Raw genomic sequence first — 144,179 nt, forward strand, 5'->3', positions numbered from 1 at the left:
CTGTCTCCAGCATAATTCTGTGGCACAGACTGTGTATTATGAATCCACAAAGGCATTGCCAGGCAGGGTGGCTTGAATTTGCAAAGTGCTGTGACACAGAGCATTACAAGCAGATCAGCAATAAAGAACACCTGCTTTTTGTGGGTCAGCAGAGGTGCCTTCTAGAGGCACAGTGTCCACTGTCAGGGCTGCTGGGGAGATGGTCAGGTCTCTGGCATTTATCAGTCTTTCCAATCTATCCCCTTTCCAAGCTACCAGTTTGTTCACTCTTTCTGTGTAGGTCACATTTTCTGTGCTTCTTACTTTTGTAACTTTCTTCTGAGCTCTCTTCAATTGGTGCAAGTGTTTCTTGAAGTATGGTCTAGAATGAGACCAGAAGTTTTGCTGGGCCTTCACTAATGCTGGACAAAGCAAGAAGACTCCTTCACACACCTTCCAGCCTGCACCCCCTCTCTTGACATCCCCATGGGGTTGCTTCCCACCCACCACTGCAAGCATTTGACACTTGCCTACTGCTGTGATTCGCTCCATTGCTCCTGCCTTGCTCCTCATCCTGTGTTCACACAGCTGATGCTTCTGCCAAAGCACCAAGATTTTTGTGCTTGTCCCTCCTGAATCCCACTGCTGATCTTGGAGCACTTGGCAGATTTTAGATCATTCTGAATTCTGCTCTGGTGTCTTTCGGCACCCAGAGACCTTCTGAGGTTGATGTTTTATGCCTTCCCACTCACCTACCATGAGTCATTAGTAAAAAGATCAGGCAGCCCCCGTTCACAGCAGTGTGCACCACCCCATTCTATACTTTTTTCCTAGACACTCAAAGAATGCTCTTCATTCTTTGTAGGTTTTTGAACAAGGCCTGTGATCTCATTACTGAGGTTCATTTAAGGGTGTTTTCCCCCAGCTTCTGTGTGAGAATGACATCTGCCACCTACATTATGATGCTTGCTCACCTCGCAGTGTTGTCTGAGGAGGAAACTGGGTTGGTTGCACATGATTTATTCCTGATGAACACATTTGCTGCTTTTTATCCTCTTACTGTCTTGTGGGATTACAGTTAGCTCTGATTATTTTTTGAGTACTGTTGAGTGGTTTTTGAGCACTACTGAGTGGTGATCCTAGGCTTTACCATCTGAAAGATTTTTGCCCTATTTTCAGTCTTTTGGGATCTCCCCTCATGTGTCAAGAACCTCAGCTATAATCTTTAATGACTCTGAGTCTCCTTCAGCCAGATCCTAAAGTACTTCTGAGGCAATTTCCTCAGGGAACAGAGAGGGCTGTGGTCCATCAGGGTCTGGCACCCAGAGAACACATTGCCTGCATGGGAAGGGCACCCACCAGCCCCCCTCCTGCTGCCATGGGCAGAGCAGAAAAGTGAGAAAAAAGAAATATTGTTACCTGCCTGTTGCAGGTGAGGAACTGCTGGAGTCCCTAATTGGATTCTAATGTAAAACTTGAGCCCTATTATCCATATACTCTCTCCTTTTCCCATCCTCTCTCAGTAAAATGGATTTCAAGTCCTTGGCTCCAGTTCAGATCAGAGTGCAAAGCACACACAGTACTTTATTTAGAGAGATCTGCAGATAATTCAGCCTTGGTGATATTACACAATTACTTATAAAGTGTTGAAAAGAAATGAAAATTATTATTTATTGAGAACTTCTCAGCAGTCCCTGGGTTTAAAGAATGTAATAGCATTCTATGTTAAATATTGTGTTAGGGGAAATAATACTTTAATACAGGTATTGGCAAAATAATGTTTCATTTAAAGGGCTGTTAGTCTACAATGAGTACAGGAAGTCCAGCTTTAAAAGAACCATGGCAACTGAGGTACAGCACAACTCACCTTTCAAACAAATTTCAGGGATGACAGTGAAGCTCTAACTCTGAAGGTCCCTTCCCACCCAAACCATTCTGCGATTCTGTGATTCTGTGATGCTGTTCATGACTGACTGGCTTTGTTGCTTGGGAAAAGCAAGTGTTAAGAGCCATGGATTTCATCTGCTGTAAGAGTGAGTTGTTTGACCTTTGGCAGTGGGAGATTTGACACTTAAGTGGATTGATTTTGGCTTGGATTCACCCTAGCTAGCTATGGAAACATAAATGAGATGCCTGAATTAGGAACACAGATACAGTAGCCTCCCTCCATAATCAGTGGAAAAAAAAAATGTGCCTCTGGAGAGTGGACTGTCTCACCCAAGAACTGAGTAGTATTTATTTCTCTCCAGTGTCAATGGGAAGAACCTAAAGTAATTGGAATCCTAGTTTAAATACCTTACATATTTTATGTTATGTCAGTTCACGTACAAGTTGCTCAGGTAGCAAAATAATGATGAACTAAATAAGACTCAAGACAGTATTTGAAGCATATTTTACACAGAGCTGCACAGTCTTGAGCAGCACTTTCCTTTTTGTTTGTTTGTTTGAGATTTGTTGGGGGTTTTTGTTTGCAGATTAGAGTTCTCGCTAATTTTCTGCTGTTCCCTCCTGGCTTACATAAGAGATTGGGAAACTTGTTAAATTGCATTTGTATTCTAGTTGAAATTAATCAATTAAGTGGCCTTGATGCAGTGCATAGGTACCTCCTGATATGGCCACAACTCATGTCCCAGGGCCAACAGATGGCTCTGGTGGCCACCAGGCTTTACCCTGGTCCTCAGTCCACCTCCAGCCTGTAGCCTGCAGACAGTGGCCATCCCTTTGTTTCAGGGGGCAGAAAGTGAGCCATCTCTCATGAACTCATTGCAGATGAGGGTCATTTCCCTGAAAGGCCCACTAAGACAGGTGGTTCTGGAAGGGACAGGAGTCCCCAGACTGGGGTCCCTGTTCCTGTAATGGGGAGATGGAAGGCAGGAGCTAGTGGGGTTGTGAATGGACCCCATGGTGGATTGTTCAGTGCTGTTGCAGTTTTCTGTGTGCCTGGAAGCTGTTTTTTTTTCTGCAGAAGGCATCCTGCCATTTTCAGGGAGGATTCTCAGTAAATATATGCAGAACTCCTGTCTAGCAGCTGCTGCTGTTGCTCAGTGACAGTGCACACTTGGTGCCAAGGGCTTCATCTCCAAAGGGGATATGGAATACCCTCTGCGACCTTCTAGTTCCCATGAGGATGCTCAGACGTGGCATCTTCACTGCCCCTTTCAGAAATGCTAGTCAGCCCTGGTACCTGCAGGCTCCAGTACATCCAGCTCTCCAGTGCAAGCTTACTCCTATTCAGTGCTGCTCCAGCTCTCTGAGGCTTCCAGGTGCCTCCGTGTGAGAGATGAGGCACAGTGGGGCTGGTCACTTTCCAGGCTTTGCTTTCCTAGTCCCAGAAACAGCATCCTGCAGCTCAGTGACTCCCTCTGAAACCTGGAGCTTGGAAATGGAGCCTATGAATTCACTATCTGTCTTAGTGTCTTGTCTTCAGTAGGAAACTGCTATCACTGGAACAGAATGTTTTTGTAGAGATAGGGATGATTTGTCTCTGCTGCCTTGAGCTTTCTGATACTAAGATGTCCAGTCCTTTGTCAGTACAGAGGCAGGCATTCATTAGATGGGAATTTGTCCCACCTCTTCTAGGTGCCTCCTGAAGGGGATGATTTTTTTCTGGAGGTGTTAATTTTTTCCACTCACTGTGGACAGAACCTATGAAAATAACTCAGAATGAATATTTAATATGTAGTGACTAAAGTTTAGTGAAATAAAGGTGCAGAGTCTTACTCCAATGTTGATATCCTACAGCAAACTCTGGGCTTTTTAATGTACTGCTCAGCAAGGAACTAATTAATGTGGGAGAGCAACTATGAAGTGGAATTCAGTCTGTATGATTTAATAAAGAAACAGCCAACAAGTCTGCTAGTGACCCACTGAAAGTGGGCTTCTTTACATTCATCCTCCTGTCACTTTAACACAAACCTGAACTGAGACAGTTGCACAGCTAAACCACAGCTACCCAGAGCATGAATGAGTTGCTAGGTTTGCTCAGTGACTGTGGGAGCATTGTCTCACCACAGCCACCCTGGGCTCAGTGTGTCCCAGGCTCACTGCATGGCCCACGGTTGAGATTTACAGCCCCTGTCACCCAGTGGGAGGAATGCTGCTTCTGCTTCTCTTGTTCTTGGATGAGGGATGCCTCTCATCCCATCCCATGCTGTTCCGCAAGATGGGGTCAGCTGAGGCCTCAGGACCTTTTTGCTTGGCAAGGAGAAGCAGGAAGACACAGGAACACACATGCAACAGCAGAATTGTTAATTGAAAATAAGGTGAAAAGTGGAAAAAACATTGCAGAAACCTTCTCAGGGCAAACACTCACAGTGTTTATTTAGTTTCTCCTCTTGATTCTATGATATCAAATTAACAGCTGAATTCCACTGTGGATATAGAATGACAAATAATCCCTCAGGTGAGCTCTGAGGCTAATGAGCAGGATGTAACTGGCAAGTGACTGAAAAGGGGACTCAGAGTTACCTGATGAAAGAGCTTCTTGCCAGTGCTGCAGGTGAAAGCTAAAGCCCAGTGGGAGGTTGCAGGTTACTCAGGACAAAACCAGACATGCACAGAACATGGATGCTGTTGGCATCACTCCTCACACTGCTTCAGCATTCAGCACCTGCATCTGAGCACAAGAACCTCCTCCTTATGTGCACAGACAGACAGGCAGGCACACTGGGTCAGTCACAGCTCCACAAGCTCCAGAGGGGCCACAAAGTGGCTCTGGGAGCAGGAGACAGCAGTTGGGATGGAGATGTGGACCCTCATTGAAGGCTCAGCCATACTCTGGTTGTCCTGGCCCAAAGCAGCAGCCAAGCAGCTCTTCTGCCATTGGAGGGTCATAGTGAAGCAAAGTTTTGGGTTCCATGCCTCTGCCCTTCCTCTCCTTGGGAATCTATCACAGTGCAGCTGAATAACAGCTGGTGGAGCAGAGTACAACCTCATGTGCTTCCTTTTCCCTTGGGGCAGAGCTCACTTTTAAAAAGAGCTATGGCTCAGCTATGACAGGAAAGGCCACAGTATTTGAGCTATTCCTAGCCAGTGATGATTCTGTTCAAGCTTTCAGAAATTTTGGATTTACGTGCCCCCGTTCCTTTTGGGCCAAGAGTTCCAAGTTCCTGTAATCCATTACTGAAGAACACAGAGTGAAGGACAAACCAATTTGTCATTTGCTTAAAAAAAAAAAAAAAGGTCTTTCTCAGCAGCAGGATAACTCTGCCTTGGCATGTCTTCCTTACTCTGGTTTAAATAACAAGAGTGAGATACAGCCCTTCCCCTCGTCAGGAAAATTACAGAAAAATTAGAGAACACAAAGTACTTTGCAATGTAAGAAAACCATCCCCATTCCTTCAGCTCATCACAAAGCACCTCCAGGCTGCTGCCAGGTGCCAAGGTGGCAGTGGCCTCCCTAGGACCCTCTCTGCTCTCTGTATTGAGAGCTAAGGGTATGGGCAGATTTTGCTGAACTTTCCATTGCTCATATCAGCTGGGCTGGATCCCACCTGTTGTTTCTTAATGGAAACACATGGAAACTCCCACTAAGAGCTAATTCAAGCCCTCACCCTGCTTGGCATCAGAGACCTCCTTTGTCTGCTCTGACTCCAGCATCTCCCTTGTAAGATGGACCTCATCAGTGGCATGCTGTAGACTACATGAAGTTCCTAAAACCTTTCTAAAAGGTGTGGATTAATGGTTTTTATGCTCTTAGAAAGGTCACTTGCAAGAATGATGCTAAGGAGGGGAAGAAAAGAAGAAATAGCTCTTTCTGGGCCCTTTGGGGATGTTTTTAATGCTTACAAACACACCCACTGCAGAGACAGGGGCACTGATTAAAACTCAGTGACACTCTATAGCTCATGATTACACACGAAGTTGAAAGCTGAAGTGAATGTAGCCTTAGGAACCTTATTAATCTACTGTTTGATTAAACTACCTTTCAGCCTCCTTATTAAACTGCAATAGTTCTAGAAGAATAACAACAAAGTCATATGAAAGGCAAGACTGCTTGAGGGTGTTTGTGTTGTCATTGACTACTCATAACTAAGAAGGGAAAATGCATTTTATCCAAGGTAAGAAAAGATGTGACAAGCATTAATATCTCCCTTTGTTTGTTTTATCACTAATATATCCATAGGGAAGCGCCATTGCACTGTACAGGCAAAACCATTTCTCAGTTAAGTGTCTGTGGCCACATTCCAGTGAAGCCAGGGAAGTGAATGAATACTAACACACAGCTTTTCCACTGATAAACCCACTGCACACCTTGCCATTGAAAATGCAATGCAAACATAGAGCATTTCAGGAATGAAGCTCCCACACAGCGTCAATGCCCTAGTTTTATTAACTAATTTATCAATTTGTCGATTACCACTATAGCAGCATCTGAAACCTCAGCTGAGGCCAGACTTCCATGAATCTGGCACTAGCAACAATGCATGGTCTAAAATGAAGGATTCTCATCTTGTTTGCATTCTGTTCTCTGTCAGATACATGAATTAGGGTCTCAGCCCCATGATGACATTACCACTGCCTCGTAAGAAATGGAGTATCCACTGATGGGTAAGGCAAGCTCAACTTCACCTTCTGGGTCTGTGGTATACTGGGAGATACACCATCTGCAATTCTGACTTTAGACATAAATAATGGTCTAGAGCAACAATTCTGATGCAGAAGCATAATTTCCAGAAGGTGCATCAAAATATGTCAGATACTTCCTTTATTTTATACTTCCCTTACTAGTGGATTAATGCTTCCTTGAGTGACTGCCCTTAGTTGCCTGCCCTGATAGAAGGAGGCACAAATTGTGCTTTAGATAACTGAGTACATATATGTGAAAGAGCTTGAATGTGCTGTGATATTCACTAGCAATGCCACTTATCACAAACAAGTCTCCAATCTATGCTACATCTATTTGAAGAGAGTAACAACCATGTTTGAGTTCCTGATTATTTAATACTTTCATTTCTCTTGCCTTTAGGAGTTGGACTCAGGCATACAAATCAAACAGCTACAAAACCTCCTGTGATTCCTCCTCAAAGAATAAAATAATTAAGTTGATATATCAATACATAATTCAGACTAGAAAAGTTACTGCTGTTAGAAGTAGATTCGTTGAGTTACAATAGTTCAGTATCGGGAAATATTAACCTATATTTGCCTGATATTAGAAGTAAAACCAATCCAATAAATTTTATGAAATGGTTTTTAAAGTGTATTTGTAAAGAAGGTCTAATATTTACTAGCTTAAATAGTATTTCCATTTAAATATTTCTAGAAGCTAGAGAAGGTACAAAGTAATTCCTGGAGGGCAAGTTCTCAAACATAACCATTTATATGCCAAATGAAATCCACTGCTGGTGTTTCTTAAAACGAGGTAATGCAGCATTAACCTCACCAAGCTCACCAGGCTCCCGACTTTCACCAGCATTCAATTGTTGATGAATTGCCAACATTTTTGAAGTAAAACCATATAAATAAAAGTACAAATATATTTAAAATATAAATGCTTCTTTGGTGGAGATCAAGGAAAAGATTAAATACCTCAGTCTGGCAAAAGATGTGAGGATGTTCCTTAAGCCCCCTTTGACTTCAACAGGACATAAACATATGCTTGAAGTTTGGTGTGCTCAGAGCTTTTAAGAGAAAATTTGCAGGCAGGTTTGAGAATTGCAGCATCCTACTCCTACTGCTCCATCCTGGAGCAGTATCCTACTCAGGTTTTGGGAGCCACATACTGAGCCTGCAGGCTTCGGTTAGGTGTCTATAAACATGGCAAACATAAGTAAGGTCCAAATCCATGGGACACTGTGTGCAGGGAGTGGGCAAACTTAGCTAATAGGCCCTTAGGAGGAAAAGGTTTTAGCTTGTCTTAACTGCCTGTTTGCAGTGGGTGTAGAGCAGTGACAGGCTCATACAGCCAGCCTCCTCTGGGAGTCAGGATCCCCTGGGACCATGCCAGTCCCTCAGGAGAACAGGAGGAGGGAAGGTAGAGTGCCTCCTCCATGGGAGCACCTGTGCAGGTGCCTTTCCTTCCTCCGCCAAAGAGTGTTTGCTCTAACAAACAGCAGGACCAAAAGAGATACAGGATTTTAGCTTCCAGTCATATTTAGGGCAAGTTCCAGTCCATAACTGGGCTTCCAGACACAGGAAAGATGAGAAGACAGGAATGTTGTTGCTACCTCCCCAAGGTTTTGATGCCTTGGTGCTCAACACACCCCAGTTTGTGCTGGTTTTACCCTGAGGGGAGGGCACACTAGGAAGTTTTCCTCCATGAGAACTTCCTCTGTGAATTGATGGGACCAATTGGAGGCTGGTTTAATTGTTGACAGCCTGAGAAACCAATTGGAAAAGTCGGTTCGCTCCGTGAATCACATTTGAAGCAAGTAAACCCCGGGAAAGCTCTCTTGCATTTCCATCCTTTCACAAGGTAACGCTGACCTGGCCCGGGTCCCTCTCATGGGCTGGGCTCCGGAGGCTGCTGGGCCCCGTTTTAACCAGGGCCCTCAGTGGCCAAGGGGAGGAGAGGCCCATTGTTGGGATTTTTGCCTTTTCCCGGTGTGGCCATAGCTCAGCAGGGCCCTGCCCTGCCCTGCCCCGGCTCGGAGCAGCCCTGGGGTGGCCGAGCCCGCCCGGCCGCCCTCACGGGCTGGGGGGAGGCAGCCGGGCCCGGTTCGGGAGAGCCCCCAGGGCTTTGTGTGCTGGGCAGGGCAGAGGGAGAACCCCCGGGCTGCGGCTGGAGCTGGGGGCGGGCAGCGCCGGGGGAAAGCCATGGACACACGGCCTTGGCACCCATTTCTCCTCTGCGTGCACTTTGCAGTTCTCGTCCTGCCCCTCCAGCGTGGCCTGGGCACCCTGAGATCCTGACACAGCTCCGGCATGGCCTGGCACAGCCCCTGCAACTTCTGGGGGAGATTTTAACTTTTCCAGTGCTCAGATAAGACTTACAGACCTTCCATCCTTCCTTGGGTGAGAAGAAAAAGAACAGAAAGGATACACCGAAGTCAATGAAGCAAAAGCTAAATTTCTAAATGGAAGGAGAATGAGGAGACGCCATGAAGGTTGTCTGAAATATCTTTTTGTAAGTTATAGGGGTGGACTGTACTACACAAAAATATTCCATTAAACCATGAAAAAAGAGAGACATGGTGGGGGTGGAGTGAAGTGTAAAGTGTTTGGGAAAATCCTTTGCCCCGAGGGAAAAAGGAGGATCTCTGTTCCTGGGAATGAAGTATGAACAGAAAGAACTTGCTGAAGAGAACTTTTGCCTTTGAGTAGCTCATCCTTAAAAGTAATACCCCATGAGTATTTTTAACGGCCCACAACCCAGCTCTGGGGAGGCTGTGAAGGTGGGAGGAGTTTCACGATTCCAGATCCCCGGTGACTGATATTCATGAAAAAGTGGAGTCAGGAGAGAGCTGGTTATTTCCTCTCTTGAAAAGATCCTTATAGTTAAACAAAAAGAAACTCCTCTCCCTAAAGTCAACTGAAAAGATTATTTAAGCAAGGAATTGACTGAAGTGTCTCTGTATGTTGTTAAGAAAAAGAGAAAAGAAGGAAGTGATCTGAAGATCTGCTCTGAATTTATTATTATTTTTTCTTGGTGTTATTAATAAAGCTTTTCTTTATCTCATGTTAAGTTTTAAGCCTGCTTTGCTTTTACTCCTAATTCTATTTCACAACAAAAGGTAATTATATTTAAAATTAGCTGGCTGAGGGCAAACCTGAAAGGTATTCCAGGGAGATGCAGCAGTGAAAGAGAAGGGCACATGGCTGTTTGCCTGGCATGATGCATTTCAGACAACAGACATTTTGGGTGTAGGTTTCTACAGGAACAGATAGGTTAGATACCAATGCCTACATCTTACGTTGGATGCAGTCCCAACGTTTCACATAAAGGTGATTTTTCTGCCCAGGCCCAATTCTTCAGAAGCAAGTTAAAGCGTGTCTGTTTTTTAAATAATTTCAATTACACCTCCCTGGTGCTTCATATGTTCCTGAGGCTCCTATGGCCTCTACCTTTATAAAATCTCTCCACACTTAGTGTGCCTATTACCTGTGTTGTCCTCCTGTGATTTTCACTGGTACTAAAAAAGCTTTCAAAACTACTCAAAACAATTCTCATGGAAAAGTACACATTCCACCTGAGCATCATTTCCAGTCGGAGCATCTCAGTGGCCAAGTAATCATTCATTTTATTCTAGTATATCTTGTTAAAATGATGTTATTGCACATAGTCTTCATCTAACAAAAGATCTTGCATTAGCATAGTAATGGCCCTGAAAACAGCTAATGGTCTTACATTAATGTTGAATGGGAGCAGGAAATCAATTAACAAAAATGCAGCAGCCAAAAATCCTGTAATAGATTAAAAAAGCCATAATTATGGCACACCGAGGGTGGTGGTGGGGGTCACACTGTATGACGCCAGTCTCTGTGACTGAATGCTTTCCAGAGGTCTTATTCTTACTTTTGTCAAGGAGTTCAAGTATTTTGTTTCATGTCTTGTAGGTGAAGGCAGAAGATGAAATATTTCATTATCTGATTTTTATTTTTTTTAATATAAACAGAAGCCTGTACAAGATGGAGGTAATTTGTGACCTGGCACATTGCAAAAAAAAATGACCTTGTATACACTGATTTTCCCATCATCTTCTAACAAAAGTTGCAGGGAGAGGAGAGACATTTCTTAGAGAGGGTGAGCAAAAGGCAAACAGGGACAAGAACAATTCAAAATCAAAAAAGTAAAAATTTCAGCCTGATTCAATTTGTGGCTTGTCATGTTGGAATGAGCAATCTGAAGAGTTCAAAGTATTCAGCTGTGTAGGATGCCCCTTAGTGGTTGAATTTAAACACTGTTGACAGATGAAATAATATTAAACACTATAAAGGACCCCAAAATAATATTTGTATTTAGCAAACAAGAACAAAGGACTTTAAATACTAACATATGCACAGAAGAGTCTACAAAGCCATGTTTACGTAAAACATAAGAAACAGTTGGATAAGTGCAAACCAACAGGAAGAGAACTTTAACGAATAAGCTATCGTGCCAAATGAGAAGAAAACAAGGGAGAAGTAGGGGGAAAAGGTGAAACTCTATTTCTATTTTAATCAGAATGTGTATTATGAGATGAGTTGACTTTGCTGAAGTATACAGACAGATACTGAACTCTGCAATGGAACCCAACCCAATATTTTTACTGGTATTTTCTAGAACGGAGAGTTTCTGCACAGCTATGAAGTTACCTGGTCTGGGGCCATGGCCCTTCCCAGCACCTTATGGCTGGTGTAGCCCATGGCCATCTCTGCTGTGACAGAAGGCTACCATCTTCTCTTAGAATACACAAACATTGCTACTCAAAAGGCATCAAGGAATGTTTAAGATTCCATAGAAAAAGCTAGAGTGCACAAATTCATACAGTACAAAGAGTCTATGGGAAATTAATTTCATCTGTTCTAACCCTTGTCATGAGAAATATATTGCTTCTAACTTCTTTGCAAAAACAGTCTTTGCATTGGAGTCATTTGCAAAAGCTGCAAGGCTGCAACACTCCCAGAGCCCAGCACCCAACACTGGTCTGTTTACAGCTGCTCTGAATGTAACTGCATTTTATACCTTTAGCTCTCTATGTATACACTGAATAATAAAAGAAGTCCACAGTATTTACAGAAAGTTTGTCTTTTTTGTAAATCCGATTCTTCTGATAGCAGTTATTTTTTTTCTTTCTTTCTTGAAGAAGTCTGCAGCTCTTCCACTTATTTAACTTTGCATGTAGAAATCACAGCTGCAAAGAGTCTCATTACCTCCACACCAGTAACAGCAGCAGTAAAGCTGCTCATCAGCAGTACTGGCATAAGCCTGGACTTCTCGGGTCGCATCCTAACACAGCTTAGGTGGTCAAGGAGAATCTTTTAGTTTGAGTGAGCTGGTGTGTGCTGTAGCTGGAAATGCTGATCCCGAACACTCCCAGGAGCAATGCCGCCCGCTGCAGGGCTGTGTCTGACGGGTTGATAACCATTTTTGCTGCAGCTTGAGTCTAAGGGAGAAACAGGGCAGGTTACAAGCTGATTCGGCTCAGTGCAGCACTAAAGAAGGTCTTTGGAAACTACAAAGCACTTTTTTCTTCTCCATGCCATTTAACAGGATATGACTCTGCTTTCCACTGAAGAGCATTTCACTCAATCTATTGCATGTTTTGGAAACCCTCTCTTTTTATCAGTTTGTAAAAGATAGAACACATTTCTGATAGGATTTTTCCTTTCAGTTGCTGCGCATTGATTTTGGTGGTTTTAATGGCGTTCCCTCTGGCTACCTGAGAGGGAGAGCTGAATCAAGTGTGGAGGTTTAGGCATAAAGGAGAAGGAACTTCCTTATTCTGTAAAGAACAAAGATCTCTTCCTTCCAACAGATTAGCTACTAGCACAGGATGTTACCTTGAATGTTAGATGTTAATTCAGGAAAGCAAGTCTAGAAGGGATCACTAACATCCTTTATGACCTCCACAGGTAGGACTAGACCAAGCAGACAGTTTTGACACAGTCACTTTGTCAAGTCTGATGAAGAAGCAGGAAATGCCAAGCAAAGTAAAGATAAGAATTACTAATTTACGATCTGAATAGCAATCAGAAAAGAAATTAAGTTACTCTTTCTTGCCTAGTCCGTATGATACACTGATCAAGAGGCAAAAACACATTTGGATAGAGCCCCTATAGAGCAAAATAAAAATTCGTATACATATTGGTATTTTTGAGTTAAAATACAACATGTGTCTTTCTTGATGTTGCATTTGGTTTATTTAAGTGAAATAATTACTAGGCCTCAAATAATGATGGTTATTTGTTTTTTTAAATGCTTTCCCTTGTAATCCATGGATGAGAAGCATGGCATCACTGACAGAAGGAACAGATTCCAAGGGGCCTCTTTTTCACTTCCAGATTCTGGATTTTTTATTGAGCTTAAAGAATTAGAACTTAGTGCTCTGACCTTGATAAATGTGTCTGACTGTGGCTACTTCAGCTGCAAAATAAATAGACAAAAGAAATTACTATGTAAGGTGATTTCAAAAGATATGCAGGGAGGTGTGAAAGAAATTCGTGGTTAGGACTGAAACACAGCATCTTTAGCTCAGCCTCTCAACCACTCAACTATCCCCTCTCAGCTGCTGCAGTCTATGATTTGGGATGCAGATCACAGTGCTAAGAGCTGTGATATTTTCCAGAGAGAGGATGGATACTCTGTAAATGTCAAAATATGGAATACAATAAGGAAATCTGCTGTATTCTTTGGTGCATATATATGTATATCTATTTATAGCTGCTTTAGTCTCAGTTATTCAGCTGATTTAAAATGTTTTCTATACTTGCTTTTATTTGTTTTCTTCATATAATGATTGATAGGCTGACTTCCCAATGTTCCAGAGGTCAATACTGATTGAAGTTTCCTTATCACAGCCAAGAAGTTGGCTGAAGTGTTTCACTGATGGGTCAACTGAGTTGCATCCTTCTTGCCACTAGCATTTCCCGCTGCCCCAAACACACAAAACCATTGCAAGAGAAAATTTAGGAGAAACAGTTTCTGTTAAAGCACTGCAGAAGAATGAATCCTTTCAAATATTCTGCATTTGCTATTCCAGCCTGATGCCAATTATCAAGAAATGTCATAATTAATTTGTTTTTTGCTTTTCAGCAGAGGATTGATTTTTTTGAGTTATATGAGTTAAACCACGAGAAAACAGCGCTCCCTTGGGTTGGTCATGCCACAATTTGAAATAAAATCAACCTGATCAAGAGAAATACAGGTATTTTTAAGATTAATTAAAAGCAGAAAAAAGAAGAAGAAGAAGAAGAAGAAGAAGAAGAAGAAGAAGAAGAAGAAGAAGAAATTTCATACTTGCAGCAACCTTATGTACCCAGGTGTCATTCTCCGGAGAGGAATAACCATAATTTCCGAGTCTTCGTAGAATTTCAGCCCCTACAATTCTAGAACACACAAATCATTACTAAACTCCAGGATGTTTTACAAGCTGACCTCTTCATGAAACATAAGATTAAGCCTAATGCAGTTGGCTACATTGCCAAAGAAGCACGGTATGCAAACATTTTTTGCTCACCTGATGCTCTTTTCCCTCGAGCCCTTTCCGTGCTCTAGGGCCAGGGTATATAAAGTCCTGCTCCATTGCATAACCTGTCACATGGGATCTGTCTGCACTGCTTAGGTGTTGGCAGGGCTGCAACCCTCCTGCCTGGGGCCAGGTATGTCTTGCAGTACTGGAAAACTCTCTGGGAATGCCTAAAGCTCATTAAGAGAGCTGACCTCCTTAATAAGAAAAGGACTTAAGCCTGCTTTATAGATAGCACTGGACATAGGAAAAGGAGGTCATTATAGCATTTTGTGTCGCAGAGTGACAATGCAAATAGGATTGGATGGTGTTTATATAACTTAAAGCATATATTTATACCCACAGGATGACCTGACTGGGTAGGAAGCTTAATGCAACTATGACCCAAGTTGAAAGGATGTGCTAATATAACAGGGCTATTTGGAGGCACATTTAAAAATAAGTGCTTTCTTTTCTGATAGCATTCCATTTTACTCAGAATTATGCACAGTCTTGTGCATTTTTCTACTGCTAGCTCTTTAAAACTAAGAATACCTAATCTGATACTTACTGATACTACTACTTTTTGTTAACTGTGATCTCTCTTCACTGTAGTGAGTTTGAATTCAGTTCTATTCCTGCAGTCATATAGCACACTATGTGAGAATTGGTGGCAAAACATAATCCACAAAATTAATTTCTCCAACTTTTAGTAGTGTCCATTGATAGACCATGCTAAGAAATCTATCTTTTTTTTCCATTTTCAGTATATGCAAACTTGCATATAAATAGCAAGACAGAATTTGACTCCAGTTGCAGTCCTACTTCTAAACATGCAGGGTAAGAATCTTCAGGTATTGTAAATCAGTAGAGCACCAATGTGCACATTGAGCCCACAACAGCTTTCATAACAAGTGTTCCAGAGATCTGTGTTGACTTGCACCCCTATAATCTCTGCTGTGGCAGCTTAAAGATCTCTGAGAAATATTCCTGCTGTAGAAGAGCAAAACATGATTCCACTTGGAGAAATAATCCAGTCCAGGTATTCCAGTTATTCCACAATGATACCACTTCCTCATCTTACTTTCAGCAGATGCCTAATTAATGTTACATAAAGGAATACTTCTCTTTTATTCCAAGGCTCTGTCTTACATAGCACACAGTGGGCAGTTCTCATTTTCCTTTCTCTGCACCATGTTTGTAGCACACCAACCCCGTGGCACCAAAAGAGCAATGTCTCATTTAAAAAAAAAAAAAAGAAAAGATAACTTGAGTTGAACTCATCCTGTAGCATCAATCTAAATAATCATCATTGAATCAACATAGATGGTTTGTGTTGGAAAGAACCTTTGAAGGTCACTTAGCTCCAACTGCCTTGCCACAAGCAGGGACACCTTTCTCTAGACCAGACTGCTCTAAGACCCATCCTACTTGGCATTGAATATTTCCACAAATTCTCTGGGTACTAAAAGCAAGAGACTGGGAACCGGTCAATCTATTTGTTCTTTTTTTTTTTAAATATAATATGCAATTTTCACGTGCTAAACCTTTTGCACTCTGTCCCTTAGCTATAGGAAATATTGTATTCATAGGAAAAAATCAACTTAAAATTGGGAACTGACTGAAGTTAACAGGAAGCCTATCAGTACCTGCCCAAATGCATTTGGGATGAAAACCTATAGTATGAAAAGTCAAAGGCCTTTTTCTTGTTTCTTACTGTATCCCCCATGCCAGCTTTCCCAGACAGTCAGGAGAGGGCCTGTGCTTGCCGCCCAGAGCAGGACAAGGATAATGATGCAGTCTGCCTTTTTCTGGAAATACAAGGAAGACTGACATTTTCCTTTAAATTTGCAGCCTTGCCTTACATTCAAAGGAAAACCTCCTTACTGAAGTATCAGAGTTACTGGAGCTGCAAAATTTCTGCTATTTTGTGTGTAACTCTTTCCATTTGGAGAAGGGCATTGAGATTCCAGTGACATGGTATTCAGAAAGGGAGAGCTTTCCAAACATGTTTCTTTGTGTGGAAAATAAGAGAGAAAGAAAAGAATATGCTTTGGCTGACATAGCTGTCTTTAAAGATGATCTCTTGGCCATGAGCAACACGACTGAATTGTAGAATCTTTTCTGTAATTGTGAATGTTACCAAAATCTGAATTACATGCCCAAGGACTCTGAAAGAATAACAGTCCTAGGCTGTTTCAGGAGAGCTTTGATCAAACAAGGGATTGCCTCCATTCCTTTTGAAGTCCAAGCCTTTGAGAATTGAGTCCTGACTGCCAGGACACAGAGATGAACCAGGGACTGGACAGCAAGCCACAGAGACCTCTCTTGGCACAACCACAGGGGTCCCACATGCTGTGTAAAGTGCTCACTGCATTTGTCTACCAATGCCTTCCCAGTCTGATGGAGGCACTGTTTTCTAATAGGCTTCATAGGCTCAAGCAGCTAAGAATGCAAGTGGTATGCTGACATCCTCCCCGGTATTAAAGACAAGGGATACTTTGAACTCAGCTGTCAATATTCACCACCCTGTGCTCTGTTTCCATTAGGAGGAAAAATCAATAATTAAATTACAAGTTCCTTTGCTGTAATCCAGCACCTTTGGGACCAGCAAAGGCTGTTTCCCCAAATGCAGCAGGAATCAACCAACAGAAATAAATTCTTTTCACACTCCTAAAAGGCCCTTCTTGACTGGAACTCTCCAAAAAACTTTCCATGCTGTCCGTGATCATGTCCCTGCCTCTCCAGAGTGTGGAGCAGGGACTCTCATGACAGCATCACCCACGTCAGTTCAGTACAAGCAGCAGGGGAGTGATGCATATGGGGCTCTGGCCCCTGCTTTTCTGGCAGATGTTGAAGCCTGTGCTGTTGACCACCCTCAGACAAATGCCTCAAATACTTAGTCAGTAATCATTCAATGACTTGACACTTTCCCTGTGTGCCTCAGATTTTGTTAGGTTCTCTTTCACAGGCAGCTCATTCTTTTGACAGCTGGACTTTATGATCTTAGAGGTCTTTCCCAGCTTTACTGGTTATATGATTCCCACATCATAAGAATCCACTTTCAGGTCCTTAAAAACATTTTATCTTAAAATCAGACCCATCTTCCCAATTTTCCTTGTTTCCTGTACTCCATACAATGATTCTTATTTACTAGCTCATTTCCCCACACACTTCCTTCCGTATTTATTTTCATCCTGACAAAAGGGCAGCTCTATCAGCATTTCCCTCTATACCAGCTCTAGCACCAGAAATTCCTCTTCAGTACAGGGTCCTATGCTGCTTTCTTCTGCTCATCAGTTCTTGCCATTGGAGAACCTTGTGGAATCTGGAGTAGCAATGTCCTATGGCACTTGGGACTCTGGATGCTAGCAGGCCCTGATTGCCAGACACACAGAAGTCCATTGCCTACATCTACCTCTGCTTTTTTTACCCTCATTGCTTTTTTTTTTTTTTTTCTTCCCATCTATTCCTGAAAAAACTTTTGCCATCCCACAGCAGAGGGAGGGAAGAGTGAGGCAAGTTCAGGTACATGACTTAAACCACAGGAAGAGGTGTTGGAGGTGCCCAGGTGAGCATCACCCTCAGCCCTCCCCTCCAGTGCAGCCAGATCACCAATCCCCACAGTAAGTCCCTGCAGAAAGGACACAAGCCCTGCTGGGAGCTGCTCAAACTGCTGCTGGTGGTTGCTGCAAGTGAAGCTGATATTGCTGAGCTGTGTTTGCTGGCTGGGGCTGCCATGTGCACTGACTGCCACACCCCACACACCCTAGGTATGGCCTGGGCCCGAAACCAGTGGGAAAAGCCAGAACAAAGCAGGTGATCCTCCTGCTGCTGCACTCAGTTCCCAAGGGAATCTTCCACAGTCACATTAGTGGCTTCGCTGGGGCAAGGTCACCAGACTGACAAGGTAAGAACAAGGATGTGACAGCAAGGAGGGAACAGAGCTGCCCCACGGGTGGCTGGGGTGAGCAGCCCTCACTGCCAGGGGAAGGCAGCTGCACACCTGCAGACAGGAGGGGGCTCTGGGAAGCCCCAGGGCACCTCAGGCAGGTGGCACACGAGCAGCTGATGGGCATCAGTTTTGTGTTACCACCATAGACCCAGGGGGTTGGGGCTGATGTCTCACTACTATTGCTCCTACCTGATGGGTACAGACTGCAGGTAGAACACTGCAGGGCACTGCCTACGTGCAGTCACAATTCTGAACAATAAACTGGTTTAAAGCAAGACTCTGCTGGCTTTGAGGGCCATTAAGCTTGATTTACACAAGACTCTCTATACTGACACAGGGACAGAATTTTAAAAGAGGATTTCCCATAAAGTGTATACCATTTGCATTCTATGCCTGGTGAACAATACCATCCAGATATTTAACTAAAGAAGTAGTTTCCAAAATTCAGCATCCTTAAAGAGTCCAGGCTGCAGGAATACACGGCAGAATTCTGAACCTCTCCCCACCTCCCACTAACACCCCTTTGTGCGGGATAGGAGTAAACATAAAGCACTGTCACTGCAGGCAAATCAATAAAATAAACCATATAAAGAAAACACACCACCAAATCTTTCTCAACACACCTCTGTATGACTAATGGTAGGCTTTTTGACTTGAACAGTTATTAGATCTGAGAGCATGTCCTTGCAAATCATTATGTGCATTACTCAAAAATCAGAGCTAAGCTAAAAGTAATTTTGCCTTAAACAAAGGTAACTAAACTGCCAGCTCTGTGGGGGTAACAGGACTGGGCACTTTTAGCTCATAGAAGGAAGAGACAGTCCTGTCCAAAGAGCCTAGAATCTGTGGGGAGGCAGAAGGAGCACAGGGAAATAAAGAGAATGTATAGCTTGGTATGTGAAGCAATGTTCTCAGCTCACTCACAGTCAGACTGTTTCCAAATTTTTGTAGGCATTGCAGCAAAACAGTGTAAAGTAGAGATGTGAAGATGGTAAATGAATTTTAAGATTATAAGGAAGGCAAGGAGCAATGTTAGTTGTATTGTTGCGTTACACAGTAGTATCTTCACAAAGCACAAAATTAAGGAGATGTATTGGAATATGTTGATGACAGAAGTAGGAAAATGCCATCAATAAAAGAAGACTGCAATGCTGTGTAGATGAGCTATAGACTGCAGAGTTCAGTCCTCAAAGTCATCTAAGGTTACAGATACACAGCAGCAAGAGATTTGTGTTGCTGAGGTTTACGGAGTTACCATTGAAGTAGCTTAAACTATTCATTTATTTCCTGCTGAGCATTGACTCCTGCACTTCCCACAGCTTCACTGCCAAGCAGTTACTCTTGTGTTTGCAGCCTCCCTGCCCACAGTGCTTTGATGCCATTGAGGCACAAATGAATAGAATCTGACAAAAATGCAGTAATAGCAAAATATCAAAACCTCAAATTTATTATAACTATGGAGAAAGAGAAATTCTTTAACGGAAGCAAAATTTTTCAGAAAATGCTACAATTTTTATGTGTGAGAAACTACAGGGGGGAAAAATCCAGAAGTATTTCCTAAGCAAAGGCAGGTAAGTGTTACTGTCACTGGGAAAGCACAAAGGTACTGCTCCAGAGCTTACCTGGAACCCAGGTCTGTAAAGCAGGGCTGGATCTCTCTCACCTAACTCCAGATAAGGCTCACACATATGCCTGCCTTGGAACTAGTTTCTAAATTCCCATTCTCATTTACCTATTTCAAATGTTTATGTTAAGATCAGGGCAGGAAGTGACAATAGTACAGTGAGTTGGTACAAACTGCACCCCACTGATTACAGCAGGACAACTCAAAATGAAGCTGTTATTAAGAATGGCTTTTAAGTTGACCAAAGCAGATTAAAGGCATAAATTACAAGAAGAAGCTATGCTGAAGCTCACAAAAAGAGGATGATGAAACCCTTCCTCTCAGACACTGACAAGCAGTGAGGGTGTCCTGATTTTTGTCTCACTCCCCAACTACTGGACGTGGTCAATAGCCAAACTTCATCTCCCCTCACTCAGTAGAGGTCTGCATAGAGGGAAAGCAACACCAGTAACATTAAGTGGCCATAGAAAAGCCAACATATGAGAAAGCTGAATAGAAGGCTTTGCATAAACAGTTACTATCTGACCTGATATGCAACTACAGCATTTTTGGGGGGATGATCTCCAATGTCCCAGAACAGTCATTGCCGTACAGAACTGACAGCTACTGATCCATGAGCCATCAGTTGTATGAGAAAACTTGCTGTTATCTTTTCCCTAGCCCAGATGCATACTAGCATAGATTAATTTATTCCTTTCACAACTGAAAACCAAAATGGGAAAAAAAAACAAAAACAAAACAACCCAACCCAAACCCATAAATAGACACAATAGACATTTCTTGAAGGTCTGAAGATTTTAATAGAAGCTAGCACCTTTTGAAAAGGTGGTACTATACTCACGCCAACCACTGGCAACTTTTATGTTAGGGTCCATCTTAATGCATTGAACACTTTTGCAGAATCTGTAGGCTGGACTGCAACAGAAAACTGTTCTGGCAGATGTGGGCAGGGAGAAGCTTGCCTGCCTCTGCTGTGCAAGACAGTGCACCACAGGCACCTTCCTGTTGTCTCACTTACTACACACTCCTGGACAGTTGGCCCAGTTTAAAATGCATAGCAGAATTACAAATGTATTTTTGGAAGAACAACTTCATGCCTTGCTGCTTCTGTGGTGTGTTCAGAGGTCAACCAGAACAACAACATGCTATGAGAGAAGCTGCAACACTTGGCCTGAGAGCTGTGCTCGTTGTCCTGAGAATCGTCTGAGTACATACTGCTGGACAGACTCACCTGTAGTCATTATTCTGGGAAGGCTCATGTCTGTCAGGCAGTGGACAGACTTCCAGCAGAGGTCCAGAGTCCCAGTTAACCCTGGAAGCAGTTGGTAGCAGAGCTCCCCGTTTCTCACAAGTGCAATGTCCTGTCCTGACATGTCCCACTACTCAGTGCATGCACTCTGTAAGCAAGGCAGTGCACTGAAGGACACTGAATGCAGTCCTGACAGCTTGTGAAGAAGGTGGGGATCATCCTTTAACATAAAGCCACTTTCAGCTGCCAAGGCACTGCCGATCTGACGTGGGAAGGCTATGGCACCCCTATGGATATATCTGGACACATGAGTTGCAAGATACATCATTACTTAAGAGCACATGCACATCTCTGATTGTGTGTATCACTTTGCTGTTTAAAATCCATGACAGTAGATTATTTCTTGCTCTAAAGGAGTGACATACAATGGCTCCTATTTTGCACAGAAACAAGGCATTAGGCTCTTTCCTGTGAACAGCCTGCAATTTCCCATCTGTTTCAGAGCAAAGAGAGGCAAGCTTGTTAAGGAGCAAGGCATGTTCTCTCATTCTGCTCTACTCCCCAAAGTCCACTGAAATGGGTATCTACATCAAGACACCCACTAGATACTGGCTCCCATGCCAAAATGAACATGTGTTCCTGGCTAGCCATCCATAGTGGGTGTTTTTCACTTTGAGAGCTGGTATGAGACATTTTATTACAATCTGTGATGAGAACACTTCATGTCGCTTCCTTTGCTGCCTCTGTGGCTGACAAGACTAAAAGCTGGGCTGTCATACTCCATGTCCTTGTGGTCATCCCTCATTCCATCTTCAGGGGGTTCCAAGCCATGCCAGGTTTCATCACAGCACCCCACGTCTTCTGCATCTCGACAGACAGTGTATAGGTACACACCTGCATAACCATTGTAACCTACCCACAGCACACACACACACACACACACATACAGCCCAGGGTCTTTGGAATTTGAATTTGTCTGTAAAAAGCTGGATAGCTCATTCCCAAAAGTGCTGTATTGCTGTTATTCACCATTCCTGAATTAGAAAATTTGTTTAAACATTCATAGGTTGTAAAGTCTTCCATAGTGGTCTCCTAGGAAATTTTCTTACATTTAGTGGCAATGGATATCTAAGTCTGTAACATCCAAAAGTGGTTTCTGATTTAGAAATGTAAATGTAAACTGTAAATGCTTTGATTCATCCTGAATATATTTTGCAGAATGCTGTGTGTCTCCAATGCAACAGGCTAGTGAATTAGTCCACCAAAACCACAAAAGGTCTGTAAATTCCCTCGTAAGACTTTAAACTGAAATATAAGAAGATCTAAATTACTTGATCTTTCCAAGTATGACAGAAAATCATTCAAAGCTTTAAATTCCATCACATAGCTTTAGTGGGAACCTTGCTAGCTGAATTTTTGTTCTTGCATGCTTTCTGGTGTGTTCCCTTGTTTTGGTTCCTTGCAATTGCCTTCACATTGCTGACTACACATGGTGCCCATTCCTTACCGTCTGTCATCCAATTTAAATGTTCTAATACCTTCAACAGACATCTCTTAGTTCTGGCATGGCATTGTACCAGCATAACTGTGGCTATTTAACACTACTGGTAGTCTATTTTTAGGCATAATCCTGGTAAAGGTACATGGCTCATGTTGTGAAGTCTCTAGCTGAATGCTGCAAGATTCTTTCATCAACTTAAGAAGAGGGTAAAAAAAATCTATGCAATAATAAGTTAAAGCATGACAAATACATTAATCCAAAGAGCACCATTTCCATAATATTTTTTTCATTAGCTGGTCTTTATTCTGATGTTGTGAATGTCTGACTGTGAGGCCAAGCAGAAATTACTAGAACTGAATTCAAATTACCTGGGAGTAGAAAACAAAATGAGGGTCAGAGTAATGAACATTTGCACTTAAGTATGATCCACTGGACTTAGCCTGGAGTTCTCTCTTCAGAGATCACATTTCCCAGGGTACAACACAAACAGCTCACTAGGACCAGGTGGAATTCACCAAAGAGCTCTGAATCAGCTGAAGGATGAAATGACACCACTGTGAGCTGGAGTGTGTAACCTCTCCCTGGGAATTGTCTCTGTCAGGGGATGGGAAGGTGGGGGAAACACTAATTTTTACAAAGGATCCCAGGGGTGATCTGAGGAACTACAGATGAGTGGACATCATGTCTTTGTTCTGCAAATCATTAGAAGCCACTGCAAGGAACAGAATGAGCAGACACATGAAAAAATATATTGGGAAGTACTCCATTAAGCATCTGTAAAAGGAAGACGCACTTCACAAGCCTACTGGCATTTCTAGTTTTGTTTTTTTTTTGAGGAATTGGCAAGTAAGCAAACAAGGTGTATTAAAGTGCATTTTTACAATTAACTGGAGTAAAAGAAAGCCCTTATAAAGGAAGTCTCATGACCTAAGAAGATCCTAATTTAAATGAATAAGCAATTAAAAAATATGAAAAAAAATAGGAATGCAGTTTTCCCACTGGAAGGAAACCACCAACACAATCCTTTGGGACTTTTTGCCAGGATCTGTGCTGCTCAGCAAAGTCTTCAATGACCCGGAAAAGGTGATGAATAATGGGAGAACAGAGACTGCTGATTCCATTACAGTTATCACAGGGATTAAAATCAAAAGCTGACTGTGCAAAGCTGCAGAAAAGCACTAAGATCATGCACAACTTGAGGTAAAATGGCAGATAAAATTCCACATAGGATATCACAAAATGGTGGGAATAATTAATTAAACTGATGAGATCTGTTCATAAATTAAAGAAAACATACCATGAAGATGTCAGCTCTATGCCTAGTAAGGGATCAAAAAAGTAACCAAATTATTTGGAAAGGACTAGAAAACAAACCAGAGCACACTTCAACAAATGCGTGGTGAACCAGCATTTTTAATAACATGGGCAGTTTTTGTTCTCTCATCTTTGACAAGATGAAGCAGACTTAGAAAAGTTACAGGAAAAGGCAAAAAAGGTATGAAGAAAAGTAGGAAAAGTTTCTTTATGAAGAATCTGCAAACAGGCCTCTTCAAGTTTTGAGTCCTTCTACTCTTCTTCCTTGCTTCCCTCCTTCCCCTGTATGGAGTCCTCTCCCTCTCTGTTACTGTATTGTTACCAAAGTTTACAGTCTTCCCAGATAAATCAAGGGTCAAAATACAAGCTCTTGGGAGTTTCTCTTCTAACTCAGGGTTAGAGGGAGGGCTTCTTCCATCTTCCCATATTCCTTCTCCAAAGCAGAAAGTGAATGTATATTCACTGTACTAAGATACAAAGATTAAAAAAACCCAAAAACCAAAAAACAAATCCCTTTGAGTTTTTTGCCTCTTTCCTGCACCACAGCCTTGTCAATGAGATTTTATTGATTATCAGACACTGACTTCTCCAGTTTGGATGCAGAGACTGCTTTCAGTGCAGTGCTTCTCCATGAGTTAAGAACTCTCCTGGCAGACTCCTACCTGGGAGTTACTTTCAGAGCTGACTGTAAACTCCTCCCACTTCACAGCTTAAAGAAATCTCAGTCCTCTGCTTTTCCCTGATGGTGAGGTGGTTCTTAAGCGTGTTTCACTCTTACCTCTTATGTATGGGAAACTAGAGTCAACTTTATTTGAAAACTGGAGCACAGGTACTACAATTTCCAAGGGGTGCACATGCCCTCATTGCTTCTTCTTAAAACTTACCTCTAACCAGTTTAGAGTTGGATGGAAAATCACTCCAGCTTAAGAGATGTGTTCATGGATTCCCACTCATTTGAGTGAGACACACTCAATTACTGAGAAACCCACGGCTTCAGTCCTTGGAAGAATATTCAAAGACCTGTGGATTTCAGTTCAGGAGGAATGGGACTGATGGGCTGTGGGTAGGAGCTGCCCTTTGTATAGGCTCTACGAAGACTTTCCATGAGGTGCAGATCAATACCTTCCTATGAACTTATACGCAAAAGCCTTTCCCTGCTAGAGATGATTTGCTTTTTACACTGTTTGTAGACGTGCCCAATTATACAGATTACACTGATTTCTCCTTTGCTTGGTTCCCTACAGCCTGAAGCACTCATCTTCATTAACTTAGTGTCACATATTTTTGTGATCATCAGAAACCCAATGGAAGGCTGATTGTAGCACTGTAGAAAGCAGATTGCTAGTCACTATAAAAATGCAAAGCACAACCAAGAGAGGGTGCTTTAATTTCAAATAGACAGCTGTAAAATTGCTTAGCAAAGATAGTTGGAAATTTTCTTGTACTTCTTCCCAATTGCAATGCAGAGGTGAACGGCTGTATGCTGATAAAGCCATCTGTCTTGTGGGTGCCTGGAGGAAGGCTCTGCACCAAAGCAATATTGCCAGTTTTACAGTTAATATCCTGGTGCACAATACTCTTGAGCTGAGAGCTGGATTGCAGACATTTCTGCTGCCTTAGGGCATCCCAGAGCACAGCATACCCGGTTGTAATGACTCTTGTTCAAAAGCTCAGGCTGCTGGATTGGGAAGGGGATAAGGAATACTGCAGGGCATAATGCATTGCCAGCACACCATTCCATGCATTGAGATAATATTCAGATCCATGGATGCAGATTTGAACCCAAAGAAGAGAAAGAACCACTGTCAGTAGAATGCTTTGGTTGAGTAGGTTTTTCAGGTGGAATGCATATCCTGGAGTGCTGGTTTTGACTGGAGTAAGGTTAATTCCCAATAGATGCTGTGGGGCTGTTTTGGATTTGTGCTGAACACAGGATTGAGAACTGCATTGGGTTTGTATGGCCGTGGTTTGATAGTGCAGGGGCCACAGCAGTGGCTCCTGTGAGCAGCTGCCAGAAGCTTCCTCCATGCCCAGCAGAGCCAATGCCAGACAGCTCCAAAAGGCACCCGCTGCTGACCAAGGCAGAGCCAATGAGGAATGATGGTAACGCTTCTGTGATAACACAGTTAAGAAGGCAAAAGTTATGGCACAGCTATAATAACAACAACAGAAGAGCAGAGTGAGAACATGAGAGGAACAGCTCTGCAGACACCAAGGTGAGTGCAGAAGGAGGGCAGGAGGTGCTCCAGGCACCAGAGCTGAGATTCCCCTGCAGCCCCTGGTGCAGCCCATGGTGGGGCAGCTGTGCCCCTGCAGCCCACGGAGAACCACAGGGATGCAGAGATCCACCTGCAGCCCCTGGAGGAGACCCATGCTGGAGCAGGTGGATGCCTGAGAGGAGGCTGTGACCCCATGGGAGGCCTGTGCTGGAGCAGAGTCCTGGCAGGGACCTGCAAACCTGTGGAGAAAGGAGCCCACACTGGAGCAGGTTTGCTGTGGGACTTGTGACCCTGTGGGGGACCCAGGCTGGAGCAGGCTGTGCCTGAGGGACTGCACTCTGTGCAAGAGTGACCCACACTGCAGCAGTGTGGGGACGACTGGTGCTTGTGGGATGGACTTATGTTGAGAGCTATCTCCTGTAGGAGGGACCCCAAGCTGCAACAGGAGAAGGACTCATCTCCCTGAGAAGCAGCAGAAGCAACCTGTGATGAACCCACCATAACCCCCATTCCCATCTCCCTGCACTGCTGGGGGAGGAGGCAGAGCTGGGAAGGAGGGAGGGGTGTGGGGAAAGTGCTTTTGAGATTTATTTTACTTGTCATTATCCTGCTGATATTCTTAGTAGTAAGTTCATTTAATATCCCCAAGCTGAGTCTGTTTTGCCTGTGATGGTATTTGATGAGTGATCTCTCCCTGTGCCCTTATCTCAACCCATGAACCCTTTGTTATGTTTTGTCCCCTGTTCAGCTGTGGAGGGGAGCAAGAGGCTTTGCTGGGTGCCTGGAATCCAGCTGGGGGTCAATCCACTACAGGATACAATACAAGGATATTTTCACTGTTGCTGAGCATTGGTCCAACACTCAAGGTCTTTTCTGTTCCTCATCCCACCAGTGAGGTGGTTGGAGTTGCACAGAGCATTGGGAGGGGACAGCTGACCCCCGACTGATGCAGGGGATATGGGGTCATGGTCAGTATGTAAAGCCAGGAGAAGAAGGAGGGGACTTCAGAGTGATGGTGTTTGTCCCTGTTACACGTGAGGGAGACTGTTTCCCTGGGGATGGCTGAACACCTGCTTGCCTGTGTTAAGTGATGAAATTATTTCTTCTTTTGTTTTCTCTGTGAACCTGGCTTTTGCTTTACCTATTAAATTGTCTTTAAACTTACTTCTGCTCTTTTGATTCTATTCCCTGTCCTGATATTGGAGTGAGTGGCTGTGTGGTGACTAGGTGCTGAATGTGGTTAAACCACAACAACTGGATATTCACAAAGAATGAAAACTACAATTTATGGGCTCAGCAAGGAAAAAAAAAAGTAGAAGTCTGGCCTAGTTTGGATTTCTAATATATAGTTTTATGGTTTTTCTATAATTTTAGACTTTTTTCTTTGGTCAGCTTCAAGATAAATACCATTCAAGAGACTGCTGCACAAAGAAACCATGATTTCAGAACACCCCTTGCACAACTGGAGCTGCACCAAGGTTGACAGAAAGGACCCATAGTTGCTTTTCAAAAGACTAATGATCCTCTTGGAAATACTTGCTCTATGTCATCACATCTTTGTGACTTTTACCTCCCAAGTTTTCCACTGCTCTCATTTGAAAATAAGTCTCAAGTTACCTATGAGAAGGCTGTCAAGCACAGAGCAGAATGGGTCTGTGGGACACCATCACAACCTACAAGGGAAAAGCTGTACTTGTGTCTCCTTCTCTCCTGTCCACACCACCTCAGTAAGGCACTGTTGCCAGCTGCTTCCCAGGATCTACCCATGTTCAAATTCTCACCCTGTGGTACCTGCCAGGTTGTTTGAGATCACTTTTCACTTTGCAAAGCCTTGCAAATTATGGAAAAAAATTAGATGGAGAGGGGACTTTTAGAAACACAACAGTCAGCAAAGTCTTTGTGCCTCAGGTAGCCTGACAAGGACACCTGAACTGGTTCTGGCTTGATATTGAACCTTGATGTCTTTTGCTTACGCATAAAGTAACCAGAGTGGAAGAAAGCATAGTTCCAGGACATTTTGACAGAAATGCTGGGCTTTTTTTCCCCCTAAGATTTCCAGTGTAGGGGAGAGTTAAGGAACCTTTTGGAATCTGGCAAGGTGTTCTGTATTAGCAGTGAGCCAGATCCTGCGAGCTGAAGGCACCAGGCTGTTTGTCTGCAAGGTCTTACACAGCCACAGTAGAATTAATATTTCTGATGAATGCTTGCATTGATCTTATCTAGCCAATGCTGATGCTGACAGTTAACATGCCTGTGCTGCAGCTTAGAAATCTGCTCAGAGAACTGCTTCTGTAAGGAACTGAAAATTTACATATCCCACTACAAAACTGTGAATGTAAATTTGCAAGCAAGCTTCTGCATCTCAAATCTGTTTTATTCATCAGCAGTCAATCAACTTGTTGCAGGGATCTTTCTTCAATTACCAGCTGGAAGAAATGCAACACAACAGATAATAAAAACAATAGACACATTTGTAACTAAAACTATGGATCACATCTTGCAGGAAAAGAAAAAAATATTAATTTCCCCGTGATGTTTAAAAGTAAAGAATCTTACACAACAACCACTTTTAACTAATTCAAATCATTCCCTGCAGAGTAACAAATTGAAAACACCTAAGATAAATTTGAGAGGCCATTTACTTTGAATACTTTTCAATTGTTTTGCCTCTTCCTAAACATATTTTAAAACACATTTTCAGAGATTTTCTTTTTGTACAGTGTCTTTAGTTTGGATTCTTATCCTTATCTGAAAAACATTAAAGCTTGTTTTGGTAGAAAAGTGAATAAATATTTGTTAACAACTATTACAATTAGTTCCATATGACTTTCTGAGCAAAACAAAGCAAGCATATAATGCAATAAATACATATTAAATACATTAGAAATCCACTAGATTATTTCAGTTTTCTGTTTTCAAAAAGAAAGTAAAAATAGGGAATCATGACTGAATAATGTTATTTTTCTTTGAATCCTATAAAGATTAATACCAGAAATTAACATGTTAGGCATTTTTACTGATTATATGGAAGCAAATTTAATCACTGCTGGTAAAACTTGCAGATGTCACCAAAATTAGCAAATAGTCAATACTAATGAAAGCAGTACAGGCCCACAGAATGATCCATCATTTAAAAATATAAATATACAGCCAAACAGAAAGACAAACATTTACAAACATGAAGTATGGAACCAAGGACTAAATCCTGAATAGCAATAAATTTCAAGAGTTCTTGTCTACTATTAAAAATAATTCAACGTGGACTTCCTGTACAATCTTATGTCAAGAAGTCGTTCCAAAACCAATGAAACAGCAAGTACAAAAGTTGGCACTTCTGAGATTTTAAATGAATGCTAAGTTTCTGTCATCAGTTCCAGCAGGCTTGTTTCCTAAATGGTGGGGAAAAAATGGAGAGAATGTATGAGTGAGCCACAAAACCAAGCTGGAAGCTGTAGAAGATGCCTTAAATCAAATAGCTTAAAAAGAAAAGAAGGTTGTCAAAAAGAAGGTTGCCTTGTAGCTTGATTACAGCGTTCAAAAACTTTCACAGAAATTAGTGGCTAGTGAGGGACTACTTAATCTAGTGAAGAAAAGCATACCAAGAACTAATGGCTGAAAGTTAAATCTAGACAAATTCAAATTTAAAATAAGGCACATGATCCTAAGCATGAAAGTGATTGAGTACTGGAATAAATTACTAAAGAAGGGGCTAAGTTTTCATTCCTTAATGTACTTAAATCAAGCTGGCCTGTCTCTGTACATGACTTGCTTCAGCAAAACCCACAAATTGTGCTTTTGTCAGACTGGTCACCGCCCTGAAGTAAAGTGAAAATTTATGACCAGGGATCTAGATGGGGTCAGAGAAGATAATCTCATGTCCTCTTCAGTCTTACCTTCCATGAATCTATCAATTTACTGAATGAGTGTAGAGAAAAACTTTCTGACTGACTTTTGCCATCTGGCATGAATAACAATGTAATCCATAGCAAATTATAAATCATACAGTAATAAACATATGTCAGAAGCCATCAAGATGAATATATTCTTGCAATGCCTTCTAATTCAGAAATTTAGAGTTATTTAATATTTTACACATTAATTTTATTCTGGATAATTGAATTAAGGTGAAAAGGTTAAGCAGACAGGCTAAATGAAACACTGCACCATGTACTTAGTTTAATGTGGTTGGAAAAATCAATGAACTTTGGTCTGTCAGTTTCCAATCACAGATTTAATTGAATAACATGTCAAGTATTTTAAACTGTTTACTAATGTAAATAGAATCCAGCACTATAGTCATGGTAATAAGCCAAGCAGCTTTCCCTGAATTACAATCAGATTTGAACATGACTTTCATTTTAAGCTCCAACATGCCAGACAGAGATCAAACAGCTATCATTATATCTACAGAGTTCAGTGATTAAACCCCTGATTCTCAAAAAAACATATTTGGTATTGATTCCTTCTGTAGAATCCAGGTAATGGCTGATCAGTTTGATATTCCTAGCAATGGTTATCCTATTTGATTTAGTCACTTCCACTTGATAATTGTCACTGGGAGGAGGAATGAATCACACAGCAAACATTTCCTGAGTCCACCTGAGAAATGGTGGAGGCTGCTTTGTGCACAATCACATCCACAAAGGAAACAAGAAAAACAGGAGAAGTATTTCCTCAGTTTGTTTTGGGTGAACTCCAGTCACAGCTACACAACACCTCCTTTCTCTTCTTCTCCTTTCTCCGTTTATCACTCCCAGGCACGAGTTTCCCACAAGAAGGCATGAAAGCATCAAGGAGAGGGGGTCATGGCCCTGTCCAAGCTGAAAGAGCTTGCCACTGCCAGACCAGCATCAAGAGTAAGCGATGTTTTGGCCATGCAACACACACATTCCTGTCCTTTTCTCAGATGCTGTAAATGATCTTTTTTCATTCCTTTTTTCTAACAAGATCCATATGCCTGCAATGCAGATGTTTTCATGACTTACCTATTTATGCTTTCATACAGGTCAACATAAGCACTAAATTCTCCCACTGGTACCATTGTTCCAATTCTAAAATAGATGTCTAGCAGCAGTCAGTTTATCAGGCTATTTAATCCCAGTGATTAGGAAGTTCTTTAGGATAGTCAGCTCAGATGGTAAAAGCTACACTGTAGACATCTAAAGTCAGGAAAAAGGGCTGCATGCCTCCAAGCTCTCCTTAGCAAGTTGACAAAGAACATTGCCTCCAAAGCACCAGTGGGGAGAACCAGGTCCCCATTTTACCAGACTGATCACGTGTGCAATGTGAAATTATGAAGGCACTTCAAACTATCAGCAGCCTTGCCCAGAATGTTCTCCACTGTAGATAGGTCTATTACATTTCCTGAGCACACTGTCATCTCAGACATGATAGAACTGGCTGTGCTGGTGCCGTGCAGCAGGGCAAACCCTTCATCAAACTGCTCCTCATTTAGGAAAGGAGAAAACGGAGAGAAAAACAGGGAGATTGATGTGGGAGTACATAGACAGTAAGACAACATTAGTCAACACAGCAGGCAGTTGTCCTAACACCATGCTGACCAGGCTTGGGGTTTTGGCCAAGGTTTTGGGCAGGATCACAGCAAAAGAGAGCTTTAAAGAAGGACAGGAAGACAATGAAAAGATTATGCTGCAGAGTTGTGGAAAGTACTGTGGGGAAAAAGCACGAATATGTAGATTTTAAAGTATGGCAAATGGGTGGTGGGAGTTAAGAACAGAGGCTGACAGGGATGGAGGAATCATCTGTGCACTGAATGAGGGATGGAGAGGACTGGCAAAGATTTTTTTTGTGTACTCCTCTTCAGTCTTAGACTACACTTCTTTTCCGTCCACTGTGTATCCTAAAACAGGATGCAGACTTGCAGTAATAATGTAAAAGAGAACTACAGCGTGCTTATGCACTTTACCAGAGAATGGAGTACATTTAAGTGGCTACAGACTATTAATTATACAAAATTAAGCTTAGAGAATAGCTTTATAAAAGCTATATATTTGACTTTCAATGACTATGGTACATATGCAGTTTCAAATAATCAAAGAATATATATTTTCCTAGATTCTTAGAGATAGTAAACAAATACAACACCTAAATTTCTGTTTTTCTAAAATATATATGTATCCCCCTCCCATTAGGCCTGCATACATCTAACAGTTTAAAACAACAAACAAAATTTATTCACATGCAATGCAGAGGATAAAGCAGTAAAGAGTGATGCTTAATTAGCTGCATAAACACGTGCAATACAGCCCTCCTTAGGAACAATCCAGGGCTGAAGCAATTAACTACAAAACCTGCATAGCTAGAACCTGAGGTTTCCCTAAATATTAAATATAATACATTTTCCCAATCCTACAGATTGCTATCTTTTGCACTTTATTATTACGCTTAATGTGTAGCATAGTGTATATACATAACACATACCTCTTTCCACTCTATGTCTGTGGACTGGTTTTATGATATACATGATTTTACTAAGTGAAAGAAGTTTTCTTTGGTGAAAGACAGCTTAAAAATCTTCTGTCTTCATGATACCATTCACCACTTTTTTCTTTATTTTTTTTTAAGTTATTTTTTTCCCCCAGATGCAATTTCTGACATTCAGCCTATTGAGTAGTAACTCCATACACTGGTGCAGGAGACAAAAGCCAGCTGTCACAGAAAACACATTAAGGAATTTATAACTCTACATGATTGTAAAGCACTACCTAAAATATTGCACCTATTACAAAGCAGTAAAAATCTGTAACATTAGAGATTGATTCCCATATTACATATCCACAAAGGAGAAAAATTAAGGTCTTAAGAAGAAAACATGTACCTATATATAGAGATAATGGCTTTGAACTCATACCCTTGCACAAGTGCAGTGACCAGCTTATCCACTACTACAGATGTCTCAAATTACTTCAGCCTCTGTGGTCTTCCTTGTGCATGCTGGTAGGGGACCACTGCCTCACAGAGCAGACTTCTCTCCCACTGTGCTACTGCTCCTTACTTATTGTGCACTGTTCAATAATGTAAACTAGAAAGTCAGCCTGTGAAGACACATGCAGGTTACTTTCCAGTTGATCCTTAAATTCTTCCTACTCTTGGGAGTCCATGTAGGTTTAAAACCCAAAACTTAAAAGTTCTGTCTTCATGGAAGTTTGAAATATGCTAATAATAGTGTATGTACAGTTTAGCCAGAAGTATTCTGATGCAAAATCCACTTTAAAAACTCTTCCATGTTTCAGTAATTCCACATGATGCAGCATATTCATGAAACTGAATGATGCTGAAGAAGCAAAAATTAAAGGCCATCTCCTTTGCATTTTTAAAGTTTAGCATGAAAATCTAAAGGGATAAATATTTCACTGCTGTGTTGAAGGAGCTATGCAAAGTGAAAGAAAAAACAGTGTTCACTGGTGGATATTAATTTAAAATTTTCAATTTTCCTATCTCTGCCACACTGTGATACCACTGCTCAAATAAACCTGAAAAGGTGTAAGGAGATTGAGCACCATTTCTTTAGCGAAGCCGGGCAGAGAAGTGACCAGGTATTAAAACTGCGATGTATGAAATCTTTCTGACTGCAAACAGAATGTCAAATATGGAACCCCTGCCATTTTTAGTACACTGCCTAATTGAAATTACAAGTAATGTCCATTTCTTTTGCTTTTAAACTACATCTTTCTGCTGTATTCTTTTGTGCATTGCTTTTAAATGTCTTCATGTATGTTGCAGTCCAGAACACTACTGTTTGGCACATTTATTTCAGAAACAAACACTCCTGTGCAACTGCATTTATCTACAATGACAAGCTACAATTTATCTGCTTGGATTTGGTCCAATTTAGAAACTCTTTAGCATACTTCATCCTCTTCATAATCCCTGTGTAACAGTGGCAGGTTTGGTAAGTCTGAGATTCAGCTCCTAACACAGGTCATTTGCAAAGGCATCAGGTATCACTGACTAACTGGCTATGCTCAGAAACTGCTCCTGGGCTTGCTTATCTGGGGCCAGCTGACTTCTGCATAGAATATAAGGCTCTTACAGTAGTAAAAGCAAAGGGAAAAAAGAGAGACCAAAAGTAATCTTTTATCCATTATTACCTGGTTCAAGCAAAGTACATTTTTGACCTGTGAACTTTTACTCACTGAATAGTACAAAATTTTACCCTGCTTTAGCAGTGAGACTGCACCAGGTGATCCCACTGTAAGGATCCCTTCCAATCTTACCCATTCTGTGATAATATTTCTGTTTGGCATCTGCTCATCTATATGCAGCTATTCAAAATTCAGTCGAATTTTAGAAATCACTTAAATATTGAACAACATGGTTGAGTGGAAAGTGTCCCTGAATATGGCAGGGGGGCTGGAACTTGATGATCTTTATGTACTTTCCAATTCAAACCATTCTGTGATTATGAGAAATGGCCAAGCACCGAAAGAGAAACAATAAGTAAGAGAAATTGAAGCAATAAACAAGGCTGTGACACGAGTGCATGAGTGCCTGTGAGATGAGTGTGTGAAGGTGTGCCAGTGTGTTCCAGGCTGGACTAGCTGGTGTGCAGGAGAGCCATGGAGCAGGCACAAGGGCCCAGGATCTGGCAGGGATAGGAGAGTGGCTGTCCTGCTATTGAAGGGATCAAAGGGCTGTGTAGTCAGCCATGTGAGTGTTGTGTGTATGTCCCTGAGCTGTGTGCTTAAGCATTGCTGCTGTCTGAATCTGGAAACATGGAAACTGGAGTCACCTACACTGACATCCAGATCTCCAGCTACACTAACCTGTAATCCAGAGGACAAGGAGGAGGAATTGCCAGGTTCTGTGGTCTACTCAAGGCAGCAGCCCTATAACCTCCCTCAGTAGTCACTCAACTATCAGGAAATGCAGACACTGCAGTTATTTTTGTGGTCTTAATTTGATCTCTTTTGTACTTGTGTTTCAAAAGCCTGTCTGTGATTACATGACTCTTTGTTTTTTTTCATATTCAGTGTTTAGGACAGATGATGTTTACCTAATGAGCTGTTATGTATTCTTTTTTTTTGCAGTTCCTAGGTCTCATTTACTGTGTGACATTCAAACCTCAAAGTGAGGATGAAGTGATTAATTTCCCTTGAGTCAGTTAAGGAAGGTATCTAGGTACTTCACAGTGAAGTGATGTTTTCTTCTTTCTCCAAATGTGGGACTGAGGCACAGAGGATCTCAGTGAAAAGTCACAGCTACAGTTCAATTCCTATGTGTTAACAATTCAGGAACATTAAAACAGGGAACACACCACTAATTTCTCTTCTGCAAAGTCTGGTTTATACATCTTTCCTATCAGATACAGACCCCAAACTCAAGCTCTTTCAGAGCTGCACAAGAGTCCCTTAGCTGTAAGTATGGTTCTTCTGCACCTGCAATCATTTGGTGTTATTACCAAACCCTTTTTAATTTCTACAATTAATGAGACAGAGTTATGATTTTATTTTTATTACAAATTTTGAGCATCACTAAACCAGTGCCTTGCAATGGGATATATCAGGCGATATAATGAAACAGAGAAAACAAACCAAAAAACCCATTGTTTAGTTTTATCAGTAGTGTATCTCCAAGCACATGTTGGCAGAGTTAAATATGTTTCCTGTATCTTACTGATGACAAAGCTAACACACCTAGATGTAAGATATGGTTTGCTCTGTATTACCTGTCAGATGAATGATACAGCTGAGAGAAGAGCCTCTCACAAAGCACTTTTTTCTCCATTATTCCAAAACATTTTACAACCATGGATATTACTTACTGCAGTATCTACACTTGGATAAATTCAGTTGCAGAAATGTTACACAGCAGTAGACAGATTACACAGTAATCAGCAAGAGAGAAGCCAGTCCCAAAACTCTGAAGTCAGTGAAACCATTGGATTGTAACAGGCTGAGCCATGGGGTAGTACTGAAAATGCCATCCAAGTTTCTACATAACTCCAAACAGGATCTACATGACCCACATATGTCCACAGTTTAGCAGTTTATTGAGCAAAAATACATTCCCAGACATACTGTTGCTTAGGTTTAAATATAAAAAAAATATAGTTCTGCTTTCCAGGCAAGGAGATATACAAAAAAAGTCAAGAAATATAACTTCTAGAAAAGAATGATAAATTTACAATCAAAAAAGAGAATACTATACTTCTTAAACAAAACACCAGATAGATACTTTATCATTCCAGTTAAGTCCTTTATCCTAAAGCGAAATGTACATATTAATGCAGTTGAAGACTCAGGCCATACTCTTGACCAACCCATCACAAAAGTCACTCTATTGTCTTCTGGTGTTTTCAACACAGAAAAGTAATTCATTTCCCTGAAGGTGTAGAATGTGTATTGACACTGCTCTTCATGAATAACTGCTACTTGGTTAGGAGTTTGCATATTAAATTTTAATCTTGTGCGTAAGGACAGAGGGGTTAAGGCTTTACTTCCTGTTCTTCACAGGAAGGATATCTGTAATCCAGTAGTGAAACAGAGATGTGGCTACCTTGGCATGATCTGAAACAAAGAAAACACATTTCTCCTGAAATACCTCCATTACATTTCTGAACACTAAGAAAAAGACTCGTGCAAACATCTGTTTCCATTCAATATTGACATTTCAAGTAAAACCAATGCAGATACTGGAGTTTGAAGACAAATGCCTATGAATTTCTATATAAGCAGGTGCATCTTATTTTAGGAGGTCAGTCATTCATATGAGACACAATTTTGCTCGTACACTTTGAAATGTCCTATTTGTTATAATTCAATAATTCAGAAAATATGAGACTGAAATGATATCATCATATGGGCAAGGCTTCTTCCCGTCTGAAGAGTAATTTCACACATCATTATTTAACTTACAGTAGTACCTAGAAGCCCCAGTTGAGAATATTGTACAGACAACTGCACTAAAGCCTCAAAATGCTATGACTTCTGTCTTAATTTAGAGATTACTTATGTGACTTTATGGATTTTTAATGATAGGATTTTCTGCAATACTTATCACATAATAATCACATTTAAGATGATTCTATAAGATTATGCTAATACAGTTTTCAAATTTCCTTTTCTTTGAATGCTCATCCATTCAATAAAAAAAAGTGTAAATTTCATCATTTTAAGGCCTCTGTTTATCCAGCCTCTGCACTGCTGGCACAGAGTAACTGTATTAATTCTGGTCTCCAAAATGTATCTCACCCTGCAATGAAGACTTATATAAATAACAATTCTCCAAAAAAAGACAGTTAAAAGAAGCTTCTAGCTCTGCCATGAGTGATAATTTCCTAGGCAACAAGGGAAGAGCATGTTCGAGATTTGAAACTAACCAACAAAGGGAAAATGTTAATAGATAATAGAATGAAGTTGATGAGCAGAAGTTCATAAATGAGTCCATTAAATTAGGAGATAATGACTTTATTTTTAATTAGGAGATCACCTATGCTTTAATAAGTGAGGTGAAATGGGAATTACGTAGCTCTCATTTCCAAAGCTAGTTTCCAACCAGCAAAGGGAGCATTACTTCCAGTCACAGCTCTCCTCCTTTGCCCACTGCACTATACAGGATCATGAAGGTCTCTGGCTTCCTTTTGCTAATGGCCACGGACTTTCTAACACATCAGCAAAGCCCCATCATGAGAAATCCTTGTCTATGTGACTTCTAAACATTCTCTTCCCTGCACTTACAGAAGCTTTTGGGTAGAGGTAAGTACTTTTTGTTAAAGACTACCAATAATGGAACCAGTAATAGGGCATTTTGTTCTCTTTTACAGACTGAGAACAATGACACACTAAATAACCATGTTCACATGAACACTCTTGACCAACTTCGTCTGATCATTCATGTACATGGTCAAAGGCAACTTGTAGTACTTGAAGAACAAAGTACAAGGTAAGCTGATGGAAGATGACAACTAAACAGAACAACCAGTACCTCTGAACTATAGAGATTTCCTAATTTAAGTATTTTTTTCTCATTTAAATGAAGGGTTAAAAGGTAATATCTACTGTTGATAATTTTAGTGTCTGAATGTCCTTCCTCTTCCTGCAAAATTTTTCAGACCCTATCATCACCCTTGTTAGGACTTTCTTCACTAAGACTTCAAATATTGATCTAAGAGCTTAAGATAAAAAAGAAATTTAGTTCTTGTTTCTTTTCTCTTTTGGATGCATTGTGATTTTCAATCTAAGTAACAGGCTAAGAGATGCAAAGGAAATACCAAATCAAGGTTTTGAATTTGTAATTTGCAGACCCTGGAGCAGCCCAAGGCTTTATTCTAAAGCACATTTATCATCAGTAGGCATAAGCTTGCCAAACGGGACTTGGCAGCCCCAGTGGAAAGCTGGATGAAACCATAACATCCATATATGAGGAAAGAAAAGACATAATGGTATGGATAATTTGTAACTTTCACTAGTGGAGGATGTGCACTTATATGAAGACATGCATCACTTCTCAATTTTTTCTTACACTTCGCTTCCTGGAATTAAAGATAAAACTGAACAAAACATAGCACCCATCTTTACTTCCTTGATGATGGCATCTTAAGTAGAATCATAACCATGGGAGAAAGGGTTAACATACTATTTCTTGAACTAAAGGGAATGTTTATTTTGTAAAAATAATGCACCTTCTTAAAAATCAAGATTTTTAAAATCATGTTAATATGGAATGACCTTTCCTTATAGTACTTCACATCCCCATAAAAATAAAGACAGAAAAGACAAGATAATAAGACAAAGAATTTGAGATTACTATTATGTACTGTGCATTTTTGCCTTCATAAACAGCTCTAACTTGTCTTTCTATAATAAGAACTTGAATTTGTACCTTTGTTGTATTAACAAATTCAAGTTATTATAGAAAGGTATTATATTACAAAGGTCTTTGTAAAAAAGACTCTTAACTTTTATCACCTCCTCACTGGAAGTGAAAACTAAAATGTAGAAAACCCACACTGGACAAGGTAACCTGATTTTGAGCTAAATGTGGGGAGGGGGGGCAAGAGTATAATTAAAGGTCTAATTCAAAGTAAAATTTCAGAGCATTGTATTTTCATTCACTGAATTTCTGGAATTACAAATATAATGTATTTTTTAAAGTCTGCTGAGGAAAATTACTGACTAGCAGGTGCTTAATTATCCTTTAATAATTTATACGAATGTATTTTTCCTTTTTCTTATGTTGTTGTACCTCATGAATATCAAATAAACTACTATGGTTACACCATGTGAACTTGAAATGAGATTAGAATTGAGCCCAGAGTAACAGCAGTTACTAGGGGAAAAAATCAACTGGAAGAGTAAACAATTCCAGGCTGTACCAGCACAAACATTATTGAATTTAAAAAATCACTCAGAAGATTGTTTTTTGCTTTTTCAAGTGATGAATACATACATTGGAAATTAGGGGTTTCAATTTGCTTCTGTTTTATCTCTTCATTTTGACATTTCTGCTATACAAAACTAAACAAAACAACTTGTCTCAAGGATGAAAAACCCAACAGAACTCCAATATACTGTATAAAAGTTACATAAGGCCTGTAAAGACTATCCTGAATGTTGTCACTTCAATTCCATTCGGATTTAATCAAGAAAAGCTGAATTAGTTCATTCAATAAAGGGCAAGACCATTTCCATGATTTCTGCTGAGTTCTACTTGGTTTGCACATACATATTACATCCAATGAGATTATGTGATTACAATTAAGATCAGAGATTTTAGGCTTGAAATGCACAGAAGGATTTTATTCCATGTATATGTGGACTTCACATCCATCAGAACCTTAAGGGTTGTCATACTGCACATCTACCCTTAAGAGAATACATATGTACTTCCCTAAGAGCATCCTTTTCAAAATGTATCAGATCCGAACTCAACAGGCAGGAATTCTCTGCTTTCTCTGTCCAACACACAGCATTCAGTGGGCTCCAGTCTTGACAAGGATCTTTAGCCACTATCATGCTGTAAATTATTTAATGAAGTTACAAGCCGATATCTCTTCTTTGAATGCTGTTGCTAAGCCTCCAATAGCTATGATCTTAATTACACTGTTACCACACTGGTACCATCTCTGCTGTTACTCTTCAAAAGACTTAGAGTACAGTCTAAAATGGTAGAAAATCTCTCATGCTGTAGCCAAGTGCTCTCAACTCTGATTAAATTCCTTGGGAGGCAAGTAAATTCAGCACATCTTGCAGATTTTTATCTGATGCTCCAATACAAGTTCTAATGACTAGTAGCAATGACTGTTTAAATGAAGACTACATGGAAAATGAATCATTATACCTCATGTGGACTACATCTTGATCCCACATTCACTTGAAGAACTATTAACTGTACAAAAAAAGATTCTACTGAAATTATAGGGGTTACAATAGAGAACAGAAAAAGCCTGTGCTTCAGGCATGAAAAAAATTTAGTAACAGAGTAATATTTCTTTTTATGAATGACTTCAGAATATAATCTGTCTTAAAGAGTAACTTTAAATTTTTACATTATCAACAGTATGTTTTAGAAATTTAAACCCAATGTTTATATTTAAACAAAACTGAAAGTGTAAATCAAAATTTAGCTTGCAAAGTCTGTGTATTAAAGAAGGCATGTTGTGAACAAGAATAAATAAAATAAGGGGTTTTTTTTATTCTTATGCATGTATAATTAGTCCTTACCTGGAGGGGTGAAATCTCCAAGATAAACAAGTCAATTCCTGCAATTTAAAAAGTCTACTATGGGAATGTATTAAAAACATGCTTTAAATATGACTAAATCCTAAAACACTTCAGATTTAAAAAATATTGGTTCAAACCCCTGAATTGTCTTGTATTCTGTAGTTGCTGCAAAGTGAAAAAAGCTTCTATATTGATTGTAAACAAATGGGAAACAGGGATATCACTGTATTTTTGGTGGGAATTATGCTTTCAGATAGTGTATAAGCATATATTTACTATTACATCATTATTTACCGCTTCCTAGTTTAAAAAAAATAAGTTACGTTAATTTTTATTCACACAAAACTATCAGTGTATGAACATGAGTGAATAGTACCGACCAGGAGACATCATAGATTGTTCTTGGAATTGTTTCAAAGCATCCTTCAATCTCTCAATATCCTGTAGCAATACAAGGGATTTCAGCCGATGCAGATGAGTCACATCTGAGGAAGAGATGGTGCGAAATTCAAGACTTTGTAAGAGCTCTTGGACAGTTGCTGAATTTACAGCAGCATCTCTGCATTCTGATTTCTCTGCAAAAACAGTTAGAAAATTATGTTAAAAATAGGCAGCGAACTCAGAGAATTTTCCGAATTATAATTTTTCTTCCTAAGACAGCATCTTCCTTTCTAGCAGAGATGACAATCAAATATCAGGTAATAAAGAATAGCTTGTTCAACATTTTTGGTTAAATATTAAAACAATGGTAAAAGAAAAACTACAAAAATCAGTAAGTAAAAAGGACAATAGGATTCATAATGATAGGAATGCAAGAGGAATCAAATTTTCAAAGTTAGCAGGGAAAGAAGGTGTGAAGAAGAACCTGTGCTGTGGCCAATGCTTCCTACACACTATATGTTATAAACTGCACACACATTTGGAAAAGGGAACAACTCTGTGCAACTGCAAAGCACTTCTGGAGGCAAACAATTACTTTGGTATTGCACCTTTATGCTTTTATTTTAAAAGCAAGTATTACAGCATGCAAGACAGCAGAAAAAGACATACATTGTTGTAATGGATTGGTCTTGGCTGGATGCCAGGTGCCCACCAAGATGTTCCATCACTCCCCTTCCCAGTGGGACAGGGCAGAGAAAATGAGATAAAAATAACCTCATAAGTCAAGATAAGTCAGTTTGCTAAAAAAAACCCAAAAAAACCAGAAAAACCCAACCAAAACTAGCAGATGTTTGAACACACATAATTAAAGAGGAAAAAAGGGTTTATTCTCTATTTTCCACCAGTGAGTGATGTTCAGCCACTTCCCAGGTAGCGTGGCTTCAGCCCATGTAGGTGCTGCTCTGGCAGGCAAACACTGTAAAAGAACGAATGCCTGGTCCTCCTCCCTCCCTTAGCTTTTCTATCTGAGCTGATGTCATCTAGTGTGGAATATCCCTTTGGATAATTTGGGTCAGCTGGCCTGGTTGTTTCCCCTCCCAGGATCTTGCTCATTCCCAGCCCCTTGATGTAGGGGAATGTTGGAGAGTCGGTGCTGATAAGGTGCCAGCATTGCTCAGCAGTAGCCAAAACTCTGGTGTGTTATCAACACCTTTCCAAAGCACTGTGAGGGCTGCTGTGCACAAATGAACTCCAGCTCAGCCACACCCAATTGTTTATACAGTACTAAGCCATACATTCACTTTTCCATTCCAGTAACAATGTGTTGCCTGTCCCTTTAACCAGACTCCCTCTAATTCTGTTTTTTACCAGCAAGACACCTGAGAACAACAGAATTTTCCCCATTCAGATTTTTAACACATGTACTAGAAGTATAATCCAATGTGACCATTTGAAAATGCAGCTAAAAGCAATGGCTTCCACTTTTATCTAAAAAAAATAGGGAGTGTTAAAGTCATTCAACTGGAAAAGGCAAAATAGCATGTCAGATCAATATATATAAACTGGGATTTGCCTAAAAAGAAAGTTAGTCACATTCTGATTTATAGATGTCATATCTCATCTGCAGATGAAATTCCTTTCATCTAAGAAATCCTCTCTGTGGATTCCAAGATCCTCACTGGCTCAATACTCCAATCTGCTGGTTTGAAACTAGAGCCGGATGCCATTAGCTTGCATTTACTTAGCCACATGGCGAAGTGGTAAAATTCTTAATTTTGGTGATGGAAATACCTTAGCCAGAATGTAGGATAGATTTCAAATGCTAGGCTTAGTAAGAAGACCTGATGCAGCAGGAAAATTTAACATTAAGCAAAGAAAATTCTATGTATAAATCTTGAAAAAGTTAACATGAAATCCCTGATGTCATCTTAATAAGGTTTTTACAGTAATTCTGTAACCAAAAGATTAATTTTATGGTACTAGAAGCTGACAGCTCTGCCTTAAAATGGACTAATACAGGTAGGTAAGCTATTTAATATTCTCCATTCAGCTCCACAGTGACCAGTGAACATTGGAGAGGCCATTAGGGATAAATCCATGCAATTCTTTTAAAAGTACTAGGGAATGTTCACTGAGCATTAGTTCCCATTCATCTTTTTCACAATCATTTTATGCCAATATACTTTCTCAGTGCCAACAGTATCTTCCCTGTTCCTTTACATGCTGTCTGTCTAGATTTCCTTATAGAATACAAATAAATCACCTCCTGGGAAGCAGAATACTCTGAAAAGTAGATTGGTTCAGAGATACTAAGCATGAAAGTAGTTTAAGATAGCAACTGCCCTTATTTGAAGTTCTCTGAAAGCAAGTAATCCTTCTGGATGTTTGCTTGCAGAGGGAAAAAGAATTTTAACCACTTGTCCCAAGTGCATTGGAATGTTTAAGAGAAGAGCAAGGAACATCACGTATATTTTTAAAGACAGAGGACCACAGGTTTTTTTCTACTGGTCTCAATTCTTACATATTCATGTTCACACCAGAAAGTGGGACAAATACTAGGTACTCACAGGCCTTACTTCTTCTCACATGTATCTCTTCAAGTGAGACACTTCTTTAGTAGATTTGTCCCATTCTAATGCAGCAATAAATGCAAATCCATTTTCCCTTGCACGGTAATACTCATAAAAAGAAAGGAGAAAGAGTGGTACATACTGTCTGCAAAATAAATTTGTTGTGTTGCCTGCAGGAAGTCCAGAATGCTATCTGCCTTTTCACTTATGTCTTTAAGGCCTGCTGCTTCTTCTTTGTTGTTTTTGTCAGGCTGATATGTAAAATCCACACTGGTAGTTTTTGTTACTAAGCCAGCTGCTCTCTTTTTTTCTTTCTGTCGCTTCTTTTTCATTTTCCTCTTTTTGTTTTTGCTTATTTTGGGACCGTCTGTTTGCTGCAGCTGTAAATTATCTTGAACAACAGTCTCTTGCATTCCCAAATCTGTTTGTTCTCCATGTAAATTACTAGAGATTTGTAAACTGCTCTTTTGTTTCTTCCTTCGAATGTGCTTTCTCTTGGTTTGCCCTTGATATTCCTCTTCTGTGGATTTAAAAGATACATGAAAGCTGTAAATAAGATCTGTAATAAGCATTTTAGAACTCCATACAATGAAATATGACACTCTTCAAATTCTGGGATACTTGAGTGGCTCTAACCTTACTTTTATGCTTACAATGTCTTTCAGTACTACAATGTCAAAGTCAACTTTTCTGAGTGCATTAAAAAGACAAGCTTTCTTCCCTTCTGCTTTCAATAAAGACTGTATTCTCCTTCATGCTAAATTCTTTAAATCTCATTTACTTAAGGCAGATAATATGGTCCTATACAGTGTGAGGTCAAAAGAATCCCCAGAGCAAAAAAGAGTACGGGCAGACTGAGCGACACGACATGAGAGAGCTCCCCAAAGAGTCCCACATCACCACCTGGTAGACTTGACCAAGAACACAAGAAGAATGTACATAATTTACAATGAAAGATGACAATGTTTATATTGATTATATCCATTCATGACAGTTCTGTGCTGTAAAAACACCAGGCATCTGTTTATGACTCATCTCTTTTCTCCTCCTTCAACATTCTCCTCCTTACTGCTAGTTCAATTTTGGACATCACCTCTATAGGAAAAGCATGCAAGACAACAGTGACTTTGGTAAGTAATCTCTAATCTCTTTAACAGCCTGCCTTGCTTCTGCTGTTCCCTTGCTACATTATAATTTCCTTACTACCTAATTCTTCAAAAGCCTCAAATGTCACAAGAAATGTCACTCTTGTTCTTCAAGACAGCTTTTGCACTTCTTTTCTCAGATCTCATCCCTGTATACAAAGCCCAAGTTTTAAAGTAATCTCTGACCCTGAACTGACTGCTCCTCCCATACATTCACTTCTGAGGATTAGCCCCTCTAGCATCAGCCAAGGAAGATTTGACCAGAAGCCAAAATCCATCTTCCCTCTGAATGCACTGCTGCTGAAATCCATATTCATGCCTATAGTAATTGCTATCTAACTAAATGGGATTCCCTCATTCATGGTCAAACAAAATCCTCACACATTTAAGCATCATGGATTGCAGAATGCCAGTTTTTCTTCCATGTATTGACTTTGCATGACAAGATTTTGGTCACAAGGGCTACAGGTATGACAAGTTTCCCTATGTCCAGCAGAGCTTCCAAGATGGACCTGCTGCTGGTCAAGGCTGAGTCATCAGTGATGGTAGTAATGTTTCTGGGATAACACAGTTATGTCTCCCTCTCTCTCTCTCTCTCTCTCTCTCTCTCTCTGATATAATTATGAAGGGGAAAAAGTTATTGTGCAGAAGCAATTGCAACTAGAGAAGTGCAGAGTGAGAATAGGTGAGACAAAGGAAAAAGAACTCTGTAGACACCAAGATCAATGGAAAGGAAGTGCTTCAAATGCCAGAGCAGATTCCCCTGCAGTCTGTGGTGAAGACTAAGGTGTGCCCCTGCAGTCCTTGCAGGTTCATGGTGGAGCAGAAATCCTCTTGTGAAGGCCCCTCCACTTGAGCAAGTGCAAGTCTGAGGGAGGCTGTGACTTCATAGGAAGCCCACAATGAAGCACGTTTGCTGGCAGGACTTGTAACCCCATGGGGGACCCACACTGGAGGAAACTTCCTGAAGGACTGCATGCTGTGGAAAAGGACTAATGCTGGAGCAGTTCATGAAGAGCTGCAGTCTGTGGGAAGGACTCATGCTGGAGGACTGTCTCCCATGGCATGGACCCCATGCTGGAGAAGGGGAAGGACTCCTCTCCTTGAGGATATGAAGAGCCTGTAACCCTCATTCCCTATCTCAGTGCGCTGCTGATGGGGAGGAGGCAGAGAATGAGGAATAAAGGTAAGCCTGGGAAGATGAGGGGGTAGGGGAGGAGAATAGAAAGGTGCTTTTAAAATTTGATTTTACTTTTCACTATTCTGCTCTAATTTTAATTGGTAATAAATTAAATTCATTTCCCCAAGCTGAGTCTGTTTTGCCCATGACAGTAATTGGTGAGTGATCTCTCCCTGCCCATATCTTATGAACCTTTAGTAATATTTTTTATCTCCTGTCCAGCTGAGGAAGACAGTAATAGAATGGCTTTGGTGGGTGCCTGGCATCCAGCCAAGGTGAAAACACCACATTCTAATATTTTGCTCTAGAAAGTGAAGACATTAATCCTTCTCTCAACCCCTGCATGCTTCTAAATTCCTTACAGTGTCCATAGTACTTTTACTTATCTGGATTTACACCATTCTCTTAGGGTCAAAGCAACCTTGCTTGGCTAAGGCTAGTGTGATGCAGGAGAGACATCTGAAGCCTAATACTTGTTTCAGAATGATATGCATAATCTCCTGAACTGTCTCAGACATTCTCAGAATGTTTGGCTTTCTCATCACTCCTCCCCCTAACCAGTCTTTGTCGCTATTTTCTCCATGGTTGGAGGCCCTCTCTTTAATTTCTGTTTCCTTTTCTGTCTTGAACTCTGTCAGCTCTGAGCCACTTTCTCTTTAAATATCACTACAGACTTCTAGTTCTTAGCTGTCAGATGACTCACTGCAAAGCAATTTTCCATACCTTCAATGAAGAAAGCTGCATAAAAATAAATTTGCTGTATTGCAATTGAACACCACAACACATTAAAGACACACCAAAAGTCACCCTGGACCCACAGTGTGGAATGTTTCACACCCATGGTATTTGAGCTAAATATCCTTATACGTGATTTGGACATATGGGATGTGGGAAAAATAACGTCTGTGTCATCCTGAAGGAATAAAATATCAGAACTGAAGGTAGGTTTGAATGGTGAAAGATGCTATAAACAAAACATCAGTCTTTCGTCTTGTGATCTAATTTGGATTTTCATGGAAGTATTTGTGTTAAAATAAATGAATTTCACTCCAAAAGTATATACATTGTTTTGCAAAATTCCTCAGCCCTCCGTTAACCTGAACAGCAGTTTGCTAATAACACTGCTTTAATCTATGCTCTCAGCAAAGCTCCCTAACTTGCTCTTTAAGCATCTGAGACCCCCAAATCTCAGCGAAACTACAGCATGGTGCGCAGCCAAGCACCCTTCTTTGGTTTGAAATTACTTGATAAAAAACAGGGCAGAAGCCAAGACAGGGCTTAAGATAGTAAATGTTTTGAGTCAAATCCAAAAGTTTCCTTATCCTAAGTAGCTCAGGACAGCAGAAGGTCTGAAGATACCACGGTGAAGCTGTCAAAAGACAGAATGAATATAGTCTTCCCATGTGTGGGTATTAAGATAACTGCCTGACTGAAACGAGACCAGAACTATGTTGACTTTCCACCAACACAGGAAACAAACACAAGGCTCTACCTAGTTCTCTTGAGGAGCTAGAATGACAGTCCTTTAGCAGTTTTGGCCATTCTTTGCCCTGTATTCTAGTATCTATGTAGTATCTACTGTTCCATTTGTGGGAGCTACCAGTGATTCAACATCAGGAAAAAATACAATTAGATGCTTATGAATGCAAAGCAATGCACACAAAAGGGATTAATTTGAACAGCTCACTGGTAGGGGTAAAGTGAGCTGTTACCAGCTCAGGAAAACCAAAAGCAATCTACTCCTGTGCATCAGCATGGAAAACTCAATGAAAGCATTTGCTGGGTTGGTATCAGAGATCATAACAGCTAACACCTTGTTTGCATACATAAGAAAAGAAATGGAAAATAACAGGAAAAATATTCCAAAGTTATTATATAAAACTCTTGTACTGTTCAAGCTTGTAATGATGTGTTTCTTAGCATAATTCTAGAACTGTAAGAATTTTGGCAAGCAAAAGGAAGAGTCTCACAGAAGTTAGCAGAGAAAGAAACTCCAAAAAGATTTGTATGATTTGACTTGAAGGAGTAACAAAATAGACTTAATTTCTGCCTCAAGGTGACATGCAATTAATCGGAATTGTTTCACAAGCTAATAGAAGAAAGTAAAACCTTTTTTTCACCAATGGTACAGTTTGCTATAGACTTCCCAGGTATGTGGCATGCAGAGGAGCCAAGAGAACTGACTGTTCATAAAGCCAGCAAGGCTATCTGATTACAACAGCCATGCTAAAATATAAATGAAAGTTATACAAGAAACATACACCACAAAGTTTATGTCACAGCCCACACAATGACCTTAACAAATGACATATTCAGTGGGATCTGCCTCCCACAGCTTTAGCTGCCTGAAAATACTTATTGCATACTTAGACCTATGCTCCCTCTGATAACCCAAAAGACACTTTCTTCTTCAGAAAACAGTCTAAATCATCCTAAACCAGCAGGGATGGAAATGCAACTTGAAGGACTTAATCTTTCTCTCCCCTCTTCCATTAACCACAAAGGAAATCAAGATGATGAGTTCTGACTAGATGCTTGCAACACCTGAGAAGAATCAGTCTCTTTTACAGAAAATATTGGTATACAGGAAGGTGCTTCTTAACATAAGACTGCTCATCAGATGATTTTTACTCATTAACAAAATCCACTGTTTTATAAAAAACCCCAAACAAGACCCAACTTTTGAATGATTCTCTACATTTCAAGCCAGTAGGGAGGCCTGATAAAATTTCAATAGATACAAATTTGGTTCTAATAATTTTTCCCACTGACAGAAAAGATTTGTTATGTCAAAGCTAAGTAATTCTAAAAATGCAGGGAATATACACTATGCAACCAATCTCAGTATGTTGAGTATTTAAGTAACAATGATAGGAATAACACTGACTCTAGCCACAACTATAGCTACAGCTATAGCTACAACTACAGCTATAGCTACAGCTAAGCTATCAGCTTCCACAAGAGCTGATGATTCTTCTCCTGTTCCATATTGGTTTGTCACCTCTCTCCCTTCTAAAACCCATCTCTGCTTCACAAGTTGCTTAAGTGATCACATAATCCAATCATCCAGGAGCAATTGACTCTAACCTGTTTAGTCAGCACTTGGTGCTCTTTTAGATTGAGCAAAGTGTCTTCCAGATGGAATGCTGATAGACATCTTCCAGTCACAGTCATAATATCACAGATATTTCTTTCAGCCTTTTTAAGAACCCCTTCCTCAGGAATGTTAATTTTTTTTGCAGATTCCTTTTTGGATGCAGTTTACCACGCAGGTGCACAGTCACACTACCCTGACTGATAGTATGAGATGGAAGTAGGAATGACCAGACTCAGAATGTAAGCCAGTACTAAAAGAAAAAAATAATTTTCGAACAGCTTATCTTGTCTGAAGATTTAAATGTTTTCTTCATTCAAGCAGCATGTTTCTTTAACAGAAGAAAGGTGGAAATACATAAAAGAGAGACTTTAAATGAAATAAGAGGACTCAGTTTATACATACAGCTTACTGAACTGTGTTAATGAAAAGTCAGCACAGCCAGTTTCTATCTTCACGGAAAAACAGAAAACAATGAAAAATAGGAAAAAAATTGACAGGAAGATTCCTAATAAGCCAACTTTTATTGAGTTCTATTATATTAGGAAGATACTTTGTATTCATCATCAGAGCAGCTGGAGACACAAAGAGATCAAATATGAAGCTTAACACAGGCTAAGAGCAACAGCTGACTTCCTCCTGTCCAGACTAACCATCAGCATGAACACACTGATGGCAACTCCATGATGGAAAAGATAATATTTGAGTTTATCTTTACTACTTCAGTTCCTTCAGACAATGCCAGATGGAAACACTGTGAGACAGCATTCTACAAGACAATGAAAAATGGGAGGCTGATTACCTGGGTGTCTGCAAGGCTAAGGGATACAAAGTTCCACAGTATGTAAAATAAAGTTTGGCTATGAGAATAAGCTGGGATTTTTGAATGATAGGGATTTTGAAAATCAGGTCCCTGAATATTATTCAAACAAACTTTCAGAACAGGGGAAAGAAAAAGAGGGAAAAAAATATGTAAAACATACTGAGGAAAACAGAGTCAAAGAAGATCCACTCAGCTTTAGGAATCCATATAATGTGCTCATCATGACTCAAGTATGGCAGCTGGTTCTCCTGTTCAAGTCCCACAGTTGGTTGTCTGGATGTTGCTTCTGGTAATTCTGTAATTCTGTTGGTTTTTTGGTTGGGTTGGTTTCTTTTTTCAGATGCAACAGGACATAAGCTCTCCTGATTTTTCAGCCAGTTTAAGCTCTTTTCTTCTCCTTGGTACTAGATGAATCTTCCATGGTGTACCATGCAGTCAAAGCAGAGGAGTTTAATTTTGGTTTAGGATCTTGTAAGGGAAAAAGCGAATGTTATTTTCAGTGCCAATTAAGGTATTTGTAGCTGCAATTTGACCAAGAGTGAAAAGCTGTGGCTGGTGAATGCAATAAAATGGAATGAATGGTTCATTAGAATAAAAACAGTACTGGTAAGACCTCAGGCACACAAAATGATGTTACTATTTTTTCATTCTTTTTTGGGAAAACTGCTTCAAATAATGTGAAATCAGAGAAAGAAAACCCATTTAAAACCTTTAAAACTTCTATTAATGTGCAACACTTCTAGTGTTGTAGAAAACTACGAAAGACTGGAAGCTGTTTAATATAGAGACTGTCTTATTTTTTCACTCATACTGTGTTTGTGTGCTGACAAATGAAGAATTCACATAAAACTGGCAAATGTTGCTTAAGTGCTGCCTACCACAAAGGAGTATTACCTCGTGGAATTTTAAGCAAATCCAATTAATGCTAATGACAATAATCAGTTTAAGTCAGATACCACTTTCTGCAAAAGTCTTCAATCACAAATATTCACCTGACTGTATATACAGATGAATTTCTCTTATTCATAAATTAAGCCAAATTCCTGCCATAGGACGAACTGTATTTGGTCACATCAAACAACCACCTACTTCTATATCCTGAATCAAACAGGAGCCATATACCGCATTCATGAAAGTGTGAACTCTGGACTTACACAGAGTTCTTTTGTACTTCTACCTTAATAATTGCCACAATTTTGTTTTTTTTGATTGCTGCTCAGTGCTAAAATGTGGTTTTCATGGTTATTTGTCTTAGCGTAAAATCTTACTCCTGCTTGGTAACAGTCAGTTCTGAGCTCACCATTTTTCAGGTGAATTTAGACTGGTTATTTTTTCCTAAGTACATCACTTGTCAACTGTCTAAGATGTGTTTTTGACAAATCACTCAATCTGGGATTACACTGCACCCAACTTTTTAGTGCAGTCGATATCCATGTAGCTATCAGGAAACCTGGTATCCCTTCATTCTTCTTACCTGACCATTGATTGAACACAAGCCTCCAGTTGTGACCTCTGTTTTGAGAACTGCTGCATTCTCTTCATCAGTCTGGGCTTTCATCTTTCATGTGCCCTCTTTGGAGAGGGGCTTTATCAAAAGCTTGGTGAAAATTCAAGGAAACCACATCAGCTGCAGTATGATCCTTATCCATGTTATTTCCTATGTCTTCAAAGATTCCAAGATGTTCGTATACTTCCTCTTTGCAAACCTTCTATTGATCTGTCCCATTCAGATCACACGTTATCAAGCATCCACAAATATTATTTTGCATCATAATTTGTGCTGAGATGCCTAAAACAAACAACAGGATAACAGGCTTGCAGTTCCCTGGATGAATTAAGAACTGTTTTAAAAAACTGCCTTCAACCTATCTACCTCAAAGTCTCTGACACAAGGCAGTTTGAAGAGCAAATAGCTATACATCATTGCCAGCAATATGAGGAATTTTTCTTCCTTTAATTATTTTAGAAATTTTAGGTGAATAAAATCTGGTATTTGTGATTTTATTTTATAAATCTATTTTGTTACATGACCATTAAATCACTTCAATTTCACATACCCTTTCAGAAAAGCCAGGAAGAAGTGCTGCATCGTGGTATTCTCCATAATATTTTTTCCACAGCTAACATCAACGCAAAGGATTTATTTAACTTCTGTGGTTCAATACCAAGATCATTGGCTCAAAAGAGTGGCAGACACATTGCTCCTGATGCATCAAAAGTAAGACCTATTCAGTTTTAACTCCATATAACATTTGTTCAAACATTCCTCTGCCTATCTCTACCATGTTCTTACATTTAAATATGTTCAATACATCATCTGGGTGTGAATTCAGTTTTTTAAAATACACCTACTTCTTTCTAGCAACTTCCTTTACTCTGTTGTCTAGCTCTGCCGAATTTCTCTTGCTTTTTCTCAAGCCTTTCCTGACAGGTGGTGGGCGCTGGCCTTGAATATCACATATGGTGTCCTTAAGTAGCTTCCATACCACCTGGTACAACTTCCTTCTCTTAACTGACTTTTTTAAAGTTCTTTCTAGTAAGTATCTTTATTTTTGTGTAGTGCTCCTTCTTGAATTGCTGTGGATTGTTGTTTGTTTCCTGTTGTTTTTTTGGCATGTTGAAACCAATGGTTGCTGTTGTGATGTGCCTCTTGTCAGTCAAACTACATAGGATAAAGTCAAGGGTCTCATTTCCTCTCACACCTCCATTAACCAATGTCTTGGTTATTTTATTGACTGTGTCCAAAATCTGAAACTTTCCACAACATCCGGATGAGACTCTAAGGGAGAAACTGAAGAACACATAATTGTGCTCTCTGCTGCTTCTTTGATCTTACAGCAGTGAGTGTTCCAAATCCCAGCTGGATACATGATGAAACAGCCTCTAAACTTGCTTTGCTTTTTGGTGTGTTCCACAGTCCACACACACTGATCTAAGGCATCCAGGAGACATATGAAACTATTTTAATGCATAAATTAATTTTAGCAGTAATGTCTTGGGCCTTCTGTCACTTTATAGAGAAAGCTATACTTGTTGAAGCCCCCGGTCTTTCTTAAATAGAAGTATTTCTGATAAAAATTCTGTACCATTCAATAACTTAATTTTTTAAGAAAAGCAAATATTTTGACCTTTCAGTGATTCTTTATTGTTTTAAATTTCAAACTCAGTGTCTTCAGTCATTTTGCCATTTTGGGGTGATGTGCAAACTATCAGACTCAGCTGCCATTATTTAGAGGCATCATACAGCACTTCCCAAATGGGCTCAGTTGTGGTCCCCAAAACCACTAAGAATTATGTTGACTCAGTACGGAAAATAGAGTAAAATCACAAAGATGAGCATACATGCCAGAAAAATGAGAGATTCAATGACAACCAGTAACTGTTTTGAAGGCTACTTAATCAGAAATGCTCAAGAACCATAAGTAGACACAAAGACTAATTACTACTAAATAGAGAAATCTTCTTAGTCTTCAGCTAAATAAGATTACATCTCTGTATTAGAACAGATAGCACAACTATGAATGGGAGGGGGAGATTTGTAACATTCATATTAAAAAAACTGGAAACATTTTAAACACATGATATCACATTTCAATTTTAAATATTTGTTCTTTCTTTTAATTTTCAGGACACAAACACATGCTGAGCGTTTTCTTCAAAGCTTTTTTTCCCAGAGATGGTTTTCAACCAAGGGTTAATTTAAAGAATCGAAAACTCTCCCTTTGCTCAGAACAACACTAGAAATTATAATAAACACTGAAATTTTAAAATCCTGTGCAGCATTTAAAATGTTCTTTCCAAATGCACCAGCTAAAATAGCACAAAATGTTTAGACGTTATTGAAAGCATAGGAGCACAGACTGGAAAATGGGAAATAATGAAAAAACAGGCTATTTACTGGAAAATAGATATGTAGTTTTCCTGTGATAAAAAAGCATCTAAGAGCAGATCTAAACTAAAGTACAGTCTTTAGTATAGAAGAGCTATATAAAAGTATACAGACACTGACACAGCAAAATGAAGATACTCAGCAACAACTTCCCAATTTATGTCAGTTATCGCCTCAATATTTCAGTTTACACCTCAATTCTACTTTTTGCAATATTTTGCAGTATTTCTTAACGTTTTATAAAGCATCTCATAAATAATTATGTTTAACACCATATATGAAAGAGCTGCCACAATTGCAACTTATTACATGGTTCTTCCAGTAAACCCTATCGCAAAACACTTTGGAAAAGTAAAGTCTGAAAGAATACAGAACTTCCATGTGTTTTATTTTAAACTATTTCCTTCTTCCATTTATCTTTGGATCTTAAACTAGATTTGAACTAAATTTACTTACACAGTTTCCAAGCAGCTTTGTAAAATCAAGCATGTTTTAGGACATGGATTAAGCTTGTTTTCATTAAAACATTCTAAATTAATTGTGCAATGAAGCTCAATGTTCAACTAATCATACATATAAACATGCAGGCAGGTATGCTAGAAAAATAAGCAACACACGAGAGAAAAATCCAGAACAGCTGTAATTTGGTAATTTGTCAGTTTGTAACAGAGGTGAACCCGGTGCCACAATCTTCCCTGGTATGCAGATTTGTTCTTGACTGCATGTTGTGCTGTACCAGGCCCTGCCCTGCTCAGAGCTGTGCAGTCACACTGCCCAATTTTTTTTCATTTTCCATAGTGAAAATTCTAAACCATCTTTTTAATAGGAAAGCTAGATTTTATTAGAACAGACACTAGAACAGCTGATTTCTTTTCTGGGGGTGAAGAAAACTCAAAATGAGGAAAAATCGAAACAAAACTACATACACAACTTTATCTCCACCTTGCCCACTGCATCCTAGTAAATCAATCTTCTTTTCTTAGGCTTGTTCTCAGTTCAGCACAGCCGATACTTCCAGAGCTGCAGAACAGTGTGCACAGTGCTCTCTGGGTGTCTAGGGGATGTCCCTCTGAAGCCTGGGTTCTCACTGCTCTCAGCAGTCTGGTCTCTGCTATGCAGAGGGTTTATTCCTTGGCCATCATTCCTCTACATCTGTGTGTCCCTCACATTCTATAAAGTTATTCCCTCTCAGTGGGTGTTTCCTCATCTCTTAAGAGCACCATCCTGGTTTCTGTACCAAGCAGCTACAGATTTTCAAAGACTGAAATATGATGTATGATACAAACATCTGATTATTTATAACAATAAATTTTTAAAAATCCCACAAAACCCAGCTGAAAGCATCCATTCCATTACAAAAATAGATGTTTGGAAAGTGACTGAAATGATTTTGCCACATGTTCTCAACATCAGATCACGTAGTATGTATATTCTACTTTCCTAGATATTGAATCCATTGTACATCATCTTTACACTATTAGACCACCTGTTTCCGGGCACAGTAGAATGTTACCAGGATAATATGGATCATTCTCTATCATTTCCAAGATTTCTCGTGCTGCTTCCCAAAAGTAAAAAAAACTTAAAATTGCAACAGGAGCATAACAAATTGTCTCCTCAGCTTCGTAAAGTGTCAAGTTGTTTTTAGTTCCCATTTAAGTTGTTGGAAAATAAGAGTTGCTCTGCATCTCATAGGAGAATAGTATCATCTCTTGAAAATAAGAGAGACATTGTTAGTCTTCTTCATTTATATGACATGATCTGTGAAATAACCCTGTTATGATATAGGGAAATGCATTCATCTGTCTTCAGCTGACTTTGTATTTCATACAAATTTTAGGATCTGTCACCTGCTTGCAGAATGGAGTTTTTTGCATCACACTCTGTACCCCCCAATCCAGGTTAGTGTGACACAAATTGTTTTCATCTTTACTTGGTACATTGCCTATCACCTCTACAAAGTTGGTTTAGTTTTGCTTTTTAACATCATAGAATCTTAGGTATCAATAGCTGTCAATCACAGACTACCCATAATATGCTATGGATATGCATACGTCTTTCATCTTTCATGCACTTAGATGTTCATTACAAAATGAATCTCTCACTTGCACTCATGAGCTGGCTGATGTGTACTACTGTTAATCCAGCTGGGATGCAAGTAAATTTCCTTGTTGGTGTAAAATGCCATTCCTTTGGGGTAGGAATAGAAATAGAAAATAGGAATAGAAAGGTTATCCCAAAGAGGATTATCCTGGTTATCCTGCCACAAACATCTAACTTTAACCATATATGTTGACTTTTAGGTGGGATGCTCTTCCCAAATGAAATACGGAGCAGCAGGTAAGAAATATGTGAGAAGAGGAATAAATCTGGGTCCGGGAAGTCTCTCTCTAGGCTAAATAATATCACAGAATGACAGAATCCCCTGACTTGGAAGGAATCCACAAGGATCATCAAATCCAGCTCTTAAGTGACTTGTCATATTTCCCTTTTCCCCAAAACGGCTAATACATCACAGAAAATTTTCTGACACTAGGGGAACATTACCTTTTTATATTCAGAGCCTGATGATATGCATCACACATAATTTTATTTAAACAAGAAAATGTAAAAGAAAAGTTTCTTCATTTTACTTGTATAGGACAAATAAGAGCCTTTTTGTGGAATGTAGTCACAAGTGCACCCCCATTATTTTAAGTCAGATACATAAAGACTCTGGATTTAGATGCAAGGAACACAGGCCCAAGAACAATTTTTCAATTTCCTTAAGCAGTAACAGTTTCCCTAATTTTAGTCAATTACCAAACACAAGGTTAAAAAAACTCATTGTAAATGCAAATGTTCTGCTGGAGTCACAGACTACAGCTTCATTTGGCCTTTTCTTTTCCACCTTGAGAACACACACATTTTTACAGGCGACTAGACAATGCAGGCTAGTTAAGCAGGTAACATGAATTTAAAAAGATCTGTGTGCTTCTGTAAGAAATATATATTACATTATTGCTACTGCTCCTATCTGTACGAACTATCCAACTGCTTTTACACTATACTAATATTACTCTCATGGCTGTAACACATGCCATAAATGAAGCACAAATTATTGCATATATATCGACCTGAATATCTTCTGTGGAGTACAGGTCACCAAAACTGCCTCCTTGAAAAGTAATGTTTATGTTTTATCTTTACTCCTGGATGGCTGTTTACTATATGAAAAAGTGCTTTTCTAGAATCAAAACCAAACCACTACCAAAACCAATGCCCTATGTTCTACGGAAATCCTAAAAATCAAGGGGTTTATGCCCAGCTCAGTTCTGTTCTGATTTTTTCTGAAGGATATGCAAAATAAATGATGAGAAAATGGGGCATTTTCTTATACACCCATTAAGAGCAAAAAGAAAGCATGACAGATGTGATCCAAATCCACTTATTTAAACCAAAAAGAAAGTCCAAGAAGTCTACCTACAGTAAGGTCACAAGCTACCTGCACATCTTATTAGCAAATTCAAGATTCTTAAGGTTTCACTGGAATACTGGGTTTGAAATCACAAGGAATGGTAGTTCAGTTCTGCTCCTGATTCCTCCATGAAAGTAATCTTTCACCAGGGGGGACAAGAGTCACAAAGTACTGGTTTCTGTCTTCTCAGAAACCTGGGATTTTGACTTTGGTAGCCAGTTCCTGTGTTCACAGGACTTTTTTCATTCTGGAATACTAAAGAGTTCACAAAAGTCTTGCAGCAGGAGAAACGATGAATAAATCTCAGGAACAGCTTTAGGTTCTCGGAAGACAGGGCCAGAGCACTGATGTCTGTGAAAGCAGGACTAGGAATGGGGGTCCTCTAGATGGAGATAGTGGATGCCTGGCTCTTGGTGGTGCTGCCTACTTCTCCAGCTGGGCAGCATTACAGGAGACTACAGCTGGTATTTTATTACTCATTCACCCCCAGCAAGGAGATACATGCTAATGAGGACTTCAAACAAGATTCATTTCTGCCATTAAATTACACTGTAGCCAGTAGAGAGAACTTCCACTGTACTAACAAGTATGGTGACACAAAAAATCGGCAGAAGATCACCAGAGAACAGGCTGCAAACAGCTCAAAACAATTCAGGACTTTCCATTTACTTAGCTTTTAACATAAGAATTTTGCTGCAAACAAGTTTAAATGTACAGAACTACTGCCATTAAAAGAAAAGGTATAAAAAAAGGGAAGTATAAAAACCTTGTAAATATATTCAAACTAACATATATAATCACAATGGAGGTTTATACTGTTTGTAACATAACTGCTAGAGGCATTTCAATGTAATAGAATTTATGTATTACTGTGAGAATGTCTCTAATAGAAGAAAAATGCCAGAGACAGAGTGAAAAGGAAAGTATTATAGGTAAATAGAGAACACATTCAAATAATTTAATAATTGTACTTTTATTAGGTGTTTTTCTGCATATCTACAAGCTCTTCTGCCAGAAGAACATGTAACACTATCTCTAAAGCCTTTGCTGAAGTTCTCTATGAAAGCACATACAGTTTTATACTAAATAAAGTGTGAAGACTATGTTCAAATGCTAACATTTCTGATTATTAGTGAATGTGGCATACCATTATGATTTCTAGATACATGTCAAAAAAATACTGCCACAGATCTTTTCCTTGAGATTACTGAATTATACATCTAAATTTTGTGCAATCAGTAAACCAATTTACAAATTGAAATTAGAAACACAAACACAGAAGTAGCATACAAAATAAGGAAACACTGCATATTGTATTTGATAATCTTCCATTTTTACTTGATATATTCTTCTTCTCTTTCAGAGGAAAAGAAAGAATCCCTATCCAAAGCTGTATAATATTTAGCACTAAAGGCTCCACCCATCAATAGGATATTCAAGATTATGGTACCAACATTTAGTTGAGCAGCATTTCAGAACTGCCTATGAGTACTTACTTTACCATCACCTGTATGCCCTAAAAATCATGGGCAATGGTAGTAAAACAATCACTGAAGAGCAGAGAAAAATTAAAAGGGGGGAATATAAGAAAATATGGAGGGGGAGAAGTGCCCAAAATTAAACCCACACAGCCCAAGAGACAGTTAGTAATGAAGTGTATTGGGTTTGCATGGCCAGATTTTGATAACAAGGGGGCTACAGGGGTGGCTTCTGTGAGCAGCTGCCAGAAGCTTCCTCCATGTCCAGTAGAGCCAATGCCAGACAGCTCCAGGATGGATGTGCCCCTGGCCAAGGCTGGGACAATTAGAAATGGTGGCAACATATCTGTAACACCTCTGATAACGCTGCTGCAGCAGGGTCCTGGCAGGGACCTGCAGATCTGGGGAGAGAGGAGCCCACACTGGAGCAGGTTTGCTGGTAGGACTTGTGACCCTGTGGGGGACCCAGGCTGGAGCAGGCTGTCCCTGAAAGATTGCATCTTGCTCTAGAGAGCTCTCACCCTTGGGATGGACTCATATTGGAGAAGTTCATGGAGAACAATCTACTGTGGAGGGAACCCCACGCTGGAGCACGGGAAGGACTCCTCCCCCAGAGCAGCAGGAGAAACATGATGAACTGACCATAACCCCCATTACCTGTGTCCCTGTTTCCCTCTGGGGAGAAGGTAGAGTTGAGGAGGGACAGGTAGGAGGGTAAGGTGTTGTAAGGTCTGTTTTTACTTCCCGTTATCCTGCTCTGATTTTTTAAAATAAACTCAAATAATATCCTCAGATTTTGAGGATGTTTTGCCTGTAACAGAATTTGATGAATGATCTCTCCTGGTACTTATCTGAAACTATGAACTCTTTGTATTATCTCTCCCCTGTCCAGGTGCAGAGGGAAGTGAGATACTTTGGTGGGTGCCTGGAATCCAGCCAGGGTCAACCAACTACATGGAGGTAAATGCACGATTTTCATTAGCAAGTGCTACAAAGGAGAAGGATACCAAGAAAGTCTGGCATTTTTTTCTCAGGAGTAGAAAAGCTGACAAAAAGAGACAAAATTAAATATATATCCTGAGATGGAAGTGGAAGAGCTCTATCACTGGTTATTACTTTCAGTCTTCCCACTTATCCTAAGGCTATGTATTTTTATTTCTTAAGGAGCTATAACAAATTAGTATTTCTCTCCTCTACAATGTTCACCTATATACTAAATAAAATACTGAACAAAGTATCAATCACTTCTTTTCTCTGGCAGAAGAACAAGAAGGATAGACATTATGTTCTTTTCAGTAAAAATGCCACAGTTCAGCTAAGGTATTTAACTGCTATGTAAAAGCTACCATAATATTCACTCCGTTTCTGGGCTCACATAAAAAGAGACAGGTTCCTCCAAATAGAAATTTTGATCCTAGACAGACTTTATTATCATGACTTACTGCAATATCATTAGCTGCCTCGCTATTGTAATTATTCAAGCAGTTTAGTAGAGTATTCTCATAGGCTTCAGTGAAGAGGTAGGAAAAAAAAATCAGATCCATGCATAAATATGCTGTACTGCAGCAGTTCAGGGTATGAAGTGTTACAGACCTGCAGAGCAGCCCTGGAGCCTGCAGCAGTTGCTGCCTCTCTGTGCTGATCTATCAGCACTGGCTCAATATCAACTACATTACTATATGCAGGTTTTTGTTCATATCTTTTTACATTTGGGCTTCCACAGCAGAATCTTTACTATTTTATATACCTTGTGATATGACAAGTGCCTAGATCTGAGCATTCAATAAAATCAGATTCTCTGAGGAATGACTCTTTAATAAAGGTGCACATTTAATTGTGCCACCTTGTCTAAAAGTTAATGGAGAACTGATCTAAATTTGTCAGTTACAAACTAAGGTTTTTAGTATACTGAATGGAGGCTGGAAAAGAAAATGTGCCATACTTGAATACTAAGAACTCCTTAATATGTCTCCACTTGTGGGATATGATTTTATGTTTGTTATAATCGTTAAGGCTTATGGTTATTAGAAAGCCCTGCAGGAAGGCACAGCTACAGCCTGGACAGTTGGAAGCCAGTTGGAAGCTGGCTGGAGGGTTGGAGCAGCTATGGGGAGGAACACGTGGATAGCATATGAAAGGGAAGCTGACAGGGTGATGGGACGTGTGGATAGCAGGCTACAACCGAGTCAGCCAATGGGTGCTCATCTTATGTTAAGCTTTGGTTATGTCTGGTGGAAATTGAAGGTGTAAAAGGGGAGTGTTTTCTACAATAAAGTGGTTTCCTTTGCATGCACAAGGGGGTCTGTGTTGTTTTGTTCCCCATTGCTACACTCACTCTATTTGCAGATTCCTCTGGAAAGCTAGCTGAGTAACTAGACATACAGTTCCTGTATTTATTAATAGCCATTTTCCATAAAGTTTTATAGCAAATTGGATTTTTATCAATTGAATGTTGCATACCTTTGTAATTTTTTCAGAAATTTATCTCACATGCTGCTTCATAATGGGAATAAGAAAGCACTCTATATGAATGCATTGTTATTCTCTCACTGCATGTGAGAAGACATGCAGTAGACAGTATTAGCTTTTAACTTGTCATCTTCAAACAGACGGTGACCAAAAAACAGAACAGAGCTCTTTCTTTGTCCAGACTGACAAAAAAATGTGTCCATTTCTAAGTACTCAAGAAATGCTAATACACTACTGAAAGAGAGTGCATACCCAAATGTAAAAAGATTGGAATGGTTTGTGAAAACACTGCAAACTTAAGCCATCCAGATAAGTACTTAGGTTGAATTTAAGACAGAAGCATGAAAGGAATTAAGCTCTTTGTGCATTAAAGATGCATCTTTTTATTAAATGTGTTAGGCTCTCCTTAAGGTGGCAACCATTACAGATTTTTGTATCTAGCAAACCTACTATTCAAACTACCAAAACAAATATTTTATCTAATATTATATCTGGCACTGTGATAGTACAATGGCTATTTGCCAGTGAAAAGAAAATTAACAGAACAAATTCAATTTTGTGGTTAACTGTGCAAGGATGCTGATATCCAGTTCAGTGTTACATGGTGGACCTGTTCCAAAACCACCACCACCACAACTCTCAACATCCACTGAGAGCAATGGACTAAGAAGATCTGAATGGCAGAATTTGTTTCTAGCAGTCAAGACTTAGGGTCATGTGGCATTTTTCATCCTGTTCTATACACCTTAAAATTGGACTTTTCAGAAAACTAGCATATGTTGCATTCTCTCAATGTTTCTAATATTTATGAATTCAGCTTTAAAATATAATTTTTTTCAAAAAAGCAACTTAAGAAGCCTTTCATTCATGTTCATTCAATTAGATTGGTAAAAAACTGATATCATCCCAACAAAGCAAAAATAGCTGCATAAAACTGCTTCTGCATTCTCTCCTACTCTCTCCAGAGCAAGATGCAGAGAGTTAGCTGGGTGAGATATAAGTAAGTCCTTTCCAGATATCATCTGTAGCACCTAGAAACAAAGAGCTTTGAGAAAGTAAGGTCACCCAGTTCTTATGGAATAGTACAGAAGCAGGCAGAACAGGTGTGACTTCACACAAAACTAGAAAAAAAAACAACCTGTCACACAAAACCTGTCATTACATCAGCTACACCAAGACTAGAGGTTCAAGGCTATTGTTTAAAGTATCTGCATCAAGAAAAGAAGTAAAGTGTGAGATGCTGGCAGTGTCCCACAGATCAGTGAAAACAGTGTTCCCCAGTGAAAAGTGAAACATGTTCCCCATGTTCCCCACTACAGCCCCACAGAGCCGAGTGCTCAGCTAACTGCAAACTAGCAGTCCTGTCTGCACAGCTGTGCTGGTTACACCAGCCCAGAGGATGAGCACATTAAGATTTCAGGAGAGAAGCCCATGAGATGCAGCACTATCAGCTGGATAGGCCCAGAGGTGCAGCTGTTGGAAGGGATTTGTTTTCTGTCAGGAGAGACTGCCTACTGGCCCTAATGCCTCCTCCACACCTGCGCACAGCCGATGCAGCTGCAAAACACAACTACTGGTACAGAGATGCAGCAGCTTTCTTCAATCATAAACTGCTCAAAGCAACTAGGGATCCTTGTATTGCACTTCAGATTGCCTGCACTGCATTGGCTGGATTATGGCAATAGATATGTGTACACCGGTATTTCTCTCTTTTGCTACAGAAATATCCATTCCCTTCAGCCATACACAGATTGCTGGAAAGAGGGGGAGTGAGGCTGATGCATGGCTTGGGCAACACACAGCCTGTAATACTGAACAATCATGAACCTACAGTGAAGGCAGGAGCTTCCTTTCTCTCCAATAATTTACGATACAGAAGGATCTGGTGGATTATGCCCTGTTAGTGATTAGAACTCTACTTAGGAGCCAACTTCTGCTTGCAGGGATAGAATGGAATGAAAATAGAATGAAACTAACAAAATTGTTTAGCAAAGCTACTTTGAATGGGAGATTGATGGAAGACGATTTTCAAAACTTCCTTGGCACAGGTTACAGTTGTACTGAGGTTGTTCAGTACTTTCAAACTGCTACCTGTAAACTTTGCAAACAGTAATCAAAGGCAAAGGATATGAGATCAAGAAATTTCCCCAGTGGAGACTGAATGGAGACAGCCTACTGGAAGCTGTATCAACATATAGCTGTTATGTCAATAAGCTGCCATAAACTACAACTACTGCTATAAAGAAAGAATAACAATAAAATGAAATCATAAGGTAGGCCTGATTCTGACTTTGAACCTGAGGCAACAGCTTTTTCTGTATGTCATGCAAAATACTTGCAGAAAGCAAGTGTAAGAAAAAAAGACATGGTTAATACTACACACATTTTTTTTACTGTCTTAATTTTCCTTGCCCATTCAGCCACCCTAAGTCCCTTCATGCTAGAAACAAACTTTCTGCTCTGTTTCTACAGTGCCCAGAGTATTTAAACACCAGGGTAATATGAATGCAGAGTTCCTATTCTTACAAAAGACTTTCCTCTTCCCCTGCTCCCTATTTTATTTTCCATTTGAAAATTGAAAATACTGCACTGAAACAAGTCTTGTAAGAAAGACTAACATGGGTCCTCATAGCAAGAGGATGAGCCAGGTTCACCTTCTTACACCTAATAATCAACAAGTGTGTTGTCTGTCAGTGGATATTTGGGTCTTAGCACAAAGGACAGCAGTGTTTTGCTGTGGTTCAATACCAGCAGGTTCATAGGCAATAGCAGCAATAGCAAAGCAGTGGAGGTTAGAATTTTGCATGCAATCAACTATACAACTGATAACCAAAATGAAAATACCATGTGATCAGAAATATCCCAAGATGCACAAACCAATTAAATTTCCTGCTTTAACACGTGAGGAACTAAGATTCAGAACCATGGAGCACTTGCAGACAGAGACCCAGCTGCCTTCTACATTTCTTCTTCCTCTAGCCCCATACTGACTTTACATGCTGCTCCATGAAGATTTAACTACAAAAGCTTAGTCTTGATTATTTTATTATGAAACAAGGAGGTGAAAGTAGTCAAACTGTGTCAGATTACCAAAGTGTTGGGTGTCTGCTCAAGTGAGGCAGTAGTTATAACAATGTTGGCTTTTTTGCTGGCATCTAAAGAGCTTGTTGATGCTGCTTTCTATTTTCCTTGCCCATCAGTTCCTTACTGTCACTATGACAACAGAAGCCTGTAACACAGCTGCAAGGGAGGAGAAGGGGGAGCATGCTCCAGCTGAAAGGGGTGAAATGACTCAGCCAGTAGGGAGCAAGAAAGGAAAAATTATGTGCAGTAGGGAAAGAGGAGAAAACAGAAAGCCACAGTGCCTCTTCTTTCTCTGAGACTCTTCCATTACATGACAGAATGCTCAACAAAAATATGTCATCACTGTAATTTGAAATCAAACAAAAAGCAAGAAAGCAAAAGTCAAGAGATAATGGCCCTAATTCCCTCTCCTCTTATTATGCATGCTGTCACCTGACTACAGAACCTACTTTAATCAAATTACTTTCAGACTTAAGGACATGTAACAAGAACAGATTCCGTTTGAGACACCGATTGTAGCACAAAGGAATAAGAAAAGCTGAAGGTCAAAGAACTACCACAGGAAGTGAAGGAAATGACCAGAGTCAACATGTCTCATTAAACATGCACTTGTTGGTGAATTCTTACTCTGCTTAAGCACACATCTCTCCTCTGGGATCCAGACAGATTCTCTTTACTTTGTTAAAATGGAAAGGCATGAACTAGGTGTATTTGGTCTGCATGGCCACAATTCTGGTGGTGGGGGGGTGGGATACAGGGGTAGCTTCCATGAGAAGCTGCCAGGAGCTTCCTCAGTGTCCAGCAGAGCCAATACCTGGTGGCTCCAAAGATGGACATCGAACCATTCTGATAGTCAATCAAAAATGGTGGTAATGCCTCTGTGATAACCTAGTTCAGAAGAAATTAAAACAAAAAAGTTGTTGCACAGGTGTAATTGTGGCCAGATAAGAGCAGGATGAGAACATCTGAGAAGAACGACACCCAGGTCAGTGCAGAAGGAGGGGCAGGAGGTGCTCCAGGCACCAGAGCTGGGACTCCCCTGCAGCCCCTGGTGCAGCCCATGGTGGGGCAGCTGTGCCCCTGCGGCCCACGGAGATCCACCTGCAGTCCATGGAGCAGCCCCACACTGGAGCAGCTGGATGGCTGAGAGGAGGCTGTGATCCTGTGGGAGGCCCGTGGAGAGAGGGGTCCTGCTCCCATGCCGGAGCAGGCTGTCCTTGAAGGATGGCACTCTGTGGAAGAGTGACCCATGCCTCAGCAGTCTGAGGTGAGCTGGTGCCCATGGGATGGGTTCACACTGCAGCAGTTCAGAGAGCTGCTGCTTGTGAGATGGACTCACATTGGAGAAATTTGTGAACTTCACATCTCTAATTCAAGCCTGTTTTGCCCATGACAGTATGTGGTGAGTGATCTCTTCCAGTGCTTATCTCAACCCATGAACCCTTTGTTAAATTTTCTCTCCCCTGCCCAGCTGCAGAGGGGAGTGAGCAGCTTTGGTGGGTGTCTGGCATCCAGCCAGCATCAACCCACCACACTAGGATTAGGGGTATGTTGTTTTCTGCACTACAGCAACAAATAGTAATGAAAGTTTATTTCAAAGGTAAATTTTTGTTATTGAAATACTTGAGGCTTTTTTTAGAAGCATGCAGAAACTAATACAGCATCTAAACATGTACCTTATTTACAGTTACAAAAATATAAATCAAGGATCTTCAATAACAATTAACATGCAGCCATGGCAAAAGAAAAGTATTATTAGTGTATCACATTACCATGTATACATTTTTTCTTAATACATTTTCAGCATTTACACCCTTTCCTAGTACCACACATAAATTTGAGCTAAATATCTGGGGCAGAATTCTGTGCCATCTGGCTTTCAAAGCCATCTTCCAGAGGGTTTTTCAGGAGTTTGGGGTAGGGTGGAGTGTTTGTTTTGTTGCACTGTTTGTCTGATGAGGTCTACCAACATCATAATGTCAGAAACTATCACAAGAAATACTGAAGACTTCAGTGACATTAAAAATTCATAATTTGTACCATGCGTTCTGGAATAGTCCCATATGCTTGTGAATATACTGGCATTTAGAAGATGTAAATAGTTACAGATAGTGGTAGTTAGAAATGACTGGTTTCTACATTGTATATAAACCTAAATTAGTGAGTCATCCTTACAGCTTCAACTGATAGCCCAGTCCTGCATTTAAAACCCTCAGTGGACAGCAGTGACTTTCCTGATAAATTCTACACTTGCCTTCAGGAGGTTCAGACCTGTTATGAAATCAAGAGAAGTGATTACTCCATTCTAGCTGGCTGCTTGACAGAGCACAGAATTTGCCTATAACACTGCTCCAGGACACTGGTAGTCTGGAGATGTTTTTCTAAGTGCCTGCCCAAGCTACGCCTTAAATGTTTATAATTTGTATCACATTCAGTACACTAGAAATATTTCCAAGAAGATGGCATCACACTAGTCTGCTTTTGTAATGCCAGTACATCAGCAAGCATCTTCTTTCAAATATATGCTCAATTCCTTAAAATTAAGTATGATAAAGTTAAACACATAACTAGAATTCTTGGCAACTCTTAAATCAGGTGTAACTTTAAAAAGGAAATCTCCTGTTTGGATAGAAAAGGAATCAAAAATTTTCCAAAGCAGTATTAGAGAAGTTGATTTAGGCCTTTCTTAAATTTTAATATAATTCCAGTGATGCAATCAACCCATAACAATGCCAGTGTACATATGAACATTAGTGGGTCTAGACTTCAGTTTTTTCTAACAGTTAAGCCAGATTTAACAAACGATTATATACTTTATCTGAACTCTGAAAACAAAAATGGTTATTTAATCTTATTCAATTTCAGAAAGCAAACTGTGGTGATTTTATACATTAAGGAATGTCATTGCATCTATCAACAAATACAAGGTCTGTCAAAAGGATATTGAAGGAAAACACATCTGAAGTACAGAATTCTTCAGCTATAGCTGTCCTATTTGTTTGTAGCATCTCTTACCGTAACTGATTCCAAAATGTCAAGTGCACTTAAGTCAAAGAAGAAACAGGCTGTAGAGAAGAAAGTTCCTTAACCTCACAGACATCTCTCCTTCCAAGTTATTGATTAATCTCTTAACACTACAACATTTTGAAAAAGCTTATAGCAACAGCCTCAAGAGAGGTGTCATGTTGCTACAGCTTGCTTTCTGATGATGACATACATGAGAATTCCTGAAGCTGCTGATGGCTCGGAAAAATCTGCCATTCACGAACTGGGAGTGATACATTGATTTCTGCAAGGACAAAGCTACACTACAGAATGTTTTCACCTATAATTTTATTGCACAAAGACATATTGTTTTAATACTAAAAAGTGACATCCAAACTGGCAGAGAATTAAAACTGGAACACCCAAAATTAACTAAGGGAATTCACCAATTTAAAAAAAAAAAAGAAAAAAAAAAGAAAAAGTAAAAAATACTTAGTCTAACTATTAGAAATACAGTTAAGCCCAAACTACTATATAATCACTGCTCCTTCCTTGCTGAATTATTGAAACAAATGTTTTAAATAACTCTTTCACAAATAAATTTTCAACCTGCAAGTCCATACCACCCTTAACAGAAACGACCCATGCTAACAAACCTAACAAAAGGAAAGAAAACCTCAGAGTTATGAAAGTAGCTGAAAGCAGAACAGTAAAACTTTTTTCAGCAAGTTGTAAAGAAATATCAACACATTTGTTTATCAAACCCATTCACTTACTCATGCTATGATTTGAAAAACTATTTGGTACATCTGTGTAGCAAAACGTTGGCTATTATAATAAAAGCTATACAGCAGCATCTTTCATTATTCAGGCAGGCATACTTAATGAATTAATGAATTAGGATTTTTGTTCATAAGAATCCTTTAAAAGGCTTGTTATTATATTAAAAATGAACAAAACAGGAATGAATTTTATTATTTCTAGTTTGCAAATGCAGAATCCTTACTTTGAAACAATTCCCTTAATTAGTCTTGTTATAAGCCTTGGATATTCTCACAGAAGTTGTCAGAAGAATCTAGACAGCCAATGCTGGAGCAGCTGACAGAAGGCACTCTAAGACAACCTGATTTGCAGGAGGTTCTTTCATAGCTTTTTCTCTTAGATATAAGATGCAGAAAAGCAACTGTAGGTGTTCTTAAGCTCTTTTGCTTTCAAGAGAAGTTGAGTTTATTTCATGTTGAGTTCTTTCCTGAACTCTTTTATTTAAAATAAGTAACACTGAGTACTGTTAAACATTTTGATTTACAGTTAAGAAGCCCTACACAAACAATATCTATTGTAATAAAATAAAACTGAGATAACTGTATACATAAGTGAGCTGATGTGGAATTAATCATTAGAGTTTTTTAATGAACTGTTTCTTGTAAATTTTGTCTACTGTTATACCTTCTGATTAATTTGAAAACATATCTAATCACTGATACAGTATTAGTTTCTTCAAGGGAAAGAAACAAAATACTACATGAGTAGTGGAGTTTATAGTCTTAAAAAGATGCTATGAAAAGGGTGATACCTAAAAACACTACAAGTGTGACTTGAGGATTGAAGTAAATATCTTAGAGCAATGCACAATTGAACCTGTTTAATCAAAAAGATTAATGGTGACTTGATTACTGTGCTTCTTTGTGGGAAGAAAATATTGCTTAATAGAGGCCCTTCACTTAAATGGAGAAAGGCAACAAAAAAAATTTTCAATTCTTTTTGTTTTATTTTTATTAAATAGAGTGAGACCCATCAACTGTTAGCATTAGAAAGTAGAGGAACCTTTGTGACATCTTTTAAATGTGAATAGCTTTTTATATTTGGTTTGGTTTCTTCTAAATCCCAAGTGCTGAGCTCAACATGGTGTAAGTCCTCACTAACAGGCACAGAAGATTAACCTAAATGATCTAATGATTTGTCTGGTTTGAAGGCTACAAAACAGATTCATAATGTTGGAGTTTCACAACTGGTGCTACCTCTCAGTGAAAAAGGTTTGCTGCTGACTTTAGCTGCTCAAAACATCTTGCTCCCTTGGTGTGCTGAGTATATGAGTTCTGTGGTCTATCACATTCCCAATCATTTGCCAACAACATAAGTAGTCAACATATGATTCATAATAGCATCTCCTTAAAAACAAACACAAGCTTAAGCACCATTAAGTCTTCTGAAATGGCTGCCTTTAAGCGAATCAAGACACTACAGACACATAAGAGACTACCTGAATTTTCTTCTCCCCTTTTGTTCAGAAGCTATTCTGGACATAATTAATATCATCCTGAGAACATCAACCATAATGGAACTAGCAGTTTAAACAACAATAATAATGGAAAAACCCAAACATTTTTTAGAGCTGACAAGAAATTTTTTCATAATTTTAATTAACTTCAACTTTTAAACCATTTCTCAGAAACAGTTGATGTTGAAATACATATTTTAATGACTGAATATTTCAGTCCTCTACAGAGTAATTTACCACAATGAAATGTCAGCCATAGCACATCTATTCCTCTTGATGATCTTGTTATTAATTCAGATAGACTCATATTTGGTTTTCTTAATTTATTGAGAGGACAAAGCAAATCACAGTGATGTATAACTGAAAAATTTAAACCCCAAAATAGAGTCATATTATTTTCATGATAAAAGTTTGATAAACAATGAAATTAATTTTTGAGTCAGATTTGTTTTTGTTGAATTTCCACATCATTAATTCCCCTTAGTTCTGGGCTAGTAAAGGATAACACAGGAACCTCTTAACCAGTACATAAAAACATGCTCACATTTTTAGGAAACACACTGGAAAATTACCTGTTGCCATATAAAATATATCATATAGATAGTACCAGGATTAGAACAATGCATACACCAAATCTCAACTTCACCCTAGGGAGCTGGTCCTTTGGGACAATTCTAAATGTAACAGATTTTATATATATAAAATATTCATACATACAGTCATGCATGCACCCTCTTTTTCATTCAGTGTCAAAGGTAGAGCTTTCCTTTATCCCTTCAAAAAAGATCTAAATAAGGGATATACAATTAAATCTAGGTGAGCAAACTAAGTAATCCATGGTGTGATTGCTTAAGATGCTCCTTTAATACTTTATGAGAACTGCCTGAAATCAGACTTCATCCTGCAATAGATTTTATGTGTATTTTTAAATGACATACATACACAACTAAAGTGAACCACGTCCCCTCACCCTTGCAAGATTAGCACAGATCTCCAATTCTGCAACCCTTATTTAGACAAAACAAATAAGGGTCTCAACTGCAGCAAGAAAGACATAGCATTAAAGGGTAGTGAAACACTGGAGCAAATAAAAAAGGGAATATAAGAAAAATCTACCTGAAAGGAGGTTTTGAAAAAATAATTAGGCAAATACCTGGTAGAATAACATCTATATAACATACATAACATCTATAAGAATAACATCTATAGTCAAACCTACCTTGCAAAAGGAGCCACAAATTAAAAACCTTCACTTCAAACTTATTTTTTCTTGATTCTATGACAAAGTGCAAAGCCAAATAACAAACCAATCCAAAAGTAAGACTCCCAGAATTCCAGATTCTTTGTAAACTGTTTAAAAAGTGGCTAAAACCCAAAACTTCCTTGTCCTGAGCAGTGAAACTGGGATCAGCTAACAGCATTCTCCATCCAACAGTCAATACTGCCACTAAGGAACATCAGAACTCTACTTACTACTATCATGGTTGAGTACATTTGTTTTGAAATACTAAAGGAAAATATTAAATCCAAGAAATGAGCACATAAACCCATTGTTCAATACTTTATCCACTGTAAAAACAGGCAGGTATTTATATGATCCTAAAAAGAGACAAGCTAACTCAATCCCACATTCTGTTCTGCTTAACGGCTTTGCAATGTATCTAACATCAAATTATGTATAGTAATGTATCACTGCAACATCTAATATGCAACACAGTTAATCTGATTCATTAACAGATTTTAAACAGCTGAGTAAATCTGCCACAAAAGTTCCATGCTAATGCCTTAATAACGTTATATCTCAGTTGCAGCAGTGTTCTGTATGTATGCTAGTGTTTTATTTAAAAGCAGCTGTATAAAACTGAATTTACCTACCAAATGTTATGAGACTTCATTTAGTCTTATCAGCAAAACACAGAAGACGAAGAAGCATTCCTCTAATATCTCAAAGTACGTGACATAATACACAGAAATTATATGGCATGGAAGGAAAGAAAAGGTGCTTCAAGATCAGAATAAACAGCTTGAATTTGACATGTTGGGAAAGAGAAACCCAGTGAACTGTCCGAAGACAGTTCTGCAACTAAACAAAGTTAAAGGTAACTTAGAAACAGCTTCTGAATTCCAAACACGAACCCTATCTAACTGAGAAGAGCACAACCTAGAAGCTCTAAATTAGGACATCATTCATAATCCAAAAACTATCAAGATCTACTCTTATGTTACTCTGATAAAGTTACTTCTTTGTCACTCAAAATTGGTCTTTAAACCACCCCACACCAAGGAAGAACATTCTTGATATGCCCTCAGTCACACTGTATTTTGCTTCAGTCCCTTGAGCTACTTTGTTAGCTTTACCTGTATTCAGATTCTAAATGGAGCTCAGAACAGACTGCAGACCAAATTTCCAAGCTCAAAATTCACCCCTGTGGGTATTGTTTGCAAAGAAAAGCAGAATTTACTTTTCTATATCTGAAAGTTACATCTCACACTTTCCTTGCATTTAAGGCAATCTCCAGACTGAAACTGATACTTAATTTAATAACTGCTGCTTATCAGGTGTTTTACTTCAGTTGCCTTACCTGGGTATGTTCTTTGCTATAGAATGTTGCTAGTGGCCAAAGACTGTGATACACAATTTTGGACAAATATATATCCATAGGTACACAGCAATTGAAAAAACTAAATTCATTTGTCTTGTCTAAGCTTAAGACTTCTTTCTAAAGACAGACAGAATCAATTAAATTCTGGCAATGTCATTCAGAAAACCATGTATTTAACTGAGGTCAACTTAGAACCCACTTTCTAGATTCTGTGCTTCTTCTCTTGTATCCTTTGACACCATCAAATATTGTTTCTGAAATTATATGGTCAGAGTTTCTCATCAGAAAGCCTTTTGACATTAAAGGGTTCCCCCTAACAACTGCAATGATGAATACCTGTCCTGAGAGAGGCAAATTTGAAAGGTGGTTTAACCTTTACCCAATTCCTCAGACCATCAAAGGCAGACTTAGTAAAACAGTCTTATCCAACATTTATCCTTAAAAATAATATGACAGCAGGCGTAATATGAATACACATCACTTGAGTGGGAGGAGCTAAAGACTTTGTCCTCACTTAGGTTCTATGTAACTTCAGTAAGATCTGTGGCACTGTATGGCTATCACCAAATGCTGAATCTAGTCTAGAAATCCCAAACGATGGAAATGAACCCATAGGGATGCAAAGTCTCATTTTGCTTATGTTGCAAAACAGTGACACCCACTGGCAGAAATGGTTTAAATACTTTATTGTGGCAGTCTGAATCTACTTGGTAAGAGCTGCTAAGAAGTTTCCCTTCTGAAAAGTTCATCACAGTAACAACCCCACAAACTTACCTGTTGAGTCAGCACTACTGCCAGAGTTTTCAGAAACTGCATTACTAAGAGCATCTGGAGTAACTGCAACATAACCCTCCGGAGGAAGATCCACCGTGTAAATTCTTCTTGGAGACATAACTGTATAATCATTACCTACGAAACAGAAAATTCAAAGTATCTGGCTCAATAGTGGTGTCACTACAGATTATCTCATGTTTCTCCAACTACAGCAATAAGTGATCTTGAAAATCCTTACAGAGGGTCAGGTGTGGAACACTGATATTATCCAATGACCAACAGAGCTGCACCAAATTTTGTAGCATCTACAAATAAACAAATATTCCATGGGTTAGTTCTTTACACCAGAAGCATTTTTTTTCTATTTTATCGGGCAAATCTTCTCCCCTATCTTCAGAAGAAGATTCCACTTACAGTGATATTTTAAGAGAGACTCTAAACATTTTTTCCCCATTCAACATGAGCAGACACTATTTCTTTAAGAACTGCTTCACAAAAGATGGATGGATGGATGGATGGATGGATGGATGGATGGATGGATGGATGGATGGATGGATGGATGGATGGATGCTTATTAGGAAGTGACAGAAGCAACAGAAAAAGAATCACAAAACAGTGGTTTGCTCATTTGCACACTGTTTAGTCACAGTCTATGCTTCTCTGAAGGGTGAAAAAATAAAGGAAGTTTGAAAGTCACACTTGACTACGTCTCAGCAGTGCCTGTCCCAGAGGGCTCACCTCTTCTTCCTGCTCTACTTTTTTCTGGGGCAAGAGGGGAAGTGCCAAGGGCCAGCTTTCGAACTACTTAATTGCATAGGAAACTATTTGTGGTGATGCCAGCAGTCTGTTTTTGTATGATTTCTTTCCCCTTTGAAAGGTATTTAAAAGTACCTGCAAGAACAGCAGTAGAAATGCCATTTGTTCACTAGACAAGTGACAGAGATCTCTGCTCCATTCACACAAAACCAGACCATATTACTATGCAGAGTAGCTGTGCAGAGTAGTGACAACAACAGAGATCAAGCACAGTGAGAAAACAGCTTTTCCAGAAGGCCAGGATTTTAGGGTGTCTCCAGATGTCACAATGTAGTTTCAGATGGCTCAGTGTGAATTTTTTTTAATCTTGAATTTCTGGGCTTTTTTGGTTGTGTTTGTTGCTGTTTTGTTGGGCTTTTCAACACTCGGCCAGCTCTGTAAGTGACACAAACACAGCACTAGCCTTCCCTTCTTGGGGGCAATGTGTCCCTTTAAAGCACAGAGCAAGCTGTTAAAAAGATATACAATAAAAACATGTCTGGCGGGTGGACACAGTCAACCTCTTGCATCACAAACTTGTCAGGAGATCCCAGATCCCATTAGGGATCTGATACATCCCTAATGAGAATTACTTCTATAATTCTAATACAGAATGTAACCATGCACTGACATTTCTCAAGACAGCCTACTTCAAAAACAAAGTACTTGTGAAAATATCACCATTGTTTTCATCATGAGGGAATAAATTTGTTTTGAAAACACATTAGAATAATATTGTCTTTTTCTTGAACGAGCCAGAAAGTTTCCAGTACTCATAAAACTTACTTTGAGGGATAATAAAGGCAAATAAATAAGTAATACAGAAAGATGAATAGCAACTATGCAATTTGGAAAAAATCCATTAAAAATTAACATGGGATAATTCTTCAGCAGATCCTTTCCATGTAGATGATGCCAATTCATTGAACTGGCAGGACCTGCATTGACTTTTTTCCCCCTCCATCCAGGCTGATAACTGCTGAAGTGCTATAATGAAGTTTAAAATTATAAGTATGTATAAGCGTTTAAGTTATTCCCTTCTGCAAGATTTCAAGTTTCCCCTTTTTTCCATTTTTATTTAGGTTTTGCGAAACAAAGATGATCAGGAAAACATTAAACTTAATTTACAACAGTCTTGAAAATTTCAAATCTTTTAATCATACAAGCAGTAGCTATACTGGGACAATAACCTCTCAGACAAATAGTTACACATAACAGAATTTGAGGGACCATCTGTAACACTCCTATACAACTGTACTCCTATACATCTGTAACACTCCTATGGAAACAAATAATGACTCAAGACTATATTTTTTAATTTTACCTCTTAAAATAGGAGTCTCCAAATTACATATTTGTTCACACCAGATGCATCTTTAACAAGTTTGCCAGCTCATAAATCAAGAATTAGTCTTTGCTAATCCTGTGAAAGTGTGTCAAACCAAACTCTTACCATTTCATATAGTCTTGGTCCTTCACTCACTGTAAGACTAAGCCTTGGAGAGAGACTGAATCAATTCTAGGTTCTGTGCTGGGTTGGCCCTGGCTAGCAGCTGAACAACCAGCCAGATGATTGCTCACTCTCTCCTCAGCAGGCTGAGGGTAGGGGGGCTTACAATGAAGGGGTGAACAGGTCTAAGAGAGCTCATGGGTCAAGAGCAAGGAGATCACAGCTACAAGAATCTTTCCTCACTGGCTCTTTTCACTCCCACCATCACTCCTATTTCCTCTCACTGCAGGTTATACTGTCTTCCTTCAGCAGGACAGAGCAGTACAAGGAGGTGATGGGGGCAATGCTTAAAGTCTCTGCTGCTCCTTCCTTTTCCCCTACAGAGATTTTCCATGGGCTGCCGTCCTTCAGGAACATTTACTCCACAACAGAGTACTTTCTCCTCCTCTGACCCCAGGGTTCCCACTGTTTTGCCACTCCTTTTAGTTCCCTCCTGTCTGGGATTGTTTTGTTATTTCTTAAAGGAGTTTCCCCTAGGGTGCCCCTGGCTCAGCTGTGCCCTGCAGTGGGTGGGCTGGAACTGGCTGTGTCCAGCACATGGCATCCCCAGCATCCCTTCACAGAAGTCCCACTCCCAGTGACTGGATAGCAGCACCCTGTAGTTTTTCAACCAGACAAAAACTTTGTCTTAGCCATCAAGTTGTTCTGCAACTCAGAAAGCTTTGATAATTCACCCAAGTTCCCATAGGGCAGAACTAGTAAGAGCAGAGAACCTAAGTCAAGCTAGAAAATCCTGCTGCTCCCCCCTCCCCCCAAACTACTGTAAATTAGCCCAGTCTTACCAAGATTGTCATCTTTTCCACAAAATTACCCCTTGGAAACACCCAGTTATCACTTTTCCAAACAGATGGAAAGAGTCCCCAAAAACAGGTCTTTATAGAAAAGCACAGTGTTCCAGTTCTGTCCAGGACAGTTAATTATTTCTTACAGCAGCCAGGTGCAGTGGCACATGCCTGTAGTCACAGCTGCTGGGTAGGCTGAGCACACCAGAGTACTCGATCCAGGAGTTCTGGGCTGCCCTGCGCTGTGCCCAGAGGACATGGCCAAGACACTACTGTTCCTCAGCACCACCTTATGTCAATTCCAGGGGCTGGGGAAAAGGGACTCTCACTTCCAAGAAGAAAGGTGCTCCTTTCCAGTCACAGGGAATCCCTGCCAGGCAGAAGAGCTGTTTGCCATTGTTTTTCAGTGTCCTGGACTGGGATAAACATTTTGCAAGTAAATCACCTTCTCTTTGTACATTATTGTTTTTAGCTGTTACTGTTTGTTTTCTTATCTCACTACTGTTTCCAGTAAACTGTTCTTATCTTGACCTATGACCTCTGCCTTATGTCTCCCGGTGGAGAAAGAGAGGGAAGCAGCTGGTGGTTTTCTTTTTAGTGAGAGTACTAAATTTGAGAGTACCATTCATAAACCATCATACACAGGAAATGAGGAATTCATGCTGAATCAAATACAAGGTCTGAGTAGTTCAGTGTCATACCCTCTACAAAAGTCATTACTGGTAGTAGGCATTTTCTGTGCAATGTTACAGTAGATACGACCAGGACAAAAATAAGGCTTGAATGAGATCTGTTATTTCCCTTAAAATTTTGTATGAAAGTATGATTTTACTTAGTATGCAAGCTAGAATATAGCCCTATAATAGCTATTCCTCATTTTTATTGCATACAAGTGAGACTATGACCTCAAAACTCTGACAATTCCCAAGGAATTTACAGACCTCATTATCTGTACACAATAACTGTCCCCTTTGCTGACTAGCAAGACAATCATCTATAAAGACAGGACACAAATCCTGGGCAAGAGTCATCTCCTTCAAAAACCTTCATAAACTGAGGTTTACCAAAGGTGTTATCAGTGACTAACCGTACACACCTTGAGCGTCCTCCTGAGCTCTGGTACTGAAAAATAAATACCTCTCCTGCTGGTCAATGTGAACACATAAAAAATGTCCTTCAATAGCATGAACAAATCAAGTGAACCTAAATACCCACCCATTCCCCACTGCATACTCATTTTTGTTCAGACAATATCCAAGTTCCTGGACATCAAGCTATTTCAGTCTGCCATAATAAGGTACAATAAAGTAACCTCAGGGACATGAGGTGCTACATTATGTACAAACAACCTCAGTTCCCAGGTTGACTTAGCACAGGATTGTCTTCCAGGCTCACACACACTAGAGTACTTTACACAAAGAGAGAAGCTTTTTACTCTTCTGTGCAATCAGAAAGTACAGTCCTTTCCTTTGGAGGGTGGAACTCCAACTGCTTGACTGCAGTCTTCAACAGGATTCTCTCCCTCAATACCAGAGAAGTCACACTGGGCGGAACACAAAAAAAATCCAGACTCTACCGGTCACTACAGACTCTACCTCATTCAGTTTACTTTATTGGAATAAACAAGGGCAGTCACTCAAGCCACTTCTTGGCAGAAGACGAGATACATATTCCTTCCAAAATTCTCCATCTTTTTCTAAATACAAAAAAACGTGTCTTCTGAATAACTTTTGGATATCCAGTTATCTCAAATACACTGTTATTACTGTCATACATTTTATTAGCACCAATACATGTAACAGAATGCTGAAAAAGTTTTTTTCTTCTGTGAAGTTCAGAGCCTTTAAATTTTATAATTCTGAAGACGCCTGCTATTCTTTATGGAAGGACAAATTTCCCTTTGCCAAGTAAAATGTAATAGTTTAAAGTTCTATTCTAAACTGCACAATTACATACATTTAAACAATAAAGTGATAGAAGAATAAAGTCTTATCATTAAAGAGATACATATCGTCCTCTGGCTCAGAAAATCCTTAAGCAGCAACTGTTGGAAAACATTGTGGGGAAGCAATACAATACACTTATTTCATTCCAATTCCTCCTTTTTATAATAGGAACAGTTGCAAGATATTAATGCAGAAAGCAGTAGTGAATTTTTTTATTGACCTTAATTTCTGATACTTTATTCAGTTATGTTTACACAAAAAGAAGTCCACTATCCTTTGATATTCAAGCAACACATGTTTTCATTAATTCCCATGGTATTTTTTTTTTAGAGTCCTAGCCACATTACAGATGACTGCTCCCAGTTCTTAGGGTGTATACCACTTGTGCCTGGTACCATGTTGAAACTCAAGCCAGTTCATTACAGCTTCCCTTCTGACACTTCACATTCCCAGAAGTTCTTAATTCCATTGAAAAGAGAAAGTCTAGATTACAGAGGATACTAGAGTAGAGCACTGAAAGGAAAAAACAAAATGAGAAAATCCTCAGAAGTACTTCCTCGTGATGGTGTTTTCCTTCCATCTGTTGAAAACCAAAAACTTCAAAAGGAAACTGAGGTCAATACAGACATTTTACAAGGCCCAAACTTGGGATGGGAAATTCATAAAAAAAACAAGGAAGAAGAGAGCTCACATTTATTTCCCTACCTCCCACATGTACACTAACTCTTAGCGCATTTTTAGACACATAGAAAGGCTGTATTATAGCTCATTTTACTGGAGACAGCACTTACCACTGCAACTCAGCTTCAGTTTCCCTACATTAGGAGTGGCAGACATTCTTTGTCACAGAGGAAAAAGCTAATTAAGTACAAACCCTTCTTACTCTTGTTCTCACTCATGATCTGGGGAAGATGTTTTTGCTTTTTACCTATGAACCATTCAAATATGTACACTTCCTTGGGAAAAAAAAAGAAAACTAAACATAAAACCAAGTGAGAGTGAAGCATGGAAAAGCCACTGATTGAGGAAAGCAAGAAACAGAACAATTCAGAAGCAAATCTGACTACAGGCAGGTGGAAGAATTGAAATTTTGCAGTTTTCTGAAAGTTGAATATAGGAGGTAATGATGAAACAAACTATACAGCTAAATGGTATATGTGTCCCATATATGCCCTGGTATATAGCTACATGCAATATTTTGATTAGATGTCTAAGATTTCTAGCTGTATAAACAGGAACATAAGGCTATCTTAAAGTTTTGCAAGTATCCAACTCAATTACTTCGCCTGCTGCAAACCTTATTTGATCAACACACTTCTCAAAAGCCAAATATATCCCTGCTAAAATCAATTCCCTTAAAAAAAAGCAACAACATTGAATATAAAAGGCCATGTCTAAGTTGCAAGTATTTAATTATCCTCACTGATGAAGTGATTATGTCATTACTAGAACATACCTGAAACAAGACCAGAAAATAAACAGATGAGCTTGTAAGAGTAAAAGCAAACAAAATTTAAGGTTTTAAAGCTTTTGCCCCTCTAAACTCACATTTTGTATTCCATAGAAGTTACTGGTAACAGTTCATTTTCATTTGTGTAAAAAACCCACAAAGCACAAAAGATTATGGAAAAAGTATTTGCACAGGACATAGTTCAGTATCAAGCCCACATTATAACCATTTCCATTTTTCAAATAATTGTTAGAGGGTAGATTTGATAGGACACACAAGTAGAAAGTAAGCTTGTGCAACAGCAGAAAATATGAGATTTGACTCTGAATAACTACGATTTTGACAATAGCAACCTAAGTGACAAACTCCCCAGTGCAAACTGGAGCAGGAGAGGCGTCTCACACAACTTGTTTTGTCACCAATGCATTGAAAATTATTTCAAACAAGGAGTCAAGGCAGACAGTGGGAATGCTAACACACAATTACTATGCTGCAGTTTGATTCAATTTAGTACTAGCAGCCATCTCGAGGTAAAACAAGGCTTAATTCTTAAACAAGCCATTTTTCTGTTTCCTTTACCAAGGCAATATGTTTTCCTGTAGTTGACTAGTTTAGGTTTAGAGCTTGTTAACACTTAGAGCTAAAGCTGGCATTTTCTACTCTATGCAGGCAACCACTACCCACTGTTACATGAGCTACTTGTTAAACAGCTTTGGGGTCTCACAGAGGCCAGCAGCTCTCCCTATGACAGCTACGCTGTTTGAAATGAGCACGGAGAAGAGAAGAATGAGTTAACATTGTCCATGAGAACACTGGAAAAGGAAGGAATCTGACAACCAGCAGCCAACAACCTCTCCAAAACCCATAAAAACATTGATAGAGGAACTGGAGACAGTAATAGAACAAAACAAAAACAAACATAAGTTACAGATGCTATACGTGCAGCCCACTCAGTTTGAACAGAGAGAGGGTGGGTTTTTTGGTGGGATTTGGATTGGTTGGGTTTTTTGGGCTGGTTTTTGGAATTTTTTCTTTCTTCTCCTACCTAAATCCCAGATTTCTGTTTCCCTAAAGCATGTAGCTATACTGGCTCATAAAACTGGCTGGGCACCATTTTTACCACAGCCACCACAGGCTGTTATTTCCAGTCAAATATTCTAGAAAAGACTATATGAGTGTGTGACAACACTTGATTGTATAATAATTATAATCTCCATTGCTCTTTAGCCTATTCACAATAGACAGCTTTGCAAAGTAATTAACTAAAGCCAAGCTGAATTGTTTAACAAGTCTCTAAAGTTATTTATTGCATTGATTACTGCTAGAATTTAATTTCTCAACCATAAGCAGTTAATCAATTTGATCAACTAAAAGGTAGGGCAGTTCACGCACATTTTTTGGACAAGTTTTGTCTTCTAGGCATTTCTGTCACTAGCTTAAGTTTTCTACAGTAACATGGCTGCAGGAAGGCAGGATTAGTATAAGGAAGGACACAGTCCTGGGGTCCTAGTGATGATTTAAATGCAGTACACTGTCAGCATCAATAACTTCAGTGAAACAAGTAAGAAGGAAAACACAAAGTAATCGCACAGCTGTACTGAATTTTGACATGAATTCCTCATATAGGATAACAATGCTGGGATATGTCACATTTGATAAGGCATCCATATTTATACGTAATGAATAAGGAGTAAATTGTGTTTTGTCCATTTATACAGCATAACATGGATTCCAGCTTTTTTAGAAAACTAAAATCCATTACTAGCAACAGCTTAGCAACATTCCTCACTATTTTTTACTTTAATAAGTGAAGAAGAAAAGTTTAAGTAAGTTATCTCCATAAGATCCAAAACTCTGGCTAGGCTCTCTGCATTTCAAATTCCTTTTTCAGAATTAGGGAAGAAGCAAAAATCAAAAGTGGCACAGAATGCTTTATACTGACAAACCGAACACTATATATTTCACTTGAATGCAATTCTCCTTCTGCAGCAACTCTGAAATTTTCATTTTTATAAGGAAGATGCTAAATACTGATCAGTAAATCCCAAGTCTTATAAAAAGTAGTTATAATTTTGATCAAGAAAAAGGTCAGAGACTAAGGAGGCCATTTCTCCATACTAGGAAAGGCTGAGAGAGTTGGGCCTGTTCCAGGAGAGATGCCTGAGAGGGAACCTCATCAATGATCAACGTGTGTAAGTATCTAAAGCACGGGGTGTCAAGAGAATATTTCCAGGCTCTTCTTGGTGGTGGCCCAGCAATAGGACAAGAGGCAATGGGCAGAAACTGATGCACAGGAAGTTCCTCCTGAACATGAGGAAGAACTTCTTTACTGTGCAGGTGACTGAGCACTGGAACAGGTTGCCCAGAGAGGCTGTGAAATCCTGTGCCATGTGGTCTAGGATGACCCTGCTTGAGCAGGGAGGTTGGACCAAATGCCCCACTGTGGTCCCTTCCAACCCGACCCATTCTGTGATTCCGCGAAAAAGCCAATTCTACAGTTAGCAAATCTCTAGCTAGCAGTATGCATGTGCCATTTGAATATATGGTAATAAGCTATTAGAAATAATTACTGAGGTTTTAAAATATTAATAAAAAGGTAAAGAAATCACAGAATTGCAGACCTCACAAAAAACATTTCTAATTATATTCATCCTTGCTGCACAGAGATCTGGCCCTAATAAAGGTCAAAAACTAACAAAACCAATTATTGGGACGAAGTTTAGCCAAAGCCCATCACCATGTGAGTAATTTATATTTTGAAATGCTCAGTCTTTTGCCAGACACCTTTTTTTTTGTGATACACCAAGTTTGAAAGTATTTTTAATATAGCATTTGGAAGCATATTCACAAAATATCCTTCATTTAGGAAAAAGTTCTCTTGTTTTAGGAGCTTTCAACTCTCCATTTCCTCTCTTGCAATGCTTTGCCTGCCATTAAAAATCAGGTAATGAACCTGTGTGGAATCACCTATGTGTGGAACCTTTAAATGGTTTAAGGTAATAAAGATGATAATCTAGACCCTCATTAATTTTATGCTGAAGGAGGAAAAAATTATTTTATTAAGAACTATAGCTCTTGCAATAGAGGAATCAAATTCCTCAAGGGGAGAAGTATTTAGAAAGTCTTTTCTAATTGTCTAGGGGGATAGGAATCCCTACTTTGGTTGCATTCGATTTCCCACTAAATATTTGGCACAAAACTGGGGAAAAAAGTCTGATTTAGGACAACTATAATCCAGAGTGAAGGTATATCTTACTACCTATTCCCTGGAACTGAAATTCTGCACACAGGCAAGTGTTTTGTTTTGGTTTGTCATTTGTTTGGTTGGTTTGTTGGCTGGCTGATTTGTTTTTTTTTTGTTTTTTTTTTTTTTTTTGGTGGGGGGAGGATGGTTTGCAGTTTTTTTTTTTTTGTTTGGTTTGTTTTGGTATGTGTGTGTACGGGTTTTTTTTGTTTTAAAAAATCCAAAATTTCTCTTTTTATGTAAAAACATATGATTACCCTTCTTCTATGGGGTCCAGAAGAAGCATGACACCTCCACGTGTTTTCTCCATGCCTAACAGAACTACCACCCTCCTGAAGAAAACACAAATATCATTCAGAAGACCTTCCTATAGTTACAAAGGACAGTGTCCCTCGGAATTTGCCTTCCACCTCCTGTTATTCCAGGTCTTACTGTAAGCTTCAGTTCCAGAACTATGTGAAGAGCTTTATGGGATAACCCTTTCTGATACTAAATTGTTAATTATCCAAAATTAAATGAGAACTTATTAACATAGGTCCTGATGTTCCATCTTCTGAAGCATCTGATCTTCAACCTGGTCTCAAAAAAGGCATTTAAATGCCAATATTTACAGCATATAAAAGTATGATCTTAAAAACCTGCATCTGGAAGGACAATAGGGACATGCCCATAAAATTTAAAGGCAATGCTGCAAACTGCATTCCAATAAATATCAGAATCTCGCAGGGGGAAGGTGGCTTATCTCAGACATATTTGTAATGGTATTTTCACAATCTGAGAATAACTGTTAAAGACAAATAGGACATTGTGATGAGTTTTATAGTAAAATCTGTTATTTAATGCTAGAAAATATTTAAGACAAAATCAGTTTATTTTTTAAGAAATCCTCAATTTATTACTGAGACTAGATCATTTTTAGTAGTATTTCATAAGACTGAAATAATCACTTTCAAACTAGGAAAGAGTTAGTATCTACAAAAAACCCAAACAACTATAATTTTCCATTGTTGCTTTCAAATAGCCATTTTTGACTACTGCTACTTAAATCCTCAGCTGTCTTGTACTTATGCCCATAATCTTTGGTCTGTAAATAAGAAGTCACTTAAAACAGTTTGTGATAAAAAAAAAAACAAACTCAATCAATGCTTTTATATTTTTCCTTCACCAAGGCCACAGAGTTTATAGCTCAGACCTTCTACCTATCTCTAAACATGTACTTTCAGTGTCCAATGCCATAAAATCACCACATGTATATGCAAGAGCTTCTTAAATTTAAATAAAATCATAACCAGAAAAGAATGGTTGGGCATTGGTTTCCCAGATGGGCAACTGATTTATGTTTTCTTCTTATGAGTTTTTCACTTCAAGGATTCTTTATTTTATTTTAAGTACTTATATGCTGAACTTGAATCAAGGCAGAACCCTTTCTGTACTACTGTGGCATTTGCATGCCTCCAACAGAAAACTAACTCAGTTATAGTTTGCTGTTAGTTTCAAAACTAGTCTTGTTGCTCTGCTGTGAAAATCTGAAATGTAAACCTATTCTTTTTACTCCATGTTTCCTATCACATAAGCTATATTTTCCCTGTATTAGGATTCTGAATAAAAAGCTTTTCTTTCATTACCTTGAAGAATATTCATTAGGAATCAGATATAAACAAATCAGAGGAGTTATAAATCACAAGATCAAATAATTTCTCCCCCTCACCTCCCATTTCAGTGGTAGTTTTGCCAGGCCCTAATTTATAAGGAATGGTATATGCTCACTACAAATGAAGATAGTTTTATCTTAGGAAATTACTCCACAGTTGTGTATAATTAATACACCTTTATCATAGAGAAAATAAATAGCCTGATACATATTTTGAAAGAACTATAAGCTCCCAATGCTATCACATATCATTGTACAAAGTCAGTTTAATGCTTTATCAATCTTCTGAAAATATTCTTTTCATCACTGACTACACAAAAGAAGTACTAGAAGTACTAATCTTGAAAACCAAAATGAGTATAAAACATAGAACTACAGAAGTTGAAATTTCCACGCAACCTTCTATTACAGTAATGGTGTGCTGCTTTCGGCTGGGGTAGAGGTAATTTTCTTCCCAGTGGCTGGTATGGGGCTGCGTTCTGGATTTGTGCTGAACACAGGATTGATAATACAGAGATATTTTTGTTATTGCTGAGCAGGGCTTGCACAGAGCCAAGGCCTTTCCTGCTTTTTATACTGCTACACTGATGAGGAGGCTGGAGCTGAGTGGAAGGAGACACAGCTGGGAGGATACAGGGCTGGGACAGGTGATCCAAACAGACCAGAGGGTATTTCAGACCAATTGATGCACACTGACATACAGACTTGACATACTGGCTTGACCTAAGACTGGCCTTGTCACTGTTAACTTGCCCAGTGTCACTGGGCTGTTTGGTTGAACCTGGTTCCTGTTAACAGATGTTCTGCTCTTCTTCCCCAGGCACTGTGGGACTGCTCCCACAGTGATGACACAGCTTCTTTGCCCACCTTGTCCTAGCTAGCCTTCCTTCACCTTCCCTTTGCTGCTCTCCCAGACTCATCTGAGCTCAGACAGGCATCCTGCCACATTTGCTTCGTTTTCTGCATGTCAGAATAAGCCATTCTTGTTCTTTGAGAGGTTATTCTTGAACTAGCTTTGCCATGCAGACCAATCTTCTCATTATTCCCACCAAGCAGATCCCTGAACAAGACAAACATCTGTTACTACGTAGCACATGGTTCTAACCCTCTCCTTCATTCTGCTCACTTCTGTCCCCACATTACCCTCCTGCCCCAGACCACATCCACAACCAGTTTTTCCCTGTGAGCAAGTAAGAAGGATGACCATCTCCCCCAGAGAAAACTTTTTATACTCTTGTGAAACATCCCCCTCTATTTCAAGCCAGTTTAACAGCCTTCTAGTTATGGCAAAATCTGGTTTTAGATGAATACAAAGCAATTCACAATCATTCTGTACTTGTTGTCAGAGCCTTTTACCCACAAGTAATACCACAGTGACTTAATTTTCCAGCTCCATCTTTTGGCATGCCATTCACATTTTACAACTTGTTTGAAAAACAAAAAAACCCAAACCTTTTACTTACCTATTCAAATATTCATGTGCCATGTTTATTGTATAAACACACACAACATAATGCTCTTTTTCAAGGGACTAACATAGCCTCTGAATTAATATTTACCTTCTGTTGAATTTGTGTTCCTCATGGGGTTTCTGCTGCAGCATGAGGGCAGAATCATGTATTCCCACCAATCTTCATCTGTATCTCTAACAGCTGAGCAGAGCTATACCAGTATAAGTAATTTTATCACTTCTTAAGAGACATCGTATCAAAGAGAGTTACAGCTTACACTGTGTTTTCATATATGCTACTGCTAAATGCTGCATTCCTGCATATACACCAAGACTATTTCTCGACTTTCATAGGACCTCAAGTGTTCCAGGTATTAAGACCAACTAGCACTCAAATTAATCTGTTGGTACCAATAGATGAAAAAAACAACATACTATACTGTTCTGAAATAAAGCAGCTATATTTAAAAACATATTACCAGAAAAAATGACAACACAGTCTCACCTTGAAACGATTCACACTGTGTATTAGTTGATGTGCTACATTCTGCTGATGAAATCTGAACATTATCCGAATTCTTTTCTTTAGATTTTGATCCAAGATTTTCAAGAACCACCTCCTCTTCTCTACTTGAAGTATGAACAAGAGAAGATGAAGTTTCACCATAGAGTCGTTTCAGTAATTTCGCCAAGAATACTGCAGGGTAAGAAAACTTTTTTTAACAGGAAGAAATGCAGTGTTTCAAAAATACTTTAAGACTTCGGAAAACCCAACAACTAATTGATATAAGAGAGTTTTCCTTATATTCCGTGGAGCTCTGTTTTGAGTAATTCCCACCTCTCACGGGTGAAACTGAAAATACATATATTTAAGTTCAAAACTTGAATCAGAAAAACAGCTTTAAAAAAAAGAGTTCACTAGCAAGGTTACGTTTAAAGTCTTCTATTTGACTACAATTTGGCAATAAATTAACAGTACATTTACAGACTAAACACACAGTAATTTTTAAAACAAGAATCTTCCTATGCAAGTGTCACAAGGCTGCTCAAAATGCAGGTCTCTTCTGGCACAGAGGCACCGCAATTGAATTACTCATTAAAATCAGTAAGCTACAATAATTTAATCACACAGAAAAACTAGAAGTAGGAAGCAGCAGAAACACATGGTAGCCAGTTATTTCTACAGAATTATCAGTATTCTTATACGCCTCTTCTTCTTATGGGCCCATTTCTGACGACACTGACAATCTGCTACAAGTTAGTCAAATGCAAATATCATTTGATTAAAAAAATATATGCAAATAATCTACTCATTAACAAAACCTTTATCTTTTTTATATATACATGTATACTTCAATAACTTAAAAAGACCTAATACTAAAGTATAAAGTATTACAATAAGTTATTATTCATTGCAAAGCAGTATCTCTAGTTTCATGAATTCCATGTGGTCAAGCCGATATTGCGGTATGTGGGGGTGGGAAAAAAGATATTTAGAGAAAAACATTATCTAAACTGCAACTTCAAACTTAATGTACATTTTGTGGACACTACATAGGCAACCTGCTGCAGATTCATAATAAAATAATTCTGCCAAGAGAAAAGAACTTAAATTATTGTAACAAGAATGCATCCTGCATAACTGCAGCTTAGCAGAAGAAGATTTTATCATCACATAACTTGTCAATAAATTACTTCACAACTGAAAAAAACCCTTCATCCTTGAACCACCAGTCCTTTATAGACAAACTGGACCTCCAGTGTACCTTGGCAACTATGCTTTCTCATGCAAATGCCTATGTTAGAGAGACTGCTTTGTTATGGGCTATGATTTACACTTGCCAGATAGACACAAACAAGTGACTGTGTGTTTTTGTAAGATTACCTTGCCGGGTTAGTCTACAGCTAGAAAAACAAAAATCCACAATTGCTCTCCTCAACTAAAGAAAGCAGACAGAAATAACCAGCATAATGAGACAAAGTAACTGCTTTTTGCAGATCTCTGACTCTAAAGCAAGTTACCTAAGAGGCTCATCCAGAATACTTTCCCAAAGAGCTGCTACTAACACTACAGCATTATAATAAACTATACTACAGCCATTATTAAATGTCATGGTTTAATGCCAATAGGCAGCCAAGTCCAACCCAGTCACTTGCTCACATCCCCCCCCCACAGGGAATGGGGAAAAGAATCAGAGAAATAGGAATGAGACCATTCATGGGTTGAGGTAAAGACAGTTAAATAGGTAAAGCAAAAGTCATGCACATAAGCAAAGCATGGAAATCATTCATCACTTCCCATGGGCAGGCAGTGTTCAGTCATCCCCAAGAAAGCAGGGCTCAATCACATACAGTGTTGACTTGGGAAGACAAATGTGCCCCACTTTCTCCTTCTTCTCCCAGCTCTGTATGCTGAGTATGACAACATATGGTGTGGGATACCCCTTGGGTCAGCTGGGGGGTGCTGTCCCAATGCCTTGTGCACTCCCAGCCTCCTTCTTGGTGGGGTGGGGTGAGGAACAGAAAAGACCTTGACTCCATGTAAGCACTACTCAACAACAACAACAACGACAAGAAGATGCCTGAGTCATCAACATTATTTTCAGCACAAATACAGAAAACACATAACCACAGGAGCTGTTATGAAGAAAATTAACTCTAGCACATCCACTACCAGTAAACAGATTAACATTCAAGCACTTGTACTGAGCGAACTATTCTTCCAAAGCAAATGATCATTGGCATACTGATGAATCTAGATACACAGATACATCTCCAAATCTGCTGAGAATAAAAGCCTCCTCATAACTACAATGGATTTTATGCTCCTCATCTTGAAATCTGATTTCCCTAGTCATCTCCCCCCCAAATTATATCACCTTTTCCTTCCCATTTTAAAAACGGAGGGACTATACTCATACACACAATAGCATTATTTCAAAAAGCAAGATGAGACCTGCTTAGATACACATTCATTCCTTCTATTCCCATGGGGAACTCTCCCCATCTTTAATACCTTTGCTTGAGAAAGCAAGCTGATAGAAGGCCTACCTTGGAGGATATGAACACTGAGGAGGTTATCTTTCATAAAAATCTCTTGCTCAGAAAGAAGTATCTAGATCAGGAACAGTGTGATTCACCAAAGCAACATCCACTTGGCTGGAGTTTTCAGCAGACCCTGGCGTGGAGTGAGTGAGTGCTTTACTGCCTACAAAGTTTTCATATCTGTGTCAGAGCATCTCAGCATTGACACAAGCCATTTCTTAAGATAACTAGTGCTTTCCAATAATCGTAACAAAACAGAAGTGAGCAGTGTTGACACTTAGACATTACAAGATCCTCATTTTAAATGTGATGTATTTCAAGCCTTCTGAAGACAGCAGGAATCAATGAATCCCAGATGTTCACCTTCCTCAGGTGAATGAATAATCACAGAATCAGGTGAGTTGTAAGGGACCCACAAGGATCACAGAGTCCAACTCCTGTCCCTTCACAGGACCATCCTTAGGAGTCACATCATGTGCCCAAGAACTTTGTCTAAATTATTCCTGAGCTCTGCCAGGCTTGGTGCTGTGACCAGTGCCCTGGGGAGATTGTTCCAGTGCCCAGCCATCCTCTGAGTGAAGAACCTTTTCTTGACATCCAACTAAACCTCCCCAGACAAAACTTCAGGTCATTCCCTCAGGTCCTTTCACTGGTCACCACATCAGGGTCTGTCCCTCCTCTTCCCCTCACCAGAAGCTGGAACTGCAGTGAGGTCTCCCCTCAGTCTCCTCCAGGCTGAACAGACCCAGTAACCTCAGCTGCTCCTCACACAGCTTCCCCTCAAGGCCTTCACCATCTTTGTAGGTCTCTTTTGGATACTCTCTAATAGCTTTCTTATATTGTGGTGTCCAAAACTGCCGACAGCATTTGAGTGGGGCTGCCCCAGCTCAGAGCAGAGCAGGACAATCCCTCCCTTGCCTGGCTGGTGATGCTGTGCCTGATGCCCCCACAGCAGGGTTGGCCCTCCTGGCTGCCAGGGCACTGCTGGCTCATGTTCAGCTTGCCATTGACCAGGACTATCAGGTCACTTTCACTGGCACTGCTTTCTAGAATCTCTTTCTCCAGTCTGTCTCTGTAGCCAGGGTTGCCCCATGCCAGGTGCAGGATCCAGCACTTGTTGAACTTGCTATGGTTGGTGACTGCTCAGCCCTCTAATCTGTTGAGGTCTCTGCACTGCCTCCCTGCCCTAGAGGGAGCCAACAGCTCCTCCCAGTTTTGTATCTGTGTAATCTGCGGATTTGGTTAGTACCCCTAGAATTGCCAGAGTGCTCAAAAAACTGACTTATTTTGAATTAGTTGGAATCCTAAGTATATTCTAGTCTGAATAAGAAATAAAATAAAATAAAAATCTGCCTGCAGCCCAAAATCTTTTGAACAAAGTAGTCCTCAGCATAAGTGAACAAAGAAATTAGGCTCTGAGGAATACCCATTCTGCCATCCTCAGCAGCTTTACATGCTCCAAAGCAGTACTCTGCTTTGCAGTTAACAGTCTCAGAACTGAGCTACCAGAACATTTTTCAGATGACAAAGGAAGATCTTTCCAGAGGTTTTTATCGCTGCAATTACTTGAAGAAAGGGTATGTGTGATATCCACAAGCATTGGCTCAACCACAGGAGAATGGTCTTGCCTGATGCTGCAGAGCAGTTCTGTTGAAAACCGCTCCTTAAACTGATGTCTCTGGTACTATTCAGCATTAGAGATCAGTCCATTTGGTAAGAACTGCTCAGACCCTTAAACACAATTACCTCTTAACAGAAAATTAGCAATAAAGGAAATTCAAGCAAAAATATCTACTACAAAAAAATGTATCTTACCTCATAGAGTTTCAAAATGGAGTAAGACTTACTCTCACCATAGCATAATCAATTTAGCAATCATACGGTTATTCCTTGACAATGTTTTCCTGTCAACAAAACTGATGGAGAACTGTACAGGTTTGTGTGGTCTTTTGAATCTGATTTAAGGTTTTCATTTAATTTTAAAAGAAAAAAAAAATCCCTTTCCAGCTGAAAACATGCAGCAATATTAAAATATTCCTACTGTGCAATGAGCTGAAGAAATATCATAACACTTGACTTTCCAGGAAATCCTCAGTGACAAAAAGGAGCCAGTATTTTCAGACATGAGAACAAGCTGCAATAGGTACCAAACTAGTACCATGGCTAATTCTTGACAACTCATGTCTGGAAATAGTGAAGTACAAATACATAAGAAAACTGAAAAAGCACCTGGTCTCTACAGTTTGACATCACATAAAGAAAGCAAAGTGTAACTCCAAGAAATACAATGCAGAACACATGCTGGCTACTGATACAAATTGTGAACGTCCATGATGTTTCTACTACTAATTTTGCAAGAACAGTAAAGAGCCTCCTTCAAATAAATGCATTTTTGGCACCTATGTATGAATTTAGTCAAGGTGTCAATTTAATATGACATACATAAGCAGACTATCCACAAACACACTGAAATAGCACTGCAGATTTATGAACATTCTGAGGCTGGAAATAGGACTTCGCATGACTTAGGACTAGAGTATGTAACAAAAGAACTAAACAAATTAAGTTCTGAACAACATCAGAAACGTTCCTGTGCAGCGAGAGTTTCCTCAAAAACATTTCTGTGGAGAATACTTGCCTCATACCTTTGGCTACTTGTCATCCATACTGCAAGTACCCCCACATTTCTCATTTGGTTGCCTCCTGCCTACTTAAGTTAAAGTTGGGCAGCAAGAGCAAAGTAAAGTGGCACTGGGAGCACTGAACTCTGTGAAGCTTGCAAGTTGTCCTACTTGGTCTCTTTGTGTCTCCTACAAACAGAAGCTTTCCAAAAAGGGAAGAATCAGGAACTTCTCCTGAAACCATCCCATATGCAAGATGTGCTAATATGCTATTTCTGCTACAGCAGAAGGAAAGATAGTACAGCAGAATGGAAAAGGACGGAAAGAGCAGACAGAATGATAATCCTCATGCAGAACATATGGACAAGGCTTCATTAAAATGTTCAGTTCATTTCTGTTAGTGAAGAATTACTCTCCAATATTCAAATTAATTTAAGTCCTTGAAGTCTCTTTTATCATACAAGTACCACATCTCCTATGAAGGTCACAACAGGACAGTTACCTCACAACATAATCATAAAAATCACAGAACTGTTAAAGCTGGAAGGGACCTCCAGACATCACCCAGTCTAATCCCAAAGCTCAGAGCATGATCAAGTAGAGCAAACTGCAGAAGGCCTTGCCTAATTGGGTATAACAATCCCATTGCATGAATCATCTCTTCCCTAATCATGGCTGGACACTCTTGACCAGAGATCCTCAACGGAACCACCTGAAAAAGAGTGATTCTTGAAAAAGAGATGACTGTTTATCAGGATCCAGAGCAACAGAGTGTAAAAGCATTTTAAAAGACTGCTACAGACAGAAAATGTTAGCTAGACTGCTATTCTTACCAGATAGCAGGTGAGAGACTGATGATAACTTTAGGCCAGGAGCTGTTCATTCCTTTAAACCATTCTCCACAAAGCTTACTTTTCCTTTAACCATACAGGACAGTTTCATAGTTTGAGTCTTGTGGATTCTTTCTGAGAGAATTTGCTCAGCTGGACAAACTGATGAACAAAGGTCTTCACTCTGTGTTTATCTGGCCTAACACAGTGATTCTTGGGTCATGACTCTGCAAGCCTCACAAAGACAAAAGCATTCAGTTTGCATTTCAGCCATCAGGGCAAAATTCAGTCTGAAGTTATGATGCCTGATGGCATATCCTGTTTTGCCTTCAAACTAGACACCGCTCCAGAGACCTCATGTACACAAGTCACCAATTCTGCCAGTGAGCCTCTGGGTGCCCAAGATGTACTCAGTAGAGATGACGGTGCACTGAGTATAGACCCCTGTTAGAGTAAATGGAAATCAATACACAGAACCTCCTAGGATAATTAAATTTATTAACATTGACCTAGGCTTACCAATACATGCAAAAGCCACACGCACACATATACACATACTGACCTCAGAAAAAAACAAAACCTCCACTCATCAAGGCCCACAGCCAAAATGGCACAAGCAAAACAAAAAGGAACCAGATGAAAGCTCTAAGACACCTACCATTGCTAGAAATGGCAGAGACCAAAGGCTTGAATTAAGTCAAGAAAGCTTGTGTGTGTGTGTGTACAATATATTCTAGTCCTGAGGGAAACGGATAGCTAATAGTCATTAACTCCAAAATCCTCTGAATAGGGATCACTTAGCTGCAGAGAAGATTCCCACATTTGGGATACCAGTTCAGCAACTACCAAAAGATTAAAATCAAGGAAGAAAGAGAGTAATAAACCACTATAAAACATTAAATGGCACCTGAACAGGGTATCATTTTCCCACTTCCCCTCATTTTTACCAAAAAACATTCAAGCTACGCAGGGATATGAGAAAATGCAGTGACATGCAATTACATTCTGTGTAGCTTGACAGTTCAGATCATCTAAAAGGTGTATCTAACATCTAAGGTGGGATGCTCTTGTTCAAGTCAGGACAAAGAAACAGAAAATGTGATTTTCTTGATTTCAGCAAGGTCAGTTTTGCCAAGAGTGACGTATTTCCATTTCACCATGGATAGTGCATGCAAACCAAAGCAAAGCACTGTAGCAGTATCATGGGAATAACAAAACTGATCTTTACAACCAGGGGAAAAAATAGTGAAATACGCAGAATCCTAGCTGTGATCCAAGTACAGTTTTAAATACACAGGAATGGGCACAGTATTTTGCTTTGTGTTCCCAGTCTGCAAGCAGTCCTCATCCTGCAGGCAAAGCTATGGTAACAGGCTCTTAGAACAGTAGCTAAAGGATAAAAAAAAAGGATAAAAAAGAAAGGGCTGCAAGATCTGCAGCAGAAAATTCAGGCTGAAGCTGACTATCTCTTTCAAGAGGCACTTGCACACAAACACAGAAGCTAACAACTTACAAGATCTTGTATTTAGTCAAACAGGAGGCCATTCTGCAGATCATCAACTACATCCTCAGTTGTCATACCTCAGACTCAATCGCATCTATCTATGAATTTACAGTCCTTCCTTCCTAACATCACTGCTATTTTATTGCATGTTTTCTTGAGGAAGACACCAAGTAAATTTTCAGCTTCATATTTCAGGATAGAATTCACTAGCATCTTAGGGCCAGAAAATGTACCACTCCATATTGTCTGAATGACTGGGAGAAGTAGCTTTACACACCTACCTACATGGAGACCCAAAAACTTGTATCTCAATACTTTTAAAATACTTCAAAAGACTCTAGAGGAACTCCACAGCTCATATTGGTTTTTTTTCCAGGGCCTAATTGCCTTTGGCATAAGACACATACACACAAACCATGTTTGCTATTTAGATTTGAAAAACTTGACTGTTTTCAGCATTGGGGCTTTTTCTTCCTCTCCCTACTAGGTAAAGGAATCCTACATTATATACGAATATCTTTCCCATTGCAGATCTCCCTAAAGGTGAGAAACTTTGATTCTGAAGTAATCTTTAGGCCTGGAAAGCAGCATCTCAGCCTCATGCACCTAACTTTTAACTATCTGCCTTCATCAAGAGAGCACTTTTTCTGAATAAAGGCTGTTCAACCCATTTCTCTCACAAGTTATGGTGAGCTGCTTGGTTGTTGTGATGTTTTGTTGGCTTTGTTTTTTGAACTACAAAATTCTAAAACCGTGACTGAGTAGAAATACCATGGTGAAATGCTGACATCACAAATTTATTATTTTAAACTTGATTAGCTCCTTAGACAATCTTTTAGTTCTACAAGACTCACAAAACTTTAGTGACATCTTAAAGGGAAAAAATTGTACAGTTCTTCACAGGATGTCTACAAAAGGTGGGAATGGTTCTCTTTGCAAGTTTGCATTTGGTCTCACTGACATTACACCTAACACATAGTTTTAACTGCTAAAGATATTATTACGTATTTAATGGTGAAAAGAACCCACATGTACTATTTGGGAATGAAGTAATGGAAGGATTTAGTTGTATCCAAGTCACATGAATACTGTGCTCCAGCTACCAGGTATCAGCTGCATCTCAGTCTGGTTGTTAACCAAATGTCACAGGGAGCTGCACAAGAAATGCAGACGCTATCATTTTATATCGAGAGTGTAAAAGTAACTTCACAATATCAAGGTTTGTCTCAAGACCACTGACATTATTCTCACTGAAAACAGCATCTATTAGTCCTCAACATTCCATTAGACAAAAAAATCAGACGCTATTCACCCTAATTTTACACCTGTCTTATTCTTTATTACAGGTTTGAGAACCCCAGTGGAAAAAAACAATCCAGTTTTGTGCTAAAAGGTAGTAGTTGAGAAAATATGTCTCCATTAATCTTTTTATTTAGCATTACTTTTTATAGCACATGGAAAACCACTTTTTAATCTAAAACTCACTAATACAGAATTCTCCTGTCTGTGAGACAACTTTTGAACAGCTGCAGTTATTTAAGCATATAGCACATATTAGTAGGATTGAAAGGTAGGAAAGAAAAAGAATATAGTGATTAAACACCCCATATCTATGTATTCACCTCAATTAAGCAGTTATTACAAAGGGAGAGCTATTACAAAGAGAGACTGACCTGACCAACACAGTTCATAGCACTTGAAGATACAAAACAGTAACTTATTGCTAAAACACCCCAACATTTATTTTCTCTTCTTAACTTTAAATAAACTTATTCAGCTAGACCAAGCACAGCCTCTGTCACACTGCAGTTTCAAATCAGTAAGACTGGTGTAACATCTATCAGCAAATTCTACATGACTGTATAGCTCAACAACAATCTGACTAATAGATCGTGCCATCTTGTCTCAACAAAGGTTTCAGGGATCTGTCAGCAGGCCACTTTAATTGCAGCCACAAGCTCCCAGATATCTAATAAACTTGACATGACAAATATGATATGAAGCTACATCACCACAATGAGAACACCAGGATTCTGTTCCACTGTTCATGAGAACCCCGTCTGCCTTGTACTGAAACCCTGAAAAATGTCTATTACTACTGTAGTCCAGGGAAAAGAGAGCATCTTCACTATAGTTTCAATTTGTGCATACTAGCTTCTGCAAAATTTTAAAATATGTTTCTCATACTGCACAATTATCTTTTTCTTACTTGGCACAATCAGACCTCAGTGAAAACATCCAAAGATAACCCATACACCCTTACTAAAGCTCAACTTTGGTGAATATTGTTATTATTAAAAATCATAATTCTGGCCACTGAGTTGAGACAACTTTAAACTACAGTTGCACAAGAATGCCACCAGTGTCCTGGCAGCCAGGAGGGCCCACTGTATTCTGGAGGGCACCGGGCACAGCTGGGCAAGGGAGGGGATTATCCCACCCTGAGCTGCTGCAGCCCCATCTCAAATCCCGTGCAGTTTTGACTGCTATGATACAAGAAAGCAGTACAAGACAGCTATATATATATATATATATATATATATATATATATATATATATATATATATAAAGATGGTGAAGGGTCTTGAGGGGAAGCTGTGTGAGGAGCAGCTAAGGTCACTTGGTCTGTTCAGCCTGGAGGAGACTGAGGGGAGACCTCACTGCAGTTCCAGCTTCTGGTGAGGGGAAGAGGAGGGACAGACCCTGAACTCTTCTCTGTGGTGACGGTGACAGTGACAGGACCTGAGGGAATGGCCTGAAGTTGTGTCAAGGGAGGTTTAGCTGGATATCAGGAAAAGGTTCTTCACCCAGAGGGTGGCTGGGCACTGGAACAGGCTCCCCAGGGCAGTGGTCACAGCACCAAGCCTACAGAACTCAAGAATCATTTGGACAGTGCTCTTGGGCAGATGGTGAGATTCTTGGAGATGGTGCTGTGCACGGTCAGGAACTGGACTCCAATGATTCTGGTGCTCCCTTCCAACTCAGGTGTATTCTGTAATTCTATGAGACCTATTTCCTCTTTCTTCTGGACAGATTTGGGCAAGGGAAGGGGGAAGGCTGTGCACTGTTCACTAGGACAAATCTGCTGCCAACACAGGTATAAAGTTTCAGAAAGTTTAAATCTTACTTCAACCTAAATCTGGATGCAGAGCCTATGGCTAAAAGTGAAGATCGAACTCTGCCATGCATGGGCTAAAGTTAAATGTTACGGTAAATTATAGCAGTGATATGGGAAACAGACATCAAACTAGCTGAAAAGAGTAAAAATCGAAGAGCAAAACACTAATAAGCCGACAACTCATTCTGAGCTCAGATTATTGAAGAGAAAATATTTGCAAATTTGAAACAGACAGTTTCACATGAAGAGAAAAAGCAAGCTAAAAGGTCAATATAGCAGTATTTAAAAACCAAACCATGAAACTGGCAGGTGTAGTATAACTGAACACAAACAAAAGTCCAACAAGACTGTGCATTAAGTGTTATTCAAAAGGAATCTTCATAAGATCATATTATAAAAAATATAAATTTAACTGAATTTCTACATAGTTTTCTTCAAAGAGTAAATATATCACCCTTGGCAGTGATTTCAGTATTTGATTATAACAATATCAAGCCACTTCCTCAAGCGTCCCTACCTATACATATAACAGAAATCAATATTACACAGACATCACAAAAAGTTCATGAAGTTCCAATGCAGCCAAATTTTTCTTTTCTTTCTAGAGATATATGGAGTTTTAATTTAAGTCATTAGGCAACCCATAGAAATCCAAACTTGTTGAGAACAGTTTTCAACCTTTTGAACTAAACACAACTGAAAACATAAGAAATCACGTATTGCCATAACAATTTGTGCTGGTTTTAGCAGGGATGGAGTTAATTTTCTTTATAGCAGCTGGTATGGGGCTGTGTTTTGGATTTGTTCTGAAAACAGGGTTGATAATAAAAGAATGTTTTCATTATTACTGAGCAGTCTTACAGCCCTTTCTGTTCCCTGCCCCACAGGTGAAGAAGGCTAGAATTACGCAAGGAACTGGCCAGGGGGACACATCTGGAACATGTGACTCAAGGGATATCCCAAACCATATGCTGACATGCTCAGCATATAAAGCTGGGGGAAAGAAGAAATGGGGGAATTCTCAGATTGATGGTGTCTGCCTTCCCAAGTCACCATTACAAGTACTGGAGCACTGCTTTTCTGGGGAAAGCCAAACACCTGCCAACCCATGGGAAGTGGTAAATGAATTCCTCCTTTTGCTTTGCTTGTGTGGATTTTGGTTTACCTATTAAACTGTCTTTATTTCAACCAAGTGAGTTTTCTTACTTTTCTGATTCTTTCCCTCTTTCCAGTAGCAGGTGAGTATGGGAGCAGCTTTGCTCTGAGGTAACAGATTCCAGAAATCTATTTTACAACAAACAAGAGCAAACCTAGTGTTGAGTGAAAGGCACGACACACTGAATGTTTAAAAAGGCAACTACAAACACCTTAATGGCACACACCACCACCACCACCACTTTTACAAAGTAGCACAGGTTCATACACCTGCTCCTAAATGTGTCCTAGCATGTTTAAACAGTCCCACCTACCACTTATGGACCATCCTATCTCAATGCAAAGTACATAAGAATTGCTCCAACCTCCTAAGAACAAATCAACCCTACACTAACAAACACACTCCATCTCCCCAAAAAAAAAAAAAAAAAAAAAAAAAAAAACCCTCAAAAAACCAAACCAAACAAACAAAATCCCAAACCCCAAACAGCCACCCTCACAAAACACAGAATTCTAAAGACCTCATCATGTCAGGCTCTGTGAGCATGTGCTCCACTTGCAGACCTTCTAAAAAGAATGCCATTGTATCATTTCTGCTTCTTTCACTACCTTGTTGTCTTTCTCCTTGACTACATTTCTCATCCAGGCACAACACCCAGGTAAGCAACAAAACCTTTTTTTTTCCCCTTCCATAAAATGTTTCAATGGCAGAGTCAAGTACACCTACTCGAGTGCAACTTCTACATTTAATCACAAAAACTCCAGCTATCTGTAATTTAGCCAACTACAATCCAAATAGAATTTACATATTGGCAAGCTGTAATAAATTTTTTGTCACATTTGAGGGGAGCAAGATACTTCTCACAGAAGAAAAAAAACAATGCAGGCATCAAACTCCATTTGCAATTAGTATTTCCCTTAATGATAAACATATATGATGAAAGAAAGCACATGCACTTAAAAAAGAGGCATCTGCTTTTTATTGCCCCCAGTAACACATCAAAGTATTTGCCAAAAAATTATGTTGAGTTTGAAAAACAAAAGAGGATTTGAATAACCTCAAGACCTCTAACAATCAATGCTTCTCTGAAACTAGAAAAAGAAATGGTGTGCTTTTCTGGAAGAATTTATGTTTATTATGTGGTATGGGCATTTAAAAAAAAAAAACCCCAAAACAAAGGAACTGCCTTCTCATTTCAACGCCCATTATAATCCTGCCCCAAGTCACCTGAGAGATGAAAGTAGCACTCCATGAAGCAACATTTGCTATTTAAAACCATTTGTCACTGATGTCTATCAAGTGTGAACATTTGCTTTCTATCTTAATCTCTCCAATAGAAGTCTCCTGATGTCCCACTAGATCATTCCTTGTACAGCACAACTTTTCTATCACTTTTTACTAGCAATTATAGTCAATAATGTACACTACACCTGCATCAATACCTTAACTCTGCCCTTCAGCAGCTGGAACATCAGTCCTTACACAACCCTATACAACAGTGTTAGTCTGGGGTGGCACAAACTTTCAAGAATGATGGCCAAAGCTTTCAAGATGCAATTGTTAATGTTTAACAGCAACAAATTAGGAGTTCAGCTGTCCCAGACAGGATCAATACATTGTTGGTAATACACTGTTGATGACAGTGGTAGTACCTCTAGCCCTGTCAAGAATCACTGGTACAAGAGCAAATAAAAACCAAAAAGCCCCACAAAAAAAGAAAAAAAACCCCCACACTTTCTCAGCTACTTCTGTTGCACCCTTTCACGGCAGAGTCAAGTGCATTTCACTTACCTGCTCCACTCGATTTTCACTATTTAGATTCTCTTCGCCGCTAATTACACCCATGACCTACAAACTGTTGACCATGCCACTTATTCTGTATCACGGCCCAGTTCCAGACAAAATAAAAAGCTTCACTGTTCACTTGTAATGCAGACAAAAATATGTCTTCAACATACTCTTACAAAAAAAGAGCAAAGCTAACCTTAAAGAGAAGCAGCTAAACATTCTTTCTCAGCTCTTTTACAGGATATTTATCTTTTCAAAAATATATATAGTTTCACAGTAGAAAGTCAACAGCATTCATGTATGCTATGGGCTGCAGATTAGATGAGGTTCTAAACTCTTCCAGTTTTGTTATTTCCTCCCAGGAGAGCATGTGACATCCTTGTATTTCTCACTGTATTTTCTTCCCAATCTTAAATCATCGCTCCTTAGAGTGGCTGAATAAAACATGAGTGACTTCTAACTTTACACAGTGAAGTCAGACACTCAGCACGATCGTTTTAGCTTTCTCTGACACACTACCAAAACAAGTAACTCTTTATTTGATGTTCAGTTTTAAACAATTTGAGAGCTTTGGGATTCAGTTCCCCCATTCTCAGCTGTAGAGCTATGCATTCATTCACAAGTGCATGAGCTCGCTGTTCCTAATTCACTCTCTTCCAGAAAAACATCAATATATAATTCACATCCCCAAAACGCAGAAGTAAAACATCTACTCCTCTCTTCTACATAACTAATCTGCATCTAAACCACAGAGAACACTACTGTGTATGTTCTTCTCCTTCAAACGATCTCTAGTCGCAATCCACCAGCAAACAGCTAAAACAATAACTCTTGCTGATCAGTTTCACTCTCAAATCGTTATCCTTCCATGAAGTATTCCAGTTTCAGGATGCTGGAACTGTCTGAAAACGCAAAAGCCAGGCACGGGATGCAAGCATTCAGCTCTACCACAGCTCAGCTCTACGTGACACTCCTTAAGAACGAGTTATTACCTATGAAACGCCAGCATTTTGATTATTGCATTTTCTAATGCCGTGTCTTATGAAACATTTAGATAAACGGAACTGACTGAAGCTGTGCTTGGATAGCAGGCGGCTTTTATTTTATTCTTTGCAAGCACAGTACCACAGTTATTTCAGAAGTGATCTGACTCACTTTAAATAAGCCGAAACAGATGGTCACTAGCAAGCAAATACGCGTGTTATGTGCATACTGAAGAAACAAGGTTTCATCTTAAAATACTCTATGATTAGAGAAGTAAATTTACTCTCTCCCCACCCCCAGGCGGGAATACGGGGCAGTAGAGCCCGCCCCGGCCCCTCCGAGCCAGAGGCGCTGAACGGGAGGCCGGGAGGGCTCGGCCCCGCAGGCTCCGCGCACCCAGAGCCCCGCCCGTGCGGCGGGCAGGCTCCGCCGAGGCCGCTTTTGTCCACCCGCCTCCCCCGCAGCGGGGCTCGCCCAGCTCCTCACCACTTCCCCCGCGGGAAGGGCGCCGAGGAGCCGAGCGAGCAAGCCCCGCGGCAACGCGGTGCGCCCGGGCCGGAACACACCTCGGCTGAGGGCAGCCGCGCCCAGGGCCGTCACCACCGCCGGCTCCCTCCGTCACCAGCCCCGGGAGCAGCACGGCGGGACCCACCGCCCCCGCCCCTGACAGCGCGACCTCACCATTCCTCCGGCTCCCGGCCATGGCCCCGCGGCCGCTCCGAGACGGCCCTCCCGGCCCGGCGCCCGCTCTCCTTCCTGTTGGCCGCCGCCCCTGTCGGTCACGGCGCTGAGCTCCACCATTGGCGGAGGCCGCGGCAGGGCGCGCTCGCCCTTCAGCCGGCCCCGCCCCCTCCCGCCCCGCCGCACGGGCGCGATTCCCGCGGGCTCCGGCAGGGGGCGCGCGGCTGCGCAGAGCCGGCGGGGGCGCCCCTGCCGCGCGCGCGGGAGCGAGGGCGGGGGTGCGCGCGGGGCGCGAGGGGAGCGGCGCGCGGCGGCCCCGGCGGGTGAGCGACGCCGGGGGACGCTGGGCGCGCGCCGCTGCTCCCGCTCCCGGCGTCTCCTTAATCCTGACCCGCCGCAGCCCGCACCCGCCGCGTTAATAATGCACTAGAATGTCAGCGCTGAAAAAGGTAGGGAGGGACGGGAGGCAGGGGAGGTAAGGGAGAGGGGGGAGACAGAAGGGACCGCCGTCGGGGCGGCAGGCGCGCCGGGCTGCTCGCGGGGCGCCTCCGCAGCTAGCGGCGAAGGGAACGGGCGGGCGCCGCTGCCGCGGGGACCGCACCGTCGGGGACGGGCTCCTGGGCGGCGGGGCGAGGGCTCGCCCGCCGGCCGCGCCGTCGGTTGTGGTGTCATCCCCCATCGCCGGGGCGTCGCGGAGTCGCGCTGGCCCCGGCGCGGAGTCGCCGTGGCGGGGGGTCTCGCCTCGGTACAGCCCGGGCAGGACGGCTGCGCGGCGGAGCGCCCGGTGCCTGAGCGGGGCGGCCGCGGTCTGGTACCCTCCCGTGTGGCCGGTCTGGCCGGAGGGAGCGGCGAGGAGGGGGACGCCGCGCTCGGAGCCGCAGTGCCGGGGCGATTTAAATTTTGGCAGCGCGTGATTCTGGGGCTCCCCCGCGAGGAGGGGCCGGGGTGCCGGGGTGCCGGGGCTGGCGGCGCACCGCCGCCTCCACCGCTCCCCGCTTTCCCTTCCCGGCCGCTGTGCCGCGCCGGTGAGGGTGCGGGTACGTCGGAGGGGCCGCGCTGCTCCGCCAGGCTTCTCCCTGTCCTCGGGAGGGTCGGCCCGGCCCCCAGGGGCGGTGGGGCGGCAGCCTGGCAACCGAGGAGGGGCGGGCGGCAGGTGAGTCCCGCACGTTCCCCGCGCCGGCTCTGCGCTCCCCGCGTCTGCCACGCCGCGGGTGCGCAGGGCTCGGCGCGGCCGGAGAGTCCGCGGGGGTGGGCGCCGGGCGCGTCTGCTGCGCTGCCCTCGGTCACCGGGGCGATCGCGGCCGGCTCTAGCCGCGCAGAGGGCGGCGTTCGCGGGCGGGTAGGCTGAGCGCCTCCGCGGTCGTTTGAAACATCGTCTGCAGGAGAAATAAAATAAATACCCAGCGTCATAATGAGAGCGCAGCGCGCCCCAGCCCGCCTCCCGTCCCGGAGCGGAGCCGGCAAACAGCCCGGCGGCCGCCACCGTCGGGGCGGGCGGTCCTCGCTGCGGGTCGCCGCTGCTACGGGGTCGGTGCGGGTCGGTCCGGGAGAAGGAAGCGGGGAGACCCTTCCAGCCGGCGGGAGGTGCCGAAAAGGGGCTTTCTTTTGCAGCCCCGCTTTCTGTCGCCTTCGTAACCCAATTCCTGCCGCTGCTGGTGTCCCAGTTCTAACAGCGGTTCCGGTGCCGTGCAGCTTGGCGTTTAGCCATAAATCTGTGTGTAAGTGCTTCGGCCTCAACTTCCCTCAAACATAAAGGGTTGTAATAAAAAAAAAAAAAAAACCAACAAAAAAACCAAAAAAAAAAAAGGAAACCAAACAAGAAAAAAAGGAAACCAAACAAGAAAAACCAACCTACTGTTGTTTGTTTCCGATTTTGCTTCGTTACGGCACATTCTTACACAGGCTTAAAGTGCCTTAGAAGCAGGTGATACTTGAATCTCTTCCAAATTAAGGCCCTGCGAAGAGGACCAAGTGCTCCCGTCACCTTTAGGTGGTGTGAGCCCAAGATCGCAGCTGTGAAAGCAAATGCCCTTCTTAGCGCTGGAGTGTTTTGTAACTATTTCTCTCCGCTTCACAGTAGCAACACAAGCTGAGCACTAACAAAATTTGAAACACTGGGTACCTCTAGCCATTTCTGCAAGCGGGCATCCTGCGAGAATGGCCACCTCAGTGTGACCGAGTGCAGATCCAAGTACAGATGATGAAGAAATCTCATGTGGGGTCTTAGTAACTGAATATTTTCTACTCTGACATGTGTCAAAGGACCCATACTGAGGGATGTTTTAAAAAGCAGCTTGGGAGTAGAGCAGAGAATGGATGGTAATATTTTATAGTGCACGTGTATTTGAGGTATCAGATGTTCACAGCTCTAATTCATTGCATTTCTGTCTTTGTGTTGTATCTGGAAGACAATAGGAATAGTAGAAGCTTTATATTTCTGTGCTTTCAGCAACATAACAAGACTTTCAAATCATTTCCAGATGGTTTGCACAAAACACCTTCTTTCAGAACTACAAGTTTTAATTTTACTGTGTGTAGCTATTTTTACAGTGCTAAGCAGATCATATAAGTTATGTTTCAAAGATTCTTTCCCCATCATTTTGCATGCTTTTAAAAATGTGCGTTACGTGGTTAAAATGGATTCAGTGTTTAATAGTTTTATGAATTATGTTATACATTGAAGATTTAATTCTGAGTGCTTGAGGCAGACCCTGTGATCTGACATAATATTCCTAAGTTAAAGAATGCACATATTATGCCATTGTTCAGTTACACATGAACCAAAATCTAGGACTGTCAAATAAATGTGTTGATTTTATTTTACATATTTTTTTGACTTCTCATTTTAGTATTGTAAAGTGCTATTTGCATTTACTTAGTCATATGTCTAGTTTGCACTAGAACAGTATAGGGCATGCCTCTAGTAACTTTTTAGAATTTCCAATCACTCTGAGTGAAATGAGTTAAAAAATGAAATGAGTTTAAATTCATGGTGCAAATTGAAATTATACTTAGAGCGAAGTTATAAATGCTTTAAACAAGCATTTAACAATCAGCAAACATAGACTGCTGTTGACAGAGGTGTTGAGGAGAATGTGTTTTTTCTATGTAACGCACAAAACCACAGTAAAATGCAAGACTTGCTGAATCAATGGTAATAGCCATAATGACTTAATGGGATTGGGATTGGGATTTCACATTTGTGTATGGAAAGATCCCACAAATAGTGATACTGTTGGCAATGCCAAACTGTTGAAACAAAAATTACCAAAGCAAGGCAGAAATTTCAAAGTCCATTGTGGCAAACTAAAGTTATATTCTAAATTAATTCCAAGACATGGAACAAGTTATTTAAATAGTAATTGGTATGTGTGATAGAAGAAACATATCCCTGAATAGAGGGATTCATACCTGATCCTGAGGAAAGCTTGCATGCCCAATTTCCACTGTGTCTGAGCATCAAGCAGCATTCTGCCCAGAGGGCTCTGCAAGCTCCTATGAACATTGCCTGTCCTGGTCCACTTATCATCTCACAGTTATGAACGGGTTTTTTTAAGCAAATGTTCTGATAGAAATATTTGTAGATGCAGTTGGGATGGCTGAATTTCAGCTTGATTGTGAGCTTTGCCTGGCTAAACCGTGGACTTTGGAACAATTACTGGCATGGGTTTTTTTGTGCCTTAACAAGGATGGTAAAATGTTATTTTACGCCTGTCTTTGGCAAGAACTTTTTTTCCCTGTTTGTAATTACACATAGTCAAAGCAATTTCTTTGTATAACTAAGATAATCCTATGAGAAGCTTTAGTAATAAAAAGAACATAACCCCTCAAATAACCTGCTGATTTTTTATGAGGTATACCATTGGGGGCCTTTTGAATCTGCGTCAGTCAAACAAAAACAGCTGCTTTGGTTCTACTCCATGAACAAGACATGTCTTATTTGCTGCTTCACTTAATTGGTACAGTGAATTTGTTTATATCTAACCATGCATGGTGAATGAGAGGAACATTAATGCAGAAAGTTAGTGTTAGCCCATCAATTGTGATTGTATTTTAAAAAGACTTTCAATTCTTAGAAATGTATTACATGGGCCAGAATATCCCAATGAATTGAAAATGTCCTGTTTGCTAAATGGGTAGCTTTGTTTGAATAGCTACAGAAAAAAAATTTATACACATATTAGTTCAGTTTGCCTTGCAAAAATTCATAGTCATCCACGAACCATATGGCTTTCTTACCTCTAGTAGAGAAATAGCTCTCAGCATGGCAGATACAGTATGTCAACAGCTATGATCAAATATAAGTAGAAGTGGGCTAGGATGAATCAGAATCTCTTTTAAAGTAGACTCGGAGAACACAACTCATATTTCAGTCCATATATATCTCCATTATAGAACTATATTTCCTGGAACAAATTATAGTTCATCACAACTACTTGCTGTTGGAGAGGCCAGAATGATTCATTAAAGTAAAATAAGTACTCTTCCCATGATATTTATTTAGAAAATGTCAAGTAGCAGTTTATTCATTTAGTGCACGCTCAGTTATGATGAGAAGATGGAAATCACTGCAGTTAGATTTCTCAATCAGTGTTTCCACGCATGCATATATATTTGGTCTCACTTTGCTTTTATCTGTTCCTCACTGTACTCTCTTAAATACTTCTTTTGTGCATAAAATTTGCTTATCTTCCATGCATTTTCATTCCATATTTGTCACGTTTCTCTGTCCTTACCAGTTTTGAAAATGAACAGCAAATAACTTCCAAAATGGCATTGGCCTTAAGCCCTCTAAATTTTTTGTGCTTTCTAAGCATATATTCTTACGTTGTAAAAGGATTTTCTACTTTTGATAGTAAATGTAGTTTACACCAGCAGTTAGCAGAAATACATGAGGTATACCATAGATGAAGGCTTTTATGTCACAAGGGGAATCAGTGTCTGTTATCTTCAGGAGATGCTGCAACCACTATGCGTAGATAAATTGGCAAGAGAGGAACATGTCAAAAATATGACCAAATGCATAAATCCAACAGGACAAAAATCAGTAGTTTAGAGATTCAGAGTCTGCACAAATAGTAGAAAGAGCTAAAGTATATGCCAGAGCTTTCTATCTATAGCTCCCCATCTTGGGTCCTTCAAAGCTTCTCCTCCATGCAAAATTTTTCCACCACTCTCCATTTTGCATCTTCCATCTTAAATAATCTATTTAAAAAGTAAATTTGTTACATCAGAAGAAAGAAGAGCATCTTAGTGTTGTCAGATAGACCTGATCTCATTCTGAACACAAAAGCTGTTGCATTTCAGAGTTTATTCTAGAAAATGCAAAGGTTAAATCTTGATGATGACATTGAAAGCAGTTAGGAAAGCTTAAAACTAAGACACAGTTTTAGGGAGAAATTGAACACCACTCTAGTATAGTGGTCAATTAAGGTGTCTCTGATACATATTTCATCTTGGAAGCTGACAGGCTGTTTGAGCAGTGTTCAGCCTGTGGAGTGCTGCCTTTCAGAAGAAACAACTCCTCTGTTTTATCCTGGAGGGGCAGCAGGTCAGTACTGAGAAAAACAATTCAAAACTATTTTTATTATCTTTCTCCTTTAATTTAGGTGGTGCTGTATTTTCAGTAATCTCTAAGGTGTTGTGAGAACATAAATTAATTGTTTAGATTTGTCTGGAATCTAATTTCCCTTAACATGCAATTTTTAAAAAAAAATGTTGATTTCCTTAATGAAATTTATTTTAATGCATTGGAGGTCAACTGAATAAGTTTTCTGTGTTTCTTTGCTTTTTGATGGTACGGCTTGTATTGTTAAACATTTAAATGCCTTAGCAATGTTATGCAAATTGCATATCATAAAATATCACCAAAGTCTCCAGCAATTCTCCTAGTTTCGCAACTGGATAAGATGGTGACTTTTCACAGCCAACAGACACAATATTATTAACGAGGCAGATAACCAAGAAACCCTTAAAGGAATCTTTGTCCAAACCATTTCACTCTCATGTAGTGGGTTTAGTGCTCATGCAGCTGCAGGAATACAGAAGTATGTGACTGTATTATTCCATTCCAGAACAAACTTCTCAGCTTTCATGCCTGCCTTCTAGTTTCACAAGTAGCCTATAAAAATAACACTGAACAAATAGCTTCAATCGCCACAAGTGGGAGGTTACTTTTTAACCTCTTTTTCCCCCGCCCCCCTTGAATAGCAGACAGTAGTGAAAGAATCTCAAGTAGTTACTACACCTTTTATTTCTTATACTCTAAAAATTGGGGAGCAAGGAAAAAACCCCAGAGGATCTTCCACTTCCAGAAGATATTCCACTTCCACATTCTTATTGGTTTATGACTTAATAAGTCATTGGGATATAAAGCTACAGAGCATAAACACTCTTATTCTCTCAAATTTATCTAAGGAGAGACAAGGAAGATAAAAGACAACAGTTTTGCTTCATTCATGCAAAGTAGAATTCTTTCCAAAGAGCATCAGTATAAGGCCACCTTTATCCTCTGTGCAACGGCAGAATTCACTTAAATGAACCAATATATTCTTTAGTTTTATAGTTTGATAACAATTATCTTCCCTGATGAGCAGAAAGGAGGACAATTCTTGCTTTTATCCTTTGATTCACTTCCCTTGATCTTGCAGCAGTTCAAATCCTGCATAGCTGAAGCTACAAGAAGAATCTGGGCCTTTTTAATGCTAGAAAAGGAAATGGAAAAGTACAACCAATGTCTTGAAAAGACTATGTATCTGTCTCAGTTCTTAGCCAGGCTTCCTCATGATAACACAATGTAGAGGAAATAATGCACAGACTTAAGAATGTGTGGGTTTTTTTTAAATTGGGCTTCTCATCACAGTGAGAAGATGCTACATATCAGTGAGAAGTATTAATATCCTCCAGCTGGGAAGATGATGGGCTCCCATTGATATGAATGACAGGAGCTTCACCTTCCCTTGGAGGAGAGTTCAAGCCCCTCTGAGGTTTCCAACTCTTTCTGGCAGCAGGACATGAAACTGATCTTTTCTTTGATGGCAACTTGTGGCTTTGTTATCTAGCATCTGGCCTGGTTTTTGGCTATTTTGGGATTATCTTTGCCATAATGTTTTACTTAAAGGTAAGAAATTGAAAAAATATGATTGTTGAGTGTTCCTGTTATACATTGTATACATGATAAATGTATTTTTATTTGAGTCTGAGATTTTGATCTCACTCATTTGAGGGTCTGTTTACAAATACTGTCACTTAGGAATAGCTAGTATAGCTTATATTCATACCACAAAAGTCCAAAATTAGTTTTCAGCGGTAGATAAATTATTTGATTTAAGAGAGTAGCTTCAATATATAATAGATTAATTTTCAAATAACTAGTGTAAATTATATTTGCTAAGTAACTTAACAGAAATTTAAATTTACTCTTTTCCTTTCTTGAATTCAAATGAATAAACTGGAATGCTCTTTTCTTTCCCTCCATTTTAGTAGACTAAGAAATCAAAATGTTACATGTAGCTTAGGAACGGCTCCTTCATGACAGTTTATTATAAATTATTTATTTATAAACTCCAATTCACTACAATTTGTAGATCAGAGTAATTTTGTCACAAGGTCCTGTGGTTTATAGCATTATATGCAGAGAAGGCTGCAGTTCACAGGAGCATACAGCATCACGTTTGTTGCCAGTCCTGAATTGCATTGGATTCTTAGTGTTTCCCATCTCCATATATGTCAGCTCTTACTCATAATGCAAGAGGTGAGTATAGCAAGTGAGGTGTTTCAGAAGAAATTACTTTTTATGAAGGTGAAAAGGAATGCAATTAGTTATGATATCATGTACTTTTATAATAATATAGATGGTAACTAATTTGATAACAGTTTTCTTAAGTGATAATTTATAATGTACTCTAAATTTTAGCATTACACTTCTAAGGGAAAAATTGTTTCTGTGATACTTTTCAGTGTCATCTCCTTTAGTAAAATGATGCATTCTTATATTGCACTGACCTTTCTCGTGGAAATTTGAGCTATCTACACTGCAAGGTTTTGGCTACAACAAGATTTAGAAAGTTATACATTATTTTATGAATTCAAAAGCACACAGTAACCTTCAAAAGTAAGGAAATAGAGGACCAAAGTATTAAAACAGATCTAAAGAGTAAATTAAATATTTTGAAATTGTTATTTTTCTTTTAAAATAAAGACTGGTAGATTAATTTTGGATGCTTCCCAGAGTTTTCCCTCTTTTTCCCCCATTAATGTTTCTCTACAGCTAAAATAGCTTGTTAAAGGTGACAGAAATCAGTGGAAATATTCTTATGTGTATCAGTAAAATACCTCATATAGTAATGCATGTATGGTTTTGAGGTAATTTATAGTGCAATTTATGTTCTTTTATATTGTTTCATTTTGAGTTATCTTTTTTTTTACATGTATTTATTTCCCCCCCCTTAATTATTGTATATCAAAATACCTTTTTTCATTTTATGGTGCTTTATTTTTTGTATTCTGCATACCCTAGTAAATTTCCCATCTGATATGATATTATTTTTAACATGTACTGTACTTAACGATTTAGAGCAGTGTGAAAGTCTATCCAATACTCTTAGTTGTGGATAAGTTAGGCAGCACACTTACTTTGCTAACCTGTGTCACGTCAAATCAGTGTCAGTGATCAATTTCCTGGGATTTTTCTATTTTTTTTTTATTCTTCAAAATTGTCATGAATTGCTGTTCTAAAAATGATGCAGAAAAAGCAAAATACAAAGCTGAGAAGCTCAGTGTATTCTAGGCTGCAGAATAATGCTTTGAACAATAAAATGGAGAAGTTTATCCTATATAAGCATATCACATTCAGATGGCATTCTCTTTCAGGAGATTTCCTGGCATGTTTGTGAGTAATCTTCTATTTAGTTGCACTCCTGAGTAATGTCATACATTTTTCTTTTCACTTGCTTAAGAAAGATACAAATGCCTTTTTCAAACTTCCTTTAATAGAATATTTTCTCTGCATTTGTTAATTTCTTTAAATTGCACTCCAATATTTTAAAAACTTTGTGGTATGCTTCCTAATTGGATGGAATTTTGTTTAAAATGTACCAACAAATGCCCATTTGTTACTTAAACATGGACACTGAATCTGAGCAAAGTAGTGTGATACCTGGGAATCACAAGAATGTGTGAAGCCTTATATTCTGATTACAGCCTGCAAATGAAATCTAACATTTTGCTTCACTGCTAGAACCACCAGTACTCTAGGTGCAGCTTCTTAACATTTGAGTTTTCCTGCACTTCATGTTGCAGTCTGTGAGCTGGAGGGTGAACAGACAAAAGGAGCAAGCCCAGGTTAACGCTGGAAAAAACGGAGAGTATTATGAAGGGGTTTAGGAAAGCATGTGGTACTGCTTGGCACCAGAAGAAAAGAAGACAAATGATCAAGAATATAGATGAAAGTGTCAGAATGCAACACTTGAGAGATCCTAAGAGGGCAGCATAGGGGATGACTGTTTTGGTTGCCTTGTTCTGGTTATATGTAAGGGGCAGGAACAAGCTTCATAACATCCGTTTCCTGAGGCATCATTCATTTTAGGAGCTGCATCATGCAAGTTTGACAGACTTTAATGTTTTCATGAGTACAAGATAAAATTGCATGGACTACATGTAAACAGACATCACTATTGCTTAATGTATCTTCATATATAAGTTTATAGAAAATGCTCAGCTGATATGAGGTAGCTGCCAGGATACATTTGGATTGTTCTTTACTTGGAAAACAGATTGCCCATAAAATAGGGTAACTTACATTAAAAACAAAAAACAGACCAAAAAACCTCACAACAAAACCCAAGAAGATGTTTACTGAAAGAAATTTAACTGAAGTTAAATGCTGTTAACTTCAGTTGCATAATTCTACATAGTGATGAATAAAATATGTCTCTCTTTTTCAACATATTTCATTGGGCTGATCCAAGTTACCCTCAAGAAATATCTTACTCACTATTATCACTGAAATTTGCCATGAAAGCTGTACTTCTCTTGACCCAAAGTATTCTTGGCAGCCAGGCTGTTCTTGTGTGAATTCTCTTCTGAAACACATCAATGTGATCACTATCGGTCTTTATTTTTTCAGAGCAAAACATTAAATCCTCCAGCCTTGTCCTCCCTTCATAAATATGTTCAGCTCTTGTAATCACTAGCACTGGTGAAATCTCATCTGAAAGATTTGTAAGAAAATTACCAAAATAAAAGCAATGTATGTGCATGCAAGATGTCCCCTTTATAAAGGAATGGTAGAAACACTGAAATTCTGTCCATAAAATCTTACTGAAGCATTTTCTTAAAAACTGTATCCATGAAAATTTACTCTAACTGTCCAGTGCTACTGTTTCTTAGGCTGTAGCTATTAATCATGTGTAGTTTGACCTAGAGGATTTTCTGATTTTCTTTTTTATAGATTTTTTTCATGTATTGTTTTAACACAAATCTGTTTCAGTCTATATGCCATAAAACTTTTAGAAAAATTCACTAGATATATATAAGCAACAAATTGTGACTATACGCAAACATTTATATATGTTCCAAAAAAAGAGTAGAGAAAGAGGGAAGATTGCAGACCAAATAGTAAGTTTTCAATATCTTTAATGTCCTTAGATTAGAAATTTTAAGACTAGCTTAAGTATTACCACTGGGGAAAAAATATTAAAGTATAACAAATAAAGTGGAAAGTCAGAAGATAATACAGGATTAACGATATTGAGCAATAGAAAAGTAGTATTCATATAGTCATTATGAAAACGAAACTAGTAATAATTTCACTTTTTTCCACATGGAGGCAGTTAATTGTTCATAAATATATGAAAAAAATCATTAACTGAAAGATGAAAACAGATTTGAACTGATTCCTGTAAAAAATGAAATATAAGGTCATTTAGTGGTTATGTATAAAATTATTTTTTTCTCACTTGTGACTTGAAATTTTTATTTAGAGATCAACGAAAATAATTTCCTGGAATGTTGCCTGTTGTCACCAGGAAACAACATGTTTTAGAATTTCCTTGATATTAACTTTTTTTCCCTTTTCTTTTTCTTTCTTATTTTTTTTTCTCAGCAGGCAACTTGGAAATTTCAGCTGGTGTTGAAGTGATATATATATGTGAATTCATGTAAAAATATCTTCCATGTGTGTTTGTGGCTGAACCTGGGCCTTCATTTAGTTTCTTGATGCAGTAAAAAGGGTTAGCTGAAGCCTCCTGTTCCCAGTTGTGGTTTGTTCACTATGGATATTGCAGGCTTTCTCTTGCACAGTTGCAGTTTATCTGCTTTACCTGTGCTTGACTCCATGGCGTTTGAGTGTGTCGGGGGGTGGGCAGGACACAGCGTCCTCATTTTTGATAGGAGGCAGCATTTTGATAGCTCTGGCTTACTCTTGGGACTAAATGCAGCTGGGCTCCCTTTAGTGCCAGCATCACTTCAGGTGCCACCACATCTCTAAGGTGCCTGTCAGACCTGGCTGCATCCAGGTCAGGGGCACCCAGCACTGCCCAGGGAGCACCAGCTGCTCAAGGTGGCCCTTCCCTGCCACTGGTGAAGAGCTCAGGGCCATGTTAGGGACTAGACACAGTCACACTTCTGCTCTTGAGCCATTGCTCCACAAAGGTCCCCTGTAATCCATGTATCTGCCAACAGATACAAATCTGCCCACCCCAGGTATCTTGAACTTTCAATAATAATACCAGGTACCTCTTTGCAAATAATTAAATCCTGCCCTAGACCTATGTTGCCATTGCACCAAGGGGAACTGTTTAAGAGGCAGTACCTGGCTGTAACCATCGACTTTGATGAAAAAACTTCAGTGGTAAGGCAAATTTCAAATGAATGGATCCTAGAGATTTAAATGCATTTGTGTTTTTTATTTTCTATAATAAATGAGCACATATAAAGTGCTCTTCAGATGTGCTTGGAGAGCACTGTGCTGGCTATGTGCAAATTTGAGCTGTCAGTTGCTCAGACTTCTGCTTATTTGTATTTAGCTTTCACAAATTAGCCTACTTCCCAGTGTAAACCAGACATCTGAAATATCTGAAATGTTTTAATTCAGCCATTTGAATTATGGGTGAACAAGGAAGGTTTTGCCCCTGAACTCAGACCCAGTTTTAAGGTGCCAGCTGGCAAAGACATCCCTAAGCACACACCTTGCTGTGAGCAGGGTTTTGGGTTTTAGCAATGTATTTGGGCTGTGTCATACTTCAGTTGTTTTCACTGTAGCCTTCCACAGAAAAGGTGACTTGTATATATTAACTCTCTGAGCAAAATGTTGATGAGCACAGGCATTTTCAAGTCATAAAGGTCATAAACTGCCTACAAGAAAAGCTGTATTTTTGCCTTCTCTATGTTGTTTATGAACAAATAATCCATGTTCCTATTTTTTCTTCTAATGTGAAACTAGGAAAAAGCATTTTCTTACTGTTATTGCTTCTGTCAGAAAAGTAGCCAAATACCCCAAAGTACGGAGCTGGGATATGCACTGATGGCTGAAGAGAGAGCACCACCAGTTATTCTCCCCAACCGGTGCAATGCCCTTTGTTTGATAGCCTCCCCTTCCATCGATGACCACTGATGGTGTGCCAGGTGCCTGAGACCAGAACAGCACTGCATGGAATGCCACAGTGGCTCTTGCCCTGCCACTGCACTGTTGATGAATGAGCCATCTTTGGGGCTTGTGGCCAAATTTACATTTCCTGCAAGTGGGAAAGTCCATTTTTCTGTGGTGTCAGTGAGTTGTCCATCTCTGAACTTTCTGCAAGCTGCCTCAGTCACTGGCATGAGGAGAGCTACTGGAGTACTTTAGGCCATTCCTCTGCTGTCATCAGAGAAACCTGAAGGAGGGGTCCAGGAGAGGAGTGGCACCTGAAGATCTCTGCCTTCTCTGTCCAAGATGATGTCTTCAGGCCATACTGAAGATGGACTGCATATGGCATTTCACTGCAAAACCACAATTACCAGCTCCAAAGCTCGCCCTGCCACTGGAACACTGACCTCTCTTCTGGGTGCAGTGTTTGGGAAGAGCGCAGTCAGCAATCCTCTCTGCTGAGCTCCAGTAAAGATCAAGAAGGGGGACAGATTTAGTGTTTATCCTGTACAGGGCTGCATGTGCTCTTCCATCATTTTTAGAAATTTCCTTTGAAAGAGCTGACAATGCGTGATCTATTTTAAATAGTGCTTCAGAAGATGAAATTATTTTTGGTTTAAGTGAAATCAATAAGCAGTTTTACATATAAGATATAGTTTAAATAAGCAAAAAAATGTCCAGTGACCCTCAGTATTTATTGCATGTCTTAGGCCTGCTATGACAACCTTTATTAGCTAATTAATAGCTCTATTTTGTAGATCAGCTTACTGGAACCACCAAAACCTCACTCTGAAGTCTTTCAAAGGCATGAGTAGTAATAGGTGCAGGTGTGGTGTTGCCTGCTTTATTTCAGGCTTCCCTTTCTCCTAGGATACCTGTTCTTCAAAGTTCTCCCTGGCTTCCTTGTGTGGGTCAGGAAGTCTTCCAAGTCCTGGTCTGTGTAACCCATGCCTAAGTCAGGTGCTGGTAAAATCCCAGTTTACATCTTCCTTGCCTGCGCTGTTGCAAACTCCCCTGTCCTAGCACTACATGGTTGAGCTCTGCTGGGCTGTGTAAATATGCTCCTGCCTTGCTTATGCAGATCACCATTCCTCTGCCCCTGCTCTCACAGTCAAAGGAATCAGAGTGGATTTGGTTTCCCAAACTGGGAAGCATTTTTAAGTTCTTTATAATATTAATTTATCTCTCCCATGCTAGCTTACCCCCCAATGCTCTCTTTTTACTGTCTCCTTCCCTACCACTATAATTGTGATGTTGGTACTTTCATTTGTTATGATGAATATTTTCTAAAATAAACAAGAACACTGCTTTATTTGTGGATAATGCTGTTCCCTTATGTATTATATGGGAAATGTTGCCTAGCAAATTCTGTGACTCAGGATAAAATACGTTAGTTTCTTCTCATAATTGACATCCATTATATCTCACAGTATATTTGATGTATTTCACATGCTTTTGTAATGCTGACTTTAAAGGAAAGTGAAATGGTGGTCAAGTAGACTTATGGACTCAGTTATTTCCTTGAGGTTTTGTTGCTGGATACGAGGTTAATCTGATAAAATGTGCATCTTGTAACTGCTCCATTGGGTCAGTAACTAGTGGTTACTGGAACTTCTTGGTTCCCTTGCTGTGGAGAGTGGAGTGAAATGGGCAGCCCTAACAGAAGATGTAGCCTTGGCCTAAGGCAGGTTAGCTGCATGACACCTGGGAAGTGCTGCTTGTGTCAAACTGGAGCTTGGGATGACTGGCTCAGAGGTGGATTTCTATCAGTAAGGAGGTATATGTAGGTATGGTGAGTTTTGTCAGGGAAATCTACAGGTAGCCTTTTTTTCATACATTTAGGGAGAATTTTGCCATACTATTATACAGGTCTTAAGAGAATGAATCTCCTGATTGTAGTTTCTCACTGTTGCTAAAGATGCTTTTAAAATAAGTATCTGTACATAAATACATTAAAAATAATTGTTTTCTCATTAATGAAATAATCATTTTCTCATTTATATGAGATTGCAATTGAATCAACTGTTCTCATGCCCAGAATTCTTCAGAAAGTTAAAAATTCTGTCCTAACACTGCATGAACTTTGAGTTGTATGGCCTGTCTCATGCACGCTTTTATATTTTTTATCTTCATAGCAAAAGAAGTCTGGTTTAATGTAGTTCCACACAGAAGCAGGGCTGGGGTACCTGCCTTCTCTCTCACTCTCTCACTCTCACTCTCACTCTCACTCTCACTCTTTCTCTCTCTCTCTCACCTTATCAGTAAGTAAGTTTTTGTCAGCTCTCCTGAGATGCTTGCTGATTCTATTCCTTGCTCAGCAACAGGAGGTTAAGACAGAGAGAAAGGCTGTTTTGGAGTCTATTTGAAACATGCCAATAATAGCAATTGTTGGTAATGAATCTGTTCCTTATGAGTACATGACATGCTCCTTATCTCTTGTGATAGAAGCTTTAAATGTTAGTAGCCAGGAAGTGCCAGCATTTTGATTGCTGCCTGTAGTTAAATTCTTTAAAATATCAGAGGCATAAAATATTTTGGCATTAAAAAAAAGCAAATGGGTTGAGAGCTAGGCAGAGGCAGAAGTGTCTGCTTGAAATACTTGATATTGCCTTTCCTTCAGCTATTGCTAAGAGAAGTTTAGCAGTCACGTAAGAAACGTGTTTGTTTTCCCTCACCAGCTATGTTTGAACTGGGGAGTTTGATCTCCAAGTTGATCCTTGTAACAAGGTTTTTCATGTCTAGATAGTAGTGGTGCTGGTTTAAAAAGTATAAAAAGTGTAAAGTTCTGCAGTGACATGAAAATGCTGGCTCCATCCATGGTGTTCTTGGAATGGATATGTCCTGCATTTTCTTGACTGATCAATCTACTGTCAGTTTTTGAAGTGGCACTGCGCTGCCTTTAACTTATCCTAGAGTTAAAATAACACAACAAATAAAGAGTAACAAAATAATCTTTTAGAAAAACAATTCTTGTGCACTTTATTCCAGCTGAACTTATTTTGGCATTTTTTATTAATTGAATCTGCTGCTGACCATTAGAATGTTAAACAGAAAATTGCCATTGAAACTGGATGTTTAGTCAAAAGTTATGCTCCCATAACTCCACTAGCATAAAAGAGATAAATTGTCAGTATACATAATGTACATCATTATACACATACCCATTCTCTTTTTTTCAGTAGCAGATATATTTGACAAATTTCAGTGTTTAAAAATAATTTTAATTAAATGAAACTGTTATTGTTGGGATTTAAAAGCTTGCAAAGCTCTGTTTTACCATGCTGCACAGCTATTTTTAGAAGCAGTCACAGAGTTTCTTTCAAACTGAGTCAATGTTAGAAGATTTCAACTGAGAAAGCTGGTAGTGATTCAGGGTAAGACTTCAATTTCTTTATATGTAAGAGTATAAAAATATGCGTAATGTTCTAAAATTGAATACTTGTAATACCTAAAAAAGCCTTAATAGATATTGGCATTGCTCCATGTGAAACTTCTGTAAGTCATCCTAGTCCTAGTGAGTTCAGCATCCTAAACAGGCATATATTCATGCATTAAAGAAACAGCCCCTCTGTTACCCTGTTAGCATGAAATCAAATAGGTTTTTTGTGGTTCTTTATTCCATAGACTTTAAAATGAATCCCTAAATACTTTTATTATTAGAAATTCAGCATTTTTTTCTCCAAAGAGCCTGTATGCTTTGTGTTTGAGCCATATAGGTAGGTTACACCTTTTGTGTCCAACTGACAAACTTCTAAACTGTTTTCTTTTGCTTTTGATTATTGACTAGTTAGCTTACTCTAGCTCTGCAAGACACCGAGGAAAAAGAAGATAACTGTTCAATACATTTATGGCTATTCTCCCTCCAATTCTCATCATCACTGTTGTTGTCAGTTGTGTTTTAATGCTGTATAGACATGTTATACATAAAATTCAATTCAATCATACAATCTTCTATCCATAAAATAAGAGAAATAATTAGTTTATAAATTACATAAACATAGATGTGCAAATCTATCATAATCATATCAGTATCTAAATAATATTAAAGCACAGATAAATAATACTTTTTAGGGAAAATGACTGTAAACTGTTTTCTTCTGTACAATGGTAGCCTGCGTGCTCTGTCACCATTCGGGCAGCGTATTCTTTCATTAAAATCTTTCACTGCATTTTTATAAAGTTCATGTGCAATGCGTGTTCCTGTTCTCAACCAAGCTATAAAACACCACTGCCAGCTGAGGTTGTGAGCACTACTCTTTGCTTCCATTAGACTTCTTTTCACTTTTCTGCAAGCTTAAAATGTACTTTAAAAAATTACATTCTTTATGACCTATTGCTCTAATCAGCTCTACAATCTAGCTACAAATTCTTAGGGTAGCATTTATGTCAGAATCTACAGATGATACTCACTTTGGGATCAAGATACCTGAATGTAGTTTTGTACCTCAATCGGACATCTAATGCCTTTTCAAAAACCTTAAGTTATTCCATGTCGCTCTCAGCTACTGCACTAAAAGACTGCAGTCCTTCTTAGGTCCTGTGTGATATCTCCCAGCATCAGCAGAGCTCTGAGTAAATAGGCAGCCCCAGAAGTCAGGGAAAGGCATAACAACAATAATAGTAACCTGTATGTACTGTCTCACTCAACTCTTCCATGCCTAAGATCTTACTATAGTGCATGAAGATTAATCAGTACAGCAACAGCAACTGAGAAGTTCAGCTGAACAACCTCTGTGTGTTTGGTAAACTGTGGTATTTCTAATGCTTGAGGTTATCTGAGATACCTGCACAGGGTGGAATGTGTGTTTTAGGATGCACAGAGGTGTATGATCTTTTGAAGAATGCCTGGAGCTCAGGCATTGTATCTGAGAGTACCAGCAGTGACACCAGGCACTGGTATGTGAGCAGCTGAATTGAGCCTCAGAGTATTATCAGAGGCACCACTGACCCTACTAGAGGCATAGGCATTTGGGAACTGTAGACACCAGTATTTGTGTCTCACGGGTCTGTGAGCTGAGTTCTGCGTTGTTGAGGACCTGGATATTAATTCAGCATAATTTTGTTGCTTGGCTCCTTGCCTGTGGTACCTCAGTGCTTCATTATCATGTATATACAAGAAATTACTAGTTATCAACTAAAGAGACATGTTCCCATAAACTAACATTCTCTGCTCTTTGGCTTTTAAGTCTTGTTCAAGACTTTGACTTGAAATCCAAACAATATCCTATTTGCTACACCTTCTGTGCCTAATTAAAACTTTGAATGGTCATCACTAATTTCCATGAACCAAAACCTGTGTACCTAGGACTAAGATTGGCAGGTCATGTCTACAAGCACTTTATTAAGTCCTTTACTGACCTTCTATTATCAAAACATCACTTCAGTATTATGAAGTTCAAATGCTTGAAGTGTGGGAATCTGAAGTGTGCAGCAATCTTCCCATCAGACCACATCCATTCAGCCTGAACAGATCTTGGGGCTGAAGTCAAGCTGTGTAATAATCACAAGAAGACCTCACAATTCTGGATTATCAGAAGCTTTAAATATGTTTTGCAAGTATTAACATCACAGAAGAATGAAATGCATATTGTTAGCTTGTGCCCATGTTTGTGAGGATAAGTATGGAATTAAAAAGAAGCTATGAACTCTTCCTGACACCTTGGGTAAATAATTCAGATTGTCACCTCCTATCCTAGGTGGATAGTAGTGCTTCTGCATTTACTGGGGAGCTGGGAAGCAATGCTAGCTGTGGAGGGTATTGCTTGCTATCTGATATGGCAAGTGTAGGGGTGTTTTTACAGCCAAAAATAATGTGAATAGGGATTCAGTGTACAATTCATACTGGCATTTATAAAAATGCGTGGAATTCATAGAGTTGCAGATGTCTCCATCTGAGCTTGTTGCCATTGCATTTCTTTACAGTTAGTGGAGGTCTAGTCAGTGTAAAGTGTAACTAATCTCATTTTAAAGTAGGTGTCTGAATAGATCAGACTGACTGCAAAGGCTGCCTAGAGGTGACTAGTTCAGATGTAGGAGAACTGAGTCTCTGCCTACCTGTTCCGTGGGCAAAACTGCTATCATTTTGCCTTTAAAAATATACCTTCAACTTCACTGAGCCACAGTTAGCATACCAGATGTAGAAGTGTTTCAGAATAAGTCTGTTTTAAGCATTTACCACAGATTGTCATACCAGAATTTTCACATTTAATTGTAAGTACCAAAAAATTATTTATCATCTTACACAAACACAAAGGCAACACCCATTATATCTGTGTGGGTCATCTGGAGCAGCAAGCAGAGCAAGGAATATGGTTTCACAGTGGAGGACTGGGGAAATTTTCTAGGGCTTCTATTTCTAGGAAATCCTAATTTCTAGGACTTCTACGTTCTTCCTTAATGTGATCTCTTGGAAGCTTGTTTAGATTTCCACAGATCTAATGCAATACTTGGTAACCGTATGTAACCATCCCTATCTCCAGCTGGTGCTTAAGGAAGGTGTGGTCTTCTATAGCTTCTGTGTCTTACCTGCCACTGTGCAGGTGACACAGGTATCTGCACACCCAAGTGTCCCAGACCGGCACTGGACATCATATATGGATATCTTGTGTCAAGGTTCATTTATTTCTCACCTCTTTACTTGGATCTCTTACAGTTACCATCATCTAAAATAAAATCATGCTACAGACAGAAATTTGCTGCATGGAGCTTTTCAGAGCAGGCATAGATCATCCACTGGAACTGCACACAGTTACTTACCTGAGTTCTCATTCTCATCCTAATTATATGTAGTTTTTTTCTGCCTTTCTTCTTTCACAGTCATGGCTGACTGCCCTACTGTGAAAATATATTAATCTTCTATAATAGAATATTTATTCTACAGCAATAACTGGATATTGACATTCACAAATTAATCCAAGAATTATATTAGTTGATTTTGACGGCTTTCAAAAGATTTGGAAACTGCTTCATATTGGAAGAAAGCAGATCTATATGAGATCCTATAAGCAATGGTAATTCTCTGCCAGCTTTTACTGGTAAGGAAAGTCTCAGCAATCAGCAATGCAGCCTGATCACCCACTTCCAAACAAAGAGATAAAGGAAAATACACTCCAAGCCCCCTGAAAAAAAACAAAAAAAACCCCAAACAAATAAAAACAGTATCCTAAAGCACTAAGACAATCTATAATATTTTAGTAAATGTGTATGGGACCTGCATCATTGTTACTGAAGTGAATAGGTAGTTTGATGCTTTATTTCTTACAGATTATTTAAAAACAATGCTATTCACATGCTGATCACACAATTTACTAGGAAATTCTTTGAAATTCCATTCTGTACTCAATACCAGATTACTTAAATATGAAGAAGAAACAATATGTTGCTAATCAAATTAAATTCAATTAATATTTAAGCCCTATTTTACTCTGAAGCTACAAGTTGGGCACTATGGGCTAGCCATTGTAGTTGTAAAAGAATATCAAGGGATTCATGTGGTGTTTTTCCTAACGAATAAATACCTTAAGTCAGTGTCGCCAGTCAGGCCACAGATCTCAGATATCCTGAAACCTGCTCAAGTGCTACCAGACAAGTTTTTAATATCTTAATTTTAAAATCAATCATTAAATTTTAATGCCTAAATTTAGGAAAGTTCAGTTTTAAGCTATGTTATTTGGGAAGGGCAAGTTAATTAGTTTCAATCTAGATTTATTACTGACTTGACTGCCCTTACTCTTGCTAGTGAAAATGCCACACAAGAAAAAAGGCCAGGAGTGTTAGCAATCTGCCAGTCAGGAACTGCAGGAAAGTGAAATTATAAACAGTGGGTGTTACAGAAATAATGTGAGTCATGCTAACAAACTGTGTTTCTAAGAGGAGCAATGGACAAGAGTGTATTTGCTCTACCTGTATCTACAGCACAGCAGCCTCATATTCAGCATCCCCAACAGAAGCAAGTATAAATAGCATAACTAAATAAAGGTGTGGAAAAGTAAACTGTTGGGGAATATCTCCTCTCATCAGAAAACCGTGAAGCTGCATGAGGGTGATGCTCTGCTCAATTTAGTAAGTCCTTGCTGTGTCTGAACAAATGTGCAGTTTTTAATTGTTTTTCTTGCTCCATTTGCTGATGAGCATAAGGGCTTGCCAGGGTGTATCTTAGAAAAGGTAACTCATCATGCATATTCAGAACTGACATGACTGGCATTTAGAGATCACTATAGGAAATTAACTCATGTTTCAAACTGAGCTTGCAAAAAGGAACCTTTCTGTTACATTTAGTACCACTCTGAAATATTTTGTAAAACTTCTGTGTCTGTAACATCATTGAGGCTTATAAAAATTCATATACAAATGCCTTTTTTGATTAACCTATCTTCTCAATTCAGACACTTTTATTTTTGTAGGGGAAGATTTTTTGTCTTATATTTCTAAAGAAGCTTTTACCTGGTAAAGGGATAAATACATTGCAATGATGGTATATTATATATTAGAAAACATGCAAATAAATAACTAAACAGAGGGTAAGCTGAATTGTTTGTTGTGTGCAATCTGTAGCAGTTCAGTAGTTTCTCATGCTATTAGTGTGGTAACATAATGTTGTGATGGTAGTACTCAAAAATACAAAGAGGAGTTGTGTTCAAAGCCACAATCCTGATATTAATTTCAGTGTGAGTCTTATAGTCCATATAAGAAGGTGGTTTGTTATTTCATCCTTTAAAATCTGTCAAGCTGTTCTGTCTCTCTTCAATAAAGACTTTTAGATCAGTCTTATTAAACGTTTCCATTGCTTTTATGTAATTGCTTTTGAATCAAGGCATTCCTGTCCTAAATGGAGAATGAAAAGTAGCCTAGCAGTGAAATCTTTTCACTTGGTACTCAGATTTTCTCTCTAAATTTTCATTAGTATAATAAGAATATAAAATTCAGATTTAAAAATCCTGAATGGATAAGAGTGTGGTAAAAATAATTAGAAGTGTGAATAGCTATTGTAAAAATCAAGAGTTGACAAAAGAGGCTACATTACACAAAAGCTAGAGAAGCAGTACAAAAAATGATCAGATTATTAAAAGAGCTTAATGCAGCATTAAGCTTCATCAAATGAGATCTTCCACTCTCTACAAAACTTTTCATTGTGGCTTGTGGCTCTGTTCCTTTTTTTGTTCTTTTCCATTTTTGCTTGTTTTACTTTATCGTACTCTAGTCATGTTCCTAATCATTTGTATTTCCCTGCTCTCATGTCCACTCCCTTGCCTCTCAACCCTCAGAGCTGAACCGTGCCTCTACTTCTGGAAACTTCTCTGTGAGCAGTGCTTGTCAAAGAGTTCATCTATACTTCCAGAATCCTGGCTGCTGGAAACACAGCTCACTACAGGCCTGGTATTTTACTTGTTTGTGACTAGCTGTTGTCATCTCAACTTTTAAAGAGTGAGAAGTTGACTTGAGAAGGGAATGAGAAGCCAGGAAAGTGGTGGACATGGCTACTTTCAGAAAGGTTCATTCTACTGGCCTAGGTTTTAAATGTGAAGTAATTTTATTCATATAACACTTCTATTGATTTCTATGTGTTAGTTGATAAAAAATCATTACTTTGCTGAACATAACATAGAAAACTGAGCTCTTAGCAGCTATTTCAAAGAGTGATCAGATGCAACTTCTAGTCAGGAGGATCTGAAAACATTGACTACTAAAAGCCAGAAGCATTCAGTTTCTTTACTTTTCTAAAATGTCTCCTACTGACTGTGGGTGAAAGCAAGGGTTCTACTGTTACATGTTACATGGGCTGTGGGTCTGAGCTGCTGTAACTATTCTTGGCTTAATCTCTTAAAGATGTTCACATTTGACCAAATCTTAAGTTACTAACATTCTTTATATTTACATTAGAGAAATCAAAGCATTTCACATAAATTCAGTTTCTGTAGCACTCTCTTGGATTTCTTTGAAAGTATCAATTATGTATAGGGGCTTACAGAATGTAATTGTAGTCTTTAGGAATGACTTATGTAAAAGAGTATCAGCTGCCCAGTCAATAGCTTTGAAAACTGCTCATCAAGGCAGGTAAATTATCAAAACTACTTTAATGAATATATTGATGTCTGGAGAGGCTACCTGGAACAGAGGCTAGACAGTATTAAAGGAATAAAGTAGGTATTTATTAAAAAACCTTCAAAGGATACACCTTGGGCAGTACAAGAGCCCAGCCATGGCTCTACCCAAGATGGACCCAAGATGGGCCCAAGATGGACGGCTGGTTACGAGTTTTCACACTTTTATAAATTTTGGTCCACTTACATATTGGGGTTCATTGCCCAATTACAGCTTAAGGTTATGAAGTCCCATCCTCACAGTTCGTTCTCCTCAATTCACTGCTGTTTTTGGACCTGAGGCTGCAATGGTGTCCTTGGTTCTCAGGCTGGAAAAGGATTGTTTTGTTTAACTAAACTGAAGAGAACTTGCTAACACTTTATATAAAATTTGGAGTTACATACTAATGCAGCACAGAATCTGGAAAATATGAAAGATAAAACTTAAGGCATCACTATCTCATGTAAGCCTTTGGCTTATCAGACTTTTGCTGTCTAAATATGTAATTACATGTTGCTATCCCTTTACAGATTAAAAGGTTATCTCTGCTTTTAACTTTTCAGGTGGTTTTGTTGGAGCATAGATTTTATTTCCCTGCTAAATTTTAGAGGCTGAAATAGTGTTGTTTTCTTCCCCCTGAGAAACACAAGTTTTTTACTAGCAGTTTCAATCCCCTCTTGCACTTTGCACTAAGGACTTGATGAATCTCTTCAGAACAATTCTGCATGGATCCTAGATGTTGATGTGCTTGTGTTGTTTCATTTATCTTGTTCTCTGAAGTAATTTAATGTCCTCTTGTGTGTATGTGCAGCCAGAAGTATGGCTCCTATTACTCTTAGCAACACTGCAGTTTCCTTATTCATTAACATGACTTTATATACAAGGTGGTGATTTTTTTTTTTCTGCACTGAATGCCTGAAATGGGACTCCTTCTGGTCATCAGTCAGTCATTGTGTAATTTAAGTTTGTATCCTAATGCATATTCAGAAGTGCCAAATAAAGACATTTCATGTTTCCTGACTTCCAACTGCCTGACGTGACAACCTCAATTATTTTATTTTCATTTACATTTTAGAATCTTCTTAGATTTAGAAATGGTTTTATTTTTAAGAAACTCTGCAGAGATAGCACACATTAGCTACCCTATGCCTCTGTCACTCATGCTTAAGGAATGACATTTATCCAGCTAGGCTAATTACACCAGTGAATGGGAGAAGATGGTTAATAATTGGGAATGGTGGAAAGGACCTTCAGCAGTGGCTGTACACAGATACTTGAGTGACTTTGAGAGACAGTGTACCTGTATGACTTAGTTTTGCTGTATTTCTGTTAACCTTATTTATTTCTCCTGGAGTGGTGCATAAGTGCGTATGGTGAAAGATCCTGACTGCTTTTGTTTTTCAGAATCTGTGTAACACTGTCTAAAAGAAAATCACTCACAGAGAAGTGTAGTGTCTTGTCTGAGGTCACAGAACAAGTGTCTCGTCCATGAGACAGCACAGCACCACACCAGACAAGGCTGTGCAGCTCTGCTCCAGCACATGGCCTGGTGAGCGGGCAGGAGTCAGAGCACCTGCAGTGGAAGCTGGAAGGGCACCTCTGCTTCCCAGAGCCACACAGCTGCCTCATGGCCGGGGGCAGCTGTGTGACTGCGGCAGTGACATGCTGGAACTGACCTGCTCAATGAACAAGAATGTAATGAAAAATTACTCTGAGGAATAAAGCATTTAGGACTGAAAAGGATCACTTGGGTCAATGAGACAGTATGATCATATATATATCTCACTGGACTGATTTAAGTCCCAGTTCTGTTTATTGTTAGTTATTTTTATTTTGTGTCCTTATTTTGTATTTTGGAAAGCTTTCTAAATCTGTGCAACTCCAAGGGTTTAAAGCAAACTAAATTTACTTTTTACTGTATCAGATAGCACTCCCCTTCCTCAGCTAGCTCAATATTCTCAGGATGTTTAAGGTCTTTGTCTAGGAAGTAGAAGACCAATATTCAATTCTTACTGTGCACAGATTTAGTGCCTTAACTTAATTTGTCTTTTCCATATCACTGAATCAAGATAAAAGACTACTAGCTTTTTTCCCTATTCTAACAAGAATATCACTCTTAACTTGAGAAGTTTTTTCAGGAACTGACAATTGTTCCACATAAAATATCTGTGTTATTAAGTTGTTTCAAGCCAATATTAATTCTAAAGCAATGTATACAGAGTAGAAAAAAAACACTGAAGAGTATTACCAGGCTGACAACAGTGCCCTGTGCTGTCTGATACATGGATAAGAAATGTTGTCATTCAGTGATCTTTGAAAAACTGAAATTTTTTTTAGGGCAAGGCAAAAAGTACCTCCATGGTTTATGTGTCTGTTAAAGTTTGAATTCTGCAGGAAACTGTAAAGAGAATGTTTCAAAGGAAATGTCAGGCATTTTATAGTGGAAATTAATACATAATACAATAAGGTTTGTTGCTTTTTCCTTTCCACTGTATCTCAGAATCCACAGAAAGATAGCATTCTATATAACCAATAATTTTATTTGTGAAATTGCCCACTTCAGTGAATTGAGTTACCTCTTGTGGTTATAGTTATGGTTAAACATGTGGCATTTTTGGGATCACACACTCTCAGTGCTGCTTCAGCTTCCTCAACTTCACTGAGCACCTTTTTCTTAACTCCCTCCAGGTTTTTCTTGCATCAGAATTTCTCTCCTGGACATCATGACTGATAACCTCAAAATACTCCATTCCTTTTCATCTCTTCAAGCAGTTTTGCTGCTAATTTGACAGGCTTAATTCACACTCTTACTTCTATTGGGCAGGATGTATCACTATCAAGAAATCCTTTTTCCTCACATATTCAGTGTAGTGTCTTAGGAAGTGTAGTCTTGTAAGTTCTGTCATGGGAACTTAGAGAGTTTCCAAAATCTTTTGGCTTACCCTCTCTTCCTCTTGTAGAAATATCCTCTCCTATCTGAAATATCCTTTTCTCTCTATAAATACTCCATGTGGGATACTATTTCTGTTGCATATCACATTATATCCACCACCTGTAAAAGCTTAGGGATGGCACAGATTGGCTACAAGCACTGTAGTGGAGCAGGTGTAGTGAGCTCTTGTGCTTATGGTCTAGGAACAAGACAACACTGTGGAGTATAGAGAACTTCACTGATTCGTGGAATTTCAGACTAAAAGTGCTACTCTGAGTATCTGAACTTGATTCCTGAATGTTGCTGGTGAGGAACCAATAGTCCTCCCCCACACTCCTCTCAACTGCCCATTGTTCTCATGGAAGCTTGAAACAAAGAAGTCTCCAGTTGTGGCTGGCAGAGCAAAATAAGGTATTTTCCAGAAATGGTTACCAGTGATTGCTGTGCATTGGTCACCAAAAAGAAGGAGCTTCCTCCCCTGAAATTTCATCCAAGAATCCCTGTCTCAAATCATCAACTTCTTGAAAGAAAAAAGCAGTTACTATTCTACAGACAGAAAAGGAAACAAGTCAAGATAAAACAGGGGTAAGTAAAGAAGAGAAATAAAAGAGATGCTTGGCTTTTTCTAACAAAAGAAATTTGCATAATAGCAATGGAGTCATGCAGAGAAGACAATACTATTATGAGTAGAACAGTCAGATGAATTTCCAAGATCCATGTGGCCTGTACAGATTAGGCAGGTTTAAGAACTGACCAGTCGGCACTTTTTCATCACCTGTTCTACATCCTCCTCTCCACATATAAACTACCATACAGGAATATAAAAAGTGCAGCTGTGTTCCACTTATCTTTTCTATATGTTACACACATTAAATAGTGCCAGAGGACAGCTTGTGAATACAACATTTTCCACTGCTTTTAGCTTGTCCTTGCACTGCAGCATAAGAGGAGTTTCACAGTATACTTGGAAGGTTAACAAACCTTAACTTTCACAAACCCCGAGGGTACTCCCAAACTCAGCCCCCAATTACGAAAACAAATCCTTCCCACTTATACCATAAAACCACAATTGAACATCCCTGCAGATCTTGACTGCAGTAAGATTTCACAGGGACAGAAGCAATTTCTCAGGTAATATGGTCTCAAATCACACAAGGCATTGGAAGTTGCAGCCAGCATTTGGCTCACACCTAGAAACCTATTGTATTTTCATTATGGTAGAGAAGAGATGCAGGTGCTTCCTTTCATTTTATTTGAAGTTTTGAATTTAGGGCACAGGACTCTTGCTATAAACTCTGAAATGTGCCTATTTTCTTGTGACAGCGTGTGCTTGTGTAAGAGTTTCTTCCAGTGGGGAAGCAGTAAAGCAGGGTATTGGGATAGCGAAAAACATGGCCAGGTATTTATCAGCCTTTTCATTCTAAGCTGCCATTTCAAGCAATGATTTATAGTCCTACCTTCTCTCCTGTGCCTCTCCTATTCTAGCTGCTTTGGCTGTCAATCTTGGAGAGGGACAGATGCTGAACTTCCCCTCCTATAGGGCTGTTTGGTCAGACCTGGAGGTCTCAGTTGAAGGCACTATCCTCATCTTGGTGGCCAAGACACTGAACAGTGAATTTTCTGCTGAACCTGAAGTCTCAAGTGTACCGTACTTTGGACCTAGCCTAAGTCTTTCTGGACAGTCTTCCACTGATCAGGATAACCTTTGGGTTTGCCCCAGACCCATCAACCTAACGTATCTGAAGATGCCCCTGCTCATTGCAGGGGGCTGGCATAGAGGATCGTCCAAGGTCCTTTCCAGCCCAAAGTGTTCTGTGATTCTATTATGTAGCTATGTTTTCAAAAGGAGATAATTACACGTTAAGTATTCACAATTAATGAAAACCTAATAGGCCAAATTTTTCTCTGGGGTAATTCTGTTGTTTTTCAGTTGAGTTATATCACTAAATGATTTGACCCAATATTTTGCTAATAGGACGGTTTATGAAATGCTAATTACATTGGTCAAATCAGGGAAAACCAAACAGACTTCAGCTTTGTTTGTATGGTTAAGCAATGTAATTATGAATGCTGGAATTGACAGCTAGGCTTAATGTGGAATACTGAGCTCTGACTAAAACTGTATAAGTGAAACACTTTGTTGGGAGTACATACTGTACAGAAACTGGAACATGTTTTTGGACAGCATCCCTGGCTTTTGCAAATCAGATGCTAAGATTCAGCAAAGATGAGTCTTGAAGGTAAGGAATGCTTTAGCAGAAGAAAATCATAATATGTGTGTTAGTCATGAGTTGCACTGCCCTGTGAATGAAGGTTCAGCTGGAATTATTTAAAAGTGTTAATTTCTTAGTATATGAATGACTCTAATCTGAGTAAAATTGCCCATGTTAAAGGGGGAGCTGCAATTGATTGATTTGGCTTTGTATTGCCTATTTCGGTCACAGCCAAATCCTGACACCACATTGTATGACATACCTATAGAAGAGGAGACCCCACACAGAAACAGCATTTAAAAGCATCACATATAACCAGATCACATTATCTAAGTTCCTATCCCTTCTAAAGCTCTTTTGTCAAGTCAGTGGAGAGCATGGCATATAATGCAGTTTATATACTAACATTACATGGTTCTTTAGCAAAATATTCTCAAAAAAATCACTATATGCATTTCAAAGGAATTCTCTCAATAGGGCAAAGCGTCATTTCCAAAATGTCAGTACTTGATTGCAGGTTTACATTGAGATGTTTTTGAAATTTCTAGAAGTACCAAGAAGGCAGTAATAGCTAGCTACATGAAGCTCTAGATAGGAAATCTGAAGTGGAATGCCAAAAGTGAAAATGTTTACTCTCTTTTGGTTCTCTGTACTTACAAAAATAGGAACATGAGCATTTAACATAAGCAGAGGTGCTGCACTAGATCTTGCCAACCAGCTGAAGAACTGTGGTTTATGCTGATGTATGGCTGTGCTGTAAAAATCCCTAAAACACTCACCAGAATTGCTAGTGAAAATGAATTGTGTGACTGTTCTTCTGGCTAATATCCACTAAACAAAGTAACCACATCTCTCCTTCTCCTTTGTCTGATATACCCTCTCATAGGTAAGCAGTTATTATATTCACCCACCAAGCCTCCTACTCACTCATAATACACCTCTAGCTCACTGTCAAAAATATCTCTGGAGTTCAAGTGATTTATTTTTGCTCAGAAGGTATTAAAAAACAATTGGGATGCCTTTGTTTTTATTACACAATTTTTTTAGAAACCAGTGTGGGGGGAAAAAAATTAAAATACTAACCTTTGTCTCTTTTGTGAACAATTTAAAGTTTTAGAGCATCTTTCTCTCGTGGCATTATTACAAAAATAATAGAAACAACAGTAATAGTTAATTTTGAATTATTTCATTTGAACCTTCACTGACAAGGTAGTGTAATCCATGACTAACAGCCATATTACAATTATTATTATTGTTAGTATTATTGTTCCTATTGAGAGTATTTCAAGGACTGTATTACCATACCAGAAAAAGATAGTTGGTGGTTATTTTTTAAACATATGAAAGCAGTCATACATACATATATATACATTATATAAACAGAAGAGTACCAACAAGAAACATGCTTTTATAGTCCTATGAAGTTTCTGGCCATGAGTCCTTGCTTAAGACTGGTGACACAGTTACGGAATTAATAGTATCTCTGTCCCATTTCTGGTCCCCCTGGAATGAGTCCTCCAGGTGTCAAGTCTGATACCTAGTCCTGTGTCTGGATGTAGGCTCAGCCTTTAACCTACATTGTTACTAGAATCTAGGTGCCATTCCAGCTCTTACTCAAGTTATTCAGCTTTTAATCAAATTGTCTGTGTGAAGGCTCCAGCTTCTCCATTTTGCTGTTCTCTAGCTACTAAGGAGGCAGCATTTATCCATTGAGACAGATCATTAGAGGGAAGTATTGTAAAGACTCAGCCAATTTACATGTTTATCTGGTTGTCCATTGTCTTATGCTGCCCTGTGCAGATCAGTCAGTGACTTCATTTTTTGAGGGATCAAAGCAAATAATTTTAAGAAATTATCTTTAGTGAACAGTTCCAAACATTTTATGACATTTCTCAGTGATTTTGCTTTTTCCTCCTCTCTCAGTACCCTCCCTGCTTCTTACCTCTGGGCTTGGGTTCCTTTGGAGCTAGTCCAGCCCTACTCCTCCCTGACACCTTCCTCCTCTCCAGACCTCTCCCACTTCCTCCACAGTGTGTGTCCCTTCTGAGACCCAACCTGGGAAGCATCACTTCCCACTTTTATTCCAGGCACAGATGGAATTGAATTTAGTTCAGATAGTGGTTGTCCATTCAAAAGCTTGTATTTTGTACCAAATGTCTCTGTTCCCAACCAGCTGGCCCCAGAGTGCACTGAGAAGGTGATGGCCAAGCAGTCTGCCTACTACACCTATTTGATATCAAAAGCTTTTGGTTGCTCCTTGGTGTCTGTGGGACAATTAACTGGAAGTGTTTATTACTCTCTGATAGTCCAACTTATCAAAGATACTGTTTGGGCAGGAGACAACATCCCTCTTGGACTACGCTTGCATTTACTACCAATGAGTCTGCTATTACAGCACAGATTTGACTGTTTGGTTGGGAAAATTCAATATTATTTCATTATTGCAACCATCTGATACAAAGAAAAGTGATAACTCATTGCTGTACTTTTGAAAGTGTCCATTTTCAATTTTTTGGACCCATAAACACATCAATTTTACAATTTCACTATGGACTGCAGTCCCGTTACTCCATTCCAGGAAGGATTTGTGCTATTTTTTTTTGTAGGTTGTTTTAAGCTGTTTCTTAAAGTCAGCAAGAAACCAGTGCAAGTGGCATCTTTCAGTTGCCACTTAAGTCACAATCTGAGGTACAGGAAAACAAGCTTCAAATGATCTAGATGTTATAAGGCAATTTCCCAGCAAACTGGCACTGCAGTGCAGTGCTTAAAATCCCTTTCAGCAACAAGACTGAAATCTCAGGGGTGAAATTGCATTGCAAAAATGCTGGTAGAAGGATAAAGTTCCTTGGTGTTTTTTTCTCTCTTTGTTCCTTCCGGCTCCTGGTAGCTTGTGGAAATTAATAGGCTGGAATTGAGAGTATTGCTCCTTATTTTGTTGATACAGAGAGATTTATGTCCTTTCTTTCCCAAATCTCTTTGAAGAAATAAGAAAGGCAGAAAAAACCCACACTTTAGTGGGGTGGCTAGATTCAAATACCAGCCACTGTTGGCCTTTCATTGGTGTTCAGCAGCCTTTGCAAGATTGTTTTGGGAGGCCCTCCAACACACAAATTTGCAATCTGCTGATACATATGCCATGGAGTTGAAAGTGTTTTTCGTTTATCAAGAACCTTTCAGAGCATCCTTATGCTTCCTGCACTGATTCAGGCTTTTGTCAGAACAACCCCTTACATTTCATCAGTCTTCAGCAGCCAAGATGAGGCATTGCTTCTGCGAGATACCAAATTCATTCTACAGATGAGCTTGCTGCATGGAGATGTGAAATATTTTACTACTTTCATAATTACAGTGTCAAAAAATTAATGTAATAAAACCCTTGTCATTATATCTAACCCAGATTGAAATGTAAATACAAGGTTATGCTACTACTCATCTATTTGCACTTCAGTGTTACTAAAATGTTGTTTTAAATGAAGCTTTTCCAAACCATACCAGGGGCATGGCCTCCTTAGGGTCCAGAAGACAAAAACTATATGTTGTTATTAAACCCCTAGCTCTTTAAAGAGTTAAAAGTTGGTCTCATTTCTTTTTCTGACAAGAAAAATAAGATGGTGTAAAGAAGTTTCTATTTCAAAACTCTCTTCCTCATCTTCACTTCTCTTTCATTGCAAATGGGGACAATCTTTGTATTTTTTTTACAGAGTGTGTTAGAAATTTGGTGGTTTTGTGGTGGAGACCCATTGCAGGCAGAAATCTACACAAGAAAAGGTTGCTCTTTCTCACTTTCTCTTACTTTTCTTAGAAGACTTGCATTCATTTGCTTTCCTGAATAAATGGTTCCAGATATGACTTAGCAGTTGTACTGTATCAGTAATATGTAATTAAAGTTTTCCATTGGATGTTTTACATATGAATAAAGCAATGCTAACTAAGCCTTACAAAGTACTATCAAATACATTAATACTGAACCCTAAACTAAAGAGACATTTTAAAGTTTTGTTCCAGACCTGAAAGGTGCTGAGATAACAAATACAAGTTTATAGCTACAAGGATGAGCATCTTCTCTGATGCAAAAGGAGCTTTCACAATGAAAGAAAATAGTTGCCAAAAATACGTTGAACATCTGTGAAATTCAAATGAGCAAGGAAAGCCTAAGCTTGTAAATTTTTATGTTCTCTAAGTACCTCATCTACAGAAAAGATTGTGTATGAAAAGACTAATTCTGTTACTGGAATGGCAAGATTGCAATGACATGACATTGTAAAAATACATTGTACTTGCTTTATTATAATTAATTTTTATATTGTTTTGGAAGTATCCTCTGCAGTAAATTTATTGTAAAGAAACATTTTCAGACAAAAAAAAAATGGTGGCTGTCCAGCATTCCCATCTGCAGCAGTGTTGCAAGCTCATGGGATCTCAATTGTGAGCAATAAAAATGTGCCTTAAAGTTTCCAAGATGCTTACTAGCTTTTTCTCTAAGCTTTTCATCAAAAAATCAATTGAAGTGTAAGATGGTTACTTGAGCAAATGAGAAGGTAATGACTCAGTTTCATTGTATTCCTAAGAACAAGATTATTTTTTCAACAATTAGCAGTGTATGGCCGATTTGTTTCTCACACCAGTATACTACTTCTTTCCAGTCAGGATAACCTTTGCTACCTTATACTTCCTTAGCCCTTGGTAGATACATATGCATTTATAGACACAGTGCTCTGTAAACAGAATTGGAAAATATCTTCTGCCTTCCCTACTAGCAGTGAGGACCCCTTTCAGCCCCTTTGTTACTGCAAGTGATCTAATAGGCAGAAAACTTAAGTTCACAAAGGCAAACATCACTGTTTCCTATTTATACTTGTCCTTTCTGACACACATTACAAAAAACACCCAGAAAGATCCTTTGATTTGTAACTACACTTCTGCTGGAGCCGAAGTCCAAAATAATGCCCAACATTACTCTCTAGTTTGAAAACAAGGCCCCAGAAAACCATGTAAAAAATTAGCTTAAAAATATCAGTAATCTTTACATTAAATCTGATGGTGGTAAAACCCCATTTAAGGATGAGATGCTTTGCATTCTCTTTATCTCCTGTATTTTCAACTTCAAAATTTCTCATGCTTTGGGTTTCAAAGAATAGTAAGCAATTAAGTAATGTATTAGCTTAAAGTAACATAAAAACAGCAAATTGATGCATGTTTTACCACTCAGTTCTTAGATGCATTGGTTGTATTTGAGTTGCCACATATTCTTTGTCTTCCAAGAAAACTTTAAACACATGACCTTCTAAATTTACATCTATATTTTCCTGAATCAATCAGCAGGGGGTTTAGTATCAAGCAAAGAATATACACAGGACTGAATGCTCTCTTTGATCCATAGGTTTGTGCAAAAGCTTTGATATAAAAACTCTGTGAAGGCATTCACTGAAATCTGGGCAGGTTGAAGGAATAAGAAAATTCAGGTTGAAGAACTGGCCATGCACATGTCTATGAGAAATCATTCTTTATAATCTCATTAAATTTTCCTAGGTTTTGACCCAAATATTAATAAATTAAAGTCAAGGTAAAACTGACCAGATTCCCCATTACAGGAAGGAACTGTGTGCTATTCAGATAACGTATATTAGCTTTATATACTTTTATACACATAGCACTCACTTTAAGGCACCTTTACCAATGAAGCACTGAGAGACTTGAGGGAAACATCTGTGAATGATGTGTGCTCTCCCATCCCACTGCAGTGCCTTTTCTTGGTCCTATCTCCCAAAAGTAGAGACTTCAGTCCTCAGAAGAAGCCCATAGAAACTTTATACCTGGGGCGAGAGAATAGCATTTCAGAACTGGATGCTAAGTACCATGGCGAACCAAACAGCTCTTCAAGTACCTCAGTGTGAAGCCATGTAGAACTAGCCAAAGGGGATGCTCAGTGTCCTAAATAGATGTGACCTACATTTTAGACCTTTGCAAGATTTAGATACATATGGCAGGGACCTCCCTTTGCTCTGGATTTGACAATATTAACTTCTCATATGGGATGATTACACCTTTTCTATCTTTTTTTTCTTTATTCTGAAGTATTACTTTGAAGCTAAACCACCATCCTGTTATTATTATTGTTATCCATGTGTTATTTGGTCCTGTTCTGAATACTGAAGCATTCACAGAAGGCATCATCTTGTTTTCATTTTCCCTTCACGCCTGAAATTGCTGATAGGTCTCAGTTATTTCCTGTGCTGAGGGTCAGGAGGAGTTGGGAAGCCCCACAAAATAAATCCAGTTTAAATAAACTAACCCAGTTAATGCAATCCTATAAAAAGAAATCCAATTTATCATTTAAAACAATAAATAATGATATAAACAATAATATAAATAAGAGCATTTAAAAATTTTGTGGGGAATTACTAGTTTTGCTAACATTGCTCCTCATGCTCCAAGCATGTCTCCAGCAGAGGTGGGAACAAGGTAAAACAAAGGGCTTCCATAGGTGGGAGACATTCCTGCCAGTACATGGGCAGCAGGAAAAGCTGTTATTGTCCTGCACTCCCCTTTCTGAGGGAGGCTGCAGAAAAAGCAGGGTTGGCTGTAGTTTGGAATTTTAGCTGCGTGGGACTGGGTTTTCTCACTTCTTTGCACAGAAGCAGTCTGAGGAGAGTGTGAAATACTGCCTATGAGTACAGAGGAAAGATGAGATGCTGCAACCCAGGGGCAAACAGGTGCTAAATGAGCCTCTGACCTCGTGTCCACCACCCTTTCAGCCTGACAGCCCCACTTTCTCTACACTTAGGTGCATTTTCTGCAGTGATTTGACCTCAAATCTAGTATTTCAGCCCAGCAGAGAAGTCATGCAGGACCAGGGGGGAGGGGTGTTTAGGTGGGGGGCTGGTTGCTGCCACCTGATAGAGGGGTCACACCTACCCTGTTTTCAAGTCCGTGGGTCTCTGCACTCAGTGTTGCAACTGTGGGACAGGCTGTGCTCACCTCACTTCTGGATTGTCCTCCAGTTTCAAAGCTGTAGTTTCTGTACTTCTGAGCCCACCTTGGCTTCTTTCCCCACTGCTGGTATACATGGGTCTGTGGCCAGCACAGTTGGTTAATGCTGCTTTTATGATTTTCTACCCTTTGAGGTAGAACATTGCTGTTAGGCATCAAATCCTTTGATATGCGTGTTTGATTTTAGTCGCTTTGAGGCAAAATTCTGAGAAACCTGAATTGTCAGTTTATCCTTTAATCCTGGCAGCTCAGGTAAGTTGGTGCCTTTTCTCTGTGAACCAACAGAGCAAAGCAATGGGAAAATACATATTAATCAAGAATGTAGACCACCCTGGATAGATTAGTGTTGCATTCTCCAACATCATACAAACTGAGATGGTATCTACAGTGTTTATTAGGCTGAGAGAAGATCAGCTGCAATTCAGTATTGAGTGCTGACAGGTGAGTCAAACTAACACTTAATTTCTAAAGGGTATGGAAAGAGTATTTTACTGGTTTCCAAATAGGAATTAACTTGTTTTGATTTGATTTGATTTGATTTCATTTCATTTTGCTAAAGTAAAAAGCCCTAATTCTACTATAAATCCAACCAAAGAGCTTGGCTGGGATTTAAATGCCTACATATCTAACACGAGTGGTTTTGGCTGTGAGTACACTGTTGTGCTGCTCTTAAGAGTGGAACAAGGCTATCATTGTTGCACATCCAGAGTTCTTGCCTGGAGTAGCCTGAAACTTGCTCTGGTGCAGTATTTTGGGAGGAATGAACATACATGCACACTTGTAAGATTATATATATATTAAATATATATATATGTATGTGCATATATATATATATATATATATATATATATATATATATATATGTGTGTGTATATATGTAAATAACACTCCTTCCCACCCCCTCCCCCCCATCCCTCAGGGTGCTCTTACCTCAAGAGTGACTGCTTCTCAATCTTCAGTGGTTATATTTGCCTTTGGGGCTGTGTGGTTGAGAAGACAACTCAAGTCTACTTTCTTGCACAAGTTTTGGAGTTTTTCTGTATATTCTTAAAGGGCGTTCAACTAATACTTGAGCATCATCCAGACCTCATGGTACTGATACTCCTGCCAGCACTGTGAGCTGAGGGAATGCTATCCCACCAAAATCAAGGCAGACAAGACTGAGGTGGGCTTCAGGTTTGCTAAGATACTGATGACAATTCAATACTGGTGCACTCTGCATTTAGCACTGCACTGCATTTGAGCATTTTGAGGTGCTCCCAGTAAACTGAAGTACAGAATTACAAGGCAGCTCTGTCCTTCAGGTAGCTCTGTCTACAAAGGATATATGTAAAGAGCTAAATTTTCTGAGAACTGTAGGCAGGAGACAGATGTACAAGTCCCAAGAAGTTTTAAAATTTAAAGAGTTTCTGTTGGTAAGGCTCCACCTGTTCCTTTAGTGAAGTGGCCCTATTTACAGGGATAATTTAAAGGGAGAATCTGGAATACACATCTTACCACTACCAAGTGGAATTTCTCTGAGCATTTCTTTAAAGAGACATTTCCAGTATTTGAAAGAAATAAATGTATTTCCTATGCAGCTCTGGGGTCTTATGAAGCTCTAGAGTTCATGGATTAGTGCTTAAACACCCAAATTAGAGAAAGTTCCTTCACACTGTTTTCTCAAAAGTTTTTGAATTCCAGAAAAAAAAACAAACAAACTAAAAAAGAGTAAAGCTCAGCCATTTCCATAATCTTAAACTGTTTGCCCTTCTATGCTGGCTTATGTGACACCTACCCTTAGGTATCTCAAATTTCTTTGAACATGGCTTAGGAAGCCTAACTGCTGGATATTGGATGTTGATTTGAATTGTCTGGACCATGACTTGAAGTACTGCATTGCTTAACACTGGGATAAAGCCAAAGTGTGAATTCCTTGAATGCTGTACAAATAATGGCAGCTTATTTCCCAGCTGTCTGTGTGATGTAAGGCTTTGCTGTGTCCATGGGTCAGCTCTGTGGGGCTGATGCATTCCAAATGTCTCAGATTGTATGTGAATGTACCATATATGCAGTTTTATCATGTGGATTTCTGTTTAAGAATTTCCAAACAGAAGTTAAACATCCTTCCCAAAAGGCACACTTTTTATCCTTTATTTATGATATTTTATGTGTTGGGTTGTGTAGAAGATTCAACATAGTAATATGTTGCATTTTCTACTCACTTGACTTTTGATTTCCTATATTGCCATGCTGGTTATCCTATGCTGATTTTCCCAAACAAGCTCAGACTTTTTTTTTAGTCTATTCCCATATATGTCTTTCCAGTAAATAATGTCCATCCTACCTGGTGAATGAATGACTAGATGATTCAATTATATTGTCTCTTTTTCCTGTATTTTGCATGTAAACAGAAAAGGGACTGTTAATAAACATTCTCAGTCTATGATGGCAAAGTCGAATATATAAAAAAACTTTTCCATAGTATGGCTGTTAACATGCTGCATGTGTCCCTGTGTTCCATGTTACATGCAAGATTTCTATGCTTAATTAAATTAAAAACTTCTTGGAGCCATGGTTTTATTTTTGCTGTATGTACATAGTGCAAGAACTTCATGTTCCCTTCTCTTTCTCTCTTATTTTTTTTTTAATTGGGGGGGGGGGGGGGGGGTGTGCTCTTTTGCATTTTTAGCATACTTCCCCCATTGCTGTTCATTCCTTCCTCACCTTAAGGTTACTCCTCCTCTGATGCAGGAGGACAGCCCCAAATTCAACCCCTGCTACTGCTCTGTGCCCGTCTCTGCAGGGTTGTGCAAGGCTCAGACAGGGGCACAGCTCGGGGCCTGCTCCCGGCTCAGGGACAGCAGCCTGTGTTTGTGGGGACAGCTCGGGGACAGCAGCCTGTGTTTGTGGGGACAGCTCGGGGACAGCAGCCTGTGTTTGTGGGGACAGCTCAGGGCCTGCTCCCTGCTCAGGGACAGCAGCCTGTGTTTCTAGAGAAGACAAAGGGTTGACGGCACACAGTGACATCCAGGACCCAGCCCGGTGCTGTGGTCCATGTACGATACGACTCCTGGGGCGGGGAGTTCATCCCTGCTTGTCGCTCCCGGGCAGTGGCACAGCCCAAACCTCCCTCAACGCTCCTTCTTCGAGCACAGCCAGGACAGCCCCAGGCCTGTGACCCACATCCATCGGTGCCGTGGGTCGCGGCTGCGGTGCCGAGACCCTCCCGGCTGGGCAGAGGTGAGAGGTCGCGGCCCATCGGGGGCTGATGAGTGCCAGGACACAAATCTCGCATCTCCATAGCCCGTTCCAGAAGCCTCCCGCAACAGCTCAGCCACCCTCAGCCCCGCGCGTGCAGCGAGAGCCCTTCTGCGCCCGGCGCGCGGCGGGGGCGGGGCGGGGCCGTCGGTGCGGAGCCCTGCTGCCCCCTGGCGGCGGGATCGGGTCGGGCCCGCAGCGCCTTCCCCTGTCCCGGTGTAACCCCGGCCGGGCCCGGCCCGCTCCACCTTCCCCTGTCCCGGTGTAATCCCGGTGTAATCCCGGTGTAATCCCTGCCCGGTCTCCGGCCCCGCCCTGCCCCACCTCGGGTGGAGGAGAATCGGGAAGGGAAAAAGTAAACCCGGGGGTCTGAGATAAGAACAGTTTAATATTTGAAGCAAAATAAAGTGTAATAATTATACGGGTCATACTAATGATAGTAGTAACAAAAATAGTAATAACGATAATAATGATAATATTTGTAATGAAAAGGAGAGAGTGGAGAAATAAGTGATTCCCAATGCAATTCCTCATCACCCACTGACCGATGCCCAGCCCATACCTGAGCAGGCATCGGCAGCTCCCAGTTAACTCCCTCCCAGTTTATATCCTGAGGATTATGTTCTCTGCTCTGGAACATCACTTTGGCCAGTTAGGGGCAGATCGCCTGGCTATGCTTCCTCCTGGCTTCTTGTGCACCTGCTCACTGGCAGAGCATGGGCCTCTGAAAAGTCCTTGATTTAGGATAAACACTATTAGCAATAACTAAAACATCAGTGTTGTACCTACATTGTTCCCAAAACACACCACTGTACCAAAAACTAGGAAGAAAATTAACTTTATTCCAGCCAAAACCTGTAGGAAATATTTTAACATGGGATGGGGAAAACGGAGGTGTTTGTTCAGTTATCTACATTTCTTTGAGCTTTTGTTTGTTTTTTTGTTTGTTTGTTTTTGTTTTTTTAATGGATTGAACAATTCTACAAAATTATAATAATTTCTACTGTAAGGTTTTTTTTTTGTTGTTGTTTTTTTCCCTGAACTCACGTTTCAAGAAATTAAATGAGCCATTTTGAGCCCTAAGTCCGTTTTAGGTGTTCGTCTGCTGTTGGGATTTGATTCAGTTTTATTACATTGAAAGAATCAATATGTTATTGTAATTCAGAAAATGCTTCAGGGGAACTAGACTTAAGTATTTTTTTTTTCTTAGTAATTACTTAATGGTGCTGTAAATAGGATATCTTGGTTTATGGTATCTGATGATGAAGTGGACTATAAACTACATTAGCTGTAAATAAATATAAATATCATACATAGTCCATACAGTAAGTCTAGTGTAACTCTATACTTTCCATTTTCTTCGTGTGTAATTTTTTGTTTATCAGTATTTATGTAGTCTCTCTTTATGAATATATGTCTAAAAATGTTGAAGAGAAGTTATCACAGCATAATTTTCCTGTTTAAGTCATCTGCTTTCTAGGTGTTGATTTTGTTTTCTGATTATACATAATAATCATACAATGGTGAAAAATTAATAGCAAATGTGAAAATGTGATACATGCAGTAAAAAAATGCAGTTTAAATTATTTAGCATATATACTTTTAGAATACATTTTTATATCAGAAGTGTTCCTGGAGGAATTAAGGTGCAAAACAGGAATTTCATGGAAAGAAACTTGAATTTACTAAAGGAAATAAATCCAAGTCCTTATTTTCCAGATACATACTTCAGATTGAGTGAAATTTATGGTTTTCTTAATATTGTAGATTCACTTAGAAATACTGCTTTAGTTTTAGTATTAGTGTTAATGGCTCTCAGTTCCTGGTCTGCTTTGTAAGTAAACTATTTCCATTATCATGAGTGGGCTACTTCCCTTTGCAGTAATTTAAAGAATTAAATTACTAGATTAAATTTATTTACAGCCTTGCATTTGCAGGCTGAGCCTGAGATGTAAACACATCTTCCTTCCTCATAAGGAGGAAGATACATATTATCCCATGAAAAGTAATCCAGTAAGGAATACATTATGAATGATTCATAAAAACCATGACCTTTTCCAAGACCAACCATTTAAATATATTTATTTGAATATAAAGTAGCTGTAATCTTGAAAGCCATCTTCTTTATTCCATTGGGTTTTTTTTTCTAATATTTCTTTTGGAGCCACTCTTGCTGACCTGGATAAAAATATTAGTATTTTCAATGTTCTTTTCTTAGATGCCTAAGCACATAACTGCCAGATGCTGTGGTTTCTCTGGAGTACACGAACTGCAAACATACAATGACTTCAAAAGTCATGCTTTCAGTTCACTGTGAATATATGGCCTTTGAAAGGTATTTTGTACTGTTTTACTTCTCAGTTTGTAGTTATTTTCAGCATCAGATACTTTATAGCTATCTAGTAACTTGACAAAATATCTGGCATGATATGAATGCATGCAGTTATCTGACACCCAGAACTCATTGCTAACTGCAGGAGCCATGCAAAGTAAGAAGCCTGTGTGTTTGGAGGCTCAAGGTCCAGTCTGTGCTTTGTGAGAGTTTAAGCAGAGCTTAAGCTTCTGTCTTGGTTTGAAAGACAAGTGTTTGCTAAGGAAAGCAGAATCTTCCCTTTGGACTGAAAAATGTGATCCTTCCTTCATACAGATTATTATGATTTTGAAATTAAGGGAGCTCTCAGGCAAAGATATGGGGATAGGAATAACAGTTATTTACTAGTATATCTAACAAGACAAATGAGAACAACAACAGCTATGAAATTACCCACAAACAGAACAGTAACTCAGTCCCAGTGTTTTTTGGCTGCAGGCACCTTTTCCCTGAGCTGCAGTTCCCGGTGCTGGGGGCGGGCGGGTCCCGCAGAGCCGCAGGAGGGCTGGGGGTGATGGCAGCGCTGTCCCAGGGAGAGAGAGAGATGGAGAGAGAGCCCTCCGCTCACGGTGTGGGTCCCAGTGCTCAGCAGAGTGCTGGATGGTGGCAGGTTACAGCGAGAAGGGAGCAGGGCAGGGTCTGACAGCAGTGAGGATGGCTCCTGGTGCTGGGATGGCAGTGATGGAGCTGAGGCAGTGATCGTCCTTCTCGTCCGAACTCCGCAGGGAAAATGGGGACAGCCAGAGCCTTCCGCTTCCTCTTCTGGATGTTTGAATCTCGCGGGGTTTCCCTCTTCCCTCCCCTCCCCCTTGTCACCAGGGCCCAGTCAACAGGTATCTTAGCATGACAATGGGGAAAATTCCACAGAGGGAAAAGGGAGAGAACCAACCCCCAACAGCTTTTCAATGGTCTTCCATCCTCACCATGCCCCAAAACCATTTAAGAACCCAGGTCAGTGGTTCTGAACCTTCTCTGTGTGTCACGGTATATCATGGCAGACCAAGCTCTGGGGTATCTCCTCATGGATATTATCACCTTTGCTAGGATACTCTTAAGGCTGATAAAAGAAAATTGATGTGGGGGAAGATGGGGGTATAAACTGCTGTAGGAATAACTCCAGCCTCAGAAATAACTAAAAAAAGAAAAGAACCCAGGAAAATTTAGTAACATTGTGTTTCTTTAGAAAGAAAAGCACCAAGTAAAACTGGGGACAGGGACAGCACGTTGTATTTGCTTTTGGTAAACATGATATGGAGACTTTGTGTTGCGATCAGATAAATTTACTTTGCAAGAGTAAATTTTTGATGCAGGGGAAGGGTGTCCACATAACAGATTTAGCAGAATATGTGTTTTCTATTTAAATATATAAATTAGAACTGAGTGCAAAGTGCTGTTTGCACATCAATAATTGCCTTGTGTCCAGCTTCCAGCCAGGCTTGACTGCTCAGCAAACATCGAAGATGGGCTGATTGCTGTCTTCATATCTGCTCTTTATCCTTGACTACTGCATGTAATTTTGGCTTGAAAAACGTGTTTTTGCTGCAGAGAAACTGATTGACACAAACCATCCTGAAGTAAAGGTACTGTAGGGAAAAACCACTATGGGTTTTTCTCAAAAGTTGAAGTATCTTGAGGATAAATGACATCTCTGGCGTGGTCGATTTCACATAGTTTATGACATGATGCAGCTAAAGTGCTTTTTCTTCATCATATCTTCGTGTTACACAGTTTATATGTTAGTTAACTTCCAGAGTCGTATTATAGCTTTTTCTGACCAGAGGAGTAAAAGCTTACAGCAAAGCTCCACAAGAGTTGATAACTCCACTGTCATTTGAAGTAGAGCATGGATATGTGTCTGATTTTGGTTAAGCAGTTGGACTGTGCAGTCTAAATTTCAGGCAGAAACAAGTTGCTTTCAAGGCTATGGACATGGATGTTATTTATCCTCATGGCCAATACAAGCAACCTTTTCTCTTTGGTACGCATGCCATGAACTTCAATGACAGATCTCTATATTTACTTCTGTTGTATTCTAATCCAGTCACATGGAAATTCACCATGGATCCAAATTATACAGGGGACTAAATCCATTAGTCACTCATTCCTTTTAAAAATAAAAAATAGTAATCAAGCTTGGAGTTACTCAAATAAAGGCTGCAGCTGATATATCACAGATAAAAAACAAGCAGATATTTTAATTTTCTTTAAGCTGAAGTGGGCAAACCACAGAAAAAAAAAGAAGGATAGAAAAGATCTGGAATAACTTCTGAAAGGTTATATAGCCTGGAATGGGTCCGTCTGGGAAAGAAAGAGCTGGGAGAGATCTAAAAGCCACAAGTAATAGGAAAAAG

The 144,179-nt window shown here is 39.6% G+C and overlaps 1 protein-coding gene across 1 annotated transcript; it reads right to left on the reverse strand.

The window, feature by feature from the left end:
- Positions 1-36,163: 36,163 nt before the first annotated feature.
- ERICH1 (glutamate rich 1) lies at positions 36,164-101,436 on the reverse strand. The gene is made up of 6 exons (XM_062488530.1): positions 101,378-101,436; positions 86,156-86,347; positions 72,823-72,957; positions 43,706-44,083; positions 40,993-41,187; positions 36,164-36,457 (listed from the first exon to the last, which is right to left on the reverse strand). Exons 1-6 carry the CDS (start codon positions 101,397-101,399, stop codon positions 36,384-36,386), a joined length of 996 nt encoding a protein of 331 aa, XP_062344514.1. The 5' UTR covers positions 101,400-101,436; the 3' UTR covers positions 36,164-36,383.
- Positions 101,437-144,179: the final 42,743 nt, after the last annotated feature.

Source organism: Cinclus cinclus, chromosome 3, assembly GCF_963662255.1.
Source record: "Cinclus cinclus chromosome 3, bCinCin1.1, whole genome shotgun sequence".
Lineage (NCBI taxonomy): Eukaryota > Metazoa > Chordata > Aves > Passeriformes > Cinclidae > Cinclus > Cinclus cinclus.

Excerpts from the sequence above, each read along its gene's own strand:
- ERICH1 (XM_062488530.1), bottom strand. The coding sequence starts at position 101,399 with ATGGCCGGGAGCCGGAGGAATG. Across the intron at positions 86,348-101,377 it reads GGCCGGGAGCCGGAGGAATG|TATTCTTGGCGAAATTACTG; the intron begins GTGAGGTCGCGC and ends CTTACCCTGCAG. Across the intron at positions 41,188-43,705 it reads ACAAATTTATTTTGCAGACA|AGAAATCAGAATGCAGAGAT; the intron begins GTATGTACCACT and ends CTGTTTTTGCAG.